Source organism: Suillus subalutaceus (genome assembly GCF_016647625.1).
Source record: "Suillus subalutaceus strain FC151 chromosome Unknown DFJ58scaffold_20, whole genome shotgun sequence".
NCBI classification, from domain to species: Eukaryota; Fungi; Basidiomycota; class Agaricomycetes; order Boletales; family Suillaceae; genus Suillus; species Suillus subalutaceus.
The window spans coordinates 344,915-448,605 of NW_024540269.1; the positions used below are offsets into that span (position 1 = coordinate 344,915).

Genomic DNA, 103,691 nt, shown 5'->3' on the forward strand with positions numbered 1-103,691 from the left:
AAAGAAAGACCCTTGAAGTGCGATGGATGCGCGAAAGCGCAAGAAGAAAAGCGAAGTGAGCGCGAAGCGCGAGAGAGCGCACTAAGGTAAGCGCGAGCGTGGGAACGTGAGCGCTAAGGCGCGTGTTGTGCGGAGAATACCAGATAAGGAAACGGACAAGGAAGCGGATGTGCAAAGCGAGTGCAAACGCAGAGCGAGTGTTATAACAAGCGCGGATAAAGGTCTAGTATAGGCGGATAACGATAACCATTGGAAACACAAAGTGCGCCCAAGTGGTGACTACTACTTTAAAGTAAAACCCAATAGCGAGGGAAGTACAGCAAAGGGGAGTAATAATGATGGTGTAGTAAGTCAGCAACTTTATACTATGGAAATCGCATCGGAAGCGGAAGGGATAGGAGCAATAAGCGCTATGAATACGTAATGACATGTAATAGCGCTGCAATGCTTGTTACAAACCACGAGGCAAGGCATATGACGTACCAATGAGGTGGATGGACATAGAGGGACGTTCCTGGATGATAGGCAATGCAGGGCAATGCAGGGCGCTTAAGTGCAATAAAGCGCGCAAGGTGCGCGTGTGGGAATGCTGCGCGTTGTGCGGGAAAGTACCGCGCCTATGGCGCGTTTCGCGGGAAAGCTGCGCGTTATGTGTAAAATGACTAGGGACATGATAGAAGTCGAATATAGCTGATGGTGCAAGTCGTGCATTGCAGGCCAATTGTCATGAGTTGTGAAAAGGTGCGAAATGTGCCCATATGTGCCTGCAGAAACGCGAGTCTCTACACTGCGCTTTTCCTCTTATCAGTCTCAGTATCCGTCTTCTACACTTGTGCACCACTTGCACTACCTTCCCGCGCTTCGCGCACTTTCGCACTTCGCTTTCCCGCGCGCGCTTTCTCGCGCTTTCACCGCCATTCACCAGGGTTGTTCAGCATCATTCCGTGGATCCTTGCTTTCCTTGCTTCCCCTTTAGGGTCGAACGTTCTTGCATTCTGCGAGTATAGCAGCTAGGCAGAGCCAAGACTCACTTATACTGGCTGAGCACTTTTCTTATATGTGCCTGCCAGGTTGTGATACCCACACCGTACTCAAGTAGTATCAGATACGAAGGGCTTTGGCCTCAGCTTGTGCGCTGTGCCCCTTTCCCGAGTCTTGCCCCTTATTTCAGAGTGCTAGGGTATTGCGTCTAGTGAGACGGATAAGTATCGTAATGGATCTGTTAAGGCTTCCGGATATCGAACGTATAGAGTAATGGCTAATCCAGATCGGATCCGAACTAGAAACTAACGGGTGAATACTGTCCGAAGACAGAGGCGGATATATAGACTATAGGAATCAATCCTAAGTCTCAGAGTAGACAAGAGTATCGTACTCAAGTCCAGATGGATAACGGAGGGACTTAGAGTCCAGATGGAATGAGTGCAATCTAAGATGATATTCGAACTGCTCTACTACAGCGCATGTACAAGGGTTTATATACTACGGATAACTAACGGAATGATCAATAAGCAAAGGTGCGAGGCTATGTACGAAGTATAAGCAAAGTATGTGTACAGCATATCGGTAAGTTGGATGGATAACGAATCATAACCGGGAATGAAGTATAAGCTAAAGCAGATCAGTAAGTGTAGCAGATCAGTAAGCATAACAGAAGTGAAGGATAACCGGTATACCGGTGTACAGGAATGCCAAAAGGAGATGAACGATAGTTAGAGTTATATGAACAGGACATGAAATAAGGATCAGATCGGATCTGTGGACTGGACGACGGATATGTCCATCGGATCTGGATCGGATCTGAGATCTGGATCTTCGGATCTGTACCTGGGAATATGGTATATGACACTTGTCCTAAGCACAAGGACCTACTTATTTCTCCTTATTTAAAGTAACAAAGTTTTGACTTGATTCTCCTTATTTGATGTGATAAGTCAAAAGTCATGTTTAAGACAAAATAAGAGACTCGACATTATCTTGATGCAGCTTCTATAAGGTACACCATCAATCAGGTCAGGAATCATGTCAGGAGGCTAAATTCTACTATTGGCCTCCCAACACAATTCCTGAGTGGCTGGAAGCATGGGAATGAGCAGCTGGCTAAATATTGGTGGGAATCAAAGTAGTTTTCTAAACTTGCTAAAATGCTTGATAAAGAACTGGCTAAATTAGTCTCTAGCACAGCCAAATGATGGAGTTGGCCAACATTGCAAATTGGAGCTTAAACTCCAATGCCTCTTGCTTGTCAATGTGTCTGCTGTTCTGCAAGGTTACAAGTGAATGCTCAAACTTGCCTAAAGGCAATGGAGCTGCCACAACTGTCCACATCCTCCAGAAGAGGGAAAGGTCAAGAATGTGGAGCTAATCTCCAGGCTCCTAGGACTACTGTAAAGATAATTGTCCACTGGATGAGACCCCAAGACCTTCATCACAGACACCCTAGTGCAACATCTTACCACTGACTCTGCGGACATCTGCATACTATTCTATGAGGGTAAAAAATCTGCCACTTCAAGTTCCAGCAATGAGGACCATTGAGGGAAACACAACAAGAAGAGAACTGTAAAGTACTCTTCAAATGTTGGGTCAAAATTGCTATGCCTAGCTGCTATTTGACCCTAAAGGGTTTCTGTACTAGACTCAGAGCTCAGAGAGTAGAAATATCATCAAAACAAAGACTGTGATTCAGACTGGTACTGACAGTGGTGAAAGGGAGACATGCTTATGTAAGCAGTAAAAATGTGAACATAAACTAAGGAAAGTGGTGGAGTGGTGTATCCATGACTGTGTGCCTGCGTGTCGTGAGCAAGGCAAGAAGTGGTGAAGAGCACTACTCTACGACAAAGCCCGAAGGACACTGAATGGCTCGCTAAACTACGGTGCTACTTGGCTGCCACTCAGCTCTTACCCCCGGGGTCCCCTACTCCATGTGCCCCTCTTGAGAAAACAGCGGCATCCTCATCACCCTCTAAATGCAGAAACTCGGTCTGACATGTGTGTCCAACTTAGTGTTCAAAGAGCACAGCTCAGATCTCGAAGACGTGGATCTTGTTCCCAATCCAGTGACACAATGTGAGTTTGTGCACCAGGTATTTCGAGCGCTGGACATGGTGGGGATGCAACAAAGTCAACAGTTGCTGATGCTGCAGTGAAATTTACAGAGGGTTTGATGAGCATGTTGTCTGATGCTGCAACTGCCAGTGCTACCTTGGGCAGTTCAAAGTCAGGCTGGGGCTGTGCTCGCTGTGGGAAGCTGTGACTGCATTGATCTGATGACCGACAGTGATGGCACTGAAGACTAGACCATGGGTTGGTGTTTGAGCTCCATAGAACAGAAAACTTATATGGTTGTTGTGATGGAAGTGTTGGTTGAGTGGGGAATGTGGACAGAACAGTTGAATCAACGTCATCTGCCCAGTTAAATGACTGAGCAGGGCTCGTGCCATTAGTAGGTGCTGGTCGTGGACTGACAGTGTATAGTGTCTCAGTTTGTGTACTGCATGTTATGTAAGTCTTCACTGCGACAGAGGTGGTCTGGAAGCTGTGGTCTCTGTAAAGATGGATGGGGGCAACCATAGTTCCAGCTTGTATGAGCGCAGCCTTCTGTTCCCTTGTGAGATCTTGTGTGGAGTGCTCAGAATAGACAGAGGAGGAGGTGTTGAGAGGTGTAGCAATTACTGCAGGTGTGGTATGCGGAAAGTTGCGGGACCATCTGGTCAAAAATGCAGATTTGAGCTTTTGCCAAGAAAGCTTCTCATTGTATGGTAAGTCAAAAAACCACTGTAATGCAGTGCCTGTGAGAGAGCGGCTAAAGCATATATGGCAGGAGGCTATTGCAATGCTGGCGGCATCAAGTGCGCAGCTAAAATCTTCCATCCATTCAGAAGCGTCCTGCATGCCAGTAAACTTGTGGCAGGAAGGTCTAGCAGGGACAGACATGATGCTATAAAAGTGCGGGAGCCAAAAAACAGTGGTGGTTGCGGTTGAAAGTGCGCGAGAGTATGCCAAAGTGCGTGAATGTACATGAAAGTGCTCGGTGTCGATGGGCTTCTCTACCCTGGACACTGAACTCTAGGAGTCCGTTGACTCTAATACGTGTTGCTCGTTACTCAATGAGACTCTCTCTAACTCTGGGTAATGTGGACTCTGGACTCTGGACTCAAAGGGGGAAGGACCAAAGCAAGCTTGGTTGAGGCAAACTCGCTCTGTTCACCAGTTGGAACGGTGTATCCACAACTGTGTGCCTGTGTGTCGTGAGCAAGGCAAGAAGTGGTGAAGAGCATTACTCTATGACAAAGCCTGAAGGACACTGAATGGCTCGCTAAACTATGGTGCTACTCGGCTGCCACTTGGCTCCTACCCCCGGGGTCCCCTACTCCAGTGGGGATAAGTGAAGGTATGTAAAAAAGGTCAATCTAAGCTCAGGGAAAACTAAACTGTCACACCGTCCTTCTGGAAAGGACAAGGGGGAAGTTTATCAATTCATGGTGATACTCATCTTTGCAACTGACAAAGAATATCCAGCCACATATGCTGAGGATCTGAAAAAAATTGATGTAGCAGTGGGCAATTGTGTCACTTTGTAAGTGATTTCTATCACTCACATTTGTAGCTACTAATTCAATTTTTCAAAGTCTTAAGAAATCATTCAAGGAGCAGCTCAAAAAATTCAATAGGACCATTGCTGGTGTCACCCCACTCGATGAAAATGGGGCTATCAATCTACACAGTGAGTGTTTTTTTTTACCATTCTCTTTTATTTTATTTGACTTATTCTATTTCCAGAACAAGTGCTTTCCATGGTATGACTGACTCCACCCCATACTATTTTCCAACCCAACATGTGGTGCCAAAGATTACACCTCCCAACTGGGAGTTGACCACACAGCAGAATTCTACACAGTGTCTTGCTACTTAAGGGTCTTAAATAGAACTTGTGTATAGTGACAATACAACTATACAGGGATAAGACTACTTGCCAGTCCTTAAGTACACAGTGTAGAGACTTGAGTCTCTGCAGGTGCATATGGCCCATATTACGACTTTTGACAATTGGCCTTTATTGCATGACTCACACCATCATCCGTATGTGACTTCTATCATGTCTTCAGTCATTCTGCATATAATGCGCAGCTTTCCTGCAAAATGCGCCATAGGTGCAACACTTTTGCACACTTTTGCATTTCACATTCCCACACATGTGTGCTTAGCGCATTTGTCGCGCTCCCTGTGCGCTTTCTCGCACTTAAGTGCTTTACATTGCGCATCATCTAGGAGCATCCATCCATTGTCCAATCAGTTCCTAGGTGCGTCCCTTTTCATTATCAGACCATATTGAGCATATTACACTTTGTATTTCATTATGGACCCTTACCTTACATCACTTACATCACTTACATCACTTACATACTTAGAGCGCTCCCTATTTGGCTCCGAGCCCTGGGAAAGCACTTAAGTAGAACTTACATACTTTCATGTTCATTTTACACCTACCTTTTACCAACCAGCTACCACCCATCTTTCTACCACCATGTTACTTGGCAGTTAGTTCCATGCAATGCATGCATCTGTCATCATCTTAAGGCCCTAGCATCAGTCTATAGCTAGTGGCACTATCAGTATCTGTCTATATCTGCACTTTTCATCATATCATCGTCTCAGTTCACGTCTTTTACACTTGTGCACCGCTTGCACTACCTTCCCACACTTCGCACTCTTTTGCACATCGCTTCCCCACACACACCTTCAGTGTGTTTCTCGCACTTTCACCGCCATTCATCAGGGTTGATCAGCATCATTCTGTAGATCCTTGCTTTCCTTGCTTCCCCTTTAGGGTTGAACGCTCTTGTATCCTGCAAGTATAGCAGCTAGGCAGAGCCGAGACTCACTTATACTGGTAGAGCATTTTATTTCATCTGTGCCTGCCAGGTTGTGATACCCACAATGGTCTACGACTTTTCTAATTTTTGTGGTAGATAACATGTGAGTTCTTGGGAGGATTTACTGACATGTCCTCTTCTTGCCTTTCTCATGATTTCAGTGATACAAAGTTTCTCAGTGTACTCTTAGGTATGTTTTACCCTAGTAGGTTGTGTTTCAACCTATGAAAGTCTGTCTCAACTTTGCCTTGTTCTTGTGTCTCTCTTCTCATTTAAGAGAGAACTATCTTAAATACATAAAGCAAAGTATGAAAGCTGTCTCAGTGTTATATAGTCAACCTCTCTTTTAGGTAGTATATAACTAGTAGTAGAAGTGTCATAGATCTTACTTCAAGGTAACCTATTTGGCCTGCACTTTCTGAATCTTACTAGATCTCACATGGTTTGAGAGAAGAATAAAAGTGGAAAGTTATCATTACTTGGTGCAAGATGGGCTCCTTTTATACATGTACCTTTTTGGAGGCCCTCTTACTAAGTATGACTCATCACAACATTCATAAGTCACTGGCTTACTAACCATGACATTTGGCAGTGCTAAATCAGCTGCTTATCAATCCAATATACATAAATGGTAAATGATATTACAAAGCATGACAAAGCACAACAAATCCTTACAAATCAGCATATTGCCCATCACATGACATGCTTACAAACACATCTGGTGGCTCACTGAAGGATTCTGTGGCTGAAAGAAATGGAAACAAACAGAAATAAATGGAAACTGCGTAACAAATTCATGAAGAATCCTTGAAAATCAGAATATTGCCAATCACATAACACACTTAGTAACATATTAGTGGCTCACTGAGTAAAATTGGTGGCTGAATAAGCCTTGAAAAAAGAAAGGGAAAGAAACTGATGGAAACTAACATACTGGAAATATAAGTACAAGTAAATCTGTCACAAGCCTATAATACAATGAAGTATACATTAGTCAACTCTCCTGTGATTATTTCCTGTCTACATATGTCATGGTATGATTTCCATACCATGCATGACAGCACTCGTTGTCCTGCATGATTTGGGAATCATGCATGGACATGACTACTAGGTATCCCCCTAAAAGACAAAGTCTGTTAGCTTAGTCCTCAGACTAGTCAACCCATACCTTGGTATCAAACCTTGGTCCAATAGTTTCAGTTTTCCCTCAGTGATTCATGAATCCACCATGTTTTGAAGAAAAGTCATATGTGAGATGGGAATCACATAATGACCTAGTTGATATGAGAAGCAAAATGAAGGCTAAGGTATTGCCTTTCCTTTGGCTTATTCACTTTGGCTAGAGAAACCCATAGAGAAAAGTTCAAAGCCTAACAAAAACCTATCTAAAAAGCCCGCGTATTGTGTACTATTATTTGTTCCATTATTTCTGAGTTGTTTTCTCTAGTGTTTCTTTACTTTACTTTTCTATTAGGATGCTCTGACTAATCAGATGCTTCATAAAATTGTACCTACAGGGTATGATGTCATAATGATGTCATAGGACTTCACCTACACTCCTGCAGGTATTTTGGTTGAAAGATATGATATCATAGTGATGTCATAATGATGTCATGTTCCATGGAATTTGCTAGAACATTCCAATGACTCATAATGACTCATAGTGACTCATAGTGACTCAGAATGATGTCATTATCCCACCATGAATATTCTGGAATGTTCTTTTGCACCTGCTAGAACATTCTGCTCCAGTTTTTGGAATATTCTTCCCACATTCTGAAGTCATTACATCACCTTTTTACTTACATAATATTCCCACACAAAATGTATATAAGGAGAGCCCATTCTCCCCCAAAAAAATAGATCTCCCACTTGTTGCATTCAAGAATCTCCCTCTTGAGCAAATTGAACTCTCACCTAAGAAGCTTCAGTCTGAACAAATTGCTGCTTACAAAGCCCATTTCCTTTGTAAGAACTGTCCAGGCAAGTGCAGGGAAAGTGTTTCCCTTGAGATTACGTAAGTTTCTCGCGATAGAAACCCAGTTTTGTGAGACCAGTGTTCTCACCACGTAGTGTTTACTGACCAACACAAGCTTTGGTCAACGTTGTTATTTGTGAGACCAGCGTTCTCACCAGGTATTTGTATACTGACCAACACGAGCTTTGGTCATTGTTGCTATTTGTCATTGTTTTTTATTTATTTTTATTTGTCATTGTTGTTATTTGTGAGACCAGCGTTCTCACCAGGTATTTGTATATTGACCAACACGAGCTTTGGTCCACGTAGTCACATTTGAGACCAGCTTCTCAACAGTTAACCATATATTCAGGAAACCAGTTCAAGTGTCTAGACGGTATATCCTAGACAATCCCATAGTTTCAATCAGAGATAATAAAGCTCCGGCTAAGTTAATCTGACTGATTGGTTTAGCGAGCCTCCCAAGAACTCACACGTTATCTACCACGAAAGAAGAAAAGTCGTAGACCGTGTTAATCGAGGACTGGCAAGAAGTCTTATCCAGTGTAATTGTGGTGTCATTACATTCTTACACGTTTTCATATAAGACCCTCGGTTATTAAGACATCGTGAATTTATGTGGGGTGGCTGGTCCCTCATCTCACCAATACACTACTTGTTCTGAACTCCCTTCCCTGAATCCTTGTTTCATTTCCACAAGTGCTCAGCCCATTCCCCCAAGTGTTCAGCCCACTCACCAAAGCAAATATGCTGCTGGCGCTCAGCCTATTTCCCCCTTCTTTGCAGCACCCTCTCCTCCCTCTTTCACAGCACCCCCTTTTCCTCTCTTTCATAGCACCCTCCCTCCACTCCTTTGCAGTATCCTCCCCCTCTTTTTCCTCAGCCTGGTGTGGAGGGTGGTCTGATCAATGTTCCTGACAGTGATATGGAGGATGACTCTCATGTTGATGATAGCCCTTTCAGTGCCCCTCTAGGTAATGCATTGAATACCTTAGATAGGGACTTCAAGATATGTGGTGATGAGGAGAAGGATAGGCTGGAGGTCAACTCCTCCTGGCATTGTGCCATTAGCCTTAACAGTCCTCCCAAAGTGGTAGGCCATAAGTGGCAGTATGCAGCTTCTCTGTCTCCACCTTGTGTCAGCATCAATTCATTCATTCTCCTGTACAAGGCACAGATGCCTATACATCACAGCCACAAGGTGTTTGATTCTACTTTGCTTAGCAGCCATGTGTCATACAAACTTCCTTTGTCATTAGAATCTTGCACAGCTGCTCCTCTTCATCATTAACAACATCCTTGTCAGCCTATGTTTTCATCTGACTATTAGATTTCACCAACAGCATCACAAACATCTCTTTCCATGAAGCCACAGAGCTTCATGAGCTTGCAAAATAAGAGGACTTTGGTGGCAGATATGGAGGGTCAGATCAGCATGCTCAATGATAAGATCAAAAGTATGCATAGTGACATGTCTGAGTACTGGGAATTGAGGAATAAGTGTTACACCCTGAAGATGAACTATCAATCCCAGCAAAAGGAACACCAATGGCGCTGTGAGTCCCATTTACATGAAATGATCTTCCCAGCTGCCACACACTAATGCAAGCAGGAGGCCAAGGACAAGGTGATCCTCTGTCTTCAGGCTGCAGCTGCTTTGCAGGAGAAGGAGACTGAGACTTAGTACCTCAAGATACGATACAAGACTATGATGATATATACTGCAGGTGGAGATGTTCCTAGTCCCTGGTCCTTGTCACCATCATCCTGATTATGTGTTGCTGTTGCTGTTTTTTTAAAAATATTTGTTATGTCATTTCATATACACATTTCTTGAAATCTGTTGTAGTAGTACATGTACATATCTTCTGATTGCCAATGTGACCCTGGTTCTTTCAAGTTACCCTTCCCTATGTTCAGCTCTTGAGTAAGGACTGTCAAACAGTTGATCCATCATCTTCAAATGAGAAGCTTGCCCTGGAGTACCCTCATATGACCTGTCACCCACAACTTTATCTCCATCAGGGTCTTCAGTCTCTTAAGCTGCAAATTCTCTGGCCTCCCATTCAACCCACCTCTGAGAACAATAGAACTTTGGATCCTGCTTGCAATGGTGAGCTTCAAATTGAATGATCATGTTGTGCAAAATGATGCAACACATAATCCAATGGATAGCAATCTGAAGCTCTCTTTCTGTGTGAATATTGAGGTGAAGCTCTTGGAGGGACTGAAACTGCCCCTTAAGAGCAGCAAGTGATGACTCATGCTTTTCACTTTTCATTCTTTGTAATACTACACTTCATTTTGTATGTACATTAGTAAACAAGCTGATTCAACACAAGTTTGTAAGCACATTCTTACCAATCTATGTATGAATCATGCTTAGTAAGATGGCCTCCCAAAAGGTATATAAGGAGCCCATTTTCACCCATGTAATATAAGCTTCCCACTTAACACTCTTTTCTCAAACTGTATGAGAACCAGTAAGATCTAAGTGCAAGCCATTCAGCAGCCTTGAAGTTAAAAATAAAAAACATCTATTCAAGTTATATACTACCTTGCAGGGGTTGACTATATAACAATGTACAACTACCTAGCTAAGTTCTATCAGCACTACTTTCCTCTCTCTTTTTCAGGAAGGGAGACACAAATCACGAGACACACATCATGAATCCACAGGCACACACTTGCCAAAACATATACAAACTTCACACTCAGTATTTCAAGAGCATAGACATATTTCACAATCCACAAACACACACTTGCCAAAACATGTACAAACTTCACACTCAGTATTTTGAGACCACAAGGTTTAAACTAATCGAGGAACAAGAAGGAGAATATTGAAAGACATTCCTCCCAAGAACTCAGCACATTATCTACCACAAAAACTAGAAAAGTCGTAGACCGTGTACTTAAGGACTGGCAAGAAGTCTTATCCTGTATAGTTGTGTTGTCACTATATACATGTCATATATAAGACCCTTAGATAATGTCATATCCCGTATTCCGGACCTATGTCCGATGATGTTCCCATGCCTTCTGGACGCCTTCCGGATGCACATCCGGACCTCCATACCCTTATCCATGACTCCATACCCTTATCCATGCCTTCAGTCCTCCAGTCCACTATTATTACGAACTAGGATAGTTCAGACATATGGCTACTCGATAAGAGTAATCGGCCAAGGTCGGTTCAAGGCTTCGGCGTATACCGAAGTTCGATGTTCTAAGACAAGACAAGGAGAGTGTCCTCGACTTGAATCAAGTTCAATACGACTTAAGATTGGAGGTCTTAAGCGAAGGAAGTTCCAGGTAAAACCTAGTAAGATTAAAGTAAAGAACTACATGGTACAGGACGAGTTTATATAGTACATGGAAACGACTTTAGGGCCGGTACGATGAGATCATAGGGATGAGTCAGAGATAAGACGAGTCAGAGATAAGACGAGTCAGAGATAAGATGAGTCAGAGATAAGACGAGTCAAAGATAACGAAAATAGATCATCTAGCGACGGCAAGATGCGATCGTGATGTAATACAATGATGTAAAAGAAAGAAAATGAATAGGGGCGTACTTGACTGTAACAACTATCGGTTTGGATCCGTACACCTTTGTACATCCATATATCCATACCTCTGGACCTCCACAGCTAAGCCTGCTTCATCCACCCTTAGTTCTATCGGATCCAAGCTCATTCCATCTTGGACTCTACCTTCCCTAGACTACCGGTCTATATCCATGATCCATATCCTAGTCTTGTCTTCACCTAGATCTCCAGATCCACTCATCCAATATCCAGACGCCTCATCCAATATCTCTAGACCTCCAGATCTGACCTATACTCATATCCAAAGCCCAAACCTTAAATCAGTGTCTATCTCCTTATGGTAATCCCCTTGACTCTGGACTTCAGTTATCTCTGTTTCCGTCTTGCTTATTGATCCTTGTACTCTGTTCATCTCCGAGTTCATTTACTTATGTTCCGTTCATACTTACCAATATGTTTCCACATGCTCGTGCATAGCATTTGTGTTCAGCTTACTTATCCTCTCGGATCCCGTCCAGTATATAAACCTCTGTACAACTCCTGTAAAGTTTCCTCAGTTCGAATATCAACATAGACTTGCTCTCTCGCATCTTAGACTTTGCTCTTCCACATTAGACTTCACTCATTCTTGTCTCGGACTTTGGTCCATCTGAGTTCTGCCTTTCCATCAAGGCCTAGGGATGGATTCCCTAGGCCGGAAATCCGGACCTTCGGATTTGTCCCCTATGTCTCTGTTCTGAAGTCTATGGATTGATTCCCTAGACTGAAGTTTTGCCTTTCTGGCACTTCCTGTCTTTCTGAGACTTCTGTCTACTTCCTGTCAACTCCATCTCTACTCAAGTGTAGTCTACCTCTGTTTGTTTCTACTTCGGACCTTGTCCATAGTAGCCTTTCCCCTCCTGTCCTAATCCTGTCCGCTCCTCCGGTCCTCCTAACCTTCGGACGTCGTAACCTTCGGACGTCATAACCTTCGGACGTTGTACCCTTCGGATGTCATAACCTTCGGACGTCGTACCCTTCGGACGTCTTAACCTTCAGACCTCCGGACGTCCTGTCCTTCAGACCACTCCTCCTATCCTATCCTGCTTTGGACTCTGTCCCTTGCAGCCTATCCTCTATGTGTTTCTATCTAGGAAACTTACCTTGGGAAGTCTTACCTTCGGATCTAATACAGTGGATGAAACTCCTCCAGAGTTTCCTATACTCCTCCAGAAGTTTCTCGCACTCATCCGGAAGTCCTCTAGCACTCTACTAGAGTAGCCAGCCTCCAGAAGTCCTTCGGACTTCGTCGGATTCCATCTGGACTTCATTCTGAAATTAAGGGCATGTACTCGGGTAAGGGGCACAGCGCACGAGCTGAGGCCAAGCCCTTCGGATCCGTCTACCCTTGAGCTACGGTCTTAACAGATAACAAGACACCATGGGAGTGTCTTTTTCAAAACAGAACAGACCCAAACACATGAAACAAGTGGTTGCAGAATGGGCCTTAGTAAGGTTAGTCTCTACTAAATAAATCATTCATAGTACCTTAGTTACAGCAGTTTGCATAATGGTAGAGACCAGCAGTAATTCCCAAAAGAAAATGTGCATTTATTTCTGAGAAGTAGTCCTACCAAGATTGATTTTTATCTCAACAATGAAGCAAGCTATTGACATGATCCAAGTGACAAAACTGATCAGAAAAATTGAATGCAGATGACCAGTGGAAAAACTAAGTGATTCGGTGAAGTTGGTGGTCACCTGCCCTCAGAGCCAACAGTTTACAACAACACTTTTTTCTCCAGTCAAACATTGGTTGAACATCTCTCTTACCCTACTATGAAAGGTCACAAATCATCACAAGAACTATGTAAAATTATCATCTGAATGCTACTGCTCCTTGACACATCTGAAATCATGCATACACTGGTGCAAGCAAATCAACAATAGCAAAGATTGCACAATGCTATAAATTGACTGGGAACCCATACAAAGAAAGCCAGAATGGTAATCATAGTGGTAGAACTTGAATGGTGAACTTGAAAATTTTTGAGGTGCATCCAGATTCAATCTCTTTCTGCACAAATTCTGACATGACAAAAGTACATGCATGGCTGTTTGTCCCACAACTGTGATATGTATCTAGACGAGCTCCATGATGAGATGAGCAAGGCTCATGGGAAACACTTGTCATTGTCCATGATCTGGCGAACACTTCATCGCACGGGCTATTCAAGGAAGAAAGTTAGTGTCTTGATTCTCATTGACAACAATGTTTGATTGACATGTGTGATAGGTTGCTTGAGAAGTGAGAGAGCGGAACCTTGATAAACATGCTGAATACATGTATCAGATTGGCCTTGAGTATAGACCTGACCAACATATCTTTGTCAATGAGAGCTCCATAGATCATTGTACTGGCCATCATGGTTATGGCTACCCACGAATGAATAGAAGGGCATTACAATTTTTTGTTCATGGCTTAAGGTATGATCAGTCAACAATCACTTGAAGTAGAAGTGTACTCATTTCCAAGAACTGATAGATACTCAGTGCTCCTGTCACAACCCCTATAATGAATAAACACAAGGGCAGAGACTAGGACTCAAACTAAAGAATAATCACAAGACGATAAGAGCAAGTACACCTTGGGTCGATTCAATGACGAATACACAAGAGGTTTGAACTAAGGAACTACTGACTACAATTGACTACCTATATACATATATTGAATCTGAGTTGTAACTATTAACCAATCATTAAATAGAATAGAATTGTACAATGTTTATATAATAGAACCTTCCAGAAATGAGTCATGTGATGTGATGTTATCTAATCTAATCTAATCACAATCATAGAACATGTCTTCACATCTTCAATCATAGGAGTTATTTGAGTAGTGGGCACTAATGGAATGAAAGTGTCTTTGAATGGTTTCTTAGGAGTTTGATGAGCAGTTTGTGACAGCTCCCAGCCCTTAGCTTATCAGGAATCCTGCTCATGGACATCATTGAGGACTCCTTCACCAAGAGAAGATTTTACCAGTTCATAGATGCATTACTTGATCAAATGAATCCATTCCCTCGGGCTGGTCCAAACTCAGTCATAATCATGGACAACTGTAGCATCCACAAATCTGTACTTGTACAGGAAATGATACTTGAACAGTAGAGTAACTCAACCATTCAGGTGCTGTTTCATCTAACTGCCAGTGTCTTTGGATCCACCTGGCGCTGTGGCTGCCGACAAAGTGCCAGGATTTTTTCATGGAATGGGCCATGGCCATGGTTTAGTCTTTGAGATGACTTCCTGACTTGGAGGATCTTCCACCTGCATACCACTGGGCCAAGGCTCCTTGACCTTGCGCACTCAGGTAGAAGCCTTTGCCATCCTGCAAGACAATGTAGCAGACTGGGAAAAGTGAGATGTGTGTGAATTTGGTTTTTATGCTAGTAGACATGAAGCAAGTGTCCACTTCACCAAATCATTCCATCTTTTCTGCAGTCGTCTGCGCCTCGTTTTTCTGATCAAGTTTGTATCTTACCACTTGTCATTATCTTGCTTTGTTACTGAAATAAAAATCAATCTTTGTAGTTCTACTGGCTCTGAGGGCAGGTGACCACCAACATCAGTAAACCACTTTGTGGTGTACAGCGCTGTACAGTGTGCAAGCTCCACAGCTTGGTCCCTGTTAGCCAGTTCATCAAGTAGCACCTTGCTCTGTGAATTTCTGTACAGACACTCACAGACCACCCAGCAACTACGAAATTCTACTTAAATTGGCAAAAAAAATTGCTGTCTATGTATGTACAGACACTCACAGAGCACCGGAACTGTGCAGATATTGTTCACTGTACTGATATTGCTCGCTGTACTGCTTACACGACACTAAAAATAAAACAAAACCAATATATTCAATCACATGACTATGTTGGACGGTATTAGATCACGATCAGGAACACAATGATACAACGGTGCCTAAAACGATGAAAGAGGGGCGCGGGAATAGAAAACTAGTTGAGAAGAATTTGCAGGTGGTCGTGCTTCGCCTCAACAACTCCTTCGAGATTCAATGCTGCGGCCCTGTGCAAATGAAATTAGTATAAAAGTTTTCGGAGAGGGTGGAGATCCTTGCCATCCCGCTGCAGCCCATTCTTGCAGTTGAGCTGACAGCCTCGGACCATGATACGCGTCTCCAAGGATATCTTTGAGAAATATGAGCATCCGATTGTAAATAGGGCTGTAGTCCTTGCTTGAAAAATTCGGGTATGATTTTCCATGTCCGTTTTTCGCAAGACCGTCGAGGACGCAATTGAACTAGTATAGAAAAAAAATTAATACAACATTTGTGAAGGAGATAACCTACCACTGCAGCAACCAAAGCCAAACACGAGAGTGGCAATTCCGTACAGAAGATCTCTGGCATCCTTTGCGCGATTCGATATGGCCCTGTGTAAAAGAATGCGATGGCAACCTCACGAAGGGCGGGATGGGCAAAATTTCGCGTTTTCCCCTGGCAATCTTCTGTCAGTATAGATGCGATCAGTGCAAGATCACTCACCATTTCGTCCACCCCAAACCGTAAGAATAGTGATTCTTTGATTAAACCAGCAGCCGCATGTTCAATCCAAGCAGCACGTTCTTGAGCGGGGACCGAAAGCGGGGGAATGAGCGAATATGATAGTGGTGCAATGCTTATGGCAGTTTTCTTCAAGTCTGATCGCCAAGTTGAAAGATCGTCGTACAGCTTCAGTACAGACTGTCAGCGATATATCGGCCCAGAATAAGTTAAATACGCACCAACTGAGACATATTAATTTTTTGCTCAGGCCAAACCCCTGCGATGACAGATTAGTTTGAGAACGAACGAGAACAAATGAGCACTCACCAGCTTCAAATTGTTCACCGTTCCTATCCCACATAACCAACGTTGCGATAAGAACTTCGGTGATTGATCCTGGTAGGTTCTTCACCAAGGCTGGAAACGGATTCTCCAGGGCATGTTGCAGGCGACATTCCGCTTTGGCATCCTCCAGAAAACGCTTCCAGCGCGGGCCATACCAAGATAGTTGATCGGGTGTTGGCCCACTACCCGATGCCTTGGACCTTTTGGCTCTTGATGGCTGAACGCTAGACTCGGTTTCTTGATTTAGCAGCTTGAGGGAGTCAGGGTCAGGAAGACGGGGCTTTCTGTTTTTCTCATGGTGGCGCTGCAATACATCCTCGGGCTTCAAGGTAATGGTCTACTTAATTGTGAGCGCCAATTAGAACAATTTCTAATCTCACCTCAATGTGTTGGGACTGTTGCCGCTGTAGGCCTGGTGAGATGTCCTGAGGGCCCTTGAAAAAAAAGAAATGTAAGCGTGTCACAATTAAGTAACGTGATCATACCTGAGAGCTTTCGTTCCGCTGGACGAACAAAATGAAGTGAGTCGGTCTCAGCTAGACTAGAAAACTTACGGAGGTTTTATCAAGGCTCGTCAGGGCAACAACATCATCTTCATCACGTGAATACTGGAATTCAAATTCAGGTGTGAGTGGACGAGCGACTGGAGGTTGCGAAGGTAGTGCATCCTTTGAAAATCCTATGATATCGATTTAATGAAGGGAAATCATGCCACGAAGATGTTTACCTGGATGTTCTTTCTGGCGCCGGCCGGCCTCCCCCCAACCAAACTCCTGCGAGCTCTTGACAGTGTCATCATTCTCCCCCTCTTCATCATCCTCTCCGTCAGCCTCTCTGTCGGGATCTTTGTTGTCGCTGTTGTCACTGTCATCGCTGTCGTTGCTGCTGCTGCTTTTGGAGTCGCTGTCCTCCTCAGATCCTAGCAGCCTCAGATGACGTTGAGCCCTAACAGTGTCATCCTCCTGGCGCAGAGCTGGGTCTAAGTTGTGCTCCAAAAAGACGGACCTCTGGGTATGCTGCACTCGCTGCTCAGCGATAGCGTCCCGAGCTCGTTTCTCAGCGATAGCGTCCCGAACTCGTTTCTCATTGATAGCATCCCGAGCTCGCTGCTCAGCAATAGCGTCCCTAGCTCGCTGCTCAGCAATAACGTCCCTAGCTCGCTGCTCAGCGACCTTCATCCCAACGGTGACATATGGGTTTTCCGACACCTGAAGATTGGGCTTAGCAGTACCGGGATGAACAAAGTCTGTGGTGTTTGAAGCAGCAAATCCAAACCGTCTGCCAGGTTGTAGTAATGTCAAGCTGGGCTCTGCAATATCCATGGCTGAGGCATCTGGAGCATCACTGATGAGCAAGCTATACGGTGGAGGAACCGCCTATGGGAGAATCAACATGAGTAACAACATTAATTAAACACTTACCTTAGAATCTTTCTTTCGACCTTTACGACGTGGCTCTGGGGCTTGGGGATTGACTGGAACATTGGGACCAAGGGACGTCCTACCCTTGTGTTCGTGAGCTCGAGGCTTAGATTGTAGCGCTAATCCAATTTTCTCCAGCTGGGCGTTCCTACCTCCAGTTCCTGCATTAGGGCAGCCAGAACGTCGGGGAGCATCATTTGCTGCTTCTGCTCCAGCCAGGCCGAGTGACACGAGAGGTACCATGCTGGGTACTTCGGCAATGTCTGCAGCCCGCGACTTCTTTGGCAAGCCGGTCTTTAAAGCATCAGATCCTTTGCGCTTGGATCGTTTCCTCTTGGGACTGGCAACGGCACGGGGAGGCATCACTGCAATAAAGAACAGGAAGAGGCAACGCTGATGAATTATACCAGACTCACGAGGATTTTATATCATGTCTCAGTAATCGATATTCGGACGACTAGCGAGAGAAAAACTTCATTGTTAGTAATGATAGTAATAGAGCAACACACCTGAGTCAATGTGTCGCAAGAGTTGTGTATCATGACTCGTACTCGATATTCAGATGGGACTAGCGAGAGAAGATGTGCTTCATATTGACGTCAGTTAAGAAAACGTTTCACACCCAGCCTGAGAGTTACATTCAAATTTCGATTACATAAGCAAAAACAGTGCGCATCATTGGCAAGATGAATAGTAGTACGTAAAAGAAACTGTCTGATTGTGAAGAGAAAGAGAAAAATCAGTAGGGTGCTCGTAGGTGAACTATCATAACAACGTAACACAGTACATGAGATTCTAGGTATGCATATGCCAGTGCAAACAAGCTAATAACAAAGAAGATAGCATATGATGAGCGGGTGGACAAATCGAATCACCTTTCCCTCCTGGTCATGCGTCACTGCCCGATGCTGAATCAGACTCAGTGTCTCCAGTATGATGGGACTTCTGTCGCTTAGGCTCCACAACAGAGAAAGACTCTGAAGCAAGCCGTTTCCCCTTGAAACGATCCGCAAGAACGGCAGCATCATTCTTGAGCATATTCACAGTAGTTGCGAGCTCCTCGTCGTCGGGAAGCTTGTTAAGATGCGAGTTGAGTATACCAAGAATGGTACTGAAGGTGACGGGGTGAATCATGTTGTCCGCCAGAGCTTTACGCCACTCGGTTGCGAGGGGGATGAGGTCCCTGAAGTACGGGTGAAATTCATCAGTGAGACGCTTTTCTTCTGCTGGATTCGCGAAAAAGGTGATCTTGAAGGCGGCGCATGTTTCCAAGTCAAGGCTTGTCCATCGATCCAGCAAGGAATTGGGTAAGGGCCCCTGGCGCACCATGCCATTGGGACCACTGAACTTGATGCAAACCCAAGCGAATATAAAAAAAAGAGACTCCAAGTCATCCGCAAATCTGTGAACGACAAATGATATTGGCAGAGCCAAAGAATCCGATGATGATTTCGGGGTTGTCGGTTTTTTCGTTGATTTATGTGCCCGAGTTTTCTTCTTCATTGATTCCGAGTTCGCCTGTTGCTGCAGGATTGCGACCTGGTTGAGTAGCCCACGTGACATGAAAGGGACTGTGCCCTGGCAAATGAATTAATAAACTGAATATTTAATGAATGAGGTGTACTTACTGTACCACCGATGGGATATTTGTTATCCGCGGCAATACGAACTGCGAACTCCCAGTCAATAAGAAACCCTTCACTACTGCCAAGCTCGTCTAGGATCATCGCGTTGTTAAGACTACAGTCCCGATGCAAAATCTGACGTTCCTCCACTGCAGTTTGTAGGACTAAAATCAGAGAGCATCAGTTTAAGACACCTGTACCACGAACTAGATGCTTACTCTTAACAATATCTCTTAGTGCTCGCACGAACTCCTTAAGCGTTCAGAACATGTGAAGGGGGCGACCACATGGCTTCAAGACAAGACGCACATGAGTACGACTGGTGCCTCTGGTACTCCGGTGTTCCTTGTGCCGATATTTGCAGGTAATGTCGGGCTCACCATCTGACCGCTCAACAACCCAATAATCCACCAGCCTTGGAACGCCAGGGACGTTGTCCATTAACTCCAGCATCTTGATCTCGTTCAGGACTACATTATCGTCCTTGCCCAGAACCCAATGATCTTTGATGATGTAGTCTTCATCGTCCAAGGTGACTAAATAGCAAACGGTTCCGCGACCAACGAGGCCTCGGGTTGCAAAAAGAATCCTCTTTATGGTGTAGATTTTCTCCCCTACACGAATCTTGCCGCAAGGTTCGGGTGATTGAGTAGAATAAGGGAATTGGGAAGGGAGAGGGGTGACGGAATAGATGCTCTCGGTCATCTCAGCCTGGGGTATTTGCGATATGAGGCTAAGAAGGGGAGCGCTGCGGGTTGCAGTGGGTTGAGGGGGGGAGGAATTCTCTTCATCCATCGAGTCATGCAAGGCGCTCGGACTCTCTTCAGTTGAGTCGTGAGCAGAATCACTAGAGGACTCATCAGAGTCATCAGAGTCATCAGAATCATCGGAGACGACCGATTCAAGAGCTTCGCCGGATGATACATCAGGATTTGGAAGAGAATCAGAGCTCGATGTGGTAACAGCATGGTCTGTCGTACTACTCCGTCGGGCAGGAGTATTTCTGATGGGACGATAGCCGTGGATATCTTTGGATCAGGGTGGTGAAACAATCCTCGAGAAGGAAACTGTTGTGTCATAACCGACGCACTCTAAACTCCCAAACATGATAGCAGCGATGATGTGTAGAAATGCGTTGGGTTGCGTGTAAATATCGAAGCGAGGGGATACAGCACCACCTGAGTGGTCATACATCAAGACCCTAAGGTGGCGATATTTATTTGTGAATGATAATATGAGAGCGAAGCGCCTCCAGGGCTGTTCACTCATCATAATATAGGCATGGGTATCCGCGGCCTTCCCGAGTTGCATCGCAGGCTGGTATCGACTGTGCGTGAGTTCTGCTGATACCCTGATGTTTCCCCACTTGGCAGATATATCGTCAGATAGGACAATATCTGGCTTGCGCTTGATGGCGCTGCCAGGCAATGCCTTCTGTGCATTGGCCGCACTCCATGTGCCGGTTGCAAAGCGCATTGCTACAAGTTCGGACCGCGACCGTGACAAGCAACTAGCAAAAGCATTGAGAAACGCTGCAAAATTTTCTTCATGAGTTGTTTCCTGTGTGGCGTTGTCCTCCGAGTCTGACCCCGAGTCAACCCCAGCTGGAGTACTACCATTTTCTGGGGGGTCAACTGGAAGAGCCCAGTTCCAAGTCTTCGCTTCAGTGTCATACAGCGGCACTAGGGTATCTGGTGATGTACTGCTAAACTTTTCATTGATGCACTGGTTGTGATGAAGGATTTTTCCAAAAGGTATTTTAAGGTTGGACACATCGGGAAGAGGAATTGTGAAAGACTGGAAGATTTGGGTGAGTAAGTGTCCTAGTATCGGTTGTGAGGCCTTTGGTGTATCCTCGTGAGTGACCAGCCGATTAAGCTCGTTGGACGTGATCTTGTTCATAGCAGGGACGTCAGTGACATCGGGGATAGACACAAGTGATGACAATTTGATTCCGTTGTCAACAGTCCTGAAAAAACAAGCCATTTTGTATGTGACAATAGTGAGACAAACGCTAGCTTATCACGCCACATAGCGCCTCACAGCGCCATCAAAGATTGGACCAATGATCTAAGAATAAGATAGACTAGAATAACCATTGGCTAGATACACAACTGACGCGAGCATTGCATAAAAAAGGGTGACTACGTCAAAGTTACATGGAAAGAGGAAAATATGAGTTCTTGTCCCAATACTTGTTGAGCCAAAACTGCGAAGCATGTTCCATGCTATTATATGGGGTGAGGCGGTTGTCCGCACTTGCACCGAAGCGAGGGACGAGGTTGACAAGTGCTCTGAGCTGTGTCACAGGCACGATGTCACCCACCCGAGTACCATTTGAACGCTTCGCTCGTTGAGCAAGTGGAGCTGCGTACTTGGCTCACGATCATTGGTACCGGAGCTTTGGGGAACAATGTCAAAGCGATGTACATATACCAGAAAGCGGTCCTTCCATGACCAATTTGTGCCACTCTTTCCAACAGGACGCATGAGAAGCCTGATCTGACCAATAGTATGACCTATGACTTGACAATAAGTAAATATTCAGTACAATGTAAGAATAACATACCGTGAAGACCATCTGTGGGCCATACACATCTCGCCTTGTTATTGATGATGGCTGTGTCATACCGGCCAGAGGTCCAGGGATCAGAAGGGGGTGCGCAGTTGAGGGTCTGTGCAGGCCGTATGATGCTGATATCATGAAAATCGGTGTCCTGGAGCCGAAGCTTAAACCAGACTTGTAGTTTGTCGAAGGGAAGTGGAGTAGTGGGTCCAGCTCTTCTAGCCCCCCCAATAGTATGGATGTGATCCCTCCCGTGAGTATCCTCACGACGAAGAAAGTCGGCAATGGCTGGTCGTAAGTCGGGAAGGCCAAACTTAATGGCAGCATCGTCAACAGATATATTTCTGATGGATGGGTCGTGTCATATCCCGTATTCTGGACCTACGTCCGATGATGTTCCCACGCCTTCCGGACACCTTCCGGATGCACATCCGGACCTCCATACCCTTATCCATGACTCCATACCCTTATCCATGACTCCATACCCTTATCCATGCCTGCAGTCCTCCAGTCCACTATCGGTTTGGATCCGTACACCTTCGTACATCCATATATCCATACCTTCGGACCTCCGCAGCTAAGCCTGCTTCATCCACCCTTGATCCCATCGGATCCGAGCTCATCCTATTTGAGACTTTACCTTCCCTAGACTACCGGATGATATCCATGATCTATATCCTAGTCTCGTCTTCACCTAGATCTCCGGATCCGCTCATCCGATATCTCTAGACCTCCGGATCCGACCTATACTCATATCCGAAGCTCAAACCTTAAATCAGCGTCTATCTCCTTATGGTAATCCTCTTGACTCCGGACTTCGGTTATCTGTGTTTCTGTCTTGCTTATTGATCCTTGTACTTTGTTCATCTCCGAGTTCATTTGTTTATGTTCCGTTCATACTTACCAATATGTTTCCACATGCTCGTACATAGCATTTGTCTTCAGCTTACTGATCCTCTCGGATCCCGTCCAGTATATAAACCTCTGTACAACTCCTGTAAAGTTTCCTTAGTTCGAATATCATCTTAGATTCTGCTCAACATAGACTTGCTCTCTCACATCCTAGACTTCACTCATTCTGATCTCGGACTTCGGTCCATCTTAGTATTGCCTTTCCTTAGGCCTAGGGAAGGATTCCCTAGGCCAACCTTCCGGTCCTCCGGATTTATCCTTCTGTCTATATCCATGCTTAGGGATTGACTCCCTAAGCCGAAGCTTTGCCTTTCCGGCACTTCCTGTCTTTCCGAGACTTCTGTCTAAACCCCGTCTATCCGACTCTACCATAGTGTAGTCTACCTCCGTCTGTTTCTACTCCGGACCTTGTCCGTTGTAGCCCTTCTTCTCTTGTCCTAGAATCCTGTCCGCTCCTCCGGTCCTCCGGACGTCGTAACCTTCGGACGTCGTAACCTTCAGACGTCGTAACCTTCGGACGACGCAACCTTCGGACGTCTTAACCTTCAGACCTCCGGACGTCCTGTCCTTCGGACCACTCCTCCTACCCTATCCTGCTTTGGACTCTGTCCCTTGCAGCCTATCTTAGTTTCCTATACTCATCCGAAAGTTTCCTGCGCTCATCCGGAAGTCCTCCAGCACTCAACCAGAGTAGCCAGCCTCCGGGAGTCCTTCGGACTTCGTCAGATTCCATCTGGACTTCATTCTGAAATTAAGGGCACGTACTCGGGTAAGGGGCACAGCGCACGAGCTGAGGCCAAGCCCTTCGGATCTGTCTACCCTTGAGCTACAGTCTTAACAGGTCGTAGGCGAGGTGGAATGCTGTGCGTTCAATAATGAACGCGCGCAATGGCACAGGGACTGTTCCCGCTTCCCTGTGCTGAAGGACCTTGGCAATTTCGAAGTAATTAGTGGTCAGACGTGAATGCCCAGGGTATTTGTTCATCGCTAGAAGGTGTGGGATATCATGATCGACATCTGTGTCGAAATCAACATCGCCATCGTCGTGATCGTCGTCTGCATCGAGATCAACGTTGTCATTGACATCGCCAACGTCATCTGAACCCTGCCGCTTCGAGTCTGCCATATTGTTAAGCAGACTCATAGCGAGGTCAAAGCGGCGGCACTTATCGGTACAGTCAAGATGGTGACATATCTGGGGATCGTAGTTGTTGTTGTTGCTGGAGCGAGCAGGATCCTTGATTTCCGTTATGTGCGCATGTTCGGTGGTGTCGGCGGTCCATTGCAGAGAAACTCCAGTGTTCCTTATGCTCGGAACTATGGACTGCATGAGCTCCAGCTTTGGTATGTACCAGTTCTCAATGACTCCACCACGCTGACCACGACGAAATCCGCCATCTATAATTGCATCTTTGTTGGCGTGAAATTCTTCAAGGGCCGTGGAAATATGGGTGAGTTGGATGTCATCGATTACGGGTGACTGTACGAGGTACCAAAAGTCCATGAGAGCTCGTACGGCAGCCATCACGGTGCTAGGTACTGCGTCCGCGCTGACCGCGACAATTGAGCGCTGGATGTCGCGTTGAGCGCGTCCTGTAACCTGTTTAAGTTTTGAAATCCCGCCATGAAAATGACGGAACCCAGTGATGACCTGCAACACAGAGAACCGAAAATCGATCTCTGATCTCTGTGTCACTGACTGCGCAAATGAGCCACTTTACATCGTGGTCATAGAACTCGCGATGGATGAGGTGAAGAAACTCGGGAGTAAGAAAGTGTGATGGATCACTGAGGGGCCAATCTAGCCAGAATGGTGTGTTGACGCCATTCAGACGAAACTTCTGGGCCTCACGGAAAAAAGCCTCGATGTCATCGGGATCAACTTTACTCCGTGCAGTAGCCAGCTGGGAGAGTGTAGTTGCTCGTGTGCGAGGTTCATGACGGAAAGAATCTCCAAACTGTTTATACATGGCCATAGTAACCGGAGAGGTTTTCCCGCCAACGGCAGCCAGCATCATGGCCTCCGGGGTGTCGACAATATAGCTTGCGAGCGGTGTGAAACAGTAGCGACTGTGTCCGATAGGATCTGACAGCATGACCCCTTCGCGGGCAGCTACCTTGAGTGGACGTAGAACTATATCCAAGCATTCGTGAATGAGGCGATCCTCAAGTACACCTCACATGCGTTTCTTCTTGTAGATGAATCTTGGGACGGGGAGTAGAGCAGTAAGGACAAAGGCATTCGAAGACGATTTGAGTCGGGTAGACATGCGTATGTTAGCAAGGCTAACGAGAAGGGGATGTGCAACTCTGTCGCCCGTCATGGTCGATACATTCGTCTTGTCAGATGATAAGATGGTCCCAAGGAGTGTTGCACCTTTTGGTAGGGCTGACTGTCCGAAAACTGATAAGTATGACAACTCGCACAAATGATACTATGCGTACCTGCATATTCCACGCGTCATCACCTGTCGCCCATTCCGAGAACACACGACACAACCTCTGTGCAGTGGTATACACCCTGCGAGGTGTAAAGTCCAGCTGATCATGAAAGGCAGGATGGTTGAGAAGGCTTGAAATACAATCCAGGGGATCGCGCCAATACAACACAATGGGCAATTTCGTAGGAAATTTTGTAGGTATGATTTGAGACATCCAGCGCGGACCGCTGGGCAACATTTCCGCTCTACTGCGAAGTTCCCTGGCCGAAAGGAATGACAACGGAAGGGTCTTTATCTGAATCACTTAGAAAAATTGTAAATATTATCGACGAATTTGTTACTCACCATCTCGAGTGAAAGAAAACTGTCTATCTTCCCCATGCTCAATCCTGAGCGAAGGAGCCACGACCCAACTTCCCAGTCTTTCCGGCTGCTGAATGGGTAATACGGATTCATTGCACGGTGTTTGCTGTTATTGTCGGAATTGAATAGATCGAGGAACGTGTAGCCCTTGCCGTATGTTTGAGCGCAGTCAGGATATGAGTCGATAACTTCCGAGTTGTGAGTTGGCATTCCCTGGCTCTCACTACCACCAGTACTCCCTTGAGACATCTCATCCCAATCCCCAAAACCACCAGACTCGATGTCGGGTATATTCGGTCCATCATCCATATCCATGGAAATATTTGGTTCATCATCCGAGTCCATACGAGAGTCATCAGACTCGGGGCGAAAGCATGCCAAATCCTGCAGCCACATACTGCACCCAGAACGAGGTTGGCTCATGTGACGAGCAACAGCGACATCATTCTTGAAACCGCCTTTGCCGCATGAAGGACACTGGAATGACGACATAGCGTGCACGTGAGAATTCTGAGACGTTCAACTGTAAAGGTATTGATTCCGGAATCCGAACATATTAGTTTTTCAGTCCCTCATGTCCGAGTCAAGCCACACACCAATACATCTCAATCTGAATGTCTCTAGTGATAGTGACGTATCATTGGCGTCACGTATGCGCCCGCGATGCAATAAGTGGCAAGCCAACTATGTCCTGGGTGACTCTGGCAGTGGTATCGCAGATTTGTACGATGTGGTCGACGCTATTGGCTCAATGGTAAGTGACTGTGATATCTTACTAGGCAATGCTCGTTCACATGCCCACAGACCATCAACGATGTTGATGATCTTGAAGCCAACCTCATCATGGACCTTGCAAGGGCCCGACGTGATGTATTCGATGCAGAGAAAACACTTGCCGATTGCATCGTCCGAGAACATGAAGTCATGACGTCTCTTTCAAAACACAAGTCCGCCATCTCTAAGCGCAAGCTTGACAAGGCGGATGTAGGATTGGGTCATATGCGCATCACATTCAGGAAACATGGTCTTTCTCACCACCCAGCGCCACACAATTTTCACGGTAAGTACGCCTATCATTTACATAGTACTACCAACTAACACCTTCGTATCATAGACTCATTCGCATCCTGCCGTCAGGTCGCCATCCAGTTGGACTGATGACAAGTACCTTCTTTTGATTTGTATCAAATAGAAACATTGTATTTGGCAGTAGTACTCTCACTAAATATGATTCGGCCATGAAATTTTGTTTATGTCTTGACCTTGGCGGATGTGCTTCAAATTGTTTTAATTTTCTAAGTATAGCTCTAGCTCAAACTACATACTAGTAGTAGCGCTTGAGAAATGGAAATGGTGACTAGTACTAGTATTTTACTGACAAACACTGTAAGCAGCTGTACACCCTGTGAGCTCTGTCCCTCTGTGGGTTGCTGTGAGGAACTAGTATCAGAAAATGTCGATGCTGGGAGAAATCTACTGTGAGCTCTGTGCCGCTGTGGGGCGCTGTGGGTTACTGTGGGAAACTGTCGGAAATGTTATGTCTGTGGAGAAAATTGGGGTTTACTGATGAACTTCACCGAATCACTTAATTTTTTCGCTGGTCATCTGCGTTCGATTTGTCTGATCAGTGTTGTCACTTGGATCATGTCAATAGCTTCGTTGTTGAGATAAAAATCGATCTTGGTAGGACTACTCTTCGGAAATAAATGCACTTTTTTTTTGGGAATTACCGCCGGTCTCTACCATTATGCAAACTGCTGTAACCAGCCATATCACAGGCCGAGTCTGCGAGATTTTGACGCACGTCACACCAGCAGATTCAGTTTGCGATTTCGCAGACTCCACATTAGTTGTAGCGCAACAAGCAATAGTAAGCCTGGTCTTCAAGCGTCAAGCTTCAAGCTGGACTCGCATGGACTTTTTATCGCAGACCTATATCGCCCTTCGTGGTCCAACAGGCGCTCCTCAGTCTGCGCAGGACACGATCGTGACCGGTTGTCTCCTTCTACTCTCCTTGCGGACAGACGCGCTGCTGTCCTTGCTTTGAAGGGTTTGGCTCGCAATTGCAAGGAAGATGTCGGTGAAAGGGCCCTTCCTGGTCTCCCCGAAGTCCTGCAGAATGATGTGGAAATAGATGCGGAAATAGCGAAGGCCGTGCTCGAGACTATTACCCAGCTCTGTGAACCCGATGACGATTCCAAGGACCTTACGTTGCAACACACGGACTATGTTATCGGAAACGATCAGGCAGTTCATGTTTTGTTCTCCCTCCTTGGTGACACGCACTTCTATACCCGTTATACGACACTACAGTTGCTCTCGGTGCTACTACAGAACCGCCGTTCTCAAATTCAAGGATATTTCCTCATGGCCCCTGCTGGTGCCACCAGTATCATTGCCGTCTTGGAGGATAAGCGCGAGATCATTCGTAATGGTGTGTATTTTAGTTACTCCATCTCGTCCCACGCGTGGTACACTGGTAGACCTGCTCATACTACCTGTCTCGACAAAGTTGGATGTCGAACATAACTTAGTCCTCGCGTAGCTGTGCTCATCCTTAAGTTCCACCTGTAGCAGAGCTGTTTCATGACAGTATCCGATGCAGGTCTACCTAGGCCAGCATAAGAGTCATTGATTACCCTCACTAACACCAATACACTTTCAGAAAGCCTCATGATTCAAATGCTTATTTCTCAAAGCCCTGACATACAGAAGGTGCATTTGAAAAGCTCTTCAATACTGTCACACATGAAGGCGGATTGGAGGGAGGTGTGATCTCACAGGACGCACTTCGATGTGTCGACAGTCTACTTCGATATAATAGTTCGAATCAGGTGATTAATGTACTCTGCTTGAAGCGCATTTCCATTGATCTCTACGATAGAGTTACTTCCGCGAAACGTCCCTTTCAGCGTTGTTATGCTCCCTCTTGCTCCTACCGTCCAACCTTTCCCTGCAAGATTCAGCTCCACAAGACTTTGCACTGCAATTTTGGGACTCACAAAAAGTGGTAAATGTGTCACTGGTGTTTGGTATCATGGGAATGTTAGTCGGGTCTAAAGGCAGCGTCAGTAGATTCCAATATCCTTCCTACATTTGTTTCATAGTTTCCTCAGAGCCAAGAACTATCCGTCTTCGTGCGAGGTTTTGTCGAACTAGCCCTTGCATCCAACGCACCAACATATACCAAGTCTCAGGTCCGTTTTCTACGGCAAGCATCTCACAAAATACAAAACCTGATTGCATGCGTGCGTCAGGCTCTCCATCTCCTTCCTAGCACGTTGACTCTCCCGCTCTCGGAGGTGATTTTGATCCCCTATATGCCTGTGCCTGAGACACACGGAGAAGAATGGGACAGACTAGAGCCGGCGTCCGCGCTTGATGCACTTGTAGAGCTCGCACTCCACGGAGAGTACAATGGGCTATACAGTGATGGTCGTACCAAGGAGGGACTTGAGCTAGGGAGCGCAGCTGTAATTGCTTTTGATGTACGTCATTGTTCTCATCCTCCGGCAGAAAGGGTCGGCATTGATACATTATAGAACTTTGTGCGGAAAGAGGATATCAGACATGCCATCGTGCAAGGGATGCTTCCTCCCCAACGTAAGCAACATCTTCCATACCAGGCAAAGACGATTCAGATTGTATTTGCAGAACCAAGTGAGGTTCCAATGATATCGCCCCTTCTGCACACTCTCTGCCTCTCCCCGTCATCCCCTCCCAACATCGCTAACGTAACCTCTGCTCATCTCGCCACACTCCTCTTTGCTCATCTGCTATTTGGCTCCCCAAGAGCAAAAACTTCCACCCGGTCTATCAAGCCTTCTTCCAACATTCCGGGAGAGACTTTGGGTCAAGGACCACTTTTTGTCCCTGCGGATAGTACTCCAGCGCCAACGCCGCCGGGAGAGGACGAGGAAGATGCCTCGCAGAGTTTGTTGCACCTCTTTGCCGAGAACCTCTCATTGTGCTTCCTATCTCAAGGGCTGAGGACGACCATGAGGAACACGAGTGGAATAGATTGATTGTTGGGTACAGCTGCCTGCTTGCAGTGGCTCTGGGATGACCCTAAAGCCGTAAGGGAATTCTTAGAAGCCGGCGGGCTGGGCACAGTGAGTCTTTCGCCCGATTCTGTGAACACTTACGAGACCTCAGGAACCCATAGTTAGTGGAGCCTATTAATCAGACTTCTGAGTCGGAATACCTCATCCCTGGACTTTGTGCCTTTCTACTGGGCATCTGTTATGAATTCAATCGGGAACCGGGAGAGATCGCTCGGCATGTGCCTTTCATCTGTTGTCTTTCACACGTGTTTATATTTGCGTATTCAACAGCGCTACTGTATCCCATCATCTCTCGTTTAGGCGTAGATGTGCTTCTCGGTCATATGACTCGCGTACAAGAGCACGACTGGTTCAAGTCTATCGCCCCTGAATCCATGGTACTCTGTTATCCATCCAAGGCACTCCAAAACACTCCACCCGCCGAACAGGAAGGCGAAATCTGGCTCCACTGGTCTTTTGTTGACTTCTGGAAATCAAATCAACGTGCGCTACCAGTATTCTCTATTGTATGTCATTGATCTGATGACTTCCTTAAAGATACCATCCAGAGGGGTCTGGCAACGGACCCTAGCACTCTGGCTTCATCGTCAGGTCAGTAGCAAGACAAGGACTATCACCAACCACGTTGACTTACTTGCGGTAACAGGTCCAAGTGCAGAGTCCGCGATGCTCATCAATTCTCTCAAAGACGACATTCGCTCTCAGGTGCAGGAGATAGATGCATTGCAACTTCGTCTCAAGGAGCTATCGGCTACTGAAGCTCGGGTACGTGGTCATGGATGTATCTGGATACTGCTGCTTACTATGATTAGTCGAGAGTTGGCTGACTCAGAGGCGCGTGTTGCGGAGCTTGAGGCTGAGTTGCAGACACCAGATGGCAAGAAGAGGGAGGTCGAGAAGGAGCAGGTGGATCTTCTGGTCCTCCTCGACAACCTGAGCACTAAGCGCAGACGAAACAAGCAGCGGATGAGAGAAGCAGGCATGGAAGTTTCCGGGGACGAGGCAGATGGTGACAATGACGAAGAAGATGAAGATCAGGGAGGTGAGGAGTAAAGTCCAGTACCGATCGAGTTTTATTTCTGCTAGGGCACTACCGCATCTCAACATCTCACTTTTCCAGATCACCAGTGGCATCGTTCTGATTCGAAGTTCTCTTCCCTATAACTATTCCGACATCACCGCGGTCAATCCTTCCGAATTTCATCTCCATCTGATGTGATCCTAAGGTACTTCATGTCCGTGTGTTTTCTACTCAGATCAAGCGTTTTCTAGGCCCACTCTACATGCAACCTACATCTGATCATACATTCACAGTCTTGTCAAACGTGAGTCTTTGACTATTCCTGGCTACGTTCATGCACGATCCATAAAAAGGGCTTGACCTTTCGTTCTTGTATATCATGCCCGAGCGCCTAACTTCGTGATCGTGTGCCTGATGTGCTGTTCGCAACCCACGTACATACATGCAATCACATGGAGATAGCGGGTGAGTTGGGTAGTACTCTGGTTTTATTTGCATGATTTGGATTAAGAGTTCATAGTATGGCAAGGACGCTTTGTATTCGCTTCAAGGTATCTACTGCACGTCTACACCGTGCATTCGCAAATTCGAGCTGCGTGGTAAGCACTTTGAATGAATTCGAAGAGCCTCGTATTGGTTTAACCATCTATTACTCCGTCAGAGCGATCATTTACTTCTTTCTTCTCTCGACTCATGGATAACCTTCCTTTTTTCCAGGGATACGTAATCTCCGATATTAACAAGCCTAGCCAGCTCAACTCGAATGATGCGACCTGAATGCTTGGCTGCTGGCCACGAGGTTCGACGGAACCAAGTACCTTGATGTCCCTTTCCTCCTTGACAGTTTCTCCCAACTGTCTCCAGAATCCAGGTTACGAGAAAATTTGATACCAAAGTGCTTCTGGGATTTATAAATGCAGTGTTCTTGAGGAAGTTTCGATCACAACGAGATGGCTGGTCTCACCACCTCGTTGATTTGGATCATATCCTCGCTCACAGCAGTACGAGCTTATGTTATCTGCAATACAGAGTCACTCATCTCTCTTCTCCACAGGCTGGCTATGCATATCGTTTCCCCTCACACCATCTTCACCATCTTCACCGACGCGACACAACCTGGACTGCCCTTGGATGCTGGACGTGAGTACACTCTTTCACGATTGTGAAAACTTTATGACCGGCGTCGTCCAGCGATGGTGTTGATGGTACAAGAACGCTTTCTGCAGCTACCTACACAGACACTGTGAATATGACTATAGAGTCATGCGTCAACTTCTGTTCGACTGGCTCCAACGCCTATGCCTACGCAGGCGTCGGATATGCTCAGGAGTGTTGTACGTGTTATTTCACACTGATTTATATGGCTCTTCATTGCATCTTTCACATAGACTGCGGCAACTACTTCTTCAGTGGTGCTACCAATGTCAGTTCATCAGACTGTGACATGGCCTGTACTGGTAACGCTGGCGAATTCTGTGGCGCTGGCAACAGACTGGATATATTCTGGAGCGGGGTCCAGCCTCCCGCTCCGCCCATCCTGGTCTCTAGCCTTGGCAACTGGTCGTTGCTCGGATGTTACAAGTGCGTCCCCTTATGCCAAGCATGAATTCTGAACTAACCCGGATTTATACCAGCGACTCAGCGACACGAGCATTGCCATACGGGACCGGCGTGACCGGAAGCGTTACTGTTGAATCTTGTACCACCGCGTGCTACAATGCTGGATACCCTTATGCAGGCATGGAATACGCTGATGAATGCTGTGCGCATGCATCTTCGGTCAAACGTTCCTTTTGCTGACAGGTCTTTGCAGATTGCGGCATGACCATCGAGAACAATTCTGGTCCCACCCCAGACGCAGGGTGCGATATGACATGCGCGGGAAATTCGTCCGAGTATTGTGGAGGATCGTACCAACTCAGTATGTATAGCTACACCCAGGCTATTACAGTTGCCCCTGTTGTCAATTCCGCCAGTCTCAGCACTGTTTCGCCTGTGACATCTGGCTTAACTGGAAACTGGACGTATGGAGGATGCTACGTCGACAACGTGAATGGGCGCGTAATAGGCAACGAATTTGACAGCAGTAACATGATAGTGGAGAGTTGTATCGCGAACTGTGCCGGGCAAAACTTCACCATTGCAGCCATAGAGTACAGCACACAATGCTGTAAGTAGTCTATCTTCTTCTTCACCTCTTCTGACACTTCTTCTAGACTGTGGTGATTATCTCATCAATGGTGCTACGAAGGGCACAGACAGTGAGTGCAACATGGCCTGTGGTGGAAATGCGATGTGCGTGTCTTCTTCAATTCGCACGTTCTATGTTCTTGACGTGAACTAGTGAGGCATGCGGTGGTCCAAACCTACTGTCTGTTTACTCCTCCAATGGAAATATAACATTACTCCCTGTTCCTGTGCTGCAAACCACAAACTTGCCTGGACAATGGGTATATGAAGGCTGTTTGGCGTTAGCGATTCTTCACTGCCTATGCTTGCGATACTGATGTTACCATACAGGGAACCATCCACTGGGCCTCGGACATTCCAATATGAAAATGAATGGGACACGAACAATACTGTCGATGCGTGCTTGAACCAGTGTGCTGCCTTCGGGTATCCCGTAGCTGGCCTTGAATACGGAGTCCAGTGTTGTAAGCGCATTGATTCGCTACAGCTTCTTGTGGATTGCTGATAGAGACAAGTCTGTGGCGACGTCAGTGATATCACGGCGGTTGATGGGACGTATGTCTCGGATTCACAGTGTAACATGGCTTGCTCAGGAGACCCAATCCACCTGTGTGGAGCAGGAAACAGGTTGTCTACCTATTATTGGAACGGGACGATGAATACGTGGAACACCCCCGCGAATACTGGCTACTATGAGGTGCGTCCCATCTGTCTTGAATATACAAAACACTTATAATCTATGCAGTTCTTAATAGGCGGTCTCGTCGTCCCTCTCATTGCCACTGTGGGCATCAACAACAAAGTCACTTTCCTCGAGAAGTGGGGTACCTCGGAATATGATAATTCTACTGGCGCGTACGAGTTGGATCTCAGTTTGGTGGACAATTACCAGCTGGCTTGGCGCGAGATGCATGTGCAGACGGACGTGTTTTGTTCTGGTAGTATTATTCTACCAGACTTGGGAGGAAGGTTTGACGTCTCACTTGGCATATCAGGCTCACGCTCACATTGGAACAATTAGGCAAATCAATGTAGGCGGATGGTCGCTTTCCTCGACTTTTGGTGTGAGATTATATACGCCGGATGGGAGCCCTGGTGTCAATGGTACCAATGACTGGGAAGAAAATGTTAATGAGCTTACACTTCAGGTAAGCTCTGAACTATTGGTATTTAGCTCATTATACTTATCGTGCTCAGCGTGGCCGATGGTATCCTACCGCGATGATGATGCCAAATGGAAGTATTTTGGTCGTTGGCGGAGAGTCGGGAAGTAATGCTTCCCCGCAGCCCAGCCTCGAGATCCTTCCAGCGCCCCCTGGTGGCGACACGGTCGTTACATTGGACTATCTTCAACGGACAGACCCCTACAATCTCTACCCATTCCTAATGGTGCTGCCTAGTGGTCGGTTCTTCATTGGTACGTACATTATGGGTGAGATGCACTATTTCTTACAGAACGTAACAAGGGTATTACAATGAGGCTCGCATTCTTGACCCTATCACCTTTGACACGGTGACCGTGCTACCAAATATGCCGGGGGCCGTGAACAACTTTCTCGCAGGCCGGACGTACCCGATGGAAGGGTCTGCGGTACTTTTGCCACAGTACGCTCCATACACCGATCCGATCGAGGTTCTCATATGTGGTGGCTCGACGATTGGAGCCGCTATTGCACTGGACAACTGCATCTCGATTGCCCCCGAAGTACCGAATGCGAGATGGACGTTGGAACGTATGGTGAGCCAATTTGATTTTGGGAAAGTTAAGGTTTGATGCTAAGATGTGCCAACTTCAGCCTTCTAAACGGGTGATGCCTTGCATCACGACTCTGCCAGGTAAATATTATGACGAATGACAGGCTCGACATTAATAATACATCGATCGCAGATGGCACGTATTTGATTATGAACGGCGCTCATCAAGGTGTTGCTGGCTTTGGCCTTGCGACAGATCCCAATCTTGGCGCAATTCTATACGACCCTTCACAGCCGATTGGTCAGCGTATCTCCATCCTCAACAATACCATTGTAGCTCGTTTGTATCACTCCGAAGCGACCCTTCTGCCCGACGGGCGTGTCCTGGTGTCTGGTTCAGACCCGCAGACGAACTATCCCAACGGGTCCCGTGTGTACCCAGAGGAAATGCGCATTGAGGTTTATGTTCCACCATACCTCAATCGAGGATTCATGCAACCAGAGTTCAAAATTACTGAGACTGACTGGAAGCTGGGTGGGCAGTATATTATTACGGTGACTTTGTTCCAGGGAACGACGAACACCATGCGTATCTCACTCGTGGCGGGTAAGCAAGGCTGGTGATTATAGATGGATCGGTTTCTGATTATGATATATAGCTTCGTCTAGCACGCACGGAAACGTCATGAGCGGTGGGAGGATTCTCTTCCCTGCGTTTTCGTGCTCTGGGAACACCTGTACCATCACAGCACCCCCGAATGCGTATGTAAGTCCACCTGGATGGCATCAGCTTTTCATTTTGGACGGTCCGACGCCATCGCACTCTGCTTGGGTCCGCATCGGAGGTGACCCTGCACAGTTGGGCAACTGGCCTGATTACCCTGACTTTACCAAGCCAGGTGTTTAAACCAACCCCTCCTTCGTTATACCTTCTTTTGAACATTCTTTGCGTTTGGACTTCTTCGATTGTTCTTCAAGTATACCCTATGTATTCTCGAGTCACGCTCATTTCGCTCGTTTTATAAATATTCTTCATTTATGTAGAACTGTCTATTATACCTGTGATGATGGCCGGGAAGTAATAATTTCCTGTGGTATGAGGTACAGTGGTGATACAACTTTAGTTTATCTGAAAATGATTACTGGTTTAGCCTCGTCCATGTCTAAGGTAGGACACCACATACCAGCTACTAGTTGGTACAATGGTACAACACCAACGAGACGGTGTGTGCCCAAGATTACAAGCATTCAGTGCTATGCATCGGTGGATGGGGACTAGGCTGTCTGTTCTCGTAGATGAGAGGCGCTCTTTCAACGTCGGATGTAGTGTCGTCAATGGCCTTTCTACATGAGCAGCAGCTAGTACTACAGAGGTGCTCTGTGCATGGATGTTCTACCAGTGCAGAATTGCATTAAACGATGCTCATGAAATCGTAGTGCTTACGTATGGACATGAAATCAAGACATATTCCAGCCATGACATCGCAGCACGCAGTGAGTCCAAGCGCGCAACACGTGCCTAGAGTATCAGACATGGTGTGAATAAGGTTCATGCATGCCGCTTTCCAACATAGGCATTGTTTGGCTCTATTGTTCAAAGCCCCTATGTATTCGACACTCATTTCGCTCGCTCGTTTTATAAATATTCGTCATTTATGTGGAACTGTCTACCATAGTTGCCCAAGTAATAATTTTCCTGTGGTATGAGATACAGTGATGATACAATATTGGTATATCTGAAAATGATTACTGGTTTAGCTTTGTCCACTAAGGTAGGACACCACATACCTACTAGTTGGTACAGCGTGCGCGCCCAATATTACGAGCATTTAATTATATGCATCGGTGGATGGGGACTAGGCTGTCTGTTCTCGCAGATGAGAGGCGCTCTTTCAGCGTCGGATGGTGTGTCGTCAATGGCCTTTCTACATGAGCAGCAGCTAGTACTACAGAGGTGCTCTGTGCATTGTCCTGGCAGTGCATATTTGCATTAAACAATGCTCAAGAAATCGTGGTTCTTACGTATGGACATGAAGTAAAGACATATTCCAGCCATGACGTCGCAGCACGAAGTGAGTCCGAGGTCACAGCACATGCCTAGAGCATCAGACATGGTATGAAGAGTAATAAGATTCAAGCTTACCGCTTACTAATTACTACTAGTACTTACATAGACATTGTTTGGCTCTATTGTTCAAAGCCTTTGGAAATAAACACCATTAAACACCGTCAACAAGACAAGGTGTGATATTCTGTCAAGACCGACTGTGACCACCAGTGCAGTCGGCAACATGGAGTCCACCACCCACTTCCGAACACAGAGAGGACGCGCAAACGGTGCCCACCATGACAACGTTGGAACAGGACGAAGAGCGCACCATAAAAACAAGCATTGGGTCGCGGACAATGCCACCAGCAGAAGTAGCACACCTCATGGAGGCGCTGACACCGAGCGATGGGAGCGTGGAGGGCACAGAGGAAGTCGGGGTCGAGGAAGAGGCACCCGTGGCAAATTTCATAATACTACAATGAATTTCCGTCAAGGAGGCGCTCTAGATACTGGGTCAGCTGCTGCCAGCGAAGGGGACAATAGCGAAGTGGAGGATGCCACTGATGTAGATGAAGCCGAACACCAAGAGCCAGATACTCTCGAGGAAAGGGAACGATTCTGGAAAGAGGTGGGCCATATGTTTCTTTCGGTGTATATTACCTTTACTCGAATCTGCAGCTTGTGAAAGCGCGCGAAGTCGAGCGCAAGACAGCCATTGCAGAGGGCAAAATGGACGATCCCAATGTGCCAAAACGACTGGAAGATGCTATCACAATGGTCGGCACATGCATGGATATGTGCCCGAGATTCGAACGCTACCGCCGTGAACGCGAGAACAACCTCTTTGAGTGGGAAATTGTATGAGGACATTTAATTCGTGAGTGTGCTAGATATCTGCGCTGATTACTTGTTAGGTTCCAGGGACCAAACGCGTCGATCACAAGAGAGCTGTCAAAATGTATGAACGGGCAGCTGGTGACAAGACGCTACCCTCCGATCTTCGTCCTCCAAAAGTTCTTCGGGTATGTTGCTCCAATATGGTATTCTATGCACCTATAATTTAATTTAATCTATGGCAGCGCACACTCGACTATCTTTTCCACGACCTGCTTCCCCGAGGCGGTTTTTCTGCAACCTTCAATTTCATTCGTGATCGTTCGCGTGCTGTACGAAGTGACTTTACGATGCAGCATGAAATGGGTTCCATCGCAATTGAGTGCCATGATAGATGTGCACGGTTTCACATCCTTGGTCTTCATCTGGAGCGCGACCGACCCGGATCCCAGGTCAGTCTGGAGGAACAGCAGCTGAAGTACAGTGCGTGGACTCGCCACTTGACGAACTTTCTTTATGATAATTGTGCTTACAGCTCTTCAAAGTCTGAAGGAGTTTTACGAGGACCAGCGAGGAAAATATCAATCACCAACAGAGCTCGAAATGCGAGTCTATCATCGTCTGATCCATATTCGTGATCAAAAAGAGCGGCATGAGGATATCCCTTCCTTTATCCTCGAGCATTCGGTATTCAAGCTCACGACCAAATTCCGGCTCCTCGTACAGGCGAAGAGTGCCCCCATCAGCAGAAGCTCTCCTCTTTCCGTTGATAACGAGGCGCTTTGGGTCTTCAACGAATTGATCATAGTGCTCCAGGGGGAAGGAAACTACGCCATGATATATCTGGTCGCATGCATCATAGAGCACTTATTTGGCACCGACACCGTCGACGATATTGAAAGCCTGCGGGAAAATCTCACCATTTCGGATATCATCGATGGCAGCTCTGCTGTCGTAGATGAGCATTATGACGCTGTTGTCGATGAACCAGACGTTATGCACGAAGAACCAGACGCTATGCACGAAGAAGAGGAGCCACCCTTCGAGGCTAACTTGGTGGATGTGCCACAATCTTCCCCGAAGCCCCCGCAGCGAAGCGGAACCGAGTGGCTTAATGATACATTTGGTCCAAAACCCACTGAATCAGCATTCTTGAACGCTTCTCAACCTGCACCACAATCACCAAAGTCTGCGTTTTCAAATCTGACTTCCGTTCCCAATGTATTCGGGACGACGACATTCCAGACATCAGCATTCGGGTCCACGAACGAGTTTAGTTTTGGCACAGCTGCCGTCCCTACATCAGTATTTGGATCCTCTGCAACTAGGACCTCTATCTTTAGCCAAGCACCCTCTTCGGGTTTGTGTGCAATTTATTTCCGATTTCTTGTTTAATCACATCTTCACTTAGGCCAACCTCCAGTTTTTGATCAACCTCCACCTCCGATCCCAACAGCGCCCAGCGAGAACAAGGTTCAGATTCCATTTACAGTGCCACCAGCGCCTCCTCCCCCTACCTTTAGTAAACCATTACCCCCTTCCCCAAAACTTTCTTCGGTACCCGAAGTCAACAAGGCTGCGTCATCTATACAACCTCTTAATCCTCGTGCACCAGTATTTGCTCCATCGCTTTCTCCGATTGTTACACAACCTACACCCTCATACCAACCTCCAGTTCCTCCGTCTCCCGTCGCTTCACAACCAACTTTCGGTGTTCCCTGTGATTCTTTCGGCAGCTTAGATGAAACACCACCTTCTCAACCGCCACCTTTGAGTAGACAGCAGCCAATATCTTTACCGTCAACACCTACTGCGCCGATATATATCCCTTCGACCATCTCTGGCACATCCACCAAGTCCGTTTTCGGGTCTCTCAAAAAACTTCAACCTACTTCGCTTGCTGCTTCCCCTACTGAAATTCTGAGCCCACTGGTACTTTCGTCGCCCGGGACAAGATCAACACTTGGTTCTATGGCCAATTTACACCGACGTGACTCCGTCCAGACTCCCTTGCGTTCAGGAATAACCGCTACTGATCTTGAGACAGTTTTAACTAAACTGGAAAGCCCACTCAACGGCAAGGCATCGGCTTCGTCGCCCACCAGCAACGTGGACCAAGAAACGCTCGAATCCAAAGCTTTTGCATTTGCTCGAAGGAGCTTGGTAATCAAGGAGGCCTTCCATGAATGGAGGGAAGGAACCGCTAATCGTACCAAGTGGAAGGAGGCTTGTCTCCGAAGCGAGGCCTATAGTCAGCGCGTACACACGGAGCGACTTTCGAAGAGTACTAGCTCATTGCCACAAGAGAACAAGCGCAAAGTAGTTACGCCAGAACGACCCAGCCCCGTTAGGAAGCGGCTCAGGAATCGCTTGTCCAGCGAATACCAGCCACCGGCCAGCGATGAAGAACTTGTGAAGCGGTTCGAAAAGGTCGGTACATCGTCCGTATTAAGTGTGCCACACCTTTTGAATGCATTGTAATCTTAGAATCGTGAAGAAAACGAACGGCGCTGGGCTCGTGGATCTTTCCTCCATGCGCTGCAGCAACACCTGAAGGCCACGTCACGCACCATTCCAGAAAGTTGGTCTGCCTGGCTGTCCTTGAACCAGGATAATGATGGGACTGCCATTTGGCTTGAGCTGAAATTCGATGTACCGGACTCTGGCAGCTGGAAGGACGCCAATGTATTCCAAATACCAGTGGTGCCGCAGCCACACAACAACAGAGCATTATACCCGGGTATCATCATTTTCGAGCGAACCCCGGTTGGTGAGGTTGAAGACCCTCTCGAAAGGTTAGCTGTGATGAGCTGCTTGCTACGAGTTACTAACTTATGCATGGTAGAAAATATCGAATGCTGGATGATTGCTCACGTTTACGAGATATTATCGAGTCGTTACCTCCTGATCGACATTTCATTCCATCTCTCTTGACGATATCTTGGCCTGGCGGGGAGCCCGACTCTTCTTCCGATTTTAGTGATATGGTACACTCAATGTTGTTCTGAAAATCGAGTAACGGCTGAACATTTTGAAGATTGCTGCAATACTGCACGATGAAATCGCGTCTTCCCATGTTGATCTATCATTGACATCTACTGCCTTGGACCTTGACTCTAGGTTTCAGTCCGCCTTGCAGTCAGTTAAAGTTGATACTGAAGGCAAACTCGTGCGGTGGATGTCTGTACTAGGTATGTTGTTGGGGTTTACGATATACTTTTCAAAGTTTGGCATCTAATTTTGGGACAGACCTCTTCACGCAGTGGAAACCCATATGGCAGACATTTACTTCCCAGCGATTAGAGCAATCCACAATCAATGGGGAATGTAAGTAAATATCGGTGCTGCTGAATGCTCAGTACTGACGACGATTACCAGTTGACTGGGGTTTCCTTGGGAGATTCCTAGAGTTGTGTATAGAGCTTCTCAACACCATCTCTGGTGCTGCGCTTCAACTGATGGGTGGCAGTATCTTTGGAGATGTTGATGTTCTGCCCAACCTGGAGCTGCAACACGTCAGAGACTCAGAGTACATCATGTTTCCTTCCCGCACCTTTCTCTTGCTTATCACCCAACAGCTCAATGTTTGATGCGGTTTTCCAATGGCTGGACAATCCATCGTTGCAAGATCCCGGTAGACATCTCGCAGGTGATCTGAGATCGCACCAGGCCCTTGACCGAGGTATGCTATCTCCGCATGGATTGTGTGCGCAGCTCAAACTTGTTCACTGTAGAATTTCCCTCGATGTCCTTTGTTCAATATATATATGACGTCGCTCAGGTGTCGTCGACTCAACGCTTCAGCCCCAAAGCTGTAAACCCCATCCTCATACGGAAGACCCGTCTCGATGCAGTGACATTGAAAATATCAACTGAGCAGGGTTCTTACTCGGATGAGCTCAATGCTCTTCATTCCGTGAAGCTGCGACAGACATGTAAACGTACTGCATCAATTAATGCGTCATCCAGCCGGTCCGTCGTTGATGATAAAAATGTCCTAACTTGACTGACTGTCATCTCACAGGTTTTCCACCCCTGCCAAGCGGAGGAGATTATCCGCCTCTGATGAATCTAGCGACGGTGGAAGTCCTCCATTGAGCATCGCTAGTCCTGCCTACACATCGCCCTCGATCAGCATCACCACATCTTTACCTCCTGAGGATAAGTCCACAGTGGTCACATCCGCTATGCTTCGTGCTCTTACTAGGGATATACGGACCAAGTTTGGCAGTCCCAAATGACAGACATAATAGTCCTTTATAAATGATGTTATTGCATATCTCTGTATTACTTATCACTATATGTTCCTTCGCATCAATCAGCAAGGTTCTCGTGGGGAATCTTATTGTTCAACAAGTAATCAGTACAAAAAACTACAATAATGTACAGCGTACGAAGGAAAATACAACAAGGATCCTACAACATGAACAGTGGTGGTACAAACCAAGAACCAATTATGCATTTTAGCAACTGTAATACGCGAATTCTTCTGAAATTTACGAAAAGGCGAGCGCAGACCAAGTAGCAACTGCACCAACTGCCATGGCCGTGGCGGTGTGCGCGATGGATGACATTATCCTCCTGGGCCGTTTGGCATGTCTGTAATCTTCGACTGGTGATTCAGGTTTCGCAGCCATCGTTGGGGCTTCTTCCACAATCAATATCCATCTTGACTGGAGGAGCAACCTCAATTTCAACCTCAGAGCGCTTGCGTTTGAGCGATTTGAAAGTCGATTTGAAAGTCTGCAAGAGTATGAGAGCGAGAAGGACATCGTTAAAAAGTGGCTTACCTCTACTTCTGCAGCGATGACAGACAGCGCCTCCGTCCTGGCGATCTGGATTGTCTGAATCCTCTCCTCCACACGTTTTTCAGTCTCCTCGCGTAAGGTCTTCATTTCTGCGGCATTTGATCAGACGGACGAAACAGTGACGAGGACATCACTACTAACCAATGACGAGGGCATTGAGAGCGTCGGCACAAGCCTTGACATCTGCAATGGGCGACGCGAAGTTGTCACAGCATTCTGCGTCAGCCTTGGATTGCAACTCAGAGACTTGATCCTGTAGGTCTGACAAAGTAGATAGCTTGTCTTCTGCGGCCTCCAAGCGTGCAAAAAGTTGGTCAGATTCAGGCTCGAGCATATCAACTTGATGCTGAAGGTCGTAGAGGTCGTCCTCTGTCAAAGCGTGGCGATTCTTGATGTCAGTAACGCTGGAATGCAGCGCATTTACTCGACCCTGGGTAGGTAAAGTTGAGATATAAGGTGATGAAAACCCCAGGACATATACTTGCCTCGATAGTCTTTATGGAATCGCGCAGATCTCCATGGTCGTCATGGCCGGAACCTTGGGATTCATCCGGCCGCACCTCGGTAATGGAAGGAAGAACAGGAATGGGTGCCAGGATGGCCGGTTCATCCTCCAGCGGCACAAACGGCGGAAAACTAGAAAGCGAAGGGAGCCGTTCTGGAAAGCTCTCAAAAGATCCCGACTCGAGGGATCCCATGTGCCCAAATGAGCACATCGATGGAAGTTTGACTCTGTTCGATTCATCCGACCGACGTGAAGCGGACTGCAGGGAGTCAGCCCGGGACGGTGGCCATGCGCCAACGACTTCCGGCTCCGAGGGGGCCTGAGGGGGCGATGGAGATGGCGTGGAGAGCTCCATGGGAGAGTGAGACCGCAAATCTTCAAGGTGGACAATGGACGAAGGCGCATCATCGTCATCAATGGACGCAATGGCTGCAATGGCCGGTGGGGACCAAGGAGGAGAATCTATGTCATCAATGGACGCAATGGCTGCAATGGCCGGTGGAGACCAAGGTTGAGGAGAATCTATGTCAAGTGGGTCCGCGATTTTATGGCATATATCCTGCATCAACGACCCGAGTGATGGCATCTTTCCGAGTAATGAACCACCCAGAAAGTCTGTAGGGAAATCTTGGCGCAGGGATGAGACACAGGAACGAAGTTCTTCCCAGGACGGTATCTCTTCTATATCAGATTCATGCTCCGAATGCGAAGCAGCCTCATTGGATGAGCCTGATGGAGATGAAAGGGACTCTGAAGAATGAGATGGGGAAGAAGTATATGAAATGGGACTGTTAAGGCCATAGCGCCCGGTGCTTAATTTTCGTGGGCGAGGACTTGAGGGTTCGGCAGGGGTAATACGCCACGGAGGCGAGTCGCGCATATCCAAAATATCGCGCAAAAATTCGATGCGAACTGTGACCGGCGAAACGAGGGTAGCGCCTTGCCCCACAGCTTTACCAAACGTCACGATATCGCCATCAGCAAGGGTAGTCTCCGCTTCAGGCTGTAACATCTTAGATGTTGTCTCGCCTTGCTTCTGCAAATGAGTTCCGTGACGGGACTTGAGATCAACAATATACACCTGGGGCAGGTTGTCAGGTGCAAGTCCGATGTGACAGAATCAGCATGTGCCTACGTGGCCGCTGGAGGCCAACACAAGTTTGGCGTGCTTTGCACTGACTACGGGGCATGCAAACACAGCATTCTGATCGTCGTTCTCTTTCCTCATTGACCTATCATCTGAGATTGATTTGCGACCGATGTGAACATGGGAGGTGCGGGTGTTGAAGAAGGAAACATTATGAGCGGGCTTTCCACCGCACGACTCGACGTGCAGAGTGACACCTTGGTAATAATATGTCTAGGAGGTGTTGTTCAAGCAAATAACGATGGTGCTTACCTGTCACCGGTTGCTGTGGATCACAGGGGCAAGCAGCTAGCTGAGCAAAATTGGTACCCAAATACTCGACTTCGTCATCCATGATGAGGTCGATTACAGTGTGAAGCAAAAAATTGGAAATATGGAGGAGAAGGGAGCGGTCTGTGCGTTGGTGGCGGTAGGAATGAGAGCGAGTGGGGGGGACTTGGTGCTGTCCTCAAGGCCGTGCTTTATCGCCTTGACGTTAATAATACCGGACCGAGATATCCTTTTCGAGATACCTGTCCGGATTCCCACCGAGAGCCTTCCGAACGATGCACATACTATCACATTCGACGTATTTTAGGCTACTCTTACTGTGATACGAAACATAGAGACAAGGGTGGACGACAGCCTGAAGGGTAACAAGGAAGTGGAATATATCAATTATGTATGCGATCTACTCAGATGCGAAGAACTTGTCATGACGGTGTGTAGTGCGCGAAGTAAGGGTGATTGAGAGCGCGTTTTGCTGAAAGTGTAGTGAGAAATGATAAAAATGAGCAAGCTTGCTGCACACATACCAGAAATCCGTTTTGCTGTGTCGTATGTCAAAGTGTGCTACGAAAAAAACATGTGAGCACCAGTCAAAGGTCAACGGAAATATATAAACGGAAATGCGGTAGTACGATGAATAATAAATCAACAAGATGACATACCGCAAGCAGGTCCAAACCTTGTTCATCAAGATTAGGTACGACACTCTTGAGCTCCTGCTTCGACCATCGAGGGAATGTATCCTTGTAATCAGGCAATTGAGTCACGCCCGGCCAAGTCTCTTCGCTTGGAGTGCCGAGGATCCTGGATCAAACAGTCAATTGTCAGTTGTTCCGTTAGGCCAATCTGATTGTGCAGGGTGTTACCTGAAGATCTTGAAGATCTGGTCAATCTCAGAGTCGCCAGGAAACAGAGGACTCCCACGCATCACCATCTCAGCAAAGATGCACCCAACAGACCACATGTCAATAGCTGTCGAGTAGTGGCGAGATCCAAGTAATACTTCAGGCGCGCGGTACCACAACGTCACCACCTAGAATGACAGCACAAACGCTCAGCTTAGGATGCCACACGTAAGAAGGAAAATTCAGGGGTGCTCATTACCTCGTGGGTATATGTCCTCATCGGAATGCCAAAAGCTCTCGCGAGACCAAAATCTGCGAGTTTGAGATTGTTTTTCTTGTCGATAAGGAGATTTTGAGGCTTCAGGTCGCGATGCAAGATTCTGTGCGAATGACAGTACAAAAGGCCAGCATTGAGCTGATGAGTAAAACGCTGTAATGTGATAGGAACACGGTTAGTCAAATAGCCGAATCACGTGACGATCGCTTCGCGTCCCCCGCCCCAACATCACATCATATCCCCTATCACAATCAATGTGACGATGCCAATCTGAAAATGTACAGTGGAATTAAAGCTAAATGTACAAAAATAGCATGGGCCAAGCATTCCGGTGCCTGGCTAGCGAAAACGCGCAGCAGCTGTTTGACGCCTTTGGATCAAACTACGCGCCGAAGCGCGAAGCACGCGTCCACCACGCGTCAGGAATCGTAAATGATGGGCAGGGGACCAATAAGGAGCGATTTTAAATGCCAAGCCAGCTCACCTTGACTATGCCGATGGGAATGGGCGTACCGGATGTGTTGGCGTTCTCCATATAGCGCTTCAAGTCAACATCCAGGAATTCAAATACGAGATAAAGCTTCTGTTCAGCGTGCACGATATCAAGCAGTCTAACACAGACATTTAGCCACGAAGAGCGGTTAACACAGTTTAGGACGTAATACCTAACGATATTGTCATCCTTGAGTTCCTTCAGCAGACTGATTTCTCGGATGGCAGTACTCGGGACTCCTTCATCCTCTGCTTCGAGTCGAATTTTCTTAAGGGCTACAATCTGATTCGTTGTAACGTCCCGCGCTTTATAAACAACTCCATATGTGCCTGAATGTGCGTTAGCGATAAACAACGAAAGTGGGTGGAGTGTGACTGCACCTTCTCCTACAACGTGCGCCACACCAGTTCATTGTAGTCTGATGTGAACGCACAACAGGCACGCACCAACTTTCTCTATTTTTGCGTAGCTACAATTCAGTAAAATCAATTGATTTTGTCAACCATTGAGCGAGAAACGAGGTGCGCACCGATCCATGTGTCAAAAGAGCGCACAATCTGTAATATGCGGCTTAACTGTGAAAAGCGAGTATCGGTATCAATGAAAAGGCTATCGCGTGGATGAGAGGGAAATGGTGTCTACAGGTTAATCTAGATGAAACCTGGCGGGTAATACGGAAATCAAGTAAAGGCGAGCTCGCCGACTTGTCGTTATAATTTGAGGGTTGGCGAGATTTAAGATGTTTGCCGCTCGTAGCTAACCCTCAGAGAGAGGCGTGACAGTGGAATGAAGTGGAGATACGCGCCAGGGATATGCACCTGGTCAAGGTCATATAAAGAGCCCTTCGGCAAAATGCGACCACGGACGCCACTGCTGTCACTCTCACCGAAACAACCGTCTTATTCCCTGCTTGACAATATTGATGTAAGTACTACACATCCATCGACCTAGTGGGTCCTCAGGCCTCAGGGTTCACTTCCGAATTTTACTATCCTTCGTACGCTATGAATGCGCTCACACTTTTTCCGCCGCTCACTGCACACTGGCAGAAACGGTATGTCCAAAGGAGCCCCGTCGGACCGGAGCTTTCGAGGTGGCTAGAATAATATCAGCAAGCATTCATACTGTCTGCCACTTGGTTGTCAAGGCTTAACAATAGAGTCACCTTCCCATGAACTCAGATTTTGCCTGTGAAACCATTGTCATCGCTTCATTCCAGCGCTATGACGTTCATGGTAAGCGCAGGGCACCATTTAATTTATCAATGCTCTCGCCACGTAGACTCCATTCACCGTTGGAATCACTCGGTGGAGAAACAATACATTAAAGAAGAGGCGTTTAAGTTATAAACGAGAGCAAAGATGAGCAATATGACAATTGTCACAAGATATCATCATCCCGAGCGACAAATCAATCGAAGATGATGAGCCATCGTGTCATCACACGAATCTTTGATCTTGCCCGTCGTAATATCAGTTGACACGTTAATATTTGATAACTCTTATCAGTGCTGTGCACTTGAAATTGACAGTACTATTAATCTAAATATTACAGGGTTCTCCTTACGAATGGTACCAGAGTACATCATGTGTTATGTAACGTTGAATTTGAAACGTGCATCCAATGATGAATTTCATCCCGGGTTTGGCCAATTTATATTCTCACTTTGTCGTCGCATACGTGTGACGTCAATGTATTGTCCAGGGTACGGTTCTTCACCTAGTAAAAATGTTTCAGAAGACGAAGGAAAAGACTGGCGAGCCACTCACTCCGATCGATGAGGTTGACTTCCAGTTCTTCGTCATCATCGTCATCCTCCTCGTCTGACGCCCAGCGGTCTTCTGCGGCTGCCCTGGGATTTGCGGCACGATCAACGGCAAGGTCTTTCATGAGGCGATTTACTGAGTCCTGTTTTACATCCTGCAACGATTTTTCCCGTGCCGCGCGGGTGCGTTCGAGTTCTGGAAGATATTCACTGCGGAGACGGCAAGAAAGTAAGGAGAAAAGTAATAACAATAAAGATAAAACGTACGTCCTATATGTCTCACGAGACTCCTCCACCGCATCGAAAAATTCCTTGATGCCGGCGCCTGTCGTACTTGAGACGCCGACAGCCTGTAATACAGTCAGCTATACTTTCTACAGAATGACGTATTATAATTACCTTGAGGTGCTTGTAAAACTCATCCAATACCAGACTCATGCTATTCATCAAGCTGTTCATATAGGTTGGTTCACCTTCAGAGTCCCTCGATCCTGAATGGGACGCAAGAGCGACTTGGAATGACTCGAAATCTTGCATCCATTCGAGAGCGAAATCGTGGGGTTGCGCGTCAGTCTTGTTAAAGACAAGGATGAATGGTAATTTTGTCTTATACATGACACTAACAAATCGTCACGGATTATTGAACCGCTAGATGATGCAGTACTCACCTGCAGGCATACAGCATGTTGGACATGAATGTCGCGGGAGCTGTCGTCCGTGGGGTGTCGATGATGTACGCTACCACAGTGGGAAACGAGGAAGCAACGGCATCTGTGATAATGGCACCAGATGCTGACCAGGTAAATATCTCAATTTGCCCCGGAGTGTCGAGAATTATGTGACTGACGTGGGTGCACGAGAAGAAGTAAGAATGAATGCAGAATAAATAAAAATAACAAGCACGTACTCGACTGTCTCGGCCCTTTTCTCGACCAAGTCCATAACCTGGTCAAATTTCGTGGTAAAAAGATTCAAGGCGGTCAAAATACCACCGTTCGGTCCCAGGTTATACCTTGTGTTACGATGATCCATTCCGTTATTCATGCACTACTGCCCAGATGGAAACAGCAACACACTGTTTCATGACCTCTTTGTAATTTACAGTATCCCGGATATCAATGTTGGCTTCGAATGGCAGATGGGTAACCGCTGGGTCGAGGTTTAGGATGTATGGGGGTTGTGGAGGATTTTGCGAGTGGAGGTAGGAGTTGATGCGCTGCACGAAGGTGGACTTGCCAGCCCCTGCCATCCCGATCGTGATGATGACATGTGGTTTTCTTGTCGAACTTACGTCCGGTTGACTGCTCGAAGATGCGCTCATGCTGGTGAAAGGGGAGTCTTCCTAGGTAGATTAAATCGAATGAAGACAGAAGCTACTTGAAAAGGATCTATTGTAATCAAATCGTTATTGCAACCTATGTACATCATGATATGATAAGCCGGGGTCCCGGGGTGCATTGATGGTGTAGCGGTAACATGCGGTCTTCCCAAGCGGTGTGGCCGCGCTCCGAGTTCGACTCTCGGTCAATGCAGGATGGGGAGCCTAGCCCATTTTTACAGAAGTCGACCCGCAGCTGTACTGCAGTGCAGTACTTGTCATACAGACACAATCTGCTACACCCCGACTACTGAGAACCCTTTGAATCAATTTTACGCCAGGATGAAGGTCTCGCGGTTATTAGGCAAGCGGAGTCCCCCAGCTCCATGCTCGGGGGACCCGGACAAGTTTTATTGCAATCCGAGAGACAGAAAGTACATGATAAGGCAGCATAAAGCAACGAAGATGCGAGACTCGAGGATGCGTGCTTGTGAAATAAGACATGAGTGACGGGGGCACGATAGACATACTAAAGGGCTAGAAGTTTTTTAAAAAAATATAGTGTTGTATATTGATTTTGTGGTCATGGCGCCAGTGAGGACGTGAAAGATGTCGAGAGAGTTGTCTGAACCATACTGAGGAAACAGAAAAGGAGCCGAGAAATATGCAAGCCAGTCAAGAGACGCTGCGTGAGCCAAAAGAAGCCGTTGTGTCCGAGTTTGGTGGCGCGCGAGCTGAGCCGTAAAGTAGAGCATTTAGTATATAAGAACGCATGTTGGCGTATATACTTTTGGAATTCATCAGAGGACCACCGACCTGCTGCCTGAATGATATTTGGGGTCATTCTCGCGATAGCGAGGGCTGTTGCACCTCCAGCTCTCATTGAATGACCTGACATTACAGCCCCACAATGCTCAAGCATGGGAGGAACCAACTTCTAGTTGGTATGGAGTCGTCGCTCGTCATTGTGTAGGACATAGAGTTAGCAGTAATGGTGAGGGTATGTACCATCGTAAATGCACCTTTCTTATGTCTGATGCTTCACGGCGTCGGGCCATGTAGGTTCCCCGAGCCGTTGCAGAGATAGAAAGCCAGTGAATAGCAAGGCTAAGAAAATGTTGTCGTCGTGTCCTGGTGAATCGAAATCCTATCCAGATTGAAAGGAGCCTCTAGGGTGACACTGAGTCATAAGGATAAAATTTCGACCAGCGTCGCGAATCGATTCAACTTGCATAAACAAAGTTTAACGTTTAACCCCGATTAAACCCCCCTCCGAGACAGACCGCCTCGACACAAAATACGACAAACGAGTAGCTCCGGCTGGCACGCAGAAAGTTCTCTGCACAGCGAGATACATATGAAAGCTCTCAGCAGACTCGGAGTCTCAGGCTGGAGCGACTCGTTGTCGGTCCTCGGAAGAACATTTCACAGGCTTGTCGCGGTTCTTAAGTAAGTTGGTCTGACTAAGGGCGGTAGGGGTCCTGATCACGAGCGATTTAATCATTTGAAGGTCTGAGCTTCGACTTCCATGGCTGAGGAGATTGCGATGTGGGACTTGCCCAAACTAAGTCAAAGAAGCAGTTACGGTAAAGAACAACGCCCCTGCGACACACAAAAGCCTTGCAGCTATGGTGAGTAACAGTTGCTGCAGGGAAGACTTTAGATATTCTAATTATGTAAACGTTGTGAACTTCGTTACATTCCTGCATTTCCGACTTTGAACTCCGCAGACAGCCACACGCTCATGTTTTACAAGCAACTTGCAAGTTTCTTTAATTTCATCGGGATCGTTACTAGTGACCAATTGACTGTGCAGCATCGTGCCAATGCGACATCATTCTGGTGATCATTTGCATGTGATCTGGCAGATTCTTCCTCATGAGGGGGAGATGACAATCCCATTCCTATACTGTCTTCTCTATTGTTCTGCTAAGACCGGCCAAGTACATTTTCGGATCTCCACATGCTGCTAAAACCATAACTACTGACATGGCTTGTCCGAGAAGCCGAGCGATGTCTGGTTAGCTCAGGAGTCAAAATGGCCCTGTACAAAAGACAGAGCCGGCCACGCAATATTGAGTCATTTCGTTCCCTGATCTGACCTGAGATACAATATGATGCTGTTGACTGTCGCAGTTCTTACTCTCTTTGCGTCCTTCCTCAGCGTTGCAGTGGGTGTTCCAAACCGCCATGCTGCAAAGCTTGCTATACGTGGACGAGCCGGATTTGGCATTGTACGGCTTCCCCGAGAAGCTCAATGCGCTATTTGTCCAGAAGACATAAAGATAGATGGCGGTACTGCAACGCTTGTCTTTGACCAGGGGTCAACCGACGAGATCACTATGTGCACGTGAGTTTGCATACATTTAGCTGCGCGCATATATTCATCGTGTGTGTAGCTATGAGGAGAGCTCCAGCACGGAGATCGTATGTCCCTATGTAACGGTTAGTACAATCCACGGGATGTGAGATTTGCTAACAGGTGTTTGGAACACCGTGACAGGACACCGGAGAGTTGAATGGCACGGTCGAGTACTGTCCACAAACAGTTGCTCTTGGTGATTGTGTCAACAGTTAAGCATGTGTCGAGTCACGCAGTCATCAATATCATATATGCGCCTCGGAACCACAAAATCGGTTCGTGGTAGGGCGTCGTCATGCAGGCACCGATAATGGCTACAGGATAGCCTTTCACACTATTGTATAGCATTGCTGTTGGGTACGATCTAGTTCCAGCTAGGTAGTTTTCATATTCGCCATTGAACCGCATTGATACACAATCATGATGAAACGCATGGATTAAACTATAGGTATACCTAAACATGGGTATACATTGGTGTAGAACAAGAAACTGTGATGTAGAGCGAAACAGGCTGAAAGAAACAGGCCTAGTACGCGCCTTCTGGATCTAGGTGCTTGCCCAGTTGACCCAAGAGACGCTTGCGAATTTTGACCTGCATGGACAGTCAAAGCCCCCCCACCAAGGGTATTGGTAGTAGACAAATCAATTGGCATTGGTGACAGTGCGGGAATTATTACAGTAGCTCAAGTCGTCAGAGACACGTACCTGTCCTCATCGGAAGCTGGGAGGTGTCTATTTCTCTTATCCACATCCGCAGAACCAGTAGCCTTCGAAAGTGTCTCCGAGTCCACCGAAGAGTGTGAGAGACCCGCCCTAACACGGTTGTCGTCGTGCAAAACCGTGTTCATTATCGGAGGAGTGGAGTGGTGGGTGTAGCGACTGCGATATGGGCTAAACCAGCCAAGTCAGAAGCAATGCTAAGCAATTCTTGTCCTTGCTGCTGTTCGGGCCCGCAGCGTCGACTCGACAGTTCAGACCTTGATGAGATGTACTGACGTCGACGATCACATTCTCCGCATCACTTAGATGACCGGGAACATACAGGGAGTTTGTCAAAAGAACGAGGATAATCATTCCTGCACGAATAGAATCAAATAAGAGTTTGGAGACCTCAGACAGAAATGTTGATGTGGCTTTGTTTTGTCTCCGACATTCACAATGCGTGACTTAAACTTTGCTTGTGCTTGCTTCAGTTGAGTGAATGAGCTCGCGAGGTGGTTTAACTCCTACAACGCAATCAGATATGCAGAAAAACAACCATATAATCGATGTACCTCTTCTAGCTGACAGCGCAAATCAGATGACTATTCAATATTCAAGGTCGAGATCGGCAACATTGATTTGTTGAGGTTGCGATGAAATTGTTGAAGCCACCGCGGACTCGGAGGATCGAGCGTGGCTGGAATATGACCAGCCCTTCAGCGCATTGGAGTGACTTGTTGCCGTGGACTCGATTTCGTGGTGGGGAATGATGACAGTGTACCGCACAGTGGCAGTGCAATAACTCCAACTTGAAACTTATTGACGCAATGGTCGGCGGTGGCAAGGAATCTGGCGGGACTCGTAGAAGATCTGCGCAGACATCATGATGGTCTCCGGTAGACCGTGACATACCTCAGAAGAAGGAAGACTCTCATTACTTCTTCTCAGTTGAAGCTGAGCCTGAGGCTGAAGTAACCGAGGAGGTACTGGCAGAGCCACAGCGCTGCACCCTGCTGTACCCAGGAACCAGCGATGACATGGACAGGCGCGCACATGCATGTTCAAAGATCCCCAAGCATTAATGATTATACCCCCAAATTCACCTCTCCCGCAGATTCACAATTTGCGCCTTGCTTATAAACCCAGTGTTTCGCTCAAAATTCCAGACATCTTTCTCGATAGTTCATACTTCACTGATAGAGTCACAGAGCAGTATCTTGGCAGTATCACTGCCGTATGGCTGGTACTAGCAAAGATCTACATTTGCGAAATGTTGAGCGCCCTGGTGCTGACTACTTATAGCGCCAATGCACTGTCTTAGGCTGTTCGCTTCCGCGTATGGTCCAGGGTATCACTCATTTCTGTTTGCTCACCTCAGACTCTTCCCAATCCTTTGCTCCATCACTAAAGCAAATTGGTTACATCGTACTCATGTCAAGAACATCAATTACCTCCAAACGCAGCCGAAGACTATCACAAGAGGGTAGCACGGATGGCGCCTATGATCAGAGCGCCCGCCTTGACGATCACCCTCCCCCACAAAACGATACCGTACGACTTGCCGACGAGTAAGTTGCGACTTCTTGGAATCATCTTGGTACCCCCATTTGACAGCAATACAGCCAGGAGGAAAAATCCGGACCTTCGGTGGTGCAGCTGTTATCAGGAATGTGAGTATTTCTGCCCCGATGCTTTTGCGCCCTCCTTACACGGATTGCAGCTCGAACTCTGGGCTTCCCAAAACACTGGAGCCTTGTGATACTTCCAATGATTCCCCCAACGGCAGCTTAGCTGCGTATATAAGTTCAACTCGGTCACAAAGTCCAACACACTCATATCGTCTCAACGAGGCCCAAAACGAAGTGCAGGAGGACCAACCAAGTCCAAGTGAAATGTGAGCGGCCAATAAGCTAAGAGGTCACGACTGACGATACTATTCCTGCAGAGTGAAAGTCCTGCAGCAAGTGTTGGACGTTCTCAAGGACTCAACAATTGCCTCGAAGACCGGCAAGGACGACCGCTCTCGTTTCTGGGCGGCATACAAAAGAGTCGCCGAGGAACATGACGACGAGTTCCTTGAGCGATACAACGGCGACATGGACATTGTGTTAATCTTCGTGAGTTTCGTATACTCGCCTTTACCTTGTGTTGGGATTGACGTTCGGTCAGTCTGGTCTGTTCTCCGCCGTCAGCACGGCTTTTATCGTGGCTATGGAGTCGAATCTCAGTCCAGACTCCGACGACACCACACATGCCCTTCTCACCCAGCTCGTCCAAATCGGACTCGGCAACTTCACTGCAGCGGGGCCTACACCAGCAACGCCAGCGTCTAACTGGTCGCCGTCCACAGCCAATATAAGGATCCAATTGATCGCATACGCAAGCTTGTCCATGAGTTTGCTTGCTGCGTTTGGTGCCGTGCTAGGCAAGCAGTGGCTTGGGTACTACAAATCACACAGATACAGCCGCGGCTCGGAGGAGGAACGAGGGAAGCGCAGACAAGAGAAATTCGATGGCATCGTTACATGGCATTTTGATGCCGTCGTACAGTCGTTTCCGATTTTACTCCAGATCTCCCTTCTTTTATTTGGGATCGCCCTCAGCGCCAACATGTGGTACCGGCAGTACACTATAGCCTGGGTCATTATTGCAACAACGGTTTTCGGATTTTTGTTCTATTCGTTGACTGTGATGGTAGCTTTGGTATCTCCCGCCTGTCCATTTCAGACACCGACATCGACGATATTGCGCATGTTGCACATCGACAATAAGATCATCATCTGAGTTCTGGCGGTCATTTGAGTTCTGAGTCAAAATCGCAGGAGTTCTACGCCCAATGTTCAATTTGTTCTCCCGGCATCTTCAGCAGTTGGTGATGCTGGTGCACAGTAAGTTTCGTTTTCTTACGTCTACATAATTTTGACTGTTTCTTGTTAGGTGTGCCCCAACGGCGGTTTGGTACCCTCAGTACAAGATTATTAAAAGCACTGGCAGGTGACGTTCTTTGCTACTATTGCATAGCATACAGCACTCATTCCACTCCAGACTCTGTGCTTGTGATCGGCTCATCCGCATGGCGCTTTCTTCAGCAATCATTCGGCGCCCTTCATCACCTTCTACGTTTGCTGTGTTCTTTCCTTCCGCGCTCTCCGACAAATGTTGTGGACTCTGAAGCACAACCCCGTGACCAGAACCTGGATGTCGTAACCAAGAATCAATGCCCCCTTAACCTTGAGCTACCAGACACACCTACCTGCGGTCTCGAAGCTCCTAGCATCAAGTGGCTTCTGGAGACATCTACGGATCCTGAAGTATTTTTCGTCACTGCTGGCCTTGTTCCGCAGGTCCAATGGCCTCTGGATCTTGACGTCTCCGACACCCTGCGTCAGCTGTGTGATATTTACACAAGCTGCTTCGACGTGCATGGGGAGATTGTGCCCTCGTTGACGGAGAAGGCATTGTCATCTACGATGGCTCTGAGTCACTTATACTGCGGACGCGTGCTTCAGGCATATCCAAGCCGTGGTGAATATCTTGGCCAAAGGAGAGACGACTTTACAGTGTTTTATGAAATGTTGTCCAGGCAGGATGCACAAGCCTACGAGCTTGCCCTGACAACCAAACTTTCTTTTTCTCCTAGGATACGTGCATTTCCTTCAGGGTTGGAAGATTGCCCTGATTCCGTCCCCGAGTGGCTTTCACATATTCTTCCTTACCACTTTGTTACTGGGCAAGTGGACAAAGACGTCGAAACACTTGCCATGACAGTCGTATCAAAGCTGCTATGCTCTCCATACTCTCCATCGCCTCAAATCATAGCCATTGCACTCTTCTTGCTTGCATCATGGTCGGCGGTCAGTTTGACAAGAAGGACATAGTTCGAATTGATAAAAGGTGCTATCGAATTATTTAATGTTTCTTCCGATATGCTTAACGAACGGCTTACGTAGTTCTGCTCTTCGTCAACTCGGCCCATCTCTTTTGGCGCAGTTTCGACAAACACTCTGGACATGCGATGGAGGCAGACATAGCACAGGAGTTGCACGCCGAGCATGGAACCTCCTCCATGTCATTTGTCGCATGCTTGAGCTTGCCCGAGCTGATGTACCTTCATTCCAAGAGGCGTTTAGGCAGAATTTGGACATGTGCAGGAAGACTTTTTTACAAGCGAGGTCGTCCGAACAGAATGATCCCTCGGGTCCAATGGCACCTTTGCGGCACATGCTGCGCTTCACGCTCACTACTGCCTGCCCATCTTTTGACCCTAACCCCTTGTGGATTGAGGTTTGGTGGACAGGAAACTCCTCACCAGAAGACTTTAACTGGCTAGTAGACTACCTCAACGATGTTTATTCCAACGACTACGAGATAGCAGGTGACATCCTTGTACTACTGAGTAGTATGAGAGTGAGCTGCAGCCCCGCTAAACAACATCTGTTCATCAAGATCCTCATTGCCTGTATGGACAGCAGCATGCCTTATCGTTTACGCCATGCTGCCATTCGCGCTGCTCACAGTTCCTGTGAAATCTTGGCCTCCATCGATGCCGTTGATTATGGAGATATGGTTTTAGCCAAGCTCTCCCCTGCTATCCTGTCCGCGGTTTTTCCACGACCAGGTGCAACATCCGGCGATGAAGATCCTGACCGGCCCTTCAATATTAAGCGCGATTCGTGCTATCTCGAATTGGTCTTTGCCCTCGCGAGGAATCCAAACTGGCGCCCCCATTTATTTGAGGCTCGCCACATCGATCGGTGCATTAGTATGATCCCAAAGTGCTGTAACATATTCATGCCGCAGGCGTTCTATCTAGCTGGTATCTTCCTCCGAGTCATACCTGAACAATCGTCGGTTACATCGCTCGATTCTATCACAGAGCAGCAATGGTGGGATGTGATATGCATGGCATGGCCGCATGCTTCCTCCATAATCGAGGATGACATGCACTGTTTTGAGTCCCTTCCCGTTCTTGTGGAAGGCACAAAAAACTATATACACATCGCTTCAAAACCTAGTCTCAAGTGGCTCATGAGAGATGTGGATAGTGTTCTTAACACGTTGAGGAGACGTTATTCAGAGCAGGGAGAGGAGGTCGCCGCCGGTGTGAAGGAGTTGAGAGGTGTAGCCAATGGCATGTTTCTGAAGTACAGTCAATAATTATTGAGCAGGAAACATTTAATTAGTCTGTTGGTTATCGCAGTGTTTGCATTTCCTGGGATCAGGGCAGCGCGAGTGTAAAAGGGAGACGAGATGTGAATTATCAAGACCTAAACAAACTCAATAACTTGATGGACGAATATGAAGTCCAAGAGGTGTGCAATAAACTCGGGACACCAGCACCTGCGAAGGATCAGTGTGCTTGGGCGCCCGAGTCATCCAACTATCCAGACCATGGAGAACTGGATCGATTTTCTAAGTGATACCATTAAAGTACATCAACCGTCGCTTTCCCAGGATCCTGACGACATAAAGCTAAAGCTATTTCCGTTTCTGATGAACGGACGGTCCTCAAATACGACAGAGCACAAATCAAGGACACGAATACAAACAAAGAGTCAACGACAGTAGAGTAAACCACTCTCGGGGAGGGATTCTGGTATCACAATTACAGGTAAATGTTGATCGGTGAGCACCCAATGTTGATGAGGCCGTACTAGACACGATTTTCGTCGGTCAGAGTACATAATACGGGAACAGCAAACGACTGACGTATGTGTTGCCACTGCAGCAGACAGGCTCCTGGTTACACACCGCGCCGCTACCAGCGCCAATGACGCTGATGGAACTGCAGCCCATTCCAACCTTGGAGCCCTCCATGGAGTCAAGGGCGATGTTCAGTACGCTTGTGATCGCGTTCAACGATGGGCTGTCGTACTGTTCGAGGGTCAGACACGGCCCAGGACCGGGTCAGAAAGGAATCTACGCACGTCATATGTGGTTTCACAGCATGAGACAGTGCCGGTGTCGCACTGTGCACCCGAACTGCAAGTGCTGTTGTCACGAGCGGATAGGGTGGGTACAGCACTGGTTCCTACGACGAATGCGAGGAGAGAGACGAGAGGGACAGAAAGAGCGAACATGTTTGTAGGGTGGTGTTAAAACTTTTGAAAGGGAAAAATGAGCGACAAAGTGGATTGAAGAAAGAAGATTATTACTGCTGCCTTTATATCAGTACAGCGGCGTCGCTAGTACGTCGGGGAAGCAAGATGGAAGCAATTAATGGCACCCCATCGGGGTTGGCAAAACGTTCTGAACCTCTCCATCAAGTGCACAATGTCCTATCACATAAAATCATCATCATATGAAGGAGATCTATCAACGAACTCGGCCACGCACCATCATGATCAATTGTGATATATGGCAGCTCACTAGCCAGTCGACCATTGTATGCAATGTTGAAGGTGAAGTTCAATGATCAGATGATATGATTTAGCAACGCGACTTCTCGTTCTGAAGGTCCAGCGCTTTGAATTTGGTAAAGAGCGGCCTGTACAAGTACGTACAATATTAATGGGTGAAAAAGAACTCCGAGCTTGTTCGCTTCGTGAACGGGCAGGTACGCATCACCGAAACTACAGGAACATGGACATGTCAGGTTGTTGGTGAGCACAGCTCCAAATACCAGCACGCCTACTCACTGGGATGCAGGCCTGCAGCTGGATCGCTGACCTGGAGGGTATGACCTATCGCACAGAAGATATTAATATTTATGAATTTGAAATGACAGATGCACTTCCAAATATGGAATTACCCTCGAACGACAGGATACCTAGAAGTCCGAGATTGTCTCGAAAGAACAATCCTGCCGTATTCCTTATTTGCTCATAGGGGCCAACGGCTCTGGGCACAAGATCTCGCGCCCGCGAATAAATATATCCCATCAGCTGGACCTTGGGTCATATGGGGTTCGAACGGCAGATTGCTTTGCCTACACACCATGCTAGGAAGGTATATCGTGCACGGACCATTTACTCCCACTCGATAGGCTTAAAAGGGAGCTTCCTACATAGAACTAGAAGTACAAGCAGTCGGGGCAGAGGTAGCCCCCTGACGAGAGCTTTCGCAGGCTCGAAACTGCTGCCCTGCTGCTTTACTAGCTTCTCGATGCCCTAGTACCTACCAGCGCTTTATCTTAGGAGACAGCGGTCTGCAGCGCTGGGTGCTGGAAGTGGTCTGCCTAGTACACTAATCCAAAGTCAATATTATTTGCCCTCACTGCGCTTCGGGCCGAGAACGGCCAGGGAACTGCAAATTCCCGACAAGTGCCTCCGAGTCAATGCACACAGTGCTGGTCTAACCGAATGATGTGCCTGAAGGCATTTTCCTCAGCAAAGACGCTCACTTGAAGTTGAGTCCATATGATACTCGTACCAATGGGGTGTCCTACACGCATGATAAGTTAAGTACGCATCGACAAAGCCAGATAGCTCGACATGTATAAATAAATTTGTTGTGTGCTCACTGTTATTCATTCGGACCCATCCGCAGGGGATTCGGAGAGTTTCTCGACCCTGCCTTCCTCGAGTGCACGGGTTTATATGCGCCTCACATGAATGTCCGATTCACGTACTAGAGCCTGAACACGCCATTAATGACCCCAGTGAGTGTCCTTGACCGCCCATTTAGGAATAACGAATTGGGATGCAACAATTCTACTGGAAATCACGCCTTAAATCAGAGCACTTGGTGTCAGACACGATGTGATTATTGACCAGACTATAGCACTCCTTCACCATCTCTCTCACGTGTCTATTCCAAGCACAACCTCTGTTGCGAAAGCAACTTCAGCACTCATATTCAAGAGGCACCGAGGAAAGCCACGCTCACCTCTTACTATTTTACGTGCAGTACGCACCGCTGGCTAACGCTTCGCAGCAAGTGGGGCAAGCGCAGCCTGCAACATATACGAACTCGTCTGTAGATGCACATTCGTAGATGAACGCGTTCCCGCCGTTAAGACTCGCGTCCTGTGAGCACCCATAACCACCTGCAAGTAACCGTAAGTACGACGTCAAATATCCACACATACCGAAACACGGCAAGAGCACTAACCTGGGGTGTCGCAAGGCTGGCCGATAGGGTTGTACGCGGTGGCTACGCCAGCCATTACCGCAACAGACACGATCATAGAAGTGAGTGAGATGAATTTCATGTTTGTAGTGAGGAGAGTGCTAAGGCTTGATGATGGTTTATCTTCTGTTGAGTTGAGTGGAAATATGACACTTTCCTCTCGCCTTTATACTGCAGCCCACACCATGATCCAGACAACGATGCATCTCATGTCCCGCGTAGGACAGGCTGTGACAGGTTACCTTGCATGGCATTCCCGTCAAATCACTGCAGATACGTGAGAGGATTGATCTTGAATGCTGCGTACCCCTCCACATGACCTATCCGAGGCGATGGACACGGAGGGATCATGTATCAAAGCAGTGGTCTTGTCATAATACAGTGATGTGTGTGTATGTCCGGCCTTTTGTTTTGTGAGCTGTTTGATGTTTCGATCTTTAGATCGTGCGCCGTCTGATGAATGTCAGAAGGAAACGGGGGTCCTTGCCTCCAGTTCGGAATAGGGTGCAAATATGAGAGTTGACTCTTAAATCTCAGTCGACACTGATAATTTGGCCGAGCTGACCCTTCCGTCACATGAACAGATTAAACGCGATTCAGACAAAGCATGTGATATAATATGTTAGAATGTCTGGACAAGAAACCACGTAAACAACAAGCAAGCGGGACTTGAGCACTATGATACTTACGATTGATTCGTTCCTGGAATGCAAAACGATAAACGATACGTCCCATATGCACCAACGCCTGAATAAAATTTAGTTCTAGGTAATATTATGGATACCACTGTAGTGTTACCGGCGGTCGATGCCTGAGGCAGACCCGCCATTTGGGACCTGACTGAGACGCACGCAATTGATTGTCACATTGATCACCCGGAGTATTTGTCGAAAGTTCGGGACTTGATCTTAAAGTCATGTCATTGCAGAGTAGGAGACACGGTGGGGGACATGGTGTCCCCCTTTCCTAGATAGAAATGTCCTACATAGGGTACAATACCCCAACTGGACATAATTGGATTAAAAAAAAAAAAGTCATGTCATATTTTGTTTTGAAAGACAAACAATATTTGACATACAGATGGATGGGATTGCAGATTTGCCTGAGTCTTTGGTACGTCATACCTAGTCAACTCAGGGCGGGAATCAAAATAGTAAAAAAAGGATGAATCTCACATGCTGTCTCTCCTACTGCATCTGTGTACCATTGTGTCCCCGCACAAGTGGTGTTTCCTGCAGCTGCGAAGTCGATTACAACACCAGCAGGGTAGTTGTAATGGTGGGAACGAGATTTTGAAGCATTTTAAAATTTGGCAAACACGCTCGCTGTGAGGGTTTCTGGAGAATATTGGGAACAAAGAATAGGTGGGTTGAAAACTGCGCCTTATGTGCATGTCTTGGAGTTCGCGAAGAATCAATATTGCCAAGGTGACCTGTCGATGAATCAATGTGGTAGGCAATTCGTACCCTGCTGTAGAGCTGCGTCGCTAGCTCTCGTCAGGGAAGCAAGATGAATGCAATGAATGGCATCCCATCGGTTGGTACAACGACTGGCAAGTGCACGATATCCTATCACATAACATCATCATCACATGAACGTCTATTAATGATCTCAGTCACGCACCATCAAAAAATAGCGGCTTACTACATAGTCGACCGTCGTATGCAACGTTGGAGGTGAAGTTTCGACGAGTCTGTCAAATGATATCATTCAGCAACGCAACTTCTTGTTCTGAGGTCCAGCCTGACTCGGAGCGCTTTGAAGTTTGAATTTAGTGAAGCAGAGACTTGTACGAGTACGTACAATATTAAAGGGTACAAAAGAACTCTGAGCTCGTTCGCTTCGTGAACGGGCAGGTATGTCGCTGACCTTGCCCGGGCCAGGCCTTCGGGTACAAAGAGACTTATGAATTTGAAATTGACAGACGTACTTCCAAATAAGGAAGGTATCGAGACTTTACTCTCTCGAACGACAACTGTTGAGGAACTGCAAATTCCAACAGGTGCCTGATTAATGCACCGGTGCTCATGATTTTATAGTCTGACTGAATGATGTGCCTGGAGGCCATGAAGCTGAGGGCGTATGACCAGGCTTCACATGATACTCATACCATTGGAGATCAGGTCGCCATTGTCCCACACGCATAATAAAATAAGTATGCGACATATGGCAATGTCAAGGACGCATGCTGGTATCAAGATCCTGAAATATGCATCAAAGGTAACATGACATTAAAGACTGCGAGGGAGCCTCGCCGAAGACTAAGTATATCATCGACAAAGACAGGTAGGTTGGCATATATAAATGCAGTGTCTGCTCAATGTTATTCAGCAGTCGATTATGATCCGTCCGCAGAGGACTCAGAAAGTTTCTCCATCCTGCCTTCCTCGAGTGTATGGGGTTTATGCGCCTCCGCGGCTCTAGTTTGATCAATAAGATCCTGACGCGAGGAATATCCGGCTGGAGCCCATTCCCTGGAAGTCCAAGGTTTGCAATTAGGATCGGTATACATCTGATATCAAAGTTTAGATTGATAGACCAGTAAAGAAAGGACACCTACCATGTTGACATTTTCTAGTGAAAGATCAGATGATTCGTAAAGGAAGAAATAGACGACAACAGCTCCCGTCAAGTTGCATGCTGGACAATCAAAATATTCAGTGGCGTGTTGCGCTATTAATGGAAAACGTCATACCCGCAAAGACGAAGCCGTAGCGGTAGCCTATGGCACTACTGATGAAGGGCGTGAAGAACGCCAATAGGAAATTCCAAATCCAGTTTGCGGCGGTCGACAGACTGCCTTGCTTGGCACGGGTCCGTGTAGGGAACGTTTCTCCAATAAGAATCCAGATACCACTGTATAAACGTCAGTCTGTCACAAAATCCCAGTGTGCAGGTTCTTACGGAGCCCAGGTCATCGCATAACCCCAGATAAACATGCAGGCCGACACGATCATCACTAAATATGCCAAGTCAGCGACACGATACGCGCATGGAATGACATTCCCCACATTTCCCCATGCCAGGATGAGTCGTAGGATCCACAGCAGTTCCAGCAGCGGCGAAGATGAAAAGCCATATTGATTGCCAGATCCCTCCAACGATCAGAGGTCTGCGACGGCCAAACTAGACGCACAATGAGAAACTTGTCTCCCCACTCATAAACGAACCGGGTCGCTTACCCTTTCGAGGACATACATTCCGCCGAACGTACAGAAAAAATTGACAGCGCCAAGAATGATTTGAGTCACAAACGAGTCACTGAGACCCACTGACTCGAACACAGTGGCGCCGTAGTAAAAGAAGTAATTGGCGCCAGTGAGCTGTTGAAGGCTCTGTAGACTCATTCCAAGAAGGGTGCGGTAGAGAGTCTTGTTTTGTGGCTTAAAACAGTCAATCCACCCGGCACGAACCTGTCTTTCGAATTCGATAGAAGACTTGATTTCCTCGACCTCGCGAGTGATGATATAGTGGTTCTTCACCTCTTCCTCGGGAACACCACGAACACGCGCGAGAGATAACCGAGCCTCCTCCACTCTGCCATGCGCGGCAAGCCATCTAAAGGCATGATTAGACAAACGAAGGAAATCAGAGTCGATTGTTAATACTGACCTAGGGCTCTCTGGCATGAAGAGGATACCGATACCGAGAATCAGTGCCCACAGGATGCCAATACCAACAACGATGCGCCATGAACCGGAGTTAGAGTTGTCCCGGGTTCCAATTGAGATACAGTCTGTGCAAAAAATCAACAGCTGACAAGGAACTTGATATGGTGATCTTACAAGCAACCAAGATACCGAACGTAATGAACAGTTGGTAAGTTGCGCTGAAGAAACGTCAGCGCCGTGTATGCCACTGAAATGATGTGTGGATATCATACGTCAAGGTACCACGGATCTGAGATGGAGCTGTCTCGGCTTGATACTGAGGAAATCAGAATACGAATAAAAAGAATGGTTGCAGAACAATTACCATCGGGACGGCAGCACTAAGTGCCCCAACACCCAAGCCACCAACAAACCGACCGAAAGCAAATTGCTGCCAGACTTGTTCCGAAGCTATCTGAATAATAACTCCAATTGTGAATATGACACACTCCACGGTCATGGCATAACGACGTCCCAAAAAGTCAGCGGTGCTCAAAGAGACTTTGGTGAAATGTGGAGACAGATATCGCGGGCTGCTTACGGTGCACCCAGGAGCGAGCCGACAAGGGTTCCGATGGAGAGAAGAGAAACGATGAGACCTTCCCGTACGGTGGAAAATGAACAAGTCGTTGCATCTCCAGGTGTGGAGCAGGTGGCAAAGCGAAGAAGAAAATCATCCATCAACATGATATCTGATATCTGACCAGTGTCATACTAATATCCGTAGGTTAGCGGGGATGATTAGGATAATATTGTAACCTACGCCAAAGATGAAACCACCCATTGACGCCACGAGGGCCAGCATGATTGCTACCCATCCTATGGGCACTCCTTGACTGTAAAACAGGGGGTAATTAACATGAGCATGATTGTAGTTGTTTGTAACTAGTACAATGAAAGCTCACAAATAGAACGCCATGAAGTCAGGTTAGCCCACTGGGCAAGTGTGCGTGATTGTGAGGAGACGAAGAAGAGACGCTTGCGCGAAATATTTCAGTTCAATCTATAAAGTAAGGGATAACGGTGTGAGAACTCCCGCTAGCTAGGCTCGCACTTCGCGCATATCTCGGCGGTTCCGAAATAGAACGGCTCTCTATCTCAGTCCCCGACTGAGTCCGCTTATTTGACCCATGGAGTCCTTACAGACCGCACGGCTCCAAGTTTTGCCTCCATGCGCCACTGCTTTGAAAGCCGCATGAATGGATTAACGGTTGTGCGATGTCTGATGCCGGACTGCACGTACTGCTATTATATCTCAAACAGATTTCCAAAATGTCACTGGCAGCCTGAGTATGTGCGAGTTACCAGGTGACTGTCGATTGAACACGAGGTCAAGCTGGTAGTCACCAATTTTCTAGTTCGGGATGACGTAGTTGTATCACGATGTGGGCGTCACCGGTCAGTCAATAAAATAGAAGCCCGTGACCTTCGCCTTAGTCAGAGTCTCCAACCGGCACGGGAAACGAACGGAGCGTCTCGCGCTCCTTTGGGGGACCTTGATTTATTTTCGATACTCGTACAATAATATTTTCTGTATATATATATGCTTGTCTAATTATAATAATACTGAGGCGTTTGAGGAGTGTCAGAGGTCCTTCCATAGTCCATAGATAGAGTATGTCTTTACGCTTCACCACTGTTCGCCTGTCGGCTTCAGGTGAGATTCTTCGCTCATCACCATGGTCGTCGCACTTTTTGTTCGTCTCCTTCGGCTCCCACGCTCGTCTTGACCCGGTCCCACCTTTTTTTTAGGGCTGCTTGCTTGCCGCTGGGGAGCTCTGATGACCGCCTCCTGTTAGGCTCTTTTTTTTTGTTGATTCCAGAGATCCACTTTTCTCACTCGCGTCCTTTTCCTCGCACTGGATCATGATCATGCGCCAACGACTCGTGGCATTTTCGCACTACATTTGCATCTTCTTGCCTATACCCTACTCCTAGCTCCGTTCCCACTACCTCAGCACCAGCACATGCGCTTTTCTCGTCGTCGTGTTGAGTTTAGTGCCCGCCACGTCAAACGCCCCTTCTTCGCGCGTTTTTCGCAGCCTGTGCCCCTCGCACCATCCGCGTGCACTCATCACAGCGGAAACTTTAGCGAACTAGGAGCGACGCGAAAGGGAAGCGCAAGGTCATGGACAAGCCCAAAGGTTCCAACGCTGGTAAGAAAAGGATGCCTTCGATGACGAGAGTGCCAGAAATGGTGGGGAGACACACGGAGAGGTGACTGAGAACTGTTAGAGTGCAGGGAAATGAGGATTGTGGATCGGGGTAGTCCATGTAAGAACATACTTCATGTAAATTAGGGCGGTCTGTTTGGCTTGCGATTATAAAATGTGTTGGGAAGAATCAACTTGCTTGCTGTTGATTGATCAGATCGATCATGAGTAGCAGGGAAAGACGCCAAATAAAAAATGATCGATTCAGAAGATGCCCTCTGAGGCTCGATCGTTGATGACAACGTATACCCTGTAGATGTTATCATTCCTTAGTTATCTCAGCAGTTCCTCGAGACGTACGAGCCGCCGTCAGCTTGGCAATCCGAATTTGACAAGTTGATGGCAGCACGATTGGCCACAGTTGGTGGTAGAAAAAGAGGATTTAGGAAGTGCAACAGACAGGTCTGATGCATCGGATGGTTATCTGCAATAGCTGAAAGCTATGTGATAGCGGCCGGCCGGGGCTAAAGCATTGATGGGGTCATGATATCTACGGCCCCTCCGACGACTCGGCGGACTCGGAGTACCATTCAAGGAAGATGGTACACATGCAGCAGAAGCGTCGGAACCGTAATAGCTCGTCGAAGAGTTCTTGTTGAGCTAAGGTTATTAATAATACAAGCTGGAGGTTCTAAGCACCAGAAGCACTCCAGACATGAACGCGCTCGGTCACAGTCACGCTTCCATCTTGTCACACAGCGCGTTTCCGGTTATGCATCATACTCATAACCACAACCAACATGGCGCGCGCAGGACCAAGCAGAACACAGAGGTCACAAAAGGCCCCACAGCCCTCACAGTCCCAGTCGCAAAGACCTGTTCGAGGTAGCAGAAGAGCACCCGTTGAAGAGGAGGAGGAAGAAGAAAATTCAGGAGACGATGATGACCAAGGCATGGACATCAACGGAAGTCAAGCAAGGCTCGCTGAATCTGATGCAGACGTAGTAAGTAGCTCGCATCTCGGTGGTAATTTCCTGATGTCGGAGAGCGCTCGTTGATTCGCTCCCCAGGAACTTGACAGGAAAGCGAGTGATCTCGTAAGATTTGCTCTTTTTATGGAGCAGAGGCGGACTCTTATACGCCGAGAGGATATCAACAAGAAGGGTACGTTGAGCTTGCAGATCTCATCTACTTGAATGCTGAAAGAGATACAAGTCCTGGGCTCTAACTCGCGCTTGTTCAATTCTGTGCTTGAAAGAGCGCAAAAGCTCCTAAGGAAAACGTTTGCGATGGAACTTGTAGAACTTCAGTCGCGAAACTATCGCGAGCAAGATAATGTCGTAGCTGGTGACGACCTTCAAGAGGCACGAAACGCTACCGGAGTAAAGAAGAAAAGTAAGTTGCAGCTTTATCTCCTGATGGTCATGACAATTTCTCTCTCCATAGCTGCGGCAGCAGGATCAAAGACATATATTCTTCGTTCTGTTCTTGATCCCATCATTATTGAAGAGGCAGCACGAACGGACGAACGGCTGTATGAAGAACAGATTGCTGACTGCCAAGAAGACGGCGATGACGACGACGACATGCCGAGAAGCTACGGATGCATCATATCTTGGAGCACCGCAGATCAGGTCGGAGCTTTGGGTGTCTTGCATGTCATTCTAGCAATCATTCTCGCCAGCGGACGATCCATGACCGACTGTGCGTGCCATAGCTCATCCTGTAATCCATCTAACTAAATCACGCAATATGCACTTAGTGGAATTACGTGCCCACTTGAAACGCCTCGGCCTCTCATCGAATGAGTCCATATCCATGAACACCCAGTCCACGCACAAGTCCCTTCCTATAGACACATATCTTGGCCAGCTGATGAAGCAAGGATACATAGACCGTATCAAGCTGGGCGACACGAAGGCGGCTGGCGGAAAACGGGGTCGCGCTCCTGCAGCGACTCAAGCGAATCAAGATGAAAACCAAGCATTTGAATGGCATTGGGGCCATCGTTCATACAGCGAAATTGGAGAACAGGCTATTGCTACATTCGTCGCTGAATTCATGGTGGAACGCAACCGTGATAACGATGGGGAGGACGATGATGAAGATGGCAAAGCTGCGCGAGACAGGGGAAAGGGAAGAGCCAGGGCTGGGGATGGCGGCGGAGACAAGAAAGTGAAGAACGTGTACGGAGCAATCGAAAGGGCAGCCGGGGGTAACCTGTCAGATGTTAAATGAGACATTCTCGATATATTCATTCTGTTTTTTGATGCTGCCCCCGCCCTACTAAATATTCTACTCTATGCCTTACTATGCTTACTACTAATTGTCCACTATAGTCCACTGATCATAAATCGAACTAGCAGCGTTGTCCCAGTGCATCTCCCATCCATCGATAGTAGGTGCATGAACCTCCAGCCCTGCTCAAGATCGCAAAGACGAGCACAGAAAACCAACATTTGTTCATCCTTTGAGAGTACTTCATGGCGAAGGATACGTAGGCTGCACAACATCAGCTTGTCGGTCAACTATACCTTATTATTATCGTTCGCTCACCGGAAAAATGTCAAGTCATCCTCCTCAAATTCCCATTCAAAACGGCCATTCCACATGACGTCTGCGCCATCCTCTGGTACATGTTTACACTTAAAATGTTCGGACCGCCAATCTAGATTCTTCGAAGGACTAAAAAGCTCCGCGTGAACATACGGCGAGAATTCCGTGTGTTCTTTCGGGCGAGGCACTACAGGGGAACAGTTGTCAAAAAGTTAAAGTCTACCGAAATGACTTACGGGAACTGATTCCGATAACGTTGCATGTCAACTTCACATTGCGCTTAGAAACTCCTATCAACCGGCTTGGCCTCTCAACCCAGCCAGCAGTCCCAGCAAACATGGCTTCATTAAGCTGCATACCAAGGTCGAAGTTCTGCCAATTGAGACACACAATCTGGGAGCCGCTGCGCCATTGCTCCAACGGGTCAAGATTACTTGAGCTTAAACGTACACCGCGGGGGTAGATGCGTCGAATTCGACGCCAAGAATCTTCGATCAACTCTGACAGCGAATGCGGGAGCATGGCTAGTATGGAAGATTCGCTGATGTTCATCAGGATATTGGGGGGATGTGGGGGACTTGGTAACTCTACAGGAAGATCTATAAAAACGCCGAGTGAAGCAGCTGGTGAACACTTGCCTTCAGTAAGCCAGTGTTTGATCGGTTTCATACTTCTTGTGTAAAAACCTAGGTCGGCCAGCGAATCTGCAATCTTTGCCTGGGAATAATTGGCCGCCTGAAGGACAGGATCGATCTCATGATGAAGTTCGGAAACTTCATCCCACTCGGTGCCAGCACACGAGTCGTGATCAAATGCCTCAGAATCTGCAGTGATCTCCTGGCAATACGCGTCCGGATAATACTCCACCTGAAAGTCACAGTTAGAAACAATCTAAACCAACACCGTCCGCATACCATAAGTAAGATCTTTCCTTTTAGATCCCTTGGAGATATGGTATCACCGCCCACTCCGTCCAATGGCTCCTGCACCAACTTATTGCCCCATGCGCCTTTCATGATATCCACCAGTTCGCCTTGGTGGGCGACCGGCACGTGGCACTCTAGACTGATAATGACAGGCCAGTCTTCATCAAAGATTGCTTCGCCAATAGCCTCGCAGACCGCCTTGAACGTGACACTTCGACTGAGCGTATATCCATGCGTGACGATCGGACCCTTGGAAGACCACCAAACATCGATCTCGACGCAGCGTGCGTTCTTGGAGAGAACATGTGTGTAGCACTCGGAAGATGCACGACCGAGGACTTGCCATGCGAGTAGATACGTGTTATGCGAAGAGCTGGTAAACATGTAACGTTGTATGTGTGCATCGCTGAATTGATCTTGACATACGAAACGAAGTAATCCCTCAAAGGTCGAGTATCGTCGACAATCCGCGGACGAACAGCAGGAAGTTTCAGGAGTTCATGGGTGTCCTAGTATTTGACCGAGGGTCGTTCAGAAATCATCAGGAATATTTTTCGGGGCACCAAGGCAGAATGATTTGAAGTACTCACCAAACCGTTCTGCTTCAGAAAACTGAGGATCTCGGGACTTAGTCTTATGGTATCACTTGCTGGCGGATAGATGTTGATGGTAGTCTCCACAGACAAGCAGTGCGGGGAGGGAACCCCCTCAGAAGCCTTGGGTATCAACATGGGAAATTGGGAATCGACTTTCGGCTTCCCTCGAGGCCTAGTCCCAGATAAACGAACTTCAAAGTGGTGATCAGCCTGAGTAAAAAGTTACAGTTGTGTGCAAAACTAACGGCAATCGCAGGGTTCTCGTGCACCAATGACCAAACCCAGGCTGGTCACTAGTCTAATTACAGCTGTAATATATTGGGCCTGCTTTTGTTAGACGTGAAATTTTTATCCGTAATATATCGTGATGCGGACACGGAACTTGTCCGACTCATTTGCTGAAGAAAGTTTGGGCGGTGACGTTACTCCCGCTCATGAAACCCAATTTCTCGGAGTTGGGAATTACAGTGCGTGCATCGCCAGTACTAGTGACTAAGTGATTCCATAAAGTTCCATGGTGGGGTGGCTATGTTTAAGTTTATAAGTGTAACGAACGAGCGGACAATGTACAAAGTGACACAGTAATAAGCAAAGATTATATAGCGAAGTTGTATGCTACAAACCTACACCGCTGGTTTAAGGAGACCTAACTGCCTAGTCTCTCACGTTGTGATCGACGTAACAGAGGAAAGGCGGGTACAAATCTCAATATCAGGACTCTTGCCTTGAAGCTCGTAGTTTTCCGACACACAACTCCCCTGTCTAGGTAAGAGAGGCCAGCTGCGTGGAGCATAAGTGTGAGCATCCGCGAAGAGACTTTCTTCAGCCTCGGCACCGGCCCGCCGCAAGTTTATGATAAGTCGGGTCAGCGTCACATTGCAGGCGCTCCAGATGAAACTAAAGCACACGGTCAGACAGCGAGAGCAAGAGGCTGACGGTACGGACAAAACTCCAAGGAACATTAATGACAGCTGGTGCAGTTATCAAACATGTAAGCGGACTGACGTGAAGGAGCTAGTAAACTTACAGGCGAAACGATAGACACAATCAGATTTAAAAGACGCAATCCTGATAGAGTGTGAGTGTGGTGTATAAAACCTCTTGATTGTAAATATACCAAATAAAACCTAACGGAGGTCAGCTAGTTTCGACCACATTCATGATGACCACTCACGAAGAAGTAAATGCTTCCGTCACGATACATGACCTTCGCCATTTTTGCATGCTGCGGGAGCGGTTGGTCCAGGGCATTCCACCAGGTCGTAATAAATATCATAATTTCAAACACAATCTGTGCAACATCAGCGCCTAAACCTAGAAACAAAGTTGAATGGACACTACCCCAGGAGTCCACAGGATCACAAAGTTCACCTTCTGTGTCAATATGCAGGAATGCAAGTACGGCTCAAAGACCACCAAAGCTACCTCAAAAGGTAAATGTTCCTGTACCCAATCGTAAGACGACTCACGCATCATGCTCGATACAACGTAGGTCGTACAAACGATTGCCGTTATCTGCGTTACCAGAAAAAGAGGCAGAGTAACTAGCACAAGGCGGGTTTTGCGATCCCAGAGGACCCATAGACGAAGGAGGATGAGAACTGTTTCCATTAGGATGGAGACGGATAACTCAAAGTGACATGGAGCTCACAGTTACTGGTGGCGATCGATACCATGCCGACAACTATGATGACACCAAACCATGTTTGGCAGCTTTGCAGAAAATCAGTATGAAGTCCACGTTTTGTCTGCTTAGCCACATACAACTGAAATTCTAGTGTTAAATGAGGTATCAGTAATTATTCACGGTATGATGCATACCAAATCTGAAAGAATGTCTTCTGAAAACCCACTGGTCGCTTCAGGAGACACGCGTCAGATAAGATTGCCAAAATAGGCTCAATAGCTCACCGTGCGTGAGGATAATCAGGGAAGCCGGGACAACATATCGGTTAAATAAGAACAACAGCTTGGGAAAAGTTGATCGAGCACGCCAGATCAACTCAACCTCGTCATGAAACGTTAGGAAGTGGTCCCATAGCAAAACCTGTTCCGTGGAGTTGTTTAGCTTGCCATGCAGCGTCAAGAAATCATATGTACCACAAGCCCTGCAGCTATAGAATTTTTCGAGCACAAATCAGTCGGTAAACAATGGGAAAGTGAGCGTGCAAGCCTACCACTGACGTATTGGGACGTCCTGAAGTTTTGCAGCTCGGTGGGGGTGAAGGTGAGTGCCAAATCAGCCATGAAATGCTGCACCAGTCGACAAGGCCTTGCGCACTGTGCGGGAGGTAGTGGAGAAATGAGAGACCTGCGAAATTAAATAAGGGAGGTTATCAGCTAATTATATATGTCAAAGGGTTCATCAAACGTTAAAAGGGACAATGATGATCCGGTTGCTGGACGTGTGAGGGGGCCGTAATTGTCACGGTACTGCTGGTAAGTATAGTTTCCAATGAGTAAAATTCTGATAAGTGCAAGAATTATGGGCGCTGTATGAGAACAATTCGAGTTGAACGCACTGGCAGATGTGAACCAAGCCCATTAGTGCTAGTGATGTCCCACTTACATATAGGTAAACAAACGCCCTGAGGTTGAACGTGACGTGAGGCGACTCCAGTCATAAGCAAATGCACGTTAAAAACGTATAACGACTATATCATAATGTTTGTTCGCTAATCATTTGATGCCTGTGCGACTTTCGCATCGTAGTTCACACGAATATGTTCACGCTTGACTATGTTTGGCAAAGGCTTCAGAAATAAACAACTGCAAACCGGTGGACCGCTGTAAACCGTGAGATGCACTGTGCAGGGTTGGCAGGAACATCTTCCGCCCCTTGCAACCAGTCCGAAAGAATGGAAGTCGAATACAACCGCCATGAAACACAAATATCTAATTTATTTCAAGAAACGGGACCACGAGGACATAGAACATACACAGTAGAGGCACATAGGTACATTGGACAGTCCGCAGACAGTGAAGCAAAGTGTTTGTAGGATGATAGGAACCAGTCAAAAGTTATCATGAACGCTAGTTCTGTAACTGCCGTGGTTAGACCCTCGTAAGGACTGCACACTCGAAGCAAAGAGACCACACAAAGATGCCTGGAGATATTTCCAGCAGAATCCATGCTCTGAGGAATGAGAGGCAGAGCGAGTATGGGTGATCTGTAAGGCTTCCAATACTTTCCATGACGTCGTTAATCGAGACGGAGTCGGAACAGCCTTGGAACCGAGGAACGGTCATATCTCGGCTGTATCGGTCAGTAGTCAATTTTCATAAGCTAAAGTGAACACACCTTGTACTCGAAGATGTCGCATAATCAGGATTATGGGTCTGGTTCCAGTTTCTCGCCTCTGGCAAGGACGCGGACGACCTTGCTAGGCTGAGAGACCACTTCCATCATTTGCATAACGGCAGCAGGACGCTCCACTAGGCCGGTGCCTCGAGCGATAGGAAGACCCCCCGGAGCAGTATGGGAATTACCTCTACCTCGACCAGCCTGTCGTTTTCCTCTATCGTCATCTTCAAGATTACGAGGGTGGTTCGATGAAGGCGGAACAAGTGGCGCTGCGGAAGGTTCTACTTCTAAGAGAGTGATACCGGCCCGAGTAGCCCAGTGTCCGATCAGTAGGCCAGCTGAACGAGGCTCATATTTGTGAGTGTGTGGGCTCGGAGCTGGAAGGGGTACCGGAGAGGAGACTTCGGGCATTGCCTCAGTTCGACCAACCTGAGCTGGAGTAGCAGAAGGGGAAAGGATAGCAAGAACGACTTTCAGTTTGTCGCTCGTTGAAGCACGAGTTTCAGCGACGTGGTCAACTTCCCAACGTGCGCAGCAGATCATGCGCCGAACCCACTCTGGAGAGCCAGAGAGGTGGAGTGGCTGTGACGTAGCCTTGTCCTTATCATCATCGAGTGACAAGTCCTTGAACTCGATGCGGTCCCACGGAACGAAGGCATCATCCCGCTGGACACGGATACGAGGATTTGTGCCAACTTGAGCCTCTAAAATTCGTGAAGCTGACCGCGCGCGCTGGGCGAGAGGACTTGTTCCCTTCTTGAGTAAATCAAGAGTATTCAAGGCTAAACCACCTCACGTCAGTTGACAAAATGCTTGTAACATACCAACTGACCTTCAAGGGGCACAATAACAATTTCATCACGTCCATCTCTGCACCATTTCTTCACCTGGTGGAGGGCATGTACCAATACGCTCGCATCAACCACTACCACATCGGCGTCCTTGTCACCCCTCGCCTCCTCGCTTGATTTCCTGGGCTTTTGCACCTTGACCTCACTATACTCTCTTTCAGGTACAGCTTCAGCGCCAGACTTCTTCGCGGACCTGTTGCCTGAAGATGGGCGCTGCTTGGGTGGATGGTTGATAACACCGCGACGGTTGGTATTACCCAAGTCGGCTTGCGGATGACGACGGTCTCTCCAGTTTCCAGATGCTGGCCCACGTGTAACTGATTTCTCCAGCTGTTCCACTTGGTGGCTTAGAAATGCAGCCCCGAGCGCTCGAGACATGGCAAGCTTGTTCACTGAACCGGTAGTTGTGGGACCCTGCAGTATGCCACAGTGACAAAAGTTGATGGTCAGTGAGAAGATGCTCAGCGATCCCGTTGAGCTTACCTTGCTCTCCGCCATTTACTATGCAACTAGAAGATTATTACAAGGAAGAAGAGGATAGCTTTCGATGTAGGCTGTTGGCCGTGGGACAGATACGGCTCTGAGTTTTGTGCGGCCCACACCGCGTTAGTGAACTTATACTTAGTCAGCAAGCTGTGGGGTCAGGTCTAATTCTGAGACCTGCATAATTAATGATCAAAGCCTCAAGGCGGGGGACTGGTCTAATAAGGTCTAACACTACAATTCTGTCGGGTATCAAGGCGCCAACAGGTAAATCGATAAATATAAAACACCGCGTCTTCTCAGCGAGAGTCGACGTTAGTCAACCAAAGCCAAATATCATTCCAAATAAATCCTTCCATCCCCTCTTCACTACGATCTGCGTCCCCGCGCCATACTCGTCAGCTAACCACTCTAGATAACGGGCATCAAGAGAGCTTAGAGGGCCAAGCTCGAACGATAACATGTCTTTTGGAGTAATGTAGATCATCGAAGTCTCTGGTGTACCGGAGGCGACAGAAGGAAGTAGATCAACTAGGCGAGAAAGTTGGAAGCTGGTGTTGGCGTGGAATGTTTGAAGTAACGCGAGTGTTGTTAGAATCTGACGATCGCGTCGTTCGTTCGTTTCTGGATCTGTGTCATCACCATTGCTGCATAACTGTGGCATAGATCGCGTAGCAGCGGAAGATGACGAGGGCTGGCGACGGTCAGCACCAGTATTCCCAGCTGGCAAAGTCATGCCGCTGGACCTTCTCATTCCCTTTGAGTTTGGGCTTCCACTAGGACACCCTTCAATCCCCATACCCAGGTTACGCACAAATGTACCGTCGACGGTAAGGTCATCGTCGCCTTCTAATCTGATGCTGCCCCAGTTAGCGAGGGATCCGTTGCCGGTGGAATAGGACGCGACTGAGTTGCCGCGCCAGGACCCCATCCAGAGCCCAGCACATACAATACACACGTCTTCATATATTCTCCAAGGATCTGTCCACGAAGATGAGGGTTTATTTCTTGCATCGGTTTCAGATGAGGGGCGGCAGCATGGCTGTGCACATTGATCGCCGTCCAGCTGCAAAATGCGTTCAAGCTCATTCCACTATCAGGTGTGTTCAGCACGTATACAGAGACATGATTGCAAACTATATGTACCAGCCTTATATCACTCCACGTGAAGCGAAAGATTGTTAAACGATGCGTGGGCCCTTTGAAACCAGGTGACTGCGGCTGCGGCTTTGAGAGGTACAAGGTTGGTCGTGAAGTTTTGGAGGGCGTAGATGTCGTTAGATCAATTAGAAGGTCGTAGTAAGATGGTTTGTCCATGAAAATGGCATCAGTCGTGCCTTTCAAACCAGAATAAGGTGCACGCCGGGAACTATATTGTCATCACTTACAAGCAACCCAACCTCGACCAGTTTTGCCCTCGCGATCCATCTTGTCAAGGTCGTTGAGAGTAACCATGCCAAGCACATGAATGCCCTCTTGTGTTTTTCCTTTAAGTCTCGTATAATTCTGCGTCACCGGGTCATCTTCATTGATATCATTAGTTAATGGGTCACGTTGGGCTGCATAGCAGATATCCGCAGCCACTTGGCACAGTATGCATGCGGCTTCAACCGGCGGGAGCGTATATATAAGTATCCTCCGACGCCCTAGGACATGCTTGTACAATGTCAATGCCGAAGGTCCTAGGATGCGCAACAGATGTGAGAGGTGCATGGTGGGATTAAATCGAGACAATTCTGAATCCGGCTGTGTATTGGTGTCAGCCAAACACAAGGAAAGACTCATGCTGCATCGCACATTATCAAGTTCATGGCTCCAACCATACCATTCGCCAGCACCACTGAGATCTACTCGTCGAACCTTGCGTTCCTCGAAGAAAACACGAGCAGGTTCCCAATCACTTTCGGATGGTTCTAAAACACCTCTGGTTTCTAGCGAGAGATAGATAGAGTCGGCTAAAGCCCGAAGGGCAGCGGCATGCCGCCACGGACGAGACCGGGTAGATTTGGCCAGTAAGACTCCAAGAGACGTCAGCCGAAATCCGCGGTGGCCTTGTTCAGCGGTCTTCCGTCGACGGAAAACACATACGCCGGAATGGGTATCCTTCGTGAAGTATCTATTGAACTCTGATAAGTAAAGCTGTGATATGGGCGCAGGGCACATACACCACATCCCGGTCTACAAGGTGAAGACCACTGGGGAGGGTACTGAATTCGACACCATCGAGCTCAAGGTCTGAAGCACGTTTAAGTCGCTAACCGATATGAAAATTGCAAACAGACCATCGCTGGCCTTCAAACACCAGTCCACCAGATTACCCTTCGTTGGGTGAAACGAAGCGTGGAAAATAGCAACTGGACAGCCAAATATCAGTTGAGTTCCTGCAGCTTCAGACTTAATAACAGACCTATATCCTGAGGTGCTCTTCCTCTCGAGTCGACGGCATCGATGGACATGGTTGCAGCCGCATGCACAGGCTGCTGCAGGCGGCAACTGTTTAAAGTCTCACACAATATTGATGTCACGGGCTGAAGGGACCATCGGTCACACTCCTGTCACGTTCAATCCGCGATGGCTTCAACCACTTCATCGCAGCCTCAACAAATCAATGTTGCTGATCTCGACCTGCAACAGTTATCTGATGTGCGCCGTCAGCTAGAAGAGGTATCTATTGATATCGTTGATCTCCTGCATCTCTGATTGCGTTGTAGGAGTTGAACCACCTCACAAATTCATTCGCTCAGCTGAAGCAGGCACAAGCGAAGTTTAAGTCATGCATTGAGAATGTCGGAGAAGTCAAACCTCAAAACAAAGGTACTTCGGCATTTTCGTCTTCAGGCTCTTACTTGACTCTATCCGCGCAGGAACGACCATCCTCGTTCCTTTAACCAACTCCCTGTATGTTCCTGGTCACCTGAGTGACGCGGAGAATGTGATTGTCGACGTCGGTACAGGGTATTACGTGAAGAAGGCATGTGCAAAGTCTTATCTTACAGTCCGCTGCTGATTAGTCGACCATATAGTCTCGGGCCCAAGCCACAAAATATTATGAAACAAAAGTGGAATATATTCGCACAAATCTCGATACGCTACAAGAAACGATACAGAAGAAGCAGGAGAATATGAGCTACCTGATTAATGTAATGCAAACCAAACTACAGCAGCCCCAGACACAGCCCACCAAGGTCTGAACTTTTGAGTGGAGGCAAGATTACATTTGCATGCTGCCCTCCCCCACTGATTTCTCCTCTATAACAGATTGTTAGCTGTAAAATACTGAATGCACGATCTTACCTCTTCAACGTGCATGAAACGTTTGTTACTTCACTTGGATGGCAGATCCTAGTCAACGGCCTAAAAAAACGCGGCCCCCTCGTTGCCGAGGGTTGCTCTGCGCCATTTGTGCTTTGCCAATCACTAAGACATGGCCAATCTCCTCAACTAGAGATCTATCGAAAGGTATGTGACTTATTTTCTTGAGCTAGTCTCGGCTGGCTATAAACGACGAAAACGCGAGAGCCACAAAAATTCGATCAAACACAAGCTCATCATGTCAAAAAACGCTTCGACAACTGTGGATCTCATGGCGGTCGATGCATATGAGAGACTCCATTCGTGGTGTCCGTCTTGCATCGAGCAGCGTACCACCCATGAACATTGAAAACACTGTCACTCGCGAAGGCAACTGCTCGTCTAGTGATATAGCTTCCTGAGCCCACTTTAAAGAACGGTATGAATAAGTATTGTACAAATCTTCGCCTCGTTGACATCTAGGAGCCCATTGGACGTCATCCAGTGCAAAGGCAGCCGTATGAGTGAGTGGGAAGTGACTGTACATCCGTCTACAGCGCTGACGAGAACACCACTATTCGATAACTTCTTCAAGTTGCACAAACACAGTTCTACAACCAGCGAGAACGACAGTGCTCGGAGTGGCTCGATAATGGAATGGCTCATCAGCGTCATTAGGATTGGGATCACACCTACTGAATCTTTCTGGTCGAGAAAGTCCAATATACGGATGGTTCGGATGGTCACGCACAAGTTTGCCGGTGAGTATCTAGTCAGTACCTGGAACCCTTGGCGATAATCAAATGTATGCTCGTGTCGTGAGCTTTTGTGTCATATGCCAGACGATCGTCCGTCAGGTCGAATTTATTGAAGTGTGGAAGTTTCTCATCTCCATTTTCAAGCTTTCTCGCTTGTAGTGCCCACCATCCCTTCCTCCTGTTCGTTGACACACAAGCATTTATATTAATAATCACGTAATAACAAGTCTCCTGCCCAATAACTATGAACTGAACTTCGCAAGCATGTCGTTAGCTATACCTCTCAACTCCTTCACAGCAACGTCGACCCCCTTACTTGCTCTGGTAGGACTCGCATTTCCACCCCCACGATAAGACGATCCATCCGTCTGATGAGCTGCTCGAGATCATATTTTGAAGCGATACACATGTACTTCTTCGTTCCTTCTACAAGAACGGGAAGGAATTCGATACAGCGTGCGTTGTTCATTATGAGAAAAGCAGACCACCACGCCTTTTTCATCATGTTCCACCACTGCTGGTCTGTGATGGAACTGAGTGATGTGGCGGACACCTGTTCAAGTGTCATTCGGAGGAAGATACCAGCGAGGTAAAAGGCATGCGGCTCGGGTGATTCGCAGCATACTGCGATCATCCTAATGGCCCGATCTATTTGGCAATGCAAATGGGGGCGCCAGTAGGAATTCTTCGCTAGGGCAAAGATCAATTCGAGATAGTACAAATCGCGGTCAGGATGGAAGAAGCAATCAGGACCGCCATCGGTGGATGTTGCACCTGGTTGCGGACAGACTGCGGTAAGGATGGCAGGGGAGAACTTGGTCAAAACCATGTCCGCATCATCAACGACATTGATGAAGGCTAAGACTTCTCGGGAACTGTGAGCAGCACGAAGTGCAGCATGGCGTAAACGGGGGGGCATGCTGCTACCCATGCAGGCGATGAGCTTCTCGATGTATTGATGTTGTTTAGCGGGGCTGCAGTTTACTCTCATACTACTCAGTAGTACAAGGATGTCACCTGCTGTCTCATGGTCGTTGGAACAAATATCGCCGAGGTAGTCCACTAGCCAGTCGAAGTCTTTCGGCGAGTGGGAATTGCTTTTCCACGATATTTGATGCTGCCACAACCAGGCAGGATCCCATCGCGATTCATCGGTAACGACGGCGAACCTGAAGCGCTGAACTTTTCGTAGCGCTGCTGATTGATGCCTTTCCGATGACCTCGCCCGTGAATAAATCTTCCTACACACGCCCAGGTTCCACATCTCCTGCGATGGAGGTGGATCAGGTAGACCGAGCTGAAGCATGCGACAGATGACGTCGGTGAGGTCCCATGCTCGGCGGCAACCTGTGCTGTCACTGTCGAGATCACTTCCATCTAATGCCCAGAATGCTTTCCGGAACTGCGCCCAAATAGACTCAGCAAGTTGATGCAGAGCAGAACTACACGATCTCTTCGTTAAGCATAGAAGAAAGATCAAATGAGTCAATAGCACCTTTTATCAACCCGAACGATGTCTTTCTTGTCAAACTGAATCCCGACCATGACGCAAGCAAGAAGAGTGCAGTTAGCTATGATTTGAGGCGATGGAGAGGAAGGAGAGGATAGGAGTTTTGATATCACTGTGATGGCAAGTTTCTCTACGTCTTCATCTACTCGCCCTGTGACAAAGTGGAAAGGAAGAGCGTGAGACAGCCACTCGAGGACAGGGTCGGGACAGGCCCCAAACTTCGGTGAAGACCATGAGACAAAAGGTGGTTTATATTTCGCAACAAACAGTTTGGTTGTCGCAATAACCACATTGTCTTTGACTTTTGCCCTCTCCAACATCCGGCGAAACACGAAGTAGTCTGTGCTTCCCTGACCAATAAATCCATAAGGAGGATGTCCCTGAAGAATACGGTTGCAGTATAGGTGACAAAGAGCCATTGTACATGCAGATGCCTTCTCCTCCAACGAGGGTATGATTCGCTCCTGGACGTCTAAGCAGGTTGTGTAAACATCGTACAGCTGACGCAGCGTGACCGAGACGTCAAGATCCAGAGGCCAGTCGACATACCGAACAAGGCTAGCAGCGGCGAGAAATACTTCAGGATCCGTGGATGTCTCAAGCAGCCACTTGATGCTTGGTGCTTCGAGAGAGCTGGTGGGTGTGTCCGGCAGCTTGAGCTTAAGTTTCCTGTTCTGGTCAAACGATTGTGCTTCAGAATCCATGACCCTTGTCAGAGAGCGCCGCGAGGATAGAAGGCGCTGAAATGCGCTGAATAATGGCTGAAGGTGGCGCCATACGAATGAACGGATTGCAAACACAGAGCCTGGAGTGATATGAGCGCGGTTATGCTATGCAATAGTACCAAAGAACGTCACCTGCTAGTTCTGATCGGATCCTATATATAACATGCTGGACATATCGATAGAACAGGGAATTTAACATCCATTGTAGTACATCTAGCAAGAAACGGTCAAAATTTGTGCATGCTTAAGAAAATGGAACGTACCGTGCACTGACTGTTTAAGATACCGGGACGCCAAAATAACCATTGGACGGAAGACCTCTGCAATTTTGACTCAGACTGGAGATGAGCAGAACTTGGAAATGCTCTTACTATCGATGCGCAACATGCGCAACATCGTCGATATCGGGCTCTGAAATGGACAGGCAGGAGATACCAAAGCTGCCATCACCGTCAGCGAATAAAACAAAAACCCAAAGACCGTGGTTGCAATGATGACCCAGGCGACCGTGTACTGCTGGGACCACATATTGGCGCTGAGGGCAACTCCAAAGAGAAGAAGAGAGAATTGTAGTAGGATCGGGAACGATTGCATTACAGCATCAAAATACCATGTGACGATGCCATCGAACCTTTCTTGTCTGCGCTTCGCTCGTTCATCCTCCGAGCCGCGGCCGTATCTGTGCGACTTGTAGTACCCGAGCCACTGTTTTCCTAGCACGGCCCCGAAGGCAGCGAGTAAACTGAAGGACAAGCTTGCGTAGGCGATGCATTGGATCCTTATAATGGCTGTAGGCGGTGACCAGGTTGACGCTGGCGCTGCCGGCGTAGACCCCGCTGCAGTGAAATTGCCGAGTCCGATTTGGACGAGCTGGGATGAGAAGGGCATGCGTGGTATCGTTGGGGTCTGGACTGAGATTCGACTCCATGGCCACAATAAAAGCCGTGCTGACGGCGGAGAACAGACCAGACTGATCGAACGTCAATTCCAACGCAAGGCAAAGACGAGCGCGCGAAACTTACAAAAATTAACACGATGTCCATGTCACCGTTGTATCGCTCAAGGAACTCGTCGTCGTGTTCCTCGCCGACTCTTTTGTATGCCGCCCAGAAACGAGAGCGGTCATCCTTGCCGGTCTTCGAGACAATCGTTGAGTCCTTGAGAACGACCAACACCTGCTTCAAGACATTCACTCTACGGGAATAGTATCGTCAGTTGTGGCCCCTTGGCTTATTTGGTCGCTCACATTTCACTTGGACTTAGTTGGTCCTCCTGCACTACGACCTTTTGCGCCTCGCTGAGACGATATGAGCTTGTTAGAGGTTGAGGTTGCGACTGAGGGAACTTACGTAGCTAAGGCGCCTTTGGGTGAATCATTCGAAGTACTTTCCTGTACGTGAGGTCCTGCGAGCTGAGGAGGCCCAGAGTTCGAGCTGCAATTCGTGTAAGGAAGGTGCAAAAGCATCGGAGTAGAAACACTCACATTCCTGGTGAAGTCACTACCCAAGGTTCACAGATTTCTTCCTCACTGTGTCACTATCAAATGGGGAACTGATATTCCAGGAAAGTTGCAACTCACTCATCGGCAGGTTGTAAGGTATCCCTTTCTGGAGGAGGCTGCCCTTCAAGGTGGGCGCTCTGCACAGGGGCGTTGTCTGTGCTACCATCTTTTGATAGCCTTCGGCTACGTTTTGAAGTGATTGATGATCTTGACATGAGTATGATGTAGGGTTTCAGGGATGGAGCAAGCGATTGGGAAGAGTCTGAGGCGAGTGGACGGAAATAAGTAGTAGTGCACAGCCAATGAGTCAGCTATGACGAACATGTGGTAAACTCAAGGTATTCGTGAGGCTGTAGCGGATATGAATGGCCTCGCATAGTCTGCATGGCCTGGGACTCGTGAAAAGTGCTGGAGCTCAACGTGTCGCAGGGAACTGCGGTGCACAAATGGCATACGCCGATAAATTTCTGCGAGTGCCTGGTTGGGCTGTATGGCCACCGGCCATGCACCATTACAACTGTTCGGAACGGTCCAAGTTTCTGCGAGGCTATCGTCGGTGTAGATACCGTGGTGGAATGAGCAACGGATGCGCTGGTACCGGAAGGCTCTAGCGCTTGCGTCGATAGTGGTATAGGGACCCTTCGTGACGGTGTGCATGGTATAGGGATGGAGGCAACCGTGGCAATTAATATGTAGAAGAACTGTGGATTATACGGTGATAGACCGGAGTAACGGGAGTGGAGACGGACCGTCGAGAGTTCCAGGAGTTTGTGAGGTAGGGAGTAGTGTAGATACCGCAATAAGGGGTGTACTGAGAGATTGGTGCATGAGATAACGATGCTGGCGAAAGTGCGAGAGCAGGCGTGGATAGAGGCGACTTAGGATTTGCTATGAATGACTATGGTACTGAATCAAGTGCGTCGGCCTCGCCGCATGGACGCCTTAGGCACCAGTCACCGCACATACTAGTAGCGGAAATGACAACTTAACATAGTGCACTCACTGCACTGGCACTCGTTGTAAATATGGTGGCTGTGCCACTTGGTGTTACGCTCGGCAAAAGCCTTAGGAGGATATTGGTCTCCATCAGCAATATCCTCGTTGGCACGCACTTAGTTCTATCACTTTCTCTCTTGTTCCTCCATTGCTTACATCAGATTAGTAGTCTTACAGTATATAAGCTCGTCCTTATCTACTGTAGAAGTAGTTGATCTTTCCCCGACTGAATACATTTTAGTTCGGACAGTTACCTTGTCTGAATCCTTAAGCGTATTCCCTCGCCTTCGACTCGTTCTTACCGTGTGAACACTCTCTGAGTGCCACATATTTTTAACTGCCAATAAGTCTAAAATCAATCCCTACGCTATAGTCATCGTCGAGGAGGCTTGATCACCCTCCAAAACCCCGACTCTCATACACCCCGAAAAGAAAATTCCCTGATATCGATATCATTAGAAATGCCTACCAGTGCACCAGGCATTGCCTCTCCACTCCCCTCGACTAGGTCGAGGGCACAGAGTGCTGATGCTGAATGCACTCGGACTTGGAGTCCAAAGCGCAAGGTCTCAAGACAACACCGTTGTCTCTGGAGACGAAGGGACATGCAGCTAACTGGCTGAGCTGCCCTCAGAGGATGTCCCTCGTGACTCGAACCCCATGGATCTCGATCCGCACCAAGCAAGGAATGCTGCAAGCAGCCCTGCCATAAGTAGTACTACGAATATTGAAAGATTTTTCCTGGTTGAGGGAGGTATTTGACTGGTCAGACTCATATGATAATGAAGACCTTGGAGACGTACCTGAATTCCCCATTCTGAAACTGAGTCTGAGCCCCAGTGAGGCCATCCCCAAACCAAGAGAGATTCTCCTTGAAAAGGGAAAAGAAACCGACCCAAGCGAGAAGGGAGGTCCCTCAAAGAAAGCACTATTTAAAGACTGGTTAGGGGACTGGACTGAATTTGACAAAAGCATGGCTGAAATGTACAAACCTGGTCCAAACGACTCTGATGAGTCGCTCACCAAACTGTGGAACGACGAGAATTGCCAGAGCTCCATGTGAATGCAGAACCTGGTCCTCCGTTGCTTTTGGAAAATTGCCATGGATGAATTTACTGAAAAATGCCACGAAGTGGACAACCTGCAAGAAAGGGTCCGCGAATTAGAGAGACTAGTCACTCAGTCCCAGACACGCGAAGAGATGAGCAAACTACAGGGCGAAAAGGCTCACCTCTCCCCTATCCTGAAAGACCCGGGTATTGACAATGTCGCCCGAGTTCAAGAGACCACTAACCATGGTACAGCCCCTGAAGAAACAAGGGAGAACTCCACCAGCTCGAGAAACAATGACCACTAAGCATAACTAGGCATCAAATGAGCCACTCGACCAAGAGTGACACCAGGTATTGGCGAGCATCATCACGACTACCTAATAAGAGCTCAGTGAAACGAGCAATCATAGGAGACGACCCTAGCGACTTGGAGCCCTCGGACTCATCATCCGAATCCGATGATGATAGTGAGAAGTCCTCCACTGAGTCATCCGACGAAGAACTCAGGCAAAAGCCTGTGAAAAAGGAAAACAGAAAAACCTCACCTAGCAGGAAACAAGAGGCTGATGAGGACTTCTCTGATGACCTAAACGCCAAGCTCCTCTCTATGGAACCGGAGTCTGACCATGATAGCGACACGGTTGAAAACAAGAGGGCGAAGCGAGCTGCAAGATGGAAACACTGCCCAATTGAACCTGCTCAAATATCAGCAGGGTTTCCTGAAGCATGAGCCGCCGTTTACTTACAACAGCAAGGTGAACTCATCGACCTTTAAGAAGTGGGTGCGTGAAGTCTGCGAATGGCATGACTGTTGGAATTGAGCAAGTGCGCCTGCAGCCGAGGCGTTTCGTTATTCGTATCTTCTGATTGGTTCAAACCGACGACTCGTATGTTTCCATTGTTCGGTCTTGTTATTTCACTTTTACTTTGTACTTACTGAGTCTATTGACTGCATGGGCCAGCACCATATATCTCTTGTTACAGTTTCAAACACTTATTCGTTCATACAAGAGCACTCGTACTATTTAGATAGCTACGAACTCAGACTGCCACCTCAGACGTTTGCATTCACGTGCATGATCTGAGGTAAGACACTTGTTTTCTACTTACTTTCACCTATGCTTACTTGTCTTAGAGTATCTACTTGTTATAGGTGAATAACATAGACATTTGCATTTGCGTGCATGATCTGAGAGTATCTACTTGTTATAGATTGACGCGAAGGCCATTATAACTTTCACAGTGACTGGGCAAAATTATCCACCCAACAGAGTTTGAGGATGATTGGGAAGTACCTAGGGGGAAACACGTACCGGTTCTATGAATGCGATGTGCTCGACCTTAAGAAAAAGTACTCACTCACTGATTTCTTTGAACAACTGTTCGACTATGTATTCCCCACAGATTTCCGTATGATCCAGTGCCAGAAATGACTGGACTGCAAGCAAGACGGCCGTCAATCCGTCCAAGACTACATTCGTTGATTAAGGGAGCTGGCTGATACCACTGGTGACGTGGGAGAGCGCGAACTGGTGCGACAGTTCTGGATGAACTGTAAGCCCTACATCAAAGCATCGTTAGTGGACAAAGGGTATGACCCAAGTACTGTAAACATGGACACAATAGAGAAAAAGGCACTGCGCACTGAGCGTGCCTTCATTGAGAATGCCTGCGATCCGAACGTGCTTCTAGCCTTGAATCCCACCTTAGCTGCGGGTGCTGCAGACCAAGCACACTCTTCTGACAAACGAAGCCTTCACCACCGGAGTCGTGATCGAAGGACCCACACCCGTCACCTGACAGCAAACTCCGTTAGCTCGTCAAACACCCGTAACCCCAGGGAAAACAGACAGCCTAGGAACGCATGACCCTGCAAGACTCACCGTGCTCCTGATCGCCCTAAGAAGAGTGCAGATGCTATACGTAAGCTCCGAGAGTTAAATCAGTGTTTCGAGTGTGAGCAAACCGGGCACCTTGCTAAAGACTGTCCCAGGAGGCACCGACTTCCCCCCCAAAACTCCGGCAGGATATTGACCCTTCGATCGAACACTGTGGGAGTTACTGCGGCCGACATTTGAGCTGCTGCCCTTAGTGAAGGCACCGCGCAGGGTCTGTACGGCTTCGCCATTGGCCTGGCCACTGAGGGCAACCCAATGCCAGAACTTGAGGTCGCGTAATTAGTAGTAATACCACCCAGTCAAGTTACTACTAGTAGTAGTATATGTAGTCCTACACAATATCAAACACATATCTCCACAGCAGGAAGTCCGTGACTAAAGGGTCCTTAGCTTATATTGCCACACAGGCACGTTAAAATTTTGGTAATTTATGTCTCTCCTAGTACTGATTGGTTTTCAGGTTTGGTTTTAATTAAGCTCATCGTCTGTATTTTTGCATACCAACACAGTTATGGACTCTGAGAACTTTTATCATAGTATTAGTAGTGCCACAGTTCGGCTATGCCCCGATCGGGCTCGGCATCTACTGACAAACTTGTAGTTTGGTGATTGTAGTGAACTAAGCCACTGATTTGCCATGTAGACTGGTTCATTCTGGTTAGTCAGTCGCGAGAACCAACTAAAGCCAAACTACGGCTTGAACTGGCCTTCAGCTGGTTCAAGCCAGTTGAACTGCTTGTAAAACGTGGATTTAATACTTCCTCCGACTTCCTCCTTGACTATTGGATCTACTCTACGTTATTTTGTAACATGAATAAGGTCCTTACTCGAGTCGATGGCAGGTTTAGGCTGGGAGATGTTCTGGGGTCTGGCTCATACAGTACGTGACTATGTCATTCATATAGTGACTATATTTACCATCTGGGCTTCACTTAGCTGTTGTGTACCACGCACAAAACTTCATCAAGGATGATTCAGTGGCTATCAAACTCAAACCCATCATCAACTGCTCGTCCTCTGTGTGCAATGAATACAAGATTCTGAAACGACTCGCAGGCAGAGTTGGGATCCCCCATCTTTTGGTTTGGGAGAGAATCAACATACCATGCTTTGGTTCTTGATCTCCTTGGGCCGTCGTTGCATGATATCTTCATTGTGCATGATCGAAGATTCAGCCTTCCCAACGTTGTGAATCTAGGAAACCAGTTGGTCAGCTGCTTTGTGAATGGCCATTGCAGAGAGCTAACTCCATTTTTCCAGCTCTCACATCTCAAATACATCCACTCACACAATTTCGTTCATGGTGACATCAAACCCGAGAATATCTTAGTTGGTCTCAATGATTTGAAGCACACTGCCTTCATCATTGACTTCGGTATTTCGAAGGAGTACTGCAATACTTTGACCAGAGCCCATATACCATTTTGCCAAGGTCGTTGTCTCGCCGGCACACCTGTATTCACCTCAATCAACAGTCACTTAGGAGTTGAGCCAGGTCGTCGTGACGATCTCGAGTCCCTCACATATATGCTGATGTATTTCTTGCGTGGCTCCCTCCCATGGTTAACCAGCAATCATGAGAAGCTCTCCAATTCTTCCATGCTTGAGCACAATGTAAATACTACTGTTGAAGTCTTATGTCACAGAATTCCCGTTGAGTTCACAAGTCTTCTTATTTACACACGCTCACTTGCATTCTCAGAGGATCCTGACTATGACTATCTACATTCATTACTCCATGGTATTTCTGACACATCACCAACGCCAACGCCAGCTACATGCCTTTTGGATTTCGGCCAGCCTAACCCTATCATTCATACCCCTTGTCACAACCCTTTTAACGAATTAACGCAGGGGCAGAGACTAGGACTCAAACAAGATTATCACAACAAGAAAAGAGTATAATGAGCAGGGACGTCTTAGGATTGCTAGCAGTGAGCTAATACAAAAGAGGTTTGAACTAAAGAACTACTGACTACAACGAGCTACCTATATACATATATTGAAACGGAGAATGAATCTGAGTCTGAACTAACTAGCCAATCATTAAATAGAAAAGGGAATCGTACAATGATCTAAATATAACTACACCTATGATGTCATGAAACGTGTTACAGCTGTGCAAGGGTTCTCGAAGGTTCTAGAGTCACGTGACTTGATCGCTTGTGAAAGGAAGTCGAAATCGGAAATATCGGAGATAAAGGTGGTGGGCGCTAACGGAATAGAGAAGTTCGGATATGTAAAGGATGGGTTCGGGTTAGGGTTTGTGAATGTCATAGGTACAAATGCTGACTGAGCGCTAACGACAGGCGCTTGTGATGGGCGCTTAACGGGTGTCTTACGAATGTCTTTAGAGGTCTCACAAGTGTTCAGGAAAGAATAATGATTTGTGTTTGGAATTCGTGACATTACCCCCTCTCTAGGATGAGCGTCATCGCGAATGTAAGATGGTCGAATGTTCTTCTCTCTCCATTGCTTGAATTCTTCTGAGTCCAGAATGGATCCTAGAATTCGTTTGGATTTAGCAGCCGTGGGATTCTTCTTATGGAATTCCGCAATTAGAATCGGGGAGTTTTTAATGTTCTTTTCTGGCTCCCATGTCGACTCTTCTATCGGATATCCTTCCCATTTTACTCGGTACTGCACTTTTCCTCGAATTCTCGGCTATCTAGTATTTCTTCTACAACAAATTCTTCTTGTTCATTCGACAATGTCTGGAGGTGGTCGGGTGGGTTGAGAATGAGGGATCAATTGAGATGCGTAATATGGAGTAAGCAATTCCACATGAAAAACCGGGTGAATTTTATAGCTCTCTGGCAATTTCAACTTGTAGTTCACTTCACCGGTCTTCTCTAGTATTTCAAAGGGCCCAAGACGATGATCTGACAACTTTTGACTTGGACGACGTTGTTTGATGTTCTTTGCGTCTAGCCAGACCTTGTCTCCCTTTTGATACTGAGGTGCATCTTTAACTCCTCGGTCATAGAAGCGTTTCATGCGTTCATTAACCATCTTCAGAGTGTTTTCCGCATCATCTCGTGCTTCTCTCATCTGATCTGCTCTCTCATCGGCAGCGGGAATAAGGGATGTGGAGTTCGGAGATACTGTGAATTCAGGATTATATCCATAGAGGACTTTGAACGGACTGTGACCGGTTACTGTGACTGCATTGTTATGTGAAAACTCTGCTATTGGCAGCCAAGATACCCAATCGTTCTGTCTATACGAGGCAAACATGCGCAAGTATTGTTCAACTTCTTGGTTTACACATTCTGTCTGTCCGTCTGTTCTGGGGTGATAGGAGGTCGACGCAGACCATTTCGTTCCTAATCTATTCGATACTTGTCCCATAAACTTCGAGATGAACTGTGTTCCTCTATCTGAAATCACTTTCTTTGGTGTACCATGATGTTTCCATACATTTCTTAGAAATAGCTCGGCAATTCCCTTCGAGTCTACGTCTTTGGTGGTGGGAATGAAGTGCGATTGTTTTGAAAATCGATCAACGACAACGAATATACTGTCACATCCTTCACTTTTCGGCAAGTCCACTATCAGGTCGCATGAGATCGTTTGCCAAGGTCCTTCTGGGACTTCATTCGGCTGTAAAGGTCCTGTTGGTCTACTGGGGAACACTTTCGTTTGTTTGCATCGATCGCAACCATCTACGTAATCATGGACATACTTCGTCATTGAAGGCCACCAATAGTTTCTGGAAATCAATTCTAAGGTTTTGGCACGTCCAGGGTGTCCAGCCGGTGGAGAGTCGTGAAACAACTCCAATATCTCTCGGCGGATCTCTTTATCATTTGGAACGTATACCAATCCTCGGAATAACACCAATCCGTCCTCAACATTCCATTCTTCGATTCCTCTGCGCAATTGTACCGGTGCTGTTTTTAGCGTCTCTAGCGCTTTCATTACTTCGGGCTCTCGTTCTGTGCTCTTTCTTATGTATCTTCTTCATGAGCGAACTTTCTCCTTCTATGAGAATTTGGCCTTGTTTAGCAGCATTGATCTTGAAAAATTCCGGTTTCAACAAAATGCGGTCAGAATTATCGTTTTCTACCCCCCCTCTGTGGTCTTCTCTCCGAGATAGACGGTCGGCTTTGTCATTGACTACACCAGGCTTATGTTGGAGCGTAAATTCGTACTCCGCCAGGAACAAACTCCATCTGGCTTGCCTTCTTGTCAACTTCTGACTCGTCATAAAGTACTCGAGATTCTTGTGATCCGTCCAGATCTCCACATGTTGGGGTTTTCCCTGCACATAGTGCCTCCATTCTTCCAACGCTCGAATGATTGCTAATAACTCTTTGTCGTGAATGTCATAATTTCTCTCTGCATCATTCATCGACTTCGAGTAATAAGCCACTGGGTGCCATAGGCCATCTTCCATCAGTTGAGATAGAACTGCTCCTGTTGCATAATCGGAAGCATCGGTTTCTATTTTCATCTTCTTCTCAACATCTGGCATTACTAGGACGGGAGCTTCTGTAAAACGCTTCTTTAACTCATCGAAGGCGTTTTGCTGTCTCTCTGTCCAATCCCATTTGGCATCTTTTCTCAGCAAATCATTCATTGGTCTGGCAATGTCTGAGAACCCAAGTATAAATCTTCGATAGAAGTTGGCAAAACCCATGAATGCTTGTATCTCTTTTACGCATTTGGGAACAGGCCATTTCAATACTCCTTCTACCTTGACGGGGTCCATAGACACACTGCCCTTTTCCACAATCAACCCGAGGAACTCGACTTTAGACTGCTCGAAGCTACATTTCTCAGGCTTCAAGAACAGGTCGTTCTCTTTTAATCGTTTGAGTACTTCTCGCACGACTTTCTGGTGTTGCTCTCTATTTCCATTTGTAAAGACCAAGATGTCATCGATATAAACGACCACTGTTTTGCCGTCTATTAAATCTCTGAATATCTCATTCATCATGGTCTGGAAAGTTGCTGGAGAGTTCGTCAACCCAAAATACATTACGGTTGGTTCGTGGTGACCAAAAGGCGTTTTGAAAGCTGCCTTCCACTCATCTCCTTCTTTCATCCGAATATTGTTATACCCCCATCGTACATCCATCTTGGAGTACATCGTGGCACCAGTAAGGGCATCAATCAGGTCTTGAGATCTTGGTAGCGGATATGCATTTTTAACCATCTTCTCATTAAGCCTTCTATAGTCCATAACAGGTCTCAGTTTGCCATCTTTTTTGGCCACAAAGAAGAAAGGTGCTGCAACTGGAGATTGTGAATCTCTAATACGTCCTAGTGCAGTCTCGGCTTTTAACCAATCTTTCAGAGTGTCCATCTCCTTCGGTGACAAGGGATAAGGTTTCGCATTCGGAGGAAGATCATTGTCGTCTTTAAGATCCACAGCATGATCCCATTTCTTTCTTTCAGGGAATCGCTTGGACTCTTCTTCTGAGAACACTCCCAGGTAATCGTGAAGCCAGTCTGGAACCATCTCTTCAACAGACTTCTTCTTCTTCGTAGCTTCTTCTGCTACCTTCTGCTCCGTGGCGACCGAGGCTTTATATCTAATCCATCTTTCAGGACTATCTTCGTCTTCTACCTCTTCACAGGTCGCCTTCCTCGTGTTCATATCTTCATCGTCATCCTCTTCTGTGGGAATCAGATCTGGAATCACATCTGCCTGTTTTTGTGCTTTTCTGTTTTCTCTATTTTTTTGTCTTTGTTCCTTTTTCGTAATACATTTAAGCGGACACCTAGATAATGAAAACTGTCCTGCATTCCAGTCTATCTCTGGATTATGATATCTTAACCAGTCGATGCCGATAATAACATCATCGCTTCCTAAGTCTGTAACCATGAAGGCTGCTTTGTCTTCTACATGGTCACCGATCTTTAGACCTAGTTCAGCGAAATGAGTCATCGATCCAGCGGCGTTTAAAGAACCATCTATGTTCTTGACCGGAATAGGTTTTAATAATTTACGACACCGCACATCATTGTCCAACATGAATTTCCTATTGATAAATAAAGTAGATGCCCCACAGTCTACAAGGGCTCTAACGTCCGCAGTCTTCTTCTTTCCTTTCAGCGTTATTGGAATGTAGAAATGTTCTGATTTTGATCGTAGGTATATTTCTTCTACATCCGCAAAGTTTGATAAGATTGAATATCTGCTTCCAGACACGTCTTCTTCTACTGGTTCCTCTAGGATTTCTTCTTTCCTAGTAGCTACCCAATCTCTAAACCATTTTGGCGGTTGATTTCTTTCGGCCTTTTCTTTTGCCAAAAACTCTTTGCCTTGTGGTGTAGCGGCCAAATCTTTGAACCATTTGGGTGCTTCTCCTCTAACTTCTCCGTGAGTCAGGGATTCTATGAACCAACTTGGAAGGGTGTCTTCTTTCGCGGGAATGTTATGAATTCGGTTTGTTGTCTCTCTCTGTGGAGACGAAGTTCTGCAGTTTCTCGCAATATGGTTTGGCTTTCCACAACGGTAACATACAAAAGGTTCTCCGTTGAAAGCTTCTCTCATTGCATTAAACTCTTGCAAGGAATACGTTCTTCTTGTCATTGTGCCAGCTGTATTCTGGAACCCGATTCACAAATGACTGGTGGTAGACTAGTCGTAACGGTCTACCCGAAAAGGAATGATGAATGATGAGCTAGTCGTAACGGCTCATCCGAAAAGGAATAGTGATGGAAACGGAAGGTGAGAAAAGTAATACGTAAATGGAAAACTGAAGCGGTCCCCGATATCTGATCGGATCTACCTCGTACTTCAGGGTCAAAGGGTCCTGGTAAAACCCAACTGACTCTTCCCTAGATACTAACTACAAAGATGTGTACATAACAACTATACTCGCCAAGTGAGAGAAACTAGGTGCCTTTGCCAACACTTCCCAAGGGAACACACTAGAAGGACACGTCCGCTCTTCCAGCCAAAGCTTACAAGCGACAGTTCTCGACTAGATGCGTTTCTAAATCCTTGGTAGGATCTGTGCATAGGACTTATCGCTTAGACAACTCTTCTAAACTTGGGTAGAGTAGCCTACGTATCGTACGAAGAAAAGGTGATAGGTAAAAAGGAAGTTATAGTAACATTGAGCAGGCAGGGTCTTGGGCCAGCACTCAAAGTTGCAGTGACACGCCTAATGTCGTGAACACCTCCGTATACTGGCGGCTGCAATGTAAGGCAGGGCCTGGTATAGGACTACTAACTACGAAACGGATAGGTATGAATGCGCTCAAGCGAGCAAAGGGGAGAGTGATGAAATCAAAGGTCACGGTTGTTTAGACCGGGCAATATAGAATGGTTTTGTCGTTTAACCGTTGACTCTATGAGTATAGCCAGTCAAGGATTAAAGAACACGTGAAACGTTGATGAAGATGATAACGGATCGTTTGAACGTTTATCGAGCCTGACTTGGCTGGACAAAGTTTCAAAGGATAAAGGTGTGCAAGCGGTAATGCGTGGAGTCGGAGTCCCCTATAGTTCAAACCTAATGTCACAACCCTTTTAACGAATTAACGCAGGGGCAGAGACTAGGACTCAAACAAGATTTTTACAACAAGAAAAGAGTATAATGAGCAGGGACGTCTTAGGATTGCTAGCAGTGAGCTAATACAAAAGAGGTTTGAACTAAAGAACTACTGACTACAACGAGCTACCTATATACATATATTGAAACGGAGAATGAATCTGAGTCTGAACTAACTAGCCAATCATTAAATAGAAAAGGGAATCGTACAATGATCTAAATATAACTACACCTATGATGTCATGAAACGTGTTACAGCTGTGCAAGGGTTCTCGAAGGTTCTAGAGTCACGTGACTTGATCAGCTTGTGAAAGGAAGTCGAAATCGGAAATATCGGAGATAAAGGTGGTGGGCGCTAACGGAATAGAGAAGTTCGGATATGTAAAGGATGGGTTCGGGTTAGGGTTTGTGAATGTCATAGGTACAAATGCTGACTGAGCGCTAACGACAGGCGCTTGTGATGGGCGCTTAACGGGTGTCTTACGAATGTCTTTAGAGGTCTCACGAGTGTTCAGGAAAGAATAATGATTTGTGTTTGGAATTCGTGACACCCCTGCATTCTCCAACGAACAGGTGGTGGCCGAGGCGGTGCAACCACATCCAATGAAGGCAAACCCTCCTCGCAGATCAACTTGTGTGTGCATAATTCCTTTTCATCTTCCAATTTGTAAACTGATGATCCTGTTTTTCCTGAAGCCTCTGCCCATGTAACAGCCTTGGGCCACTACCTGCAACCACTTCCACTCCACACTGCAACAAGGAACTGTTGTGAGATGAATCATGACTCTATTGAAATTTTACTACCTGTACATACGTTTAGTGTGATATATTGTTGGACTAGAACTAGCTGTATGAATAGCTATTATAGAAAAATTGTCATTCCTGAATCAGACTGCTGTCTCTGCGCACTCTCAAGTCTCAATTCCCACAGTGTGCCCTCTTATGTCTTATCTCAACACTCCCTTCAACATATTACACTGCCACAGATCCTTTTCAATACTTGCGCCAGAAATTCAGTCCCATGGGCCATGGTGAACAAGGTAATATGAACGTTAATTAGTCATCGAGTGTTAAACTTATTGAAAGGTCTCCAGTCTTCAGATATGAGATTGCCCGGATCAGTACTTGCCATCATGTCTACAACACCCGAAGCTATTGGGGACTTTCCACTAAACATGTCATTGCCCTTTTGTTGGACAACTTCATCGCATGCTGCGTGGGGGGATATTCCATGAAACATGTTGTTGCTCTTTCGCTAGGTGAACCTTATTGGATTGTGATACTCAATCGCCGATTAGCCAATTGACTTCATGGATGAACACATTTTTTCAAGGTTAGCTTTAATCTATTGGCATTTTGCAGTGTCTCCCCTGACGCAGGCAAATAAAAACAGGCAAATATGACGTTATATCTGCATTGCTGCTCTTACCAACATGGCACCTCATCGGTGTGCACCCAAGACAACCACCACACCTGCTCCCACTGTTCCCATCCCCGCTGGTGTTATCCCTGTCCCCATTGATGTTATCCCCACCCCTGCTGATGTTCTTTCCGTCCCCACTGGTGTTATTCCCATCCCCACTGGTGTTATTCCCGTCCCTGCTACCATTGTCCCCATCCCCACTACTGTCGTCATCCGCACTGTCGTCACAGCGAATGCACTTACAAACCCTAATCAAAAATGCCAGCTCCCTCATAGATATCGAGACTTCAGCCCTTCTCAATTTATGGTGGATGAAGGGGAATATTTTGACCTCGACAATGTATCTGGTGACGATGATGATAAAGAGTATGGCCTGCCTGCACCTACCATTAGGGCTCCTGCAGGCCCTAGCCCACTTCAGACAGCTGTTAAGACCGTACTCAAGTAGTATCGGATCCGAAGGGCTTCGGCCTCAGCTCGTGCGCTGTGCCCCTTTCCCGAGTCTTGCCCCTTATTTCAGAGAGCTAAAGTATCGCGTCTAGTGAGACGGATAAGTATCGTAACGGATAAGTTATTAAGTTGCAATGGATCCGTTAAGACTTCCGGATATCGAACGTATAGAGTAACGGCTAATCCGGATCGGATCCGGACTAGTAACTAACGGGTGAGGACTGTCCGAAGACAGAGGCGGATATGTAGACTATAGGAATCTATCCTAAGTCTCGGAGTAGACAAGAGTAGCGTACTCAAGTCCAGATGGATAACGGAGGGACTTAGAGTCCAGACGGAATGAGTGCAATCTAAGATGATATTCGAACTGATCTACTACAGCGCATATACAAAGGTTTATATACTACGGATAGCTAACGGAATGATCAATAAGCAAAGGTGCGAGGCTATGTACGAAAGTATAAGCAAAGTCTAAGTGGAGCGTATTGGTAAGTTGGATGGATCACGAATCATGAACCGGGAATGAAGTACAAGTAAAAGCGGATTCGTAAGTGTAGCGGATCAGTAAGCATAGCGGATCAGTAAGCAAAGCGGAAGTAAAGGATAACCGGTATACCGGTGTACAGGAATACCGAAAGGAGATGAACGATAGTTAGAGTTATATGAACAGGAAATGAAATAAGAATCAAAGCGGATCTGTGGACCGGACGATGGATATGTTCATCGGATCTGGATCGGATCTGAGATCCAGATCATCGGATCTGTAACCGGATATATGGTATATGACAGTATCCCCCCCTTAGGGCCGATCCCTAGAGGCACAAGAATCAGCGATCCGGAACGGATGGTATGAGTGCGAGACAATGGAGAAGCTGATGGGAGAAGTTGCTGAGTTCGGATTCTGACAGATATACGGATGCCAAAGCGTCGCAGGGTGTTCCTTCCTTTCCCTACTTTTTCACTACCACTAGCTTATCTCAACCATGACTGATAACGGATCCGGCTCTAAGAAGACCGCTAAGCAGACTCTGGCGGATATCCAGGCCGCGCTGGCTGCTGCTGAGGCCGAGGTTCGGAAGGAGGAAGAGGCTGAAAAGCTGAAGCAACAAGCGGAAGAGGCGGAACGGAAGCGCTTGGCAGGGATTAAGAAGATTGAACGGGCTGAGGTCCCGAAGGGAAGCGGAGGAGGCTAGGCGCAGGGCTATAGTAGCGGAAATGGTGAGTTATGACTTGTTCTATTGGATCCGTCCCTTATCGGATCCGTAGTCTCGCGCCATCTCAGCGGATAAGGATGGGGCTTGTACCCGCTGCGCTAAGAAGGGTCGGGCCTGTCTGTGGTCCGATGCGGATAGCAATTCCTTGGTAAGTCATCCTTGAATCTTCGGATCCGTGACTCTTAACATTCGGATAGATCAAGGCTTGTAACGCGTGCCGGAAGGACAAGGCTCCTTGTCCCGGACGACCTGGAACCGTTACGGATTCCAAGTCTAAGAAGAGGCAGTGCGCTGCTGAGAACCCATCTCCGAGAGGCAAGGGTAAGAAGCGCCAGCAGAGTCCGACTCCGGATCCGGATATGAAGACGGTAGTAGCGGATGAGGTGGAAGTGGAGTATGATGATCAGGCCTGGGTCGCGGCCGCTAATAGCATTGTAGCGGAACTGGCTCGGACCAACGGATTGCTCCAGCAGAGCATCGGAGCGGCGGAAGGGAGTAGGGCTGCTATAGAGCGGATGAATACTAACTTGGAGGCGTTTTTGGAGCAGCAGAGGGAGTTCCAGACCATCCTTCTTGAGGGGATCCGGAATGGAATCCGGATTACAGAGGCGGCTCGTTCTGAGGCCACTGACAAGGACGTTGATGAATCCGGATCCGGATCGGGTGGGGACATGGAGATGGATGGCTGAGGATTTTCGGATCTGCCTTCTCTGCTACTAATGTACTTGTATATCCGCTTTGTATATTCATTGTATAGCAATAGGACCGGGTTTGTCTGGATATGCAGTGTGGAAATCCGAGACTAGATCGGACGCGTTTCCGAGTTCCGTGGCTAGTAGCCATGAAGTCTCTTCGTCTGTTCCTTCGTATCCGGACCATCGGACGAGGTATAAGAGTTGGCATTGTCTTCTACGACGGTCCAGCTTAGAGTCTAGGATTTCGGATATCTCATATTCTGGTTCTCCGTCGACTTCGACCGGAGGTGGAGGAGGCTGGATCCGATTGGGAATTGTGTTCGGAACGGATGGTTCTAGCTGTGAGACATGGAAGACGGGGTGGACGGATTTCATGGATTCGGGAAGTCGGATGGTAAAGGAATGGGTACCCGGACGGGATATGACTTCAAACGGACCTAGATTCTTTTCCGAGAGTTTCTTAGACGGACGAGTGGACCGGAAGTACTTAGCCTTGACAAAGACTTGGTCTCCGATATTGATATCCGGAGCAGGCTTTCCGTTTAGCGTCCGCAGGTCCTTGATATCTTTCTTGGGCGTGAGCCATTTCTTCTCTAAGGAATTGGTGAAGGTCGTCGAGGTCTATAGCATAGTCGCGAGCGCGGATGGAGGATAGATCGCGTTCCGGATGGACGGATATGTTCGGATGATAACCCTTATTAGCAAAGAAAGGCGATACTCCGGTAGTAGCACTTGGAGCGTTATTGTAGGCAAATTCTGCTAAGGGAAGTAGTTCCGACCAGTTGTCCTGTTGATAATTGCAATATATCCGAAGGTATTGTTCCAGGGTTTGGTTGGCACGCTCGGTTTGTCCATCCCCTTCCGGATGATATCCGGATGTGAAGTGGAGGACCATATCCAATGCTTTTCCTAAGGATCGGAAGAAGTGGGATACAAACTCTGTACCGCGATCCGAGGTGACATGGGACGGAACTCCGTGCTTGGAAAACACATGAAGTAGGAATAGACGAGCGAGATCCGGAGAGGTAATGGTATCGTGAGTCGGAACAAATATTGCTTGTTTGGATAAACGATCTATGATAACGAGGATGGCTGTAAAGCCTGATGAGTCCGGAAGTTGCTCTATGAAATCCATGGATATGGAATTCCAAGGCTTTTCCGGTATGGGTAGTTGCTTGAGCAATCCGTAGGGTTTATGTCTCGGAACCTTGGCTCGGGCGCAGGTAGTGCAGGACCGGACGTAGTCCTTAACATAGGTGCGTATACCCGGCCATGTATACTCGCGTCGGATGAGGTCTAGGGTTCGGTTTTGACCAAAATGTCCGGATAAGGGGTGATCATGAGTATTACGGAGGACGCGAAGTCGAAGGTTATCGGATTCTGGGACATATATACGGTTGTCGCAACGGAGGAAACCCCTATCGTCCACTGTCCATCTCGGATCTGAAGGTACCGGAAGATGGTTGGTTGCAATAGGGTCATTAGGAAGTGCGGTCAGGATGTCTTTCCGAAGGTCATCAATATCCATTAGAACAGCTGCTCTAAGAACCGGAGTTGCTAAGGTTGAGGCTCGTAGGGACGAAGCTAACTGTTCGGACGTGAATACCGGACGGAAGTTATGAGGGTTAACTCGAGCGTAGTCCTTATCCCCCTCTTTGGGATAGACGTCCCAGCGTCTAGTAAGGGAATCCGGTTTAACTCCGAGTTTTCCGGGACGGAAGCGGATGACAAGATTGAACTGATGGAGGAATTCCGACCAGCGGGCCTGACGGCGAGAGAGGAGTTTGGTAGTGGCGAAGTACTCAAGGTTCTTGTGGTCCGTGACAACATCTACAGGCTCGGCCGAGCCTTCTAGATAATGTCGCCAGGTCCGGAAAGCTTCGTATATAGCTAGAAGTTCCTTATCGTGGGTGTCATAGTTAAGTTCCGGAGCGGTTAGCGTTCGAGAGTAGAACGCTACCGGACGAAGCTCTGAGTCCGGACATACTATGGATAGTATTCCAGCTATAGCGTAGTCAGAGGCATCGGTTTCCACAACTATAGGAACATCCGGCATCCAGTGCGTAAGCACCGGAGCCGTAGTGAAGGCTTTCTTGAGTTCTTCGAAGGATTTCCGACATTCATCGGAAAAGTTCCACGGAGCATCCTTGCGTGTAAGCCGTGTTAACGGAACCACGATATCCGAGTAGTTGAATATAAACCGTCTATAGAAATTTGCGAATCCGAGGAAGGATTGGATATCCTTGACTTTCCGAGGTTCCGGCCAGTCAGTAATAGCTTGGATCTTATCGGACGACATAGTTAAGCCGTCCGGAGATAGGAGATATCCGAGATATTCAACGGAAGTGGAATGGAATTCGCATTTTTCGGGTTTGGCATAGAGACGATGTTTACGGAGTCGACGGAGTACTTCTCGGACGTGTTGCTTGTGGGACGCAAGGTCATGGGAATAGATGAGGATGTCGTCCAGATATACGATAACGCATACATCCAGCATATCAGCAAACACGCTATTGACAAAGCGCTGGAATGCTGCTGGAGCGTTAGTGAGACCTTCCGGCATCACCAACCATTCATAGGAGCCATAGCGCTGTTCGGAAGGCAGTCTTCCATTCGTCCCCTTCCGCTATCCGGACGAGATGATAAGCGGATCGGAGGTCGATTTTGGTATAAACTTTAGCACGGCTCGGAGAGTCTAATAGGTCGGCAATGAGGGGTAACGGATATCGGTCTTTCTTAGTGATCTGGTTGAGTCCACGGAAATCCACACAAAGGCGGAGGGATCCGTCCTTTTTCTTGACAAATAGGACCGGAGCTCCGTGAGGAGAGGATGAGGAGCGGAGGAGTCCAGAGGCAATATTTTCATCAAGAAACTTCCGGAGGGCTGCAAGCTCGACCGGGGATAGCGAATAGATAGTTCCGAGGGGAGGACTAGTTCCTTCTTCCAGATCTATGTTCAGATCATAAGGACGATGTGGAGGAAGCTGACCAGCCTTTCCCTTGTCGAAGACATCCGCAAACTCGTGATAGTCCGAAGGAATTTGGGATAGATCCGGAGGATCGGACGATAGAGAAGCGGATCGGAGATCGACACCGGATTGGTCGAAGGTATATACTGAACTGGACCGATCCTTCTAACTTGCAGGCCCGGCAAAAGGCAACTGCATTGATTAGGGATATATTAGGAACAGTGTTATCAGCGGAGGGTACGGATGTAGTCGGAGGAGGTATGGTTTCCGTCGGAGGAGGGATTATCCGAGGACGGAAGTGACGTCGGAGGGGTAGATGGCATTCCATGAGATGTCGTCCGGAATTCGATGCTGCCCAAAACCCAGTCAATCAACGGATTGTGTCGGGTGAGCCAGCTATATCCAGAACTGTCATATACCCATATATCCGGTTACAGATCCGGATGATCCTGGATCTCAGATCCGATCCAGATCGATCCAGAATCCGATGAACATATCCAGTCGTCCGGTCACAGATCCGCTTGAATTCTTAGTTCATTTCCTTTCATATAACTCTAACTACATTCGTTCATCTCCTTTCGGTATTCCCTGTACACCGGTATACAGGTTATCCTTTACTTCCGCTTTGCTTACTGATCCGCTATGCTTACTGATTCGCTATGTTAATGATCGGATGCTTAATCGCTTACTATACGTTCGTACATAGCCCATCGCACCTTTGCTTATTGATACATTCCGTTAGCTATCCGTAGTATATAAACCTTTGGTATATGCCGCTGTAGTAGATCAGTTCGAATATCATCTTAGATTGCACTCATTCCGTCTGGACTCTGAGTCCCTCCGTTATCCATCCGGACTTGAGTACGCTACTCTGTCTACTCCGAGACTTAGGATAGATTCCTATAGTCTACATATCCGCCTCTGTCTTCGGACAGTCCTCACCCGTTAGTTTCTAGTCCGGATCCGATCCGGATTGGCCGTTACTCTATACGTTCGATATCCGGAAGTCTTAAACGGATCCATTGCAATACATATCCGTTTCACTTAGACGCGATACCTTTAGCTCTCTGAAATAAGGGGCAAGACTCGGGAAAGGGGCACAGCGCACGAGCTGAGGCGAAGCCCTTCGGATCCGATACTACTTGAGTATGGTTCTTAACAAGAACGATAAAAAACAAGATGAATCCAAAGGGGTAACGTAGAACGTATCAAGAGGTGACTACACCGGACGGAAAGCGGACGGACAAATCTATAGCTTCGGAAATAGTATTATTACAAGTACCATCAAACAAGCGGAGCGGAATCGTAGGTATCGGATATGTAGGGATTTTGTGTTTTCGGATGAACGCAGTATCTATGAACAATGAGAAGAACCACAATCTACAAGAGCTGGAAATTCGGATACGGATGGGAAGTAACGGAAGTGAAACATATGGACAGAGGGAAGTCGGATCCGAGAGCGCGACAGCTGTTGAGTCTTAACTCCTTTGTGCAGGCAGAGTCAACGCGACCCTCTTCCTGCACGGAGCTAGGAGAGTCGCGGACTATTTTTTTGTCTCAGTAGAGACATCCGGTTTGACTTCGGAGCGACTACTGCAGCGCGGCCTTTGGCAGCACGCGAAGTAGACTTGGTGCATTCCCGAGCAGTATGGCCGGGGTCCACCACAGAATAAGCAGAGTTTCTTGTCCATCCTTCTCTGCCGCTCTTCGGACGTTAACTTTCCGTCCTTACCCAGCTTGGAAGTAAGATCCGGAACCTTAGGAGCGGACGAGTTCGAGGACGCGGATGGCTTTGTAGACTTCTGATCATGGGAGTTTCCGGATTTGTGATTTCCGGATCCGGACGTATTGGAGTTCGTCCGGTCAGAAGCGGATTGCTTAGGGGTAGTGGATGAAGTGGGTTTAGCTTCTCGAGAGATCTCTCCCTTCCGTTCCCAGTATCGGGCGTCGATAGTCTGAGCGAGGACTTTGTATTCGGAAAGAGTAGAGGGTTTACCCATGCGACTGATTTCATCCTTGATACGGGCCGGGAGTCCGTTGTAGAATTGGCGTCGTAAGGCTCCGTCGCCCCAGCCACGAACCTGTGAAGCAAGACGCTGGAATTCCACAACATACTTGTTGATGCGCTGTCCATCGCGCATTGGAGCTGTTCGAGCTGCATTTCTGCATCACCGGATGGGTCATGAGGCCCGAAGTTGGCTTGGAGTTCAAGCATGAACACGGAATAGTCATCCATCCAATCCGGATGGTCGTCCGAATCATCGGACAGGAGATCCGGTTCAAACCATTCAAGGGCCATACCTTAAGGTAGGATTGGGCGAAGTTGACTTTAGCCCTTCCGGTACGGAAAGCCTTAGGCTTGCTCTGGAAGTTAAGCTCACACTGGACAAAGAACGCCACGGAGCTTCCGTGGTTCGGATCCGTCGAAGGTATCGGTTCTCGGACCTTGACTCTAGAATCTTCGGATGCGGGCGCGCGACGATTATTGCGAGCAAGGTTATCGATGGCTTCTGAGAGTCGAAGCATAACGCGGTCTTGTGGGTTTAGACCGTCATTTTCATCATCCTCAACATCCGGATCATCATCCGGATCACCACCGTTATCATCGGGTGGATTACCAGGGAAATCATCATCACCATCATCGGGATCATCATCGTCCGGAGGTCCTACGGCAGGAGTGCGTGTTGGGTTTCCGGGTGTCGACGATTAAGGAGTTGGATATGGTTTGAGCGGTTCGTGGGCGCTAACACGGCGCTGAGAGAACTGGTGAAGGTGTTGACTATAGTGTTGGATCACGACGGAGGGAGGTTAGTCCGACCGCGTGCAGAGTTGTTTTGTCTTGGTAGGAGGCATGATAGATGTTAAGTAACTCGAAAGGTATGAGTTCGAATATACTGTTAAGACCATACTCAAGTAGTATCGATCCGAAGGGCTTCGGCCTCAGCTCGTGCGCTGTGCCCCTTCCCGAGTCTTGCCCCTTATTTCAGAGAGCTAAAGTATCGCGTATATAGAGTAACGGCCAATCCGGATCGGATCCGGACTAGAAACTAACGGGTGAGGACTGTCGAAGACAGAGGCGGATATGTAGACATAGTAATCTATCCTAAGTCTCGGAGTTGACAAGAGTAGCGTACTCAAGTCCGGA

The 103,691-nt window shown here is 47.4% G+C and overlaps 34 protein-coding genes and 1 non-coding gene across 35 annotated transcripts; 15 read left to right on the forward strand and 20 right to left on the reverse strand.

The window, feature by feature from the left end:
* Nucleotides 1-3,012: 3,012 nt before the first annotated feature.
* On the reverse strand, nucleotides 3,013-3,939 carry DFJ58DRAFT_724575 (uncharacterized protein; the record flags this gene model as incomplete). The annotated part of the gene is made up of 1 exon (XM_041385122.1): nucleotides 3,013-3,939. One exon carries the CDS (start codon nucleotides 3,937-3,939, stop codon nucleotides 3,013-3,015), a length of 927 nt encoding a protein of 308 aa, XP_041247341.1.
* A 198-nt stretch (nucleotides 3,940-4,137) lies between these two features.
* On the forward strand, nucleotides 4,138-4,808 carry DFJ58DRAFT_838757 (uncharacterized protein; the record flags this gene model as incomplete). Its single annotated transcript, XM_041392481.1, has 5 exons — nucleotides 4,138-4,253; nucleotides 4,299-4,396; nucleotides 4,516-4,582; nucleotides 4,635-4,729; nucleotides 4,786-4,808. 5 exons carry the CDS (start codon nucleotides 4,138-4,140, stop codon nucleotides 4,806-4,808), a joined length of 399 nt encoding a protein of 132 aa, XP_041247342.1.
* Nucleotides 4,809-8,604: 3,796 nt separating this feature from the next.
* Nucleotides 8,605-9,628, forward strand: DFJ58DRAFT_838758 (uncharacterized protein; the record flags this gene model as incomplete). Its single annotated transcript, XM_041392482.1, has 6 exons — nucleotides 8,605-8,715; nucleotides 8,741-8,831; nucleotides 8,853-8,950; nucleotides 9,117-9,158; nucleotides 9,188-9,413; nucleotides 9,585-9,628. The coding sequence occupies 6 exons, from the start codon at nucleotides 8,605-8,607 to the stop codon at nucleotides 9,626-9,628; spliced, it is 612 nt and encodes a 203-aa protein (XP_041247343.1).
* Nucleotides 9,629-15,400: 5,772 nt separating this feature from the next.
* DFJ58DRAFT_838759 (uncharacterized protein) lies at nucleotides 15,401-18,077 on the reverse strand (the record flags this gene model as incomplete). The annotated part of the gene is made up of 11 exons (XM_041392483.1): nucleotides 15,401-15,470; nucleotides 15,559-15,704; nucleotides 15,754-15,900; nucleotides 15,949-16,146; nucleotides 16,188-16,225; nucleotides 16,276-16,630; nucleotides 16,674-16,727; nucleotides 16,779-16,796; nucleotides 16,848-16,972; nucleotides 17,021-17,669; nucleotides 17,715-18,077. The coding sequence occupies 11 exons, from the start codon at nucleotides 18,075-18,077 to the stop codon at nucleotides 15,401-15,403; spliced, it is 2,163 nt and encodes a 720-aa protein (XP_041247344.1).
* Nucleotides 18,078-18,602: 525 nt separating this feature from the next.
* On the reverse strand, nucleotides 18,603-21,325 carry DFJ58DRAFT_724578 (uncharacterized protein; the record flags this gene model as incomplete). Its single annotated transcript, XM_041385123.1, has 5 exons — nucleotides 18,603-19,292; nucleotides 19,343-19,503; nucleotides 19,558-19,591; nucleotides 19,649-20,367; nucleotides 20,422-21,325. 5 exons carry the CDS (start codon nucleotides 21,323-21,325, stop codon nucleotides 18,603-18,605), a joined length of 2,508 nt encoding a protein of 835 aa, XP_041247345.1.
* Nucleotides 21,326-21,494: 169 nt separating this feature from the next.
* On the reverse strand, nucleotides 21,495-26,113 carry DFJ58DRAFT_714811 (uncharacterized protein; the record flags this gene model as incomplete). The annotated part of the gene is made up of 10 exons (XM_041384060.1): nucleotides 21,495-21,706; nucleotides 21,909-22,249; nucleotides 23,648-23,936; nucleotides 23,958-24,504; nucleotides 24,539-24,738; nucleotides 24,889-24,982; nucleotides 25,031-25,210; nucleotides 25,263-25,553; nucleotides 25,604-25,860; nucleotides 25,894-26,113. 10 exons carry the CDS (start codon nucleotides 26,111-26,113, stop codon nucleotides 21,495-21,497), a joined length of 2,631 nt encoding a protein of 876 aa, XP_041247346.1.
* An 82-nt stretch (nucleotides 26,114-26,195) lies between these two features.
* Nucleotides 26,196-26,779, forward strand: DFJ58DRAFT_724580 (uncharacterized protein; the record flags this gene model as incomplete). Its single annotated transcript, XM_041385124.1, has 3 exons — nucleotides 26,196-26,375; nucleotides 26,426-26,681; nucleotides 26,736-26,779. 3 exons carry the CDS (start codon nucleotides 26,196-26,198, stop codon nucleotides 26,777-26,779), a joined length of 480 nt encoding a protein of 159 aa, XP_041247347.1.
* A 754-nt stretch (nucleotides 26,780-27,533) lies between these two features.
* DFJ58DRAFT_866295 (p115 like vesicle tethering protein) lies at nucleotides 27,534-30,945 on the forward strand (the record flags this gene model as incomplete). Its single annotated transcript, XM_041394183.1, has 12 exons — nucleotides 27,534-27,589; nucleotides 27,646-28,055; nucleotides 28,334-28,455; nucleotides 28,506-28,688; nucleotides 28,729-28,818; nucleotides 28,879-29,109; nucleotides 29,164-29,224; nucleotides 29,276-29,632; nucleotides 29,660-29,733; nucleotides 29,787-29,916; nucleotides 29,956-30,168; nucleotides 30,332-30,945. The coding sequence occupies 12 exons, from the start codon at nucleotides 27,534-27,536 to the stop codon at nucleotides 30,736-30,738; spliced, it is 2,334 nt and encodes a 777-aa protein (XP_041247348.1). The 3' UTR covers nucleotides 30,739-30,945.
* A 490-nt stretch (nucleotides 30,946-31,435) lies between these two features.
* On the forward strand, nucleotides 31,436-35,593 carry DFJ58DRAFT_187223 (copper radical oxidase-like protein). Its single transcript, XM_041379109.1, has 17 exons — nucleotides 31,436-31,707; nucleotides 31,761-31,846; nucleotides 31,898-32,040; nucleotides 32,095-32,287; nucleotides 32,341-32,468; nucleotides 32,520-32,876; nucleotides 32,923-33,001; nucleotides 33,051-33,176; nucleotides 33,227-33,360; nucleotides 33,412-33,593; nucleotides 33,642-33,865; nucleotides 33,918-34,044; nucleotides 34,094-34,313; nucleotides 34,363-34,634; nucleotides 34,693-34,732; nucleotides 34,785-35,198; nucleotides 35,251-35,593. Exons 1-17 carry the CDS (start codon nucleotides 31,657-31,659, stop codon nucleotides 35,496-35,498), a joined length of 3,024 nt encoding a protein of 1,007 aa, XP_041247349.1. The 5' UTR covers nucleotides 31,436-31,656; the 3' UTR covers nucleotides 35,499-35,593.
* Nucleotides 35,594-35,829: 236 nt separating this feature from the next.
* Nucleotides 35,830-36,126, reverse strand: DFJ58DRAFT_655499 (uncharacterized protein; the record flags this gene model as incomplete). Its single annotated transcript, XM_041381854.1, has 2 exons — nucleotides 35,830-35,969; nucleotides 36,036-36,126. 2 exons carry the CDS (start codon nucleotides 36,124-36,126, stop codon nucleotides 35,830-35,832), a joined length of 231 nt encoding a protein of 76 aa, XP_041247350.1.
* Nucleotides 36,127-36,828: 702 nt separating this feature from the next.
* Nucleotides 36,829-41,788, forward strand: DFJ58DRAFT_772061 (SAC3/GANP/Nin1/mts3/eIF-3 p25 family-domain-containing protein). Its single transcript, XM_041389194.1, has 14 exons — nucleotides 36,829-37,269; nucleotides 37,320-37,499; nucleotides 37,556-37,663; nucleotides 37,721-37,958; nucleotides 38,011-38,835; nucleotides 38,887-39,905; nucleotides 39,963-40,270; nucleotides 40,321-40,462; nucleotides 40,513-40,666; nucleotides 40,725-40,802; nucleotides 40,854-41,004; nucleotides 41,054-41,157; nucleotides 41,210-41,447; nucleotides 41,500-41,788. The coding sequence occupies exons 1-14, from the start codon at nucleotides 36,883-36,885 to the stop codon at nucleotides 41,714-41,716; spliced, it is 4,149 nt and encodes a 1,382-aa protein (XP_041247351.1). The 5' UTR covers nucleotides 36,829-36,882; the 3' UTR covers nucleotides 41,717-41,788.
* Nucleotides 41,789-41,905: 117 nt separating this feature from the next.
* DFJ58DRAFT_187286 (uncharacterized protein) lies at nucleotides 41,906-44,377 on the reverse strand. Its single transcript, XM_041379110.1, has 6 exons — nucleotides 44,188-44,377; nucleotides 43,924-44,132; nucleotides 42,769-43,869; nucleotides 42,425-42,713; nucleotides 42,266-42,372; nucleotides 41,906-42,218 (listed from the first exon to the last, which is right to left on the reverse strand). Exons 1-6 carry the CDS (start codon nucleotides 44,267-44,269, stop codon nucleotides 42,096-42,098), a joined length of 1,911 nt encoding a protein of 636 aa, XP_041247352.1. The 5' UTR covers nucleotides 44,270-44,377; the 3' UTR covers nucleotides 41,906-42,095.
* A 99-nt stretch (nucleotides 44,378-44,476) lies between these two features.
* DFJ58DRAFT_772071 (kinase-like domain-containing protein) lies at nucleotides 44,477-46,655 on the reverse strand. The gene is made up of 10 exons (XM_041389195.1): nucleotides 46,347-46,655; nucleotides 46,263-46,286; nucleotides 46,235-46,237; nucleotides 45,990-46,148; nucleotides 45,809-45,935; nucleotides 45,307-45,477; nucleotides 45,069-45,235; nucleotides 44,865-45,006; nucleotides 44,730-44,766; nucleotides 44,477-44,677 (listed from the first exon to the last, which is right to left on the reverse strand). Exons 1-10 carry the CDS (start codon nucleotides 46,352-46,354, stop codon nucleotides 44,628-44,630), a joined length of 888 nt encoding a protein of 295 aa, XP_041247353.1. The 5' UTR covers nucleotides 46,355-46,655; the 3' UTR covers nucleotides 44,477-44,627.
* Nucleotides 46,656-47,305: 650 nt separating this feature from the next.
* DFJ58DRAFT_772074 (XPA-binding protein 1) lies at nucleotides 47,306-48,955 on the reverse strand. Its single transcript, XM_041389196.1, has 7 exons — nucleotides 48,659-48,955; nucleotides 48,490-48,594; nucleotides 48,251-48,424; nucleotides 47,982-48,201; nucleotides 47,850-47,932; nucleotides 47,587-47,792; nucleotides 47,306-47,536 (listed from the first exon to the last, which is right to left on the reverse strand). The coding sequence occupies exons 1-7, from the start codon at nucleotides 48,901-48,903 to the stop codon at nucleotides 47,451-47,453; spliced, it is 1,119 nt and encodes a 372-aa protein (XP_041247354.1). The 5' UTR covers nucleotides 48,904-48,955; the 3' UTR covers nucleotides 47,306-47,450.
* An 81-nt stretch (nucleotides 48,956-49,036) lies between these two features.
* On the forward strand, nucleotides 49,037-49,114 carry DFJ58DRAFT_t57. Its single transcript has one exon. It is a non-coding gene; the product is annotated as a tRNA-Gly (tRNA).
* Nucleotides 49,115-49,250: 136 nt separating this feature from the next.
* DFJ58DRAFT_772079 (uncharacterized protein) lies at nucleotides 49,251-50,091 on the reverse strand. Its single transcript, XM_041389197.1, has one exon. It carries the CDS (start codon nucleotides 49,820-49,822, stop codon nucleotides 49,484-49,486), a length of 339 nt encoding a protein of 112 aa, XP_041247355.1. The 5' UTR covers nucleotides 49,823-50,091; the 3' UTR covers nucleotides 49,251-49,483.
* A 520-nt stretch (nucleotides 50,092-50,611) lies between these two features.
* Nucleotides 50,612-51,705, forward strand: DFJ58DRAFT_772081 (uncharacterized protein). The gene is made up of 4 exons (XM_041389198.1): nucleotides 50,612-50,662; nucleotides 50,717-51,250; nucleotides 51,300-51,345; nucleotides 51,404-51,705. Exons 2-4 carry the CDS (start codon nucleotides 51,015-51,017, stop codon nucleotides 51,476-51,478), a joined length of 357 nt encoding a protein of 118 aa, XP_041247356.1. The 5' UTR covers nucleotides 50,612-50,662; nucleotides 50,717-51,014; the 3' UTR covers nucleotides 51,479-51,705.
* DFJ58DRAFT_772083 (uncharacterized protein) lies at nucleotides 51,706-52,767 on the reverse strand. The gene is made up of 2 exons (XM_041389199.1): nucleotides 52,537-52,767; nucleotides 51,706-52,488 (listed from the first exon to the last, which is right to left on the reverse strand). Exon 2 carries the CDS (start codon nucleotides 52,334-52,336, stop codon nucleotides 52,154-52,156), a length of 183 nt encoding a protein of 60 aa, XP_041247357.1. The 5' UTR covers nucleotides 52,337-52,488; nucleotides 52,537-52,767; the 3' UTR covers nucleotides 51,706-52,153.
* A 1,206-nt stretch (nucleotides 52,768-53,973) lies between these two features.
* On the forward strand, nucleotides 53,974-54,400 carry DFJ58DRAFT_621769 (uncharacterized protein; the record flags this gene model as incomplete). The annotated part of the gene is made up of 2 exons (XM_041381046.1): nucleotides 53,974-54,081; nucleotides 54,134-54,400. Coding segments are annotated over 2 exons (375 nt in total), but the record flags the coding sequence as incomplete, so codon positions are not given.
* Nucleotides 54,401-54,800: 400 nt separating this feature from the next.
* On the forward strand, nucleotides 54,801-57,121 carry DFJ58DRAFT_866323 (uncharacterized protein; the record flags this gene model as incomplete). The annotated part of the gene is made up of 4 exons (XM_041394184.1): nucleotides 54,801-54,852; nucleotides 54,902-54,958; nucleotides 55,010-55,811; nucleotides 55,915-57,121. The coding sequence occupies 4 exons, from the start codon at nucleotides 54,801-54,803 to the stop codon at nucleotides 57,119-57,121; spliced, it is 2,118 nt and encodes a 705-aa protein (XP_041247359.1).
* A 429-nt stretch (nucleotides 57,122-57,550) lies between these two features.
* On the reverse strand, nucleotides 57,551-58,203 carry DFJ58DRAFT_187439 (fungal hydrophobin-domain-containing protein). Its single transcript, XM_041379111.1, has 3 exons — nucleotides 57,892-58,203; nucleotides 57,674-57,838; nucleotides 57,551-57,617 (listed from the first exon to the last, which is right to left on the reverse strand). The coding sequence occupies exons 1-3, from the start codon at nucleotides 58,042-58,044 to the stop codon at nucleotides 57,570-57,572; spliced, it is 366 nt and encodes a 121-aa protein (XP_041247360.1). The 5' UTR covers nucleotides 58,045-58,203; the 3' UTR covers nucleotides 57,551-57,569.
* A 1,501-nt stretch (nucleotides 58,204-59,704) lies between these two features.
* Nucleotides 59,705-60,252, reverse strand: DFJ58DRAFT_187469 (uncharacterized protein). The gene is made up of 3 exons (XM_041379112.1): nucleotides 60,017-60,252; nucleotides 59,799-59,951; nucleotides 59,705-59,729 (listed from the first exon to the last, which is right to left on the reverse strand). Exons 1-2 carry the CDS (start codon nucleotides 60,114-60,116, stop codon nucleotides 59,803-59,805), a joined length of 249 nt encoding a protein of 82 aa, XP_041247361.1. The 5' UTR covers nucleotides 60,117-60,252; the 3' UTR covers nucleotides 59,705-59,729; nucleotides 59,799-59,802.
* Nucleotides 60,253-62,227: 1,975 nt separating this feature from the next.
* On the reverse strand, nucleotides 62,228-65,056 carry DFJ58DRAFT_772108 (general substrate transporter). Its single transcript, XM_041389200.1, has 14 exons — nucleotides 64,928-65,056; nucleotides 64,590-64,866; nucleotides 64,448-64,520; nucleotides 64,226-64,398; nucleotides 64,010-64,175; nucleotides 63,918-63,961; nucleotides 63,820-63,863; nucleotides 63,647-63,770; nucleotides 63,217-63,592; nucleotides 63,046-63,160; nucleotides 62,939-62,993; nucleotides 62,730-62,890; nucleotides 62,595-62,674; nucleotides 62,228-62,546 (listed from the first exon to the last, which is right to left on the reverse strand). Exons 2-14 carry the CDS (start codon nucleotides 64,601-64,603, stop codon nucleotides 62,373-62,375), a joined length of 1,599 nt encoding a protein of 532 aa, XP_041247362.1. The 5' UTR covers nucleotides 64,604-64,866; nucleotides 64,928-65,056; the 3' UTR covers nucleotides 62,228-62,372.
* A 1,550-nt stretch (nucleotides 65,057-66,606) lies between these two features.
* DFJ58DRAFT_187564 (MAGE-domain-containing protein) lies at nucleotides 66,607-68,159 on the forward strand. Its single transcript, XM_041379113.1, has 5 exons — nucleotides 66,607-66,841; nucleotides 66,908-67,001; nucleotides 67,053-67,232; nucleotides 67,284-67,541; nucleotides 67,600-68,159. Exons 1-5 carry the CDS (start codon nucleotides 66,638-66,640, stop codon nucleotides 68,073-68,075), a joined length of 1,212 nt encoding a protein of 403 aa, XP_041247363.1. The 5' UTR covers nucleotides 66,607-66,637; the 3' UTR covers nucleotides 68,076-68,159.
* Nucleotides 68,123-69,888, reverse strand: DFJ58DRAFT_187572 (PLC-like phosphodiesterase). Its single transcript, XM_041379114.1, has 5 exons — nucleotides 69,308-69,888; nucleotides 69,032-69,260; nucleotides 68,630-68,980; nucleotides 68,394-68,580; nucleotides 68,123-68,339 (listed from the first exon to the last, which is right to left on the reverse strand). The coding sequence occupies exons 1-5, from the start codon at nucleotides 69,701-69,703 to the stop codon at nucleotides 68,171-68,173; spliced, it is 1,332 nt and encodes a 443-aa protein (XP_041247364.1). The 5' UTR covers nucleotides 69,704-69,888; the 3' UTR covers nucleotides 68,123-68,170.
* Nucleotides 69,889-70,577: 689 nt separating this feature from the next.
* DFJ58DRAFT_724593 (uncharacterized protein) lies at nucleotides 70,578-72,162 on the reverse strand (the record flags this gene model as incomplete). Its single annotated transcript, XM_041385125.1, has 12 exons — nucleotides 70,578-70,812; nucleotides 70,861-70,886; nucleotides 70,943-70,983; nucleotides 71,033-71,042; nucleotides 71,090-71,206; nucleotides 71,257-71,336; nucleotides 71,385-71,516; nucleotides 71,567-71,681; nucleotides 71,737-71,774; nucleotides 71,827-71,962; nucleotides 72,016-72,029; nucleotides 72,093-72,162. The coding sequence occupies 12 exons, from the start codon at nucleotides 72,160-72,162 to the stop codon at nucleotides 70,578-70,580; spliced, it is 1,014 nt and encodes a 337-aa protein (XP_041247365.1).
* Nucleotides 72,163-72,796: 634 nt separating this feature from the next.
* On the reverse strand, nucleotides 72,797-74,686 carry DFJ58DRAFT_772148 (uncharacterized protein). Its single transcript, XM_041389201.1, has 4 exons — nucleotides 74,554-74,686; nucleotides 74,052-74,484; nucleotides 73,217-74,001; nucleotides 72,797-73,171 (listed from the first exon to the last, which is right to left on the reverse strand). The coding sequence occupies exons 1-3, from the start codon at nucleotides 74,566-74,568 to the stop codon at nucleotides 73,247-73,249; spliced, it is 1,203 nt and encodes a 400-aa protein (XP_041247366.1). The 5' UTR covers nucleotides 74,569-74,686; the 3' UTR covers nucleotides 72,797-73,171; nucleotides 73,217-73,246.
* Nucleotides 74,687-74,718: 32 nt separating this feature from the next.
* DFJ58DRAFT_772154 (uncharacterized protein) lies at nucleotides 74,719-77,074 on the reverse strand. Its single transcript, XM_041389202.1, has 7 exons — nucleotides 76,961-77,074; nucleotides 76,836-76,907; nucleotides 76,719-76,788; nucleotides 76,351-76,669; nucleotides 75,942-76,299; nucleotides 75,700-75,890; nucleotides 74,719-75,646 (listed from the first exon to the last, which is right to left on the reverse strand). Exons 1-7 carry the CDS (start codon nucleotides 77,007-77,009, stop codon nucleotides 74,873-74,875), a joined length of 1,833 nt encoding a protein of 610 aa, XP_041247367.1. The 5' UTR covers nucleotides 77,010-77,074; the 3' UTR covers nucleotides 74,719-74,872.
* A 50-nt stretch (nucleotides 77,075-77,124) lies between these two features.
* Nucleotides 77,125-77,744, forward strand: DFJ58DRAFT_655478 (Prefoldin; the record flags this gene model as incomplete). The annotated part of the gene is made up of 4 exons (XM_041381851.1): nucleotides 77,125-77,217; nucleotides 77,265-77,367; nucleotides 77,418-77,548; nucleotides 77,577-77,744. The coding sequence occupies 4 exons, from the start codon at nucleotides 77,125-77,127 to the stop codon at nucleotides 77,742-77,744; spliced, it is 495 nt and encodes a 164-aa protein (XP_041247368.1).
* Nucleotides 77,745-78,790: 1,046 nt separating this feature from the next.
* Nucleotides 78,791-80,778, reverse strand: DFJ58DRAFT_772162 (uncharacterized protein). Its single transcript, XM_041389203.1, has 3 exons — nucleotides 80,098-80,778; nucleotides 78,934-80,044; nucleotides 78,791-78,913 (listed from the first exon to the last, which is right to left on the reverse strand). The coding sequence occupies exons 1-3, from the start codon at nucleotides 80,529-80,531 to the stop codon at nucleotides 78,845-78,847; spliced, it is 1,614 nt and encodes a 537-aa protein (XP_041247369.1). The 5' UTR covers nucleotides 80,532-80,778; the 3' UTR covers nucleotides 78,791-78,844.
* A 392-nt stretch (nucleotides 80,779-81,170) lies between these two features.
* On the reverse strand, nucleotides 81,171-81,912 carry DFJ58DRAFT_699452 (uncharacterized protein; the record flags this gene model as incomplete). Its single annotated transcript, XM_041383551.1, has 2 exons — nucleotides 81,860-81,912; nucleotides 81,171-81,807 (listed from the first exon to the last, which is right to left on the reverse strand). Exon 2 carries the CDS (start codon nucleotides 81,723-81,725, stop codon nucleotides 81,171-81,173), a length of 555 nt encoding a protein of 184 aa, XP_041247370.1. The 5' UTR covers nucleotides 81,726-81,807; nucleotides 81,860-81,912.
* DFJ58DRAFT_623522 (uncharacterized protein) lies at nucleotides 81,857-82,024 on the reverse strand (the record flags this gene model as incomplete). The annotated part of the gene is made up of 1 exon (XM_041381071.1): nucleotides 81,857-82,024. A coding segment is annotated over one exon (168 nt), but the record flags the coding sequence as incomplete, so codon positions are not given.
* Nucleotides 82,025-84,436: 2,412 nt separating this feature from the next.
* Nucleotides 84,437-85,116, forward strand: DFJ58DRAFT_724598 (uncharacterized protein; the record flags this gene model as incomplete). Its single annotated transcript, XM_041385126.1, has 2 exons — nucleotides 84,437-84,632; nucleotides 84,779-85,116. 2 exons carry the CDS (start codon nucleotides 84,437-84,439, stop codon nucleotides 85,114-85,116), a joined length of 534 nt encoding a protein of 177 aa, XP_041247372.1.
* Nucleotides 85,117-85,666: 550 nt separating this feature from the next.
* On the forward strand, nucleotides 85,667-85,819 carry DFJ58DRAFT_655532 (uncharacterized protein; the record flags this gene model as incomplete). The annotated part of the gene is made up of 1 exon (XM_041381856.1): nucleotides 85,667-85,819. The coding sequence occupies one exon, from the start codon at nucleotides 85,667-85,669 to the stop codon at nucleotides 85,817-85,819; it is 153 nt and encodes a 50-aa protein (XP_041247373.1).
* A 1,275-nt stretch (nucleotides 85,820-87,094) lies between these two features.
* DFJ58DRAFT_724599 (putative camp-dependent protein kinase catalytic subunit) lies at nucleotides 87,095-88,189 on the forward strand (the record flags this gene model as incomplete). The annotated part of the gene is made up of 4 exons (XM_041385127.1): nucleotides 87,095-87,164; nucleotides 87,221-87,303; nucleotides 87,341-87,493; nucleotides 87,545-88,189. 4 exons carry the CDS (start codon nucleotides 87,095-87,097, stop codon nucleotides 88,187-88,189), a joined length of 951 nt encoding a protein of 316 aa, XP_041247374.1.
* Between the last annotated feature and the right edge of the window lie 15,502 nt (nucleotides 88,190-103,691).

Bases quoted from the DNA above. Each gene is read 5' to 3' on its own strand.
- DFJ58DRAFT_187223 (XM_041379109.1), top strand. From the start codon at position 31,657: ATGGCTGGTCTCACCACCTCGTTGATTTGGATCATATCCTCGCTCACA. The intron at 32,469-32,519 runs GTGCGCATGCAT...AGGTCTTTGCAG, and splicing joins GGAATACGCTGATGAATGCT to ATTGCGGCATGACCATCGAG. The intron at 34,045-34,093 runs GTAAGCTCTGAA...TATCGTGCTCAG, and splicing joins TTAATGAGCTTACACTTCAG to CGTGGCCGATGGTATCCTAC.
- DFJ58DRAFT_772061 (XM_041389194.1), top strand. From the start codon at position 36,883: ATGGAGTCCACCACCCACTTCCGAACACAGAGAGGACGCGCAAACGGT. The intron at 37,500-37,555 runs GTATGAGGACAT...ATTACTTGTTAG, and splicing joins ACCTCTTTGAGTGGGAAATT to GTTCCAGGGACCAAACGCGT. The intron at 41,448-41,499 runs GTCCGTCGTTGA...GTCATCTCACAG, and splicing joins ATTAATGCGTCATCCAGCCG to GTTTTCCACCCCTGCCAAGC.
- DFJ58DRAFT_187286 (XM_041379110.1), bottom strand. From the start codon at position 44,269: ATGGATGACGAAGTCGAGTATTTGGGTACCAATTTTGCTCAGCTAGCT. The intron at 42,714-42,768 runs GCAAGTATATGT...TTACCTACCCAG, and splicing joins ATTCCATAAAGACTATCGAG to GGTCGAGTAAATGCGCTGCA. The intron at 42,373-42,424 runs GTTAGTAGTGAT...CAAATGCCGCAG, and splicing joins TCTCAATGCCCTCGTCATTG to AAATGAAGACCTTACGCGAG.
- DFJ58DRAFT_772071 (XM_041389195.1), bottom strand. The intron at 44,767-44,864 runs GTATGTCATCTT...TTTTTTTCGTAG, and splicing joins AAGGTTTGGACCTGCTTGCG to CACACTTTGACATACGACAC. The intron at 44,678-44,729 runs GTATGTGTGCAG...CTACACTTTCAG, and splicing joins CACAGCAAAACGGATTTCTG to CAAAACGCGCTCTCAATCAC.
- DFJ58DRAFT_772074 (XM_041389196.1), bottom strand. From the start codon at position 48,903: ATGAGCGCATCTTCGAGCAGTCAACCGGACGTAAGTTCGACAAGAAAA. The intron at 48,595-48,658 runs GTGTGTTGCTGT...TCGTAACACAAG, and splicing joins TACAAAGAGGTCATGAAACA to GTATAACCTGGGACCGAACG. The intron at 48,202-48,250 runs GTGAGTACTGCA...ACGATTTGTTAG, and splicing joins AACATGCTGTATGCCTGCAG to TGTCATGTATAAGACAAAAT.
- DFJ58DRAFT_772079 (XM_041389197.1), bottom strand. From the start codon at position 49,822: ATGCTTGAGCATTGTGGGGCTGTAATGTCAGGTCATTCAATGAGAGCT.
- DFJ58DRAFT_772081 (XM_041389198.1), top strand. From the start codon at position 51,015: ATGATGCTGTTGACTGTCGCAGTTCTTACTCTCTTTGCGTCCTTCCTC. The intron at 51,251-51,299 runs GTGAGTTTGCAT...TCGTGTGTGTAG, and splicing joins GACGAGATCACTATGTGCAC to CTATGAGGAGAGCTCCAGCA. The intron at 51,346-51,403 runs GTTAGTACAATC...ACACCGTGACAG, and splicing joins TCGTATGTCCCTATGTAACG to GACACCGGAGAGTTGAATGG.
- DFJ58DRAFT_772083 (XM_041389199.1), bottom strand. From the start codon at position 52,336: ATGATTATCCTCGTTCTTTTGACAAACTCCCTGTATGTTCCCGGTCAT.
- DFJ58DRAFT_187439 (XM_041379111.1), bottom strand. From the start codon at position 58,044: ATGTTCGCTCTTTCTGTCCCTCTCGTCTCTCTCCTCGCATTCGTCGTA. The intron at 57,839-57,891 runs GTGCGTAGATTC...ACCCTCGAACAG, and splicing joins GCTGTGAAACCACATATGAC to TACGACAGCCCATCGTTGAA. The intron at 57,618-57,673 runs GTCAGTCGTTTG...AATCGTGTCTAG, and splicing joins GCTGCAGTGGCAACACATAC to TACGGCCTCATCAACATTGG.
- DFJ58DRAFT_187469 (XM_041379112.1), bottom strand. From the start codon at position 60,116: ATGAAATTCATCTCACTCACTTCTATGATCGTGTCTGTTGCGGTAATG. The intron at 59,952-60,016 runs GTTAGTGCTCTT...GGTTACTTGCAG, and splicing joins CCAGCCTTGCGACACCCCAG to GTGGTTATGGGTGCTCACAG.
- DFJ58DRAFT_772108 (XM_041389200.1), bottom strand. The intron at 63,771-63,819 runs GTAAGATCACCA...TTTTTTGCACAG, and splicing joins GTTCGGTATCTTGGTTGCTT to ACTGTATCTCAATTGGAACC. The intron at 62,547-62,594 runs GTAGGTGTCCTT...CTTTGATATCAG, and splicing joins CACTAGAAAATGTCAACATG to ATGTATACCGATCCTAATTG.
- DFJ58DRAFT_187564 (XM_041379113.1), top strand. From the start codon at position 66,638: ATGGCGCGCGCAGGACCAAGCAGAACACAGAGGTCACAAAAGGCCCCA. The intron at 67,233-67,283 runs GTAAGTTGCAGC...CTCTCTCCATAG, and splicing joins TACCGGAGTAAAGAAGAAAA to CTGCGGCAGCAGGATCAAAG. The intron at 67,542-67,599 runs GTGCGTGCCATA...ATATGCACTTAG, and splicing joins CGGACGATCCATGACCGACT to TGGAATTACGTGCCCACTTG.
- DFJ58DRAFT_187572 (XM_041379114.1), bottom strand. From the start codon at position 69,703: ATGTTTACCAGCTCTTCGCATAACACGTATCTACTCGCATGGCAAGTC. The intron at 68,581-68,629 runs GTAAGTCATTTC...GTTCCCCTGTAG, and splicing joins CGTTATCGGAATCAGTTCCC to TGCCTCGCCCGAAAGAACAC. The intron at 68,340-68,393 runs GTGAGCGAACGA...GATGTTGTGCAG, and splicing joins GATGACTTGACATTTTTCCG to CCTACGTATCCTTCGCCATG.
- DFJ58DRAFT_772148 (XM_041389201.1), bottom strand. The intron at 74,002-74,051 runs GTCAGTTGGTAT...GAGGTGGTTTAG, and splicing joins TGTTATTGTGCCCCTTGAAG to CCTTGAATACTCTTGATTTA.
- DFJ58DRAFT_772154 (XM_041389202.1), bottom strand. From the start codon at position 77,009: ATGTCCATCGATGCCGTCGACTCGAGAGGAAGAGCACCTCAGGATATA. The intron at 76,300-76,350 runs GTGCGATGCAGC...ACCAATACACAG, and splicing joins GGAGCCATGAACTTGATAAT to CCGGATTCAGAATTGTCTCG. The intron at 75,647-75,699 runs GTACATATAGTT...CACACCTGATAG, and splicing joins CGTGGAGTGATATAAGGCTG to TGGAATGAGCTTGAACGCAT.
- DFJ58DRAFT_772162 (XM_041389203.1), bottom strand. From the start codon at position 80,531: ATGGCTCTTTGTCACCTATACTGCAACCGTATTCTTCAGGGACATCCT. The intron at 80,045-80,097 runs GTGCTATTGACT...GAGATCGTGTAG, and splicing joins ATCGTTCGGGTTGATAAAAG to TTCTGCTCTGCATCAACTTG.